We start from the raw sequence: 144,179 nt of genomic DNA, 5'->3' as shown, positions 1-144,179 counted from the left end.
TTAACAGGTTTTGCACGAGGGTCAGCATTCAACTCATGCAGCATGAGGTGGTGGGATACTCCCATATCTTGCTCGCCAGTCCAGGCGAAAACATTTTGATAGTTCTTTAGGAGATTTACCATCTCGCCTTTGAGGGTTTTAGGCAAACTGGTGCCGATGCGAATGGTTCGCTCAGGGGTAGAAGGATCCAAGGAAATTTCTTCCACCTCGTCCCCGGTCTCAAACCTTTGAGGCTTCCCGGAGTATTGAGGATCTATGCAGTCTATTGAGAGAATGTTGGACCTCCTGCCTTTGATCTTTGGATCGGCCATTGAAGAAGAGACGGCCTGCAGGATAGCGAGGTAGCATTCTCTTGTAGCATAGACATCGCTACTTACTTCAGCTATATCAGCTGACGTGGAGTATTTGAAACTTAGGTGGTACGTTGAGTACACAGCCCGTAACGCATTCAAGGTGGGTCACCCCATAAGCAGATTATACGGGGAATCAATTTTGATCACAACAAAATTGACAGGGATGGTTCGGCACCAAGGGTGTTATCCGATTGTCATCGTCAGCGTAATCATCCCTTTTGGATGGACAACGTGTCCCCCAAACCCTACTAGAGGAGTTTTAACGGGTATTAGTTGATCCCTGATTTACTTCAGACTTTCAAAAGTCCGGTAATACATGACGTCTACCGAACTTCCAGGGTCAACGTGCACCTTCTTCATTATATAGTTATTGGTCAGTAATTCAATTACCAAGACCTCGTGACTGCTTGAAATAGTTGGGACGGGGTCACTTGGACCATATGTGATTGTCTCAGTAAGACGGAAGCTTGTCTCGACATGGTCTGGATTAGTTTGTCGGTAAGTCCTCCTGCTGGAGTTCTGACTATCTCTTCCTGTTGGACCTCCGGCTATGGTGTTGACAACCCCGGCTATATTTGGCCCATAACCGGAGGATCCATCTCGGGGAGGTCTTCTCATCTCCTTAGGATTTTCAAAAGATCGGCAACTGCTCCTGGACCCCCGCCTGTCTTCTCGGTGAGACTCGCCTCAATTATTTTCTCGACGGGACTATCCTTGGCGGTTTTGGCAGGTGTCACTCCTCTGGCATTCTCCATCTCTACGGACGAACTGTTTTAGGTACCCCCGTTTGATTAAATCCTCGATATCTTTGTTTAAATAGTTTTATGTCTGATATCTCGATGATAAGCACAATAGAGGTTGGAATTCCTCTTTTTTCTCTTCCCAGCCATCCTTATGGGAGGACGTCCGAGGTGATTTTGCTCCATGATAGATAGGATATGAGATCGGTTGGTATTTAACGGAATGCGTTCAGAATCAGGGATAGACGACTTTCTCTTGGCAATTTTATCGAATACACTTCGGCGATCTCGGTTGGGACTTTGGAATCTGCCAGCGGTGCCAGCCTCACCTCGGCTTGATTCTTTTTCCCTTCGGGAATTAGTTCTCGAGGGAGTTACCTGAGCTTCTCTTTTCATGCAGTTTAGGTTCTCGAGTTGTATACTTTTTTCGACCTTTTGCCAGAACTCTCGAAGTGTACGAGGGTATTTCTTATGTACCCCGGTGTTGAACACTCCGGCGGTGAGCCCGTTGGTGAAGACAGTTATAGTTACCTGCTCCTTGAGATCAAGTATCTGCACGCTTTCATCTTGAAACCTCTGCACATAAGTACGGAGGGACTCTCCCGGATTCTACTGTATTTTTAGCAAGTAAGCCGAGCTCTTCGTCGTTGGCCTGAAAGTTATAAATCGGTGCAGGAATTTGTCCATCAACTCTCCCAGGGTGGAGATGCTTCTAGGTTCCAGACCCCAGAATCATTTTCGAGCAATCCCTTGCAGGAATACTGGAAAAGTCCGACAGATAATTAGGTCGGAAATACAATATAATCGAAAGGCCAAGATGAACGCGTGAATGTGATTCTCAGGGTCGCCTCAGTCATCATAAGATGGTATAATGAGTTGTTTGAAGTTTGAAGGAAGTCTCTCCTCGTTGATGTCGTCCGTGAAAAAAGGAGCTCTCATGTAATCCACTTCTAATCTCTCCAGGAGTCAAGGTTCTTCTTCAAATTGTTTTCTTAACAAATCTCATGAAAGAACCTTGGAGATGGAGACTATTTTAGAAGTAGTCTTAGATGAGGTTCGTTTCGAGGTGTTTCTAAGGGAATGTCTCCCATCAGATTCTTCCTTGGATGAGATCTCGGGGGATTCTTCTGATCTTCCCTTGGAGGACTCGGCCTTTTGCTTATCTTGTCTCTTGAGATATCTTTCCAGCTCCTCAAAGATGTTGGAGTTCTCAACCATAACTCAGCCATTCGGGTCATGGCTTCTCCGTTAGTGGGCTGTGTTTCAGGAGACCTCTGTCCTTCAAAAGCATTTTCTTGCTGAGCTGTAGTACTGGGCACAGCCCCAATAGTAAGAACCTTCCTGCTCCTAGAATGCGTGGATTTCATTCTTTGATGTCTTCGGGTTCCCACAGAAAGCGCGCCAATTGAAGAGGTGATTTTCAGGTTCAGCAAGCGGTACTTAGGCGCAGGAGTAACTCTCCCGAAGTAGGTACGGCCTCACGGAAGTCACCTGCTCAAATTACTAAAAGTGGGGTAGAGTCTTCCAATTTATCTCCGACGATCTAGTTAGTCTAAATTAAGAGAAAAGTTGTAAGAGAGTTTTTAGATTGTAGTGCTTACAGTGTATCTCCTTAATCTTTGAGTGAGATTTCTGTATTTATAGGAGACAATTGGGAAGAAATGACGGTTGGGTTTAACTTTCTAAAACCTGACAGGCTGAACACGCCAGTCTGTCTTGATGGGTCTGTCAGACACGCTTTATCAGATGTCTTGTTCCCCTACAAGTGTCAGTTTGTGACTTGACTTCAGCCGTCCCATCAGCCACAGTGACACCTCATGATGGCCACCACGATGACCGAGATGAACGGGATGGATATTGGAATCTCAGGAATATTCCACATCGGATCGCCCTGAAGGCTGAGGTAGAGTTTGGGGAGGTGGAGCTGGGCCGAAATGACCACTCTCAATAAGTCTTCCAAGCCTCGGGAAGAAACAGGCTTCTGGTTACCTTTCTGGGGCTTTCGTGTGAACACAGAAAGTCATCAGAGTATCAGGGTGATGACACGTCAAATCAGTGAAAAGACGTAGGGTGATGAGATAGCTGTCAGTCATAATGATACTATGTAAAGGACGTATGACAGGAGGGAGGAATGATGGCCGGTCATAAACGAGGAGAGAGGGTTCAGCCTTGGAAAACTTGAGGGACGCTGCCCTTTCGTCTTTCCCTATGCTTATATAAATAGGGGGACCCTTTCTCGCCATTAATTCTTTTACCGTAGAAACTTACAGCACCCCTATAGTGAGTCGTCCGAAATCAGATCAAATATTCAAAGTGAGAGAGAACACCCGAACTATTTCAACTGCCCATCTCAGCCTTCTTTCTTCCCTAAAAAGTAAGTCTACCTCTTCTTTTACCTTCTGTACTATGGCTTGGACAGTTGCCACACATAAGGAGACAGTCAGGTTGAGCTACGACGCGACGGAGAGGCCCGACCCGGTCGAGGAGGAAGAAAGGTCTTCATCGATCTCGGGAGAAGAAGAAGCCGAGATGACCGGTGGGAATGAGGCATCTAAAGACTAGGGCCAAGAAGTACCCGATGTGCTGTACAACGATGAGCTCGGATCCGAGGTGCTCCGGGACGAAGAAGTGCAGGAGCCAGCCACCCCTTCAGACCTCTCGGCCATAGATTTCAGGCAACTTCCTCCATTCAACAGTGTGGTTGGCGAGGCAGTGGCGAACTAGGTGATCCGCAGGTACCCCTTCCGTCAACACTACAACATCTACCCACCCAAGGCAAACCAGACAGTCGAGCCACCCCCGAATGGCAGGGTGGCCATCTATATCGATCAGTTGGAAGTCAGGTTAAGAATGTCCACAACAAGATTCTCTCGGGAAGTCCTAAGGTCCTGGGGTGTGAGGATCACCCAACTGATCCCTAATGCGATTCGCATCCTCATCGAGTTCGAGATGCTCTGCCAAGAGTAGGAGTTGACTCCCACAGCCAACCTATTTCGCTGCTGTTATGCCATAAAAAATAGTGGGAGCGAGAAGGGTTGGTTTCTGTAGACACCAAATTTTAGCGTGATTTCATTTACTATTTATTTCTTAGTTTTTATTTGTCGTGTTAAATTTTATTCACTTTTTAGTTAGTTTTTTATTATTTTTAAGGTTTTAGCGTAGAATTTATCGAAAAGGAAAAATCATTCACAAAAATGTTTTATTTTTCTTTTAGATTCAAATTTAATTTATTTTGTTCAAATAATTCTTTGAAGAAAAAAGAAAAAGAAGGAAAATCATTCAAAAATATGCTTTAGACGTTTTAATATAATGTTTTCTCGAAAAAACAAAAAGAGAAAAAACTATTCACAGAAATTATTTGTTATGATTAAATAACAAAATTATCTAAGAAAGACTGAATCAAATGAAACCAAGACTATGAATTCCTCCAAATTATTAAGCCTTCACGATTTTATCCTAGAAAACCATTGAAAATTATCCACCATTCACATGAAGACATGTCAAGGCAAGTTATCATGTAAAAAGGGATTCGGTTGCAAACATTTAATCAGTCATATGAGTCCAACTAGAACATTTAAGCACTTCGAAGGTTCAAGAGTAATGAAAAGACCAAGTCATGATTCAGATTGCAAGTTCTTTAGGACTCAATTGCAAAAAATTAAAATATAATTGGGCCTCAGTGCAACAAAGGGAACTTGGGGGATCAAAAGGCAAAAATTCAGACAACATTTTCATGCAGCTCATGCAACATACGCAGAATCTGTTTCTGTAACTTAACTAGCTGCAACTTTCATTTTTACAAATACATATCAACCTCAACATCAATCGTGACCCAAAACCTTTCAACAAAACACCCAAAAACAGATCTAAACACCACAACACACAATTTTAGCATTCAGATCAACTCAAACATAGAAGAAAATTCATGCCAATGCTGGAAAAATCTATGCAAAAGGGTTCGGCAATCCTGACTTGCTATTTCACAGCAAGCATTCGATCATAGCTAGCTCAAGTTTTTTCCTTTTTTAGACCTCTACTTGCAAACTCAAACATCAAAATCCCATTCCTTCCCTTAGACATAAGATTAGACATGCGAATTAAGTGTAAAGATTCATGGAAAAGAAAGACAGCAATAAGAATGCAACAGCTTTCTGCTTTGCTATGAGTTTTGCAGCTTCAAACTCATGCTAATGAAGTGCCAAACGCACACTGATCAAACATGGTTTCAACTTAACAACAAAGGGATTATGAGAATACTTTCATGCAAGTTTCATATAACAAAAGAAAGCAAAAAGCTTCTGCAACAAAACAAACCAAACTGCTGCATTTTTTGGTTTCCAAACTTGCGGCAATTTTCCAGCCGCAACTCTACTCATTCTATCATGCAAAACAGGTTTGTCATATAGCAGGTTTCTACCTCTCCATCATCGACTAAACATGCAACTTCATTGAAGGGTGGAAACAACGGATTGGGGCTGACCATTAAGGGGAGAAACTAACAGCAACAGAAGAAAGAAGAAAACTTGCAGCAAAGCCTTCTATAATTCGGCACTTTGCAAATTCAGCCTTCAAGCACACCCAAAGCCAAACACAACTACCCAAACCTCTCATTTCGCATCATGAACTTGCAGATGTAGGCACCAAGAGTCAAACAACAGGCATGCAAAAATTTAAACAGTTCAAGCAACTTCATGCAAGGTTTACAAAACTTTCTGTAACATTGACATCTTAGGCAATGCGGTCCACCACTTAGCATTTCATCCAAAACAAAAGAAAGACTGGAATCAAAATATAGAAACACCAGGCATCGTTCTTCATGTTCAATACAAATATTCAAGAAAACATGCAAATCTGGAAGTAAAACTAATTCACAGCAAATGGCAATCTCTTCGAAACAAAAATAAGACCTTATGCGTCCTATCATCAAAACCCAGTCATAAATGATGCATTTCCCAGAATTCTCCAAACCAGATTATCGAATGAAGTGCAAAAGAAAAAACAGAATTGATTCCAGATTTTAGAAAACAAAAATGGTAATAAAAAACAAGTGCCATCAGCCCTGGCTATGTCCGACACAGAAAACAGCAAAAAGGAAACAACTTTGGTTGATGAAATGGAAATGGATGCAAGAAAAACGACGGACTGCCTCCTAATACATCCAAGCATCAAACTTTACTCCAGTAATTCAACATCTAAACGCAAGTAAAAGCCTAAGATCTCTGGTTACACAGACCAGATTCCATCTGAAAAGAAATGAACGATAACAAGGATTGAAGACTACCTGTTTCACCTTTGGACTTGAAGCTCGGGTTCGATGAAGAAATCAGTCACTGACTCCGATGAAGAAAACTGAGATTGGGTTTTGAATCTTGAACCTCCTCTTTTTCGGATCTAGTAGCTTTCCAGTTCTTTTACAACCGTTAACTCAACAAGCCTCCCGTAGCTTTTGCTTTCTACAGTCATCCCTCTCTCTGTTTCTTTTCCTCAATCTAGCCGTCAGCCTCTCAAGCTCTCCCTTTTCCTCTTTAGTTCTTCTCTTTTCCTCGGTAGATGCCTCTCTCAATACCAGCCCGTCACTTCCCCTTTTCTACTTTCTGGTTTATCCAAAGCTCAGCCTTCCTTTCCTTTTCCTCTCAAACTATGGCTACCTCCCCTCTCGGCTCCCTCTCTTTCACTCTCTCTCAGCCTTTCTTTCACTCAGCCTCCAACTTCAGCTCTCTCTGGTTTTTTCCTAGCCGTCAGTCTCTTTTGTTTTCCTTTGCCGTCAACTCCAAAAAAAAACCCTTGCGGCTGCTGCTTCTCGTTCCTTTTATATGAACTCCCCAATCTCTTAAACCCTCACATGAAGGGTGCTGATGAGGGGTTTGTCCTTGCCTTCACATCCAGCCCTTCGATGGGCATCTGTGATCGTCCTTTGCAAGCTGCAAAAATATGCAGCTTGCATGCCACGGCCATCCTTTTTTTTTTAATAATAACTAATTAATATAGATAACTAATTAATAAATAAATAAATAAAACTAATGAAGAAATGCTAATTAAGATAAAAATGAAATGCTAATTTTCCTTTTTCTCTTTTTTTTTTCGAGAAAACATTATATTAAAACGACTAAAGCATATTTTTGAATGATTTTTCTTCTTTTTCTTTTTTCTTCAAAGAATTATTTGAAACAAAATAAATTAAATTTGAATCTAAAAGAAAAATAAAACATTTTTGTGAATGATTTTTCCTTTTCGATAAATTCTACGCTAAAACCTTAAAAATAATAAAAAACTAACTAAAAAGTGAATAAAATTTAACACGCCAAATAAAAATTAAGAAATAAATAGTAAATGAAATCACGCTAAAATTTGGTGTCTACAGTTTGCCCCTCTTTGTCTGAGTTTTGGAAAAACTTGAGACAAAAAAGTAGACACCAAATACCTACATGTGTTATTTGGCTGCAAAAGGATCTCAACGAACTGGAATTCTAAAATGGGACTGACCCAAACATGAACTTAAAACGGGACTGGCCCGAACGAGAATTTAAAACGGGACTGACCCGAACAGAAATTTAAAACGGTACTGACCCGAATAGGAATTTAAAATGGGACTGACCCGAACAGGAATTTAAAACGGGACTGACCCGTTCGGGAATTTAAAACGGGACTTCACTGGGGAAGTTTAAACCATGAATTGAGTTTTTTATCTGAGAGTAGTTCAACTTTTGTACCAAGAGGGAAATTTGGATCTCTGTGACTGAAGCGATAGCTGATGTTATTTCTTATGATCGAGCTTTGCGAATAACATCGGTCCTTGCTTACTGGAAAGCTTTGTCTGTCATTGATTTAGGTGCCAAAAGGAGAGTGGCCGCTTTTGTTTGTAAATACAACGTTCCTGCAAGAAAAGAAAAAATAATGGACTTGCCACCATCATTTGATCCGATTTGCCTTAAGAATCGTGTAACATGAGTCTTGTGATGCTTTTACTTCTGCTCTGCGGCGTTTGCCTTAGTCAAACTTGAAACCTTTCAATTTCTGAGACTGATAGAATACGGATTTACCACGTCACCCAATCTAGGTGGCAGCTTTGTTGCATGTCACTCACTTGTAATAGATGATTGAAATCCTCTATCTTTGCATAAACCTTAGGGTTTATCATTCATTTGAATTCAATGGTGAAATCAATGTATATGCAAGATGATTTCCTATGTCAGGCAAAGATGAGCATGCAAAAGAATGTAGACAATCATAAGCAGTCATGCACAAAAAATTGAGAACAACCAAGAGGTTTATAAAAGATACATTTTGCAAAAGAATATTCGTAAAGACAATATAAGTTTAGCCAACGAATATCATATTCAAGACTTTGGATATTTTCTCTTCGGAATCCGATACTGGCAGAAGTATCACAAATATGAGGAAAACCCTAAATGAACCAGGTCACCAGCTGTTCCTTCTCGAGCTCGTCTGCTGAGAAAACCTGCCTTGACGCCCTTTCGGGTTTTCACCAAGGTTGCCCCCACCCTTTTTGTTTTTGTCTTTTCTTTTTCCTTTTTTTCTTTCTTTTCTCTTTCTTTTCTTTTCATTTTTTCATTCTTTTTTTTTTGAGGCGCCCTTGCGGGTTTTCACCTAAAGAACAGCAGAACTACCTCATTCCCGATCAACTGAGAAATGTGGTTAAAAGATTGTTGGTATCAGTAAAATGTACTTCCCTTATGAATTTTAGGTGAAGGCATTATGGACATCACTTGCCAGTTGATTAACAAATTTTCTAATAGAAATGCAGCAAATGACGAAAGCCAGGACTTTAGGCTTTTGTAATGAGGTCAGGTGGGGTGTTTTTCAAGAAAAGTTGAGGTTTGAAAGCAAATTTTGATGTAAGGGGTGAAATAACTTGAAATTGCATCATTTTGAAATTATCTCCAACTTTTAAACGAAACCAAGGAATTTTGCCCCAGTTTGATTGGATTTTCTCTCTTTGCATTTTTTCTTTGCATTTTCCTCACTTTTGCATTTTTCTTTAAAACTAAACTTGCCCCAGTGTAGGGTTCTCTTTTCCTTTTGATCATCTCTTCTTTCAAAAATGAATTTGCCCCAGAGTGGGGCTTGCAATTCTCAAGGGTTATCAAACGAAAATTTGTCAACTCTGATGGCTCAAAGGGGACAAGTAGAGGTAAAAATGTTTTGAGTGTAAAAGAAGATGGCCTGGCTTGTATTTCGCCGTTTGCATCAATTTCTAAAGAAAATTTGCGTGATCAAATGAAAAACTTTTTGCACATATCTGAGTTGATAGGTTGAGGAAATGTTCGTCCATCCATTTCTGCCAAAATAAGAGCTCCGCCAGGTAATACCTTTTGGACAATGAACGGCCCTTGCCAATTTGGAGCAAATTTGCCTTTAGCTTCATCTTGCATTGGCAAAATCCGCTTTAGTACTTTGTCACCTTCTTCGAATGCACGCCGATGGACTTTTTTGTTGTAAGCCCGGACCACACGTTTCTGATAGCACTGACCATGACAGATAGCATTGAGCCGTTTTTCATCGATCAAAGTCAATTGCTCATGGCGCTGCTTCATCCAATCAGCCTCCTCCAATTTAGCTTCCATGAGGATTCATAGCGACGGAATTTCAACTTCAGCTGGTAATACAGCTTCCATTCCATACATGAGTGAATATGGCGTTGCCCCAGTCGATGTCCGAATAGAAGTCCGGTACGCCATCAATGCATAAGGCAACTTTTCATGCCAATCACGATGCCTTTCTATCATTTTGCAGATAATCTTCTTCAAATTCTTGTTTGCGGTTTCTACAGCTCCATTCATTTGAGGCCTATAAATGGCAGAATTACGGTGTCTGATCTTGAACTGCTCGCATAGTCCATCTACCATGTCATTGTTCAGATTCTTGGCATTATCTGTAATAAGAGTTTCGGGTACTACAAAGCGACAGATGATGTGATCTCTCAAGAAATTGGCCACTACCTTCTTCGTGACATGTTTGAATGACTCTGCTTCAACCCATTTAGTAAAGTACTCGATCGCCACCAATATAAATCGATGTCCATTTGAAGCGGGAGGATCGATTGTACCAATCACATCCATACCCCACATTGAACAGGGCCATGGGACGGTCATGCTATGCAATTCAGTGGGTGGAGCGCGTATAATGTCACCGTGCATTTGACACTTTATATATCTCCGGACAAAATCTATGCAATCATGCTCCATAGTAAGCCAGAAGTATCCAGTTCTCATGATTTTCTTCGCCAGCAAATGGCCATTCATGTGAGATCCACAAACGCCACTATGCATTTCTTTCATCATATATTGAGCTTCATCTTCATCAATGCACCTTAAAAGATTTAAATCCGAGGTTCTTTTGTATAAAACTTCTCCATTCAAGAAAAATTTTGAAGCCATTCTACGCAGAAAACTCTTGTCCTTTGTATTAGCATGCAAAGGATAAGATCCTGTTTTGAGAAACTTCTTAAGATCATTATACCACGGAATTTTGTCGGAGGACTTGTCTACAACCCAACAGTGGGCAGGCTTGTTTTGAAGTTGAATCGGAATTGGCTCGATTCTCAATTCATCAGGATATTGGATCATAGAAGCTAAGGTGGCCAAAGCATCGGCAAATGCGTTTCGGGCTCGTGGAAGATGTCTGAACTCCAAATTTCGAAATTGCTTGGCCAGAGTGAGCAGACTGCAATGATAGGGCAGAATTTTTGAATCTTTGGTTATCCACTGTTTCAAGGTTTGATGCACGAGCAAATCTGAATCACTGAAAGCTATCAACTCTTTGATTTCCATTTCTAAAGCCATTTTGAGCCCAAAAATGCAGGCTTCATATTCAGCCATGTTGTTTGTGCAAGCAAATTGCAACTTGGCAGCGGCAGGGTAGTGCTTCCCTTCGGGTGAAACCAGAACAGCTCCAATTCCAACTCCGAGAGAATTCGAAGCTCCATCGAAGAAAAGCCTCCATTCAGGGCTTTGCTCACTTATATCATCTGTAGCTCCTACGAATAAAACTTTCTCATCAGGGAAATAAGTATGAAGTGGCTGATAATCTTCATCCCTTGGATTTTCCGCCAAATGATCCGCTATAGCTTGCCCCTTGACAGTTTTTTGTGAAGTGAAAACGATATCAAACTCTGAGAGAATTATCTGCCATTTTGCCAGACGTCCAGTTAACATCGGTTTCTCCAAAAGATACTTCAAAGGATCAGATCGGGAAATAAGATAAGTGGTATGGCTCAACAGGTAGTGTCTCAACTTTTGGGCTGCCCAGGCCAATGCACAGCAGCTTTTCTCAATGAATGAATAATTAGCCTCATACTGCGTGAATTTCTTGCTTAAATAGTAGATGGCTTGCTCCTTCCTTCCAGAGTCATCATGTTGTCCAATGACACAACCAACTGCTCCTTCAAGCACGGATAGGTACATGATTAATGGTCGACCCGGCTTCGGTGGCACCAAAACTGGTGGATGCAACAAATAATCTTTAATCTTGTCAAAAGCCTGTTGGCACTCCTCATTCCAATACAACGGTACATTCTTTCTCAATAATTTGAACAATGGCTCGCATGTGGCAGTTAGCTGGGCAATGAACCTTCCAATAAAATTGATCTTCCCTAAGAAACTTTTCACGTCCTTCTGAGTTTTCGGCACTGGCATATCTCGAATTGCTTTGATTTTTGCTGGATCAATCTCTATGCCCTTCTTGCTGACAATGAATCCCAACAGCTTACCTGCGGGTGCTCCAAAGGCGCATTTTGCAGGATTTAGCTTCAAATTGTACTTCCGCAACCTTTCGAACAACTTCTTCAAATCAACCAAATGGTCTTCTGCCCTCTTAGACATAATTATGATGTCATCCACGTAGAGCTCCATCTCCCGGTGGATCATATCATGAAACAAGGTGGTCATGGTCCTCTGATAGGTAGCTCCGGCATTCTTTAAACCGAAAGGCATGACTCGGTAGTAAAAGGTGCCCCAAGGGGTGATAAAAGCAGTCTTTTCTCTATCCTCTTCTGCCATCAAAATCTGGTGGTATCCAGCAAAGCAATCACAAAAAGATTCAATCTCATGCCCAGCAGTATTGTCCAGGAGAATGTGAATATTCGGCAAAGAAAAATCATCTTTAGGACTGGCTTTATTGAGGTCTCTATAATCAAACACAAACTCGCACCTCTCCACTCTTTTTTGAAACAGGGACTGGATTCGAAAGCTAAATTGGGTAATGGGAAACAATGATAATATTGGTTTTGAGTTATTTTTCAATTTGCTCCTTTATTTTAAGGCTCATATCTGGTTTGAATTTTCGGGGTTTTTGCTTTACGGGGGGAAAAGAAGGGTCTGTGGGTAACCTATGCACAACTACGTCAGTTGAAATGCCAGTCATATCATCATAGGACCACGCAAATACATCTTGGAACATAGTCAAGAATTCAAGCATCTCCTTTTTCTGCCTCTCATTCAAATGAATAATAATTTGCACTTCCTTAACTTCATCCTTAGTGCCAATGTTAACCTTTTCTGTTTCTTCCAGGTTCGGTTTTGGTTTCTCCTCATATTGTTCAAGGTCCTTTGCAAAAGAATCAAATACCTCCTCATTATCACTCTCGCTTTGGAGTTCAGATTCACAGACCTCCAAGTCGTGAGTGATATAGAGATTGCCATTATCGTATTCCAGAACTGTGATATCCAAAGGGTCAAATAGTTTTATTTTTGGCCATCTGAAAGAATTAACGAATGTGGGATAATAAGCAAATAAGCATACAACAAACAAATGGTCAAGCAATACGACAAAAATATAAACAAATGAATAAACAAAACAACATGACAAGAACAACTTGTGCATTTTATAAAACCTTTGATTGAAAGCAAATGAACATAAAAACTTAACAATATTTGCATGCGCAAACGTTAGTCAAAAAGTAAAATTGTTTTATTTGGCTATTTACAGATGCAAAAGTATTTTCATGAATTCACATGAATGATAAATCCCTTTCAGTTTACCGAAACTACTTCCGAATGGGCAGAAACTTGGCTGTCCAATTGAAAATTGATCCTTCAGCGATGTCAGGAAATTCAGCTTCGTCTGGAAAACTATCTTTAAATGTTGCCCCAACGAACAATTGGGCCAAACTAGCTTCAATTTCGTCAACTGGGTTAATTTCTGACATGATCACCTCGGCTGGTCGTGGGAAAGTATAATGCAGGGGTGGAATGTCAAGAGCCCTTTGCCTTCCTTCTTTTTCCGCTTTCTTACGTTCCTTCATTTCTCTGATATCCTTAGCGGTCGGTCGGAACCCTAAACCAAACGAATCCTTTTTCTCAACAATCTCCACTGGCTTCAAAATTCCTTGCAAATCTCGTCCCAACCCTTTGTCAAATTCATAGCCTCCACGGATCATTTCTTTAGCCATCATGACACTGGCCTTTGACAGAGCTTGCTCCTCTTTTGTTATCCAACTTACGGAAACAATATCAGCCGTGCTATGAGGGGTCACGGTGGCATTTCGGCTACTCTCTTCTTTGGACTAAGAATCGGTAATTACAAGGCAATACTCCTCGGCAAAGATAGTTATCAGCTTGTCATTTACTACGAATTTCAGCAATTGATGTAATGAAGAAGGCACAGCCCCAGACTTATGAATCCACGGCCTTCCAAGCAGAACATTGTAAACACTAGAAAAGTGCATGACTTGGCAGGTTATTTGAAACTGGGAGGGTCCCATCTCGACGACTAAATCCACTTCCCCTATTGGCTCTCTTTGCGCTCCATCAAACCCTCGAACTATGGTCCCTGAAGGCCTCAGCTTTATGTCTTGCAACCCTAGCTTTTCCAAGGTACTCCAAGGACAGATATTAAGCGCAGATCCATTGTCAATCAACACTTTCGGCAGCATTTTTCCATTGCACCTCACAACTATGTATAGGGTCTTGTTATGTCCAATGCCTTCCACCGGCAATTCATCGTCAAAAAAAGTAATTTGTTTGGTAAATAACACACTTCCAACCATGTGTGAGAAATTATCAACTGAAATATCCTTAGGAATTTGAGCTTTAGTCAATACTTCGATCAGCGCGTCCCTATGCATATCTGATGAAAAGAGCAGGTCCAACATGGATATCTGAGCAGGTGACTTGTTTAGCTTCTCGACTACATTGTATTCGCTTCTCTGGAGCCTTTTAAGAAAATCCAAGGTTTCTTTCTCGGTGATTGTTGGTTTAGCAGGCGGCTCGGAGTTATTTGCTTGAACCGGAATGGTAGTTTCAAACGGACTGGCAGTCCTCCCCGATCTAGTAACCACTGACACTTCCTTCTTTGCAATTGACCTCTCCCCAATCTGTATGGCAGGTTCATCATAATTCCATGGCACTTGCTGCAGACTTAAAACAGGTTCTTGCTTCGGGAATTCGATGACTACTGGCTCTAAAGTCTCACTCTCGGTTGGCGTGAGATCCAAGATAAAAGGCTTTTTATCCTCTTCGAATGAGAGCTCTATGACAAATGGCTGGTCTGTGATCCCAAACACTTCAGCTTCCCTTGCCAATTTTTCGACTTGTTCCACGTACTCCGCATCATCCAGAATGACCCCAATGGTATTAGCATGTTCCGGCAAGGGGTTCCTATTTACATTCGACCCTTGTGTCTCCCTTTTTCTGATTACAATCTCTCCGGCTTCAACCATGTCTTGAATTCTATGCTTAAGGGTCTTGCAATCAATAGTTGAATGTCCGGGGGCCCCTGAATGATAGGCACAGACAGCTTGCGGGTTATACCAGGCGGGCATGCCATATGGATAGGTAGGAGGGGGTACCGTACCAATTTTCCCGGCGGCCTTCAACTGGTCATACAGTTGATCCAGAGGCCTGCCTAAATTGGTAAATGTACGGCTAGGGGGTCGGTTGTAAGGTTCAGGAGGTTGAGGATGGTTGTAAATAGGTTTATTTGGTGGAGGAAATCTTGGGTTATATGGAGGGCGAGGTCGGTTTTGGGGTGGAATTGGTTGAGAAATTTGAAAAGGAGATGAAGGTGGGTTAGGCTAGCTTGGGCGAGTTTGAGGGTGGTAGATGTTAGCAGTATATACAGGGTGCGGGTCTGAGTAGTAAGGGTAATGTGGTTGGTGGGTTGGATTGTGTTGGTATCGGGGTCGGGGTGAAGGGTTTTGGTTCCAAATAATGGTTGCATCCCCCTCTTTCTTTTTGAACGGCGGCTTCTTCCCACTACTTCCTTGCCCTTGCAAAGCTTCCAATTGCGATTTCAGGGCAGATACGTTGACAATTTTCCCGGCTCTCACAAAGTCATCAAACTCCTCGAGTTTATTTACAATTGCAGCAAACGAACACCCGGTCATACGGAAAATTTCTTCGAAATATGGAGGATCATTCGCCTTTATGAATGTGCGAATAATTTCATCCTCAGTCATCGGTGGCTCCACTTTCGCAGCTATCTTTCTCCATCTTTTGGCATATGCCTTATGATCTTCAGATGGTCGCTTCTTCGTTCCTTCCAAAGTAGTCCGGGTCGGTGCCAGCTCGCAATTATACTCGTATTGTCTAATGAAAGCGTTGGACAGATCGAGCCAAGTTTTCACCTCTTCTAGCTTTAGGTTTGAGTACCAATCGAGAGCATCCCCTTCTAGACTCTCTGCAAATAACCTCAATGGCAAGTTCTCATCATCCACCGGTTTACCCAACTTGTTGGCAAACAAACGCAGGTGTGTTTTAGGGTTGCCTGTCCCATCATATTTGTTGAACTTAGGGGTCTTGAACCCCACTGGCAGTTGTACGTTCGGAAACAGGCATAAATCATCGTAGTCTAACACCCCTTATTTACTTAAACCTTGGCTTTTCCGGATGAATTCATCGAAACGATCTAAGCGTTTAAGTAACTTCATATCAACTGGGGTAGACGACTCTCCCATTTCTGGCTTGTTTTGAAAAGTGTGCTCCGGCACAACGGGCTCTGCGGTAGTCTGGTGAAAAGTTTGTGGATTCGGATACATGTTTGGGTCGATTTGAGGCTGAAATCCTTGCCCATAAGGGGGATAGAACGGAGGATTTTGAGTATAAGCATATTGCGGGTTGACAGCTCCCTCAAACGTGGTTTGAATTGAAGGAATAACAAATGGTAACGTGGTTTGAAAGGGAGGAATAACGAATGGTTCGGATTGTGGTTGTGTGGCGGGCACAGGCTCAGGTTGTACTCCGCTACTAATGAGCTCGTCGATTAACTTCTTTTGAGCGGCCATTTCGGATGCCATTTCCCCAAACTTGGTGAGTAATTCAGTCAACTGAACCCCAGGACTTGCGGCTTCCGGCTGGGTAGTTGCAACGGCCTTATCGGACGATTCTGGCTGAGTACTCATGTCTACACGATTCCTTTGGGCCATACTTCGGGATCGCGTAATAATGAGGCTTTTTCGAAAAGCTATTTTGAAATTTTACCTGAGAATGCAAAAGACTTCTTTAGATAAACCAATCGTTATTAGATTTCTGTAATTTATTCAAAAAAAGAAAAAGAAAAAGGCATGAGTTAGTAATTATTCGAAAAATTCGGATGCATGTCCTATGGGGGGACCCTTTTTGTGCCAAGGGTAGGCCTAGCATGATGCGAACCTTTGGGGTAAAATCCCATTTTCAAACCTGTAAGTGAATTTAGAACTTTGAAATGGAAAGCGTCTCATAAATTGTGGAAAAGTTCAATCTTTCTTTACAACCTCGTCAATGGTCTTAGTAACCATGTTTACAAAATCCCTATGTCTCGAGAGACTTGTACTTTGTGATTCTCTAGAGCTCCCTAAACTGAGCTTACGAGCTCCTTCCCTAATCCTATCAAAGGCGTCTATGGCTTCCTCTAGCTTCTCATTCTTCTTCTTCTCCCTCCTCAGCTGCACTTGGGTATCTTCTAGAACTCTGTTGGCCATTATAAGCTGGGCTTGAGATTCCTCTAATTCTTTCCTTAGCCTCTCCATCCGTTCTTCGGGACTGGTTGATGCTGATTGTTGCCTTGCCCTATCATGTTCCACCCTTTGCTTGATCCACTCGTTGTACCCAGGCATAACCGCAGGTGCCATTTTGTTTACCATTTCCAACTGCAAATTCTCAAGTCCTCGCAAATTTCCCCAAGCCTCTAATATCATACTCCGACTCTCGATTACCGTACCCAATCTGAGATCTTCAACCCCTTGTACCATAGGAATGCTTTGCGGGTAGCCAAACTGTCTCATAACCCTTTGCGGAATATAGGCTACTAGACCATTGACTCCAGCTAAAGGGATGAAATCATGTTGAGTGGTCCTAAAAGTTGGGTCCCTAACTTTGGTCCAATCTAAAATTCACTGCACCTTTTCCGGTGTCAAATTGTTGAACTCTTCGATAAACGGGCTTGACGACATCACGTGGTAGTAGCGGCCGACTCTCTCTTGATGCGAATCAATCAAATTCTCAACTGGGAGGCAAGAACCCAACGGGTTTAATAATCTCTTCGCCAAATGTTCCATGATCCACATTTGGAGTATCAGATTCGAAGCATAGAAGAACCTCCCTTTCCTTTGGCAATTGGTAAGAGCTGAGAAAATGTCTGCCATGACAACGGGTTTCAAAGTTGGTGTTGTCCCACGAATTCCTAGAAAAAAGCTTTGAATCATGTTGATGGTTTCAAATGTCACCTTTCCATGCCTTTGAGGGAATAGCAATAAGTTAATCAAAACCAAACCAAAAGCTTGCATACGTTTCTCTTCCCATTGTCCCCTTGTTATGAAGAAATCAATCTGATGGCGCTCAAAAGACTCTCTTTCCCCAAATCGGTCATATAGAAATCTCAGTGGACAAGATCTAGCATCGGGGTGTTGGTCTAAACTATTGCTCCTTAATCCTAAAAATCGGCAAAACTGCTCTCTGGTTCCTCCGCTCGGGTATACCATAGGACTGCCCTTTCCCGGTATTTGCAATAATCCCTCTAACTCTTCTAGGGTTGGGGTGAGTTCGCACATTCCAAATCGGAAAACCAAGGCATCTGGATCCCAATAATTGATCAGTGCTTGAATGGCGGACACGTTGGGTATTATATCGACCAGGCTCGGTAGATGTCCCACATATTGAAATAGCCCCCCAATTTCATAGGATAGGTTGTTCCTCCACTGATTCAGCTCTCGGGGGACTTGGTTGAGCATTCGATACTGCGTCATCTGAATGGTGAATTCACTTAGATACCGTTACCTTGGGATTTTACCCCTTAGGTTAAATTGCAAAAGGTAAACGTGCAGATCCCACAAAATAGGGTTAAGTACCCATGGGATTAGGGTTGGCTTCCCGAACATGGAAATTACCTAATTGGCGTTCCTTCTAAGGTTTAATGCATGATGCCATTTATTAAAGCGATGTAAATACATAACAAATATGGCCTAAAGGACATAAATAATGCACCGGGGGAAAGGTCTAAAATGGAATGTATTTATTGAAAATTAAGTATAATGACTGAAATTTAAACATGTGAGTTATCTAGTAGGTAGGCCACTAAAAGAGTGCCAAAGAGGCCTCTTATTACTAAGGCACATGAATGCAAACAAAAAACAACGAAATGGTTAGTGCAATTGATAGTACACATAACATATTGGGAGCAATTAAGAAAAGGAAATACAATAAAGCAAGTAAAAGGGGTGGAACCCCTTCCCTCGTGCCTAATGTGCTTAAAAAGAAGGGTGAGGCTGACTCTAACTTAGGAAAATGCTAATATGGATGCATGAGGTTGGGGTTCACTAATGCGACTAGACTCGATAAGGCTTAAAAGATCCCCAAGCCTTCAGACCTAAGGGAATGGGTCATCAATCCCAAGACCCTCGGTCGGTGGCTCGAGCGGTCCCCTAGGTATTGCTATGGGCGCAACGCACACCATCCACATACCTAGAGAAACCATTCCTAGTCCTACAAGGCGGTGTGGGAAATAGCCCACGAAAATAAAACAAAATGGGATAACAACAAATAAACGTGCACGTATGAAGTGTTCCCTATTTTGAGGGAAGGGGTTGAGAACCACGCGAGGCTCTAAAGGTGACACACCCCCCAAAATGCAATGCAAGCGCGAGATAAACAAGTAAACATCCAATCAACCAATCATACATTCGTGAGCGAGGGAGTAGTTTGGGACGTGAGAAATACAAAATCCTAAAAAAGGAAAAAATGCAACCCTAAAACACTCAAATGTGATATATGAAAAGGTTAAAAGAAGAAAAAGGTTGATTAAATCAAATTTGCTCGGACTCTCGAATATCCCCAGTGGAGTCGCCAACTGTCGCGCCCTATTTTTTGAATAAATAAATAAATGGGTTAAAAAATGTATTTTTTGATTCAATTTGTGATTGAAAAATGAATTGTGATTTAAAAGAAAATGGGTCTAAATGGGGGTTTGAGAATGCGACGATTTGACCCAAAATTATAGTTTAAAAAGGGTTTTTTGAAATAAAAAATCGGAGTCGCCACTTGGTAATGAGTTAAGGTGTACCAAGTCACCTAAAAATGAATTTTTTTAAAAAAAAAATAGGAAAAAAGTAGTAAGAAACCCCTTTTAAACGACTCATAGTCCACGTAAACTAACGAAAAAGGTTCGGGAGTCACATTTGACGAAGGCGGTGTGGGAAAGAGCCCACGAAAATAAAACAAAATGGGATAACAACAAATAAACGTGCACGTATGAAGTGTTCCCTATTTTGAGGGAAGGGGTTGAGAACCACGCGAGGCTCTAAAGGTGACACTCCCCCCCCCAAATGCAATGCAAGCGCGAGATAAACAAGTAAACATCCAATCAACCAATCATACATTCATGAGCGAAGGAGTAGTTTGGGACGCGAGAAATGCAAAATCCTAAAAAAGGAAAAAATGCAACCCTAAAACACCCAAATGTGATATATGAAAAGATTAAAAGAAGAAAAAGGTTGATTAAATCAAATTTGCTCGGACTCTCGAATATCCCCAGTGGAGTCGCCAACTGTCCGCCCCATTTTTTGAATAAATAAAATAAAATGGTTAAAAAATGTATTTTTGATTCGATTTTTTGATTGGAAAATGAATTTTGATTTAAAAGAAAAGTGGGCCTCAATGGGGGTTTTGAGAATGCGACGATTTGACCCAAAATTATAGTTTAAAAAGGGTTTTTTTGAAATAAAGAAATCGGAGTCGCCACTTGGTAATGAGTTAAGGTGTACCAAGTCACCTAAAAATGAATTTTTAAAGAAAAATAGGAAAAAATAGTAAGAAATCCCTTTTAAACGACTCCTAATCTACGTAAACCAACGAAAAAGGTTCGGGAGCCACATTTGACGAAGGGGAAGGCAAGGATACAATCCAAGGCACCCCTTTGACCTAGCCAAGGCTAGTTGCGTGATTTAATCAAAGATTTTCTCGTTTTAACCAAAGAATTTATTACATTTGGATGTACTACATGAATGCAAATCCTAGACCTAGGGGTATTGGGGAAAATTTCTCTTCAAAGGTTGAGTGGTGCCAATCACATTAATTGTGAAGCCCAATAATGACCCTTTGGAGAGGTCACACATAGTCCTAAATGACGTAAAAATGAGTGAAATGAATGCATGCTATGTGAAAACGTGAGTTTGTGTGAAGTAAGAGAAAAAATAATAAAAATAATAGGATGTAAGTGGAGGTGTGCAAATGTATTTACAAGTGTTCGTGTGCAAGTGAAGGGATAAAAAAGGTGTACGTGTGCAAATGGGAGTGAAAGTGAAAGTGTAATGATAGAGTGGATTTAGAATGCATGAGCCTAGGGAATGCATGCATATTGGGCACGGGGAGACCTAAATCGTGACTCAATTTTTCCTTTGATAGAGGGAATACAAGCGTGCTAAGGCTTAGAAAAAGCCACACTCGTCTATATCCCATATTCAAGGGGTTTCCCTAGTCTAATCAGGCAAAATGCACTAATCTACCCCCTACTTTCCTAAATGTGATGCAAATCTAAATGTTATATATACATAGGGGTAAGGGGATATTCTATTAGGGGAGTTAGTATGTGAAAATGATAAGAATCCTAAAATGGAAAAATATGCATGAAGTGTAATGTAATCATACAAACATGATCTAGCGAAGGGGTCCCTAAGGGTCTAGCGTTGGACTAGCCCATGTCTAGAATTTCCCACTAGCATTGGACTAGTGAGGTGACGTCCATTTGCATTCACCATATACAAGTAAATAGGCGTAATTAAAGCAAGTAAACATGTGAGCACGTAATTCACATAACACATAAGCATGCATATCTAGATGCCAAAACCTAAGAAAGCGATTAAACATATAGCACATAGACATGCAAGACACATAAGGTAATTAAGGCCCTAACTATTACATTTTGAGGGGGAGTAGGCCTACTACAATCTAGGAGGGGGAACGGAATAAAATAAAAAAAATAATAACCTAGCTATTACAACTTGGCATTCAAGTGCCTTCAAATGACTTGCAAATTAAGAAAAATGAAATAAAAAGAAAGCGAAATAGGCAATTAAACATGAAATGGAAAGCGACTTAAAGCATGCATATTCACACATAACACATAGGAGCACGTAGAGTCAAATAAAGTAAGGAATAAAGGATTAGATATACCTCCCTTGAGTCGATGCCCTAATGAGGTGAAACTACTAATTTACCCTCCAAAATAATAAATGGGTCAAGGTACCACTTTAATTATCAAATAATCACATGAAACAACCATTAAACACAAAAGTGGAAATTAAACACGAAACGAAAATCAAATATGGAATAGATCATGCACGTGCAAGCAAAACTCGATCTCAAATAAAAGGTCTCAAGAATCTAAAGTGGAGTGCTAAATTGAAATGCTTAAGAGGGAATCCATCACAATCAAATGCAAAAAAAAAAAACAAAAAGAGAAAAAACTATTCACAGAAATTATTTGTTATGATTAAATAACAAAATTATCTAAGAAAGACTGAATCAAATGAAACCAAGACTATGAATTCCTCCAAATTATTAAGCCTTCATGATTTTATCCTAGAAAACCATTGAAAATTATCCACCATTCACATGAAGACATGTCAAGGCAAGTTATCATGTAAAAAGGGATTCGGTTGCAAACATTTAATCAGTCATATGAGTCCAACTAGAACATTTAAGCACTTCGAAGGTTCAAGAGTAATGAAAAGGCCAAGTCATGATTCAGATTGCAAATTCTTTAGGACACAATTGCAAACCATTTATCGAATGAATTCTCCAAACCATTTAAATTTCTGTTCGGGTCAGTCCCGTTTTTTTAAATTCCTGCTCGGGTCAGTCCCGTTTTAAATTCCTGTTCGGGCCAGTCCCGTTTTTAAATTCCTGTTCGGGTCAGTCCCGTTTTAAATTCCTGTTCGGGTCAGTCCAATTTTAAATTCCTGTTCGGGCCAGTCCCGTTTTAAATTCCTGCTCGGGTCAGTCCCGTTTTAAATTCATGTTCGGGTCAGTCCGGTTTTTGAATTCCTGTCCGGTCGGATCATTTTTGCAACCGAATAACACTGGTAAGTAATTGGTGTCTACTTCTTTGTCTCAAGTTTTTTCAAAACTCAGACAAAGAGGGGCAAACTGTAGACACCAAATTTTAAATAATTTTTGTATGTTGCATCTAATTCATGATTTTTGTTTCAGATTGTTTGCATTTTAGTTCATTATTGTTTGTTTCGCACTTTTAGTTGTTATTTCATTTTAGTTTTGTTCATTTTTGCTTTTTTTTAGTTTGTCTAGTTCATTTGCTATTTATTTTTATTTGTCATTTTGGTTTTATTCATTTTTTAGTGTTAGTTTTAATTTTAGTTTTTAGTTTTGCTCTTTTTTAAGTTTAGCATAGAATTTCTCAAAAAGGAAAAGGAAAAACCATTCAAAAATATGCTTTAGTCGTTTTTGTTTTAAATTCAATGTTTTCTTGAAAAAATAAAAAAAATAGTATCGCGGCATGCACGCTGCAATTTTTTACAGCGTGCAAAGCACAATCACAGAGGCCCCGTTGGATGGCTGGATGTGAAGGAAGGACAGGCCCTTCATCCTCACCATTGGGGTGAGGGTTTAGGAGCCTTGAGTTCCATATAAAAGGAAGACAAACAGCAGCCGCAAAGGGGGATTAGAAGAGACGGGGATAGAACACGGCCGGCTAAGGAAAACTGAAAGGGGGAGAGATTGACGGCTGAAAGGGAAAAAGGTTTGGCTGTGAGAGAAGGCTAGGGTAAGAAAGAGAGAAAGCTGAGATAGTTGAGCCGAGAGCAAGGGGAAGGGGGAAGAGTGAATCAACGAACAAAAACTAAACAAGAGGAAAAGGTCAGAGGATGGTTTCTGGCGGCGTTTGTGGGTTGATGAAAGAGCAAAAAGAGAGAGGCTGAGTGACGAGACCGGAAGAGACCAGAAACAAAGCAGCAAGGAAGGAGGTAGTAAGAGAAATCTGAAAAAAGGAAGATCCAGAAGGAAGAGATTCGAGAACTGAAGCGCCTTCACTCGCGGGAAACTACTTCCACCGACCTTCAAAGCTGTTTCTTTGGCTGATAGGTATATGAAACTCTACTCACTCCCTCAAAGTTCCATTTCAAGTTGTGTTCTTTCCCCAAAATCTGTGCTTAGATGGAGGTTTTGGGATGGTGGCTAGGCGCGTATGACAGGATATGAACTTGGTACAAGTTTTATGTTTTTGCTGCATTTTCTTTTCTACCGCACCTGGCAATTTGTTGATAATAGTTGGATGATGAGTGATTTGTCGGGCCTTATCGTACCCATGTTATGAAGTTATAATATTAGAGGATTTGGGATAGTAAATGGGAGGTTCCGTGTGGCTGATTTCGCATAAACCTGCTTGACATGAGTGAGAAAACAAAGAAAGTTTCCAGCTTTATGTGGTTTGCATCTGAATTTTTGTGCGAGAAAGTATTGTTGTTCATGCTCTGATCCTTTAGACTGATACGAAGTATGGCTAGATGTTTTGCTGAACTTTTGGGTCTTGAGTAAAGCCTGTGACTGCAGTATAGGAAACCAGTTTTCTGCTAAGAAAATGCATGAGTTATCACGTTTCTTGCTGTGATTTATTAAGTTGTTCCATAGCTTTCCCATCTTTGCTATTTGCTGTCTATCTTGCCTTTGTTTTCTTCTCCTCTTGTTTCTGTATATCTTGGGCATTGGCTGTATGATTTGATTGGGGGGACGGTGCACGAAAATCTGCTGGTGCTTGCATGACAGTAGGCTGCGACAAGGCATTGGTTTGTTGCAGAAATATTGTCAAATACATTGTCCTGATAGATTAAAATCTGGGTCTACGTGGTGTTGGGAAGTTTGTTTTGCTACGTGGTGTTTGGAGAATTGCGTGGTGTGAAAAAGGAGTTGAAGTTTCCTTTGTAAAGAAAAGTGTCTTTTCTCTTATTGCTGAAGTTCTCTTTTTTTGGGTTTTTGCACACTCCTGTCTTGGCAATTTTGTTGGTCGATGTGGAAATAATTCATTTTATCCCTTTGATGCTGAATTCTCGGTTGTTCATGTTAGGAGAATCTTAGGGTCATCTGGCTATTTTGATTTTTTTTGCTGGTGTCTAAGACCGTGGTTTGAAAATGAAGTTTTTGCAGCAAAAGAGAAATTTTGCAGAAATGCGTTGAGGCTTTTTCATAGTTTTGCATGAATTTCTTCCAATTATTTGCATTGTTAAAGGATGTTCAACCATGTTTAATTCAAGTAATTGCAAAGCTAATTACATGAATTTGTTTGGCTGGAATTGTGGAACTATGTGCATGAAAGACTGCCGCAAAGCTTAGAAACAAAAATGCAGCCGGTATGTGTTTAGCTGTAGAAAGCTTCAAAATGCAGAAATCTTCTACGTTGCATGCATGAAGTAATTCTGAAATTTATGCTTTAACCTCTAATTTCTCAATCATTTCTTCAAAGGCCCAAATATGTGCTGATTTCTTGCCATTAGGCCCTAAAATATTTGCATTCAAACCATGGCTGGATCTTTTCTTGGCTCTTAGGACCTTTGAATTTCTTGAATGTTTTGATTGATTTTGAATGGTTGATTAATGTTGACAATTGGGTTCTTGATTTGCAATTAGGTCCTAAGGTGGGTGCAAGTTGAGTCATTATTTGGCTTTCTTTTATTTTTTTGGACCTTTGAAGTTCCTAAAAGTGTTTGATTAAGCTTGAATGCTTGGTTAGTGTTCACAGTTGAGTCTTTGGTAGTATTAATGTTTCAATTCAATTGCTTGTTGGCCTTCATGAGTTACCATGTTTTGCTAAGGTGATGCTTAATGCATGGATTTGTGAACCTTGTGACTAAATGAACTTGTGGTGACCCATTTTCTTTAATTTCCCTAAATAAGTTGATTAATTGACCTTTTCATGCTTATGGACCTTTTGAGTTCTAAAATGTTTCATTTGGCTTTGAATGGTTGATTAATGCTTGCATTTGGGTCCTTGGTGGATTCCTTTATTGGAAATTATATATAGTTTGATTTCATTTAAATTGTAATTAGGAGAGTTTTGGTGATTTTGTTATACTTTACTATTTGAGGTACCGTGACCTTTTTATTATTTTGAAGCCATTTTTCTTTCATTTGGACACCATTCAAAGGGGGCGGTATAATTTCTTTTATCCCTTTTGTGTCTCCTATGTGATCCAACGTGCTAAGTGAGATTTGCATGTCTAATTTGCTTTCCTAGCTTTTCCTTAATTCCTTTTATTTATGTCATTTACTTTTGTTTTCATTAAGTTGTTTTTTATGGGGTATGGGTACACCTTTTGGCTTGTAATAGATAGGGCTCAGAGGAGCATTCGATGAAGACCTGTTGAAGACATGTGCCTAGCTAGCAAATGTAATAGTTAGGGCTTTAATTGCTTTATGTGTCTTGCATGCTTAGTTACTATGTGTTAATTTGCTTTATTAGGCTCTTGCATCTAGTCGAGCATGCTAAGTGTTATGTGCTACGTGTTTATAAGTGTTGGACATGTCTACTCGCTTTCCATAGCTATGAATGAATGTGATGGATGAATGTACGTTTCCACTAGTCCAACACTAGTAGGAATTTATAGAATGGGCTAGTCCAACGCTAGACCCTTAGGGATTTCTCCCGTGAGTCCATACTTGCATGTGTCACCTCATTTCATGCATTTTTTCTTAGTTTTATCATTTGGCATGCTCCTTTAACCCTTTCCCTTTCATTTTAGGTTTTGCATCTCATGCTAGTTATAGGGACATTTGCTTGACGAGTCCCCTTTCGATAAGGGAAACGAGCGAGTGTGGCTACAAAAATAGCCTTAGCACGCTAGTTATCCTTTCTAATCAAAGGGAAAATTAAAGTCACAAAGTTAGGAGTCCCCGTACCCGACTTGATGCATTCCTCTAGGTTCATATATTTTCATACCATTTTCTCACCTTTTTATCCATTTTTTTTTACTACTTATACCTTTTTCAATTTAAAATGACATGTCTCACACATTGCACTTATTTACTACTATCATACCCTATTTTCATCTATTTTGCACACAAACACTCTTACTTTCTCACTTGGCACATGAACACTTTCCTTACATGTGCACACATGCACTTTTATCACATTTGCACACTTCCACTTACACACTCTTGTTTTATCACTTTTTCACTTCACACAAACTCACATTTTCACATGGCATGCATTCATTTCACTCATTTTTACGTCATTTAGGATTATGTGTGACCTCTCCAAAGGGTCATTATTGGGCTTCACAATTAATGTGATTGGCACCACTCAACCTTTGAAGAGAAATTTCCCCCATGTCCCCTAGGTCTAGGGTTTGCATTTATGTAGTACATCCAAATGTAATAAATTCTTTGGTTAAAACAAGAAAATCTTTGATTAAATCACGCAACTAGCCTTGGCTAGGTCGAAGGGATGCCTTGGATTTTTTATCCTTGCCTTCCCCTTCGTCAAATGTGACTCCCGAACCTTTTTCGTTAGTTTACGTGGACTATGAGTCGTTTAAAAGGGGTTTCTTACTACTTTTTTCCTATTTTTTTTTTAAAAAAATTCATTTTTAGGTGACTTGGTACACCTTAACTCATTACCAAGTGGCGACTCCGATTTTTTATTTCAAAAAACCCTTTTTAAACTATAATTTTGGGTCAAATCGTCGCATTCTCAAACCCCCATTTAGACCCATTTTCTTTTAAATCACAATTCATTTTTCAATCACAAATTGAATCAAAAAATACATTTTTTAACCCATTTATTTATTTATTCAAAAAATAGGGCGCGACAGTTGGCGACTCCACTGGGGATATTCGAGAGTCCGAGCAAATTTGATTTAATCAACCTTTTTCTTCTTTTAACCTTTTCATATATCACATTTGAGTGTTTTAGGGTTGCATTTTTTCCTTTTTTAGGATTTTGTATTTCTCACGTCCCAAACTACTCCCTCGCTCACGAATGTATGATTGGTTGATTGGATGTTTACTTGTTTATCTCGCGCTTGCATTGCATTTTGGGGGGTGTGTCACCTTTAGAGCCTCGCGTGGTTCTCAACCCCTTCCCTCAAAATAGGGAACACTTCATACGTGCACGTTTATTTGTTGTTATCCCATTTTGTTTTATTTTCGTGGGCTATTTCCCACACCGCCTTGTAGGACTAGGAATGGTTTCTCTAGGTATGTGGATGGTGTGCGTTGCGCCCATAGCAATACCTAGGGGACCGCTCGAGCCACCGACCGAAGGTCTTGGGATTGATGACCCATTCCCTTAGGTCTGAAGGCTTGGGGATCTTTTAAGCCTTATCGAGTCTAGTCGCATTAGTGAACCCCAACCTCATGCATCCATATTAGCATTTTCCTAAGTTAGAGTCAGCCTCACCCTTCTTTTTAAGCACATTAGGCACGAGGGAAGGGGTTCCACCCCTTTTACTTGCTTTATTGTATTTCCTTTTCTTAATTGCTCCCAATATGTTATGTGTACTATCAATTGCACTAACCATTTCGTTGTTTTTTGTTTGCATTCATGTGCCTTAGTAATAAGAGGCCTCTTTGGCACTCTTTTAGTGGCCTACCTACTAGATAACTCACATGTTTAAATTTCAGTCATTATACTTAATTTTCAATAAATACATTCCATTTTAGACCTTTCCCCCGGTGCATTATTTATGTCCTTTAGGCCATATTTGTTATGTATTTACATCGCTTTAATAAATGGCATCATGCATTAAACCTTAGAAGGAACGCCAATTAGGTAATTTCCATGTTCGGGAAGCCAACCCTAATCCCATGGGTACTTAACCCTATTTTGTGGGATCTGCACGTTTACCTTTTGCAATTTAACCTAAGGGGTAAAATCCCAAGGTAACGGTATCTAAGTGAATTCACCATTCAGATGACGCAGTATCGAATGCTCAACCAAGTCCCCCAAGAGCTGAATCAGTGGAGGAACAACCTATCCTATGAAATTGGGGGGCTATTTCAATACGTGGGACATCTACCGAGCCTGGTCGATATAATACCCAACGTGTCCGCCATTCAAGCACTGATCAATTATTGGGATCCAGATGCCTCGATTTTTCGATTTGGAATGTGCGAACTCACCCCAACCCTAGAAGAGTTAGAGGGATTATTGCAAATGCCGGGAAAGGGCAGTCCTATGGTATATCCGAGCGGAGGAACCAGAGAGCAGTTTTGCCGATTTTTAGGATTAAGGAGCAATAGTTTAGACCAACACCCCGATGCTAGATCTTGTCCACTGAGGTTTCTATATGACCGATTTGGGGAAAGAGAGTCTTTTGAGCGCCATCAGATTGATTTCTTCATAACAAGGGGGCAATGGGAAGAGAAACGTATGCAAGCTTTTGGTTTGGTTTTGATTAACTTATTACTATTCCCTCAAAGGCATGGAAAGGTGACATTTGCAACCATCAACATGATTCAAAGCCTTTTTCTAGGAATTCGTGGGACAACACCAACTTTGATACCCGTCGTCATGGCAGACATTTTCTCAGCTCTTACCAATTGCCAAAGGAAAGGGGGGTTCTTCTATGCTTCGAATCTGATACTCCAAATGTGGATCATGGAACATTTGGCGAAGAGATTACTAAATCCGTTGGGTTCTTGCCTCCCAGTTGAGAATTGGATTGATTCGCATCGAGAGAGAGTCGGCCGCTACTACCGCGTGATGTCGTCAAGCCCGTTTATCGAAGAGTTCAACAATTTGACACCAGAAAAGGTGCAGTGGGTTTTAGATTGGACCAAAGTTAGGGACCCGGCTTTTAGGACCACTCAACATGATTTCATCCCTTTAGCTAGAGTCAATGGTCTAGTAGCCTATATTCCGCAAAGGGTTATGAGACAGTTTGGCTACCCGCAAAGCATTCCTATGGTACAAGGGGTTGAAGATCTCAGATTGGGTACGGTAATCGAGAGTCGGAGTATGATATTAGAGGCTTGGGGAAATTTGCGAGGACTTGAGAATTTGCAGTTGGAAATGGTAAACAAAATGGCACCTGCGGTTATGCCTGGGTACAACGAGTGGATCAAGAAAAGGGTGGAACATGACAGGGCAAGGCAACAATCAGCATCAACCAGTCCCGAAGAACGGATGGAGAGGCTAAGAAAAGAATTAGAGGAATCTCAAGCCCAACTTATAATGGCCAACAGAGTTCTAGAAGATACCCAAGTGCAGCTGAGGAGGGAGAAGAAGAAGAATGAGAAGCTAGAGGAAGCCATAGACGCCTTTGATAGGATTAGGGAAGGAGCGCGTACGCTCAGTTTAGGGAGCTCTAGAGAATCACAAAGTACAAGTCTCTCGAGACATAGAGATTTTGTAAACATGGTTACTAAGACCATTGACGAGGTTGTAAAGAAAGATTGAACTTTTCCACAATTTATGAGACGCTTTCCATTTCAAAGTTCTAAATTCACTTACAGGTTTGAAAATGGGATTTTACCCCAAAGGTTCGCATCATGCTAGGCCTACCCTTGGCACAAAAAGGGTCCCCCCATAGGACATGCATCCGAATTTTTCGAATAATTACTAACTCATGCCTTTTTCTTTTTCTTTTTTTGAATAAATTGCAGAAATCTAATAACAATTGGTTTATCTAAAGAAGTCTTTTGCATTCTCAGGTAAAATTTCAAAATAGCTTTTCGAAAAAGCCCCATTATTACGCGATCCCGAAGTAAGGCCCAAAGGAATCGTGTAGACATGAGTACTCAGGCAGAATCGTCCGATAAGGCCGTTGCAACTACCCAGCCGGAAGCCGCAAGTCCTTTGGTTCAGTTGACTGAATTACTCACCAAGTTTGGGGAAATGGCATCCGAAATGGCCGCTCAAAAGAAGTTAATCGACGAGCTCATTAGTAGCGGAGTACAACCTGAGCCTGTGCCCGCCACACAACCACAATCCGAACCATTCCTTATTCCTCCCTTTCAAACCACGTTACCATTTGTTATTCCTTCAATTCAAACCACGTTTGAGGGAGCTGTCAACCCGCAATATGCTTATACTCAAAATCCTCCGTTCTATCCCCCTTATGGGCAAGAATTTCAGCCTCAAATCGACCCGAACATGTATCCGAATCCACAAACTTTTCACCAGACTACCGCAGAGCCCGTTGTACCGGAGCACACTTTTCAAAACAAGCCAGAAATGGGAGAGTCGTCTACCCCAGTTGATATGAAGTTACTTAAACGCTTAGATCGTTTCGATGAATTCATCCGGAAAAGCCAAGATTTAAGCAAACAAGGGGTGTTAGACTACGATGATTTATGCCTGTTTCCGAACATACAACTGCCAGTGGGGTTCAAGACCCCTAAGTTCAACAAATATGATGGGACAGGCAACCCTAAAACACACCTGCGTTTGTTTGCCAACAAGTTGGGTAAACCGGTGGATGATGAGAACTTGCCATTGAGGTTATTTCCAGAGATTCTAGAAGGGGATGCTTTCGATTGGTACTCAAACCTAAAGCTAGAAGAGGTGAAAACTTGGCTCGATCTGTCCAACGCTTTCATTAGACAATACGAGTATAATTGCGAGCTGGCACCGACCCGGACTACTTTAAAAGGAACGAAGAGGCGACCATCTGAAGATCATAAGACATATGCCAAAAGATGGAGAAAGATAGCTGCGAAAGTGGAGCCACCGATGACTGAGGATGAAATTATTCGCACATTCATAAAGGCGCATGATCCTCCATACTTCGAAGAAATTTTCCGTATGACCGGGTGTTCGTTTGCTGCAATTGTAAAGAAACTCGAGGAATTTGATGACTTTGTGAGAGCCGGGAAAATTGTCAACGTCTCTGCCCTGAAATCGCAATTGGAAGCTTTGCAAGGGCAAGGGAGTAGTGGAAAGAAGCCGCCGTTCAAAAAGAAAGAGGGGGATGCAACTTTTATTTGGATCCAGAACCCTTCACCCAGACCCCGATATCAACACAATCCAACCTACCAACCACCTTACTCTTATTATTCAAACCCGCATCCTATATATATTACCAACATCCATCACCCTCGACCTCGCCCAAGCTATCCTAACCCACCTTCAGCTCCTTTTCAAATTTCTCAACCAAATCCACCCCAAAACCGACCTCACCCTCCATATAACCCAAGATTTCCTCCACCAAATAGACCTATTTACAATCATTCTCAACCTCCTGAACCTTACAACCGACCCCCTAGCCGTACATTTACCAATTTAGGCAGGCCTCTGGATCAACTGTATGACCAGTTAAAGGCTGCCGGAAAAATTGGTACGGTACCCCCTCCTACCTATCCATATGGCATGCCCGCTTGGTATAACCCGCAAGCCATCTGTGCTTATCATTCAGGGGCCGCCGGACATTCGACTATTGATTGCAAGGCTCTTAAGCATAGAATTCAAGATATGGTTGAATTTGGAGATATTGTAATCCGAAAAAGGGAGGCACAAGGGCCGAATGTAAATAGGAATCCCTTGCCGGAACATGCTAATACCATTGGGGTCATTCTAGATGATGCAGAGTACGTGGAACAAGTCAAAAAGATGGTAAGGGAAGCTGAAGTGTTTCGGGTCACAGACCAACCATTTGTCATAGAGCTGCCATTTGAAGAGGATAAAAAGCCTTTTATTTTGGATCTCACGCTAGCCGAGAGTGAGTCTTTAGAGCCAGTAGTCATTGAATTTCCGAAGCAAGAACCTGTTTTAAGTCTGCAGCAAGTGCCATGGAATTACGATGAACCTGCCATACAGATTGGGGAGAGGTCAATTGCAAAGAAGGAAGTGTCAGTGGTTACTAGATCGGGGAGGACTGCCAGTCCGTTTGAAACTACCATTCCGGTTCAAGCAAATAACTCCGAGCCGCCTGCTAAACCAACAATCACCGAGAAAGAAGCCTTGGATTTTCTTAAAAGGCTCCAGAGAAGCGAATACAATGTAGTCGAGAAGCTAAACAAGTCACCTGCTCAGATATCCATGTTGGACCTGCTCTTTTCATCAGATATGCATAGGGACGCGCTGATCGAAATATTGACTAAAACTCAAATCCCTAAGGATATTTCAGTTGATAATTTCTCACACATGGTTGGAAGTGTGTTATTTACCAAACAAATTACTTTTTCTGACAATGAATTGCCGGTGGAAGGCATTGGACATAACAAGGCCCTATACATAGTTGTGAGGTGCAATGGGAAAATATTGCCGAAGGTTTTGATTGATAATGGATCTGCACTTAATATCTGTCCCTGGAGTACCTTGGAAAAGCTAGGATTGCAAGACATCAAGCTGAGGCCTTCAGGGACCATAGTTCGAGGGTTTGATGGAGCGCAAAGAGAGCCAATAGGGGAAGTGGATTTAGTCGTCGAGATGGGGCCCGCCCAGTTTCAAATAACCTTCCAAGTCATGCACTTTCCTAGTGTTTACAATGTTCTGCTTGGAAGGCCGTGGATTCATAAGTCTGGGGCTGTGCCTTCTTCATTACATCAATTGCTGAAATTCGTAGTAAATGACAAGCTGATAACTATCTTTGCCGAGGAGGATTGCCTTGTAATTACCGATTCTGAGTCCAAAGAAGAGAGTAGCCGAAATGCCACCGTGACCCCTCATAGCACGGCGGATATTGTTTCCGTAAGTTGGATAACAAAAGAGGAACAAGCTCTGTCAAAGACCAGTGTCATGATGGCTAAAGAAATGATCCGTGGAGGCTATGAATTTGACAAAGGGCTGGGACGAGATTTGCAAGGAATTTTGAAGCCAGTGGAGATTGTTGAGAAAAAGGATTCGTTTGGTTTAGGGTTCCGACCGACCGCTAAGGATATCAGAGAAATGAAGGAACGTAAGAAAGCGGAAAAAGAAGAAAGGCAAAGGGCTCTTGACATTCCACCCCTGCATTATACTTTCCCACGACCAGCCAGGTGATCATGTCAGAAATTAACCCAGTTGACGAAATTGAAGCTAGTTTGGCCCAATTGTTCGTTGGGGCAACATTTGAAGATAGTTTTCCAGACGAAGCTGAATTTCCTGACATCCCTGAAGGATCAATTCCCAATTGGACAGCCAAGTTTCTGCCCATTCGGAAGGAGTTTCGGTAAACTGAAAGGGGTTTATCATTCATGTGAATTCATGAAAATACTTTTGCATCTGTAAATAGCCAATGAAAACAATTTTACCTTTTGACTAACGTTTGCGCATGTAAATATTGTTAAGTTTTCATTTCCATTTGCTTTCAATCAAAGGTTTTATAAAATGCACAAGTTGTTCTTGTCATGTTGTTTTGTTTATTCATTTGTTTATATTTTTGTCGTATTGCTTGACCATTTGTTTGTTGTATGCTTATTTGCTTATTATCCCACATTCGTTAATTCTTTCAGATGGCCAAAAATAAAACTATTTGACCCTTTGGATATCACAGTTCTGGAATACGATAATGGTAATCTCTATATCACTCACGACTTGGAGGTCTGTGAATCCGAACTCCAAAGCGAGAGTGATAATGAGGAGGTATTTGATTCTTTTGCAAAGGACCTTGAACAATATGAGGAGAAACCAAAACCGAACCTGGAAGAAACAGAAAAGGTTAACATTGGCACTAAGGATGAAGTTAAGGAGGTGCAAATTAGTATTCATTTGAATGAGAGGCAGAAAAAGGAGATGCTTGAATTCTTGACTATGTTCCAGGATGTATTTGCGTGGTCCTATGATGATATGACTGGCATTTCAACTGACGTAGTAGTGCATAGTTTACCCACAGACCCTTCTTTTCCCCCCGTAAAGCAAAAACCCCGGAAATTCAAATCAGATATGAGCCTCAAAATAAAAGAGCAAATTGAAAAACAACTCAAAACCAACATTATCATTGTTTCCCATTACTCAATTTGGCTTTCGAATCCAGTCCTTGTTTCAAAAAAGAGTGGAGAGGTGCGAGTTTGTATTGATTATAGAGACCTCAATAAAGCCAGTCCTAAATATGATTTTCCTTTGCCGAATATTCACATTCTCCTGGACAATACTGCTGGGCATGAGATTGAATCTTTTTGTGATTGCTTTGCTGGATACCACCAGATTTTGATGGCAAAAGAGGATAGAGAAAAGACTGCTTTTATCACCCCTTGGGGCACCTTTTGCTACCGAGTCATGCCTTTCGGTTTAAAGAATGCCGGAACTACCTATCAGAGGACCATGACCACCTTGTTTCATGATATGATCCACCGGGAGATGGAGGTCTACGTGGATGACATCATAATCAAGTCTAAGAGGGCAGAAGACCATTTGGTTGATTTGAAGAAGTTGTTCGAAAGGTTGCGGAAGTACAATTTGAAGCTAAATCCTGCAAAATGCGCCTTTGGAGCACCCGCAGATAAGCTGTTGGGATTCATTGTCAGCAAGAAGGGTATAGAGATAGATCCAGCAAAAATCAAAGCAATTCGAGATATGCCAGTGCCGAAAACTCAGAAGGACGTGAAAAGTTTCTTAGGGAAGATCAATTTTATTGGGAGGTTCATTGCCCAGCTAACTGCCACATGCTAGCCATTGTTCAAATTATTGAGAAAGAATGTACCGTTGTATTGGAATGAGGAGTGCCAACAGGCTTTTGACAAGATTAAAGATTATTTGTTGCATCCACCAGTCTTGGTGCCACCGAAGCCGGGTCGACCATTAATCATGTACCTATCCGTGCTTGAAGGAGCAGTTAGTTGTATCCTTGGACAACATGATGACTCTAGAAGGAAGGAGCAAGCCATCTACTATCTAAGCAAGAAGTTCACGCAGTATGAGGCTAATTATTCATTCATTGAGAAAAGCTGTTGTGCATTGGCCTGGGCAGCCCAAAAGTTGAGACACTACCTGTTGAGCCATACCACTTATCTTATTTCCTGATCTGATCCTTTGAAGTATCTTTTGGAGAAGCCGATGTTAACTGGACGTCTGGCAAAATGGCAGATAATTCTCTCAGAATTTGATATCGTTTTCACTTCACAAAAAACTGTCAAGGGGCAAGCTATAGCGAATCATTTGGCGGAAAATCCAAGGGATGAAGATTATCAGCCACTTCATACTTATTTCCCTGATGAGAAAGTTTTATTCATAGGCGCTACAGATGATAGAAGTGAGCAAAGCCCTGAATGGAGATTTTTCTTCAATGGAGTTTCGAATTCTCTCGGAGTTGGAATTGGAGCTGTTCTGGTTTCACCCGAAGGGAAGCACTACCCTGCCGCTGCCAAGTTGCAATTTGCTTGCACAAACAACATGGCTGAATATGAAGCCTGCATTTTTTGTCTCAAAATGGCTTTAGAAATGGAAATCAAAGAGTTGATAGCTTTCAGTGATTCAGATTTGCTCGTGCACCAAACCTTGAAGCAGTGGATAACCAAAGATTCAAAAATCCTGCCCTACCATTGTAGTCTGCTCACTCTGGCCAAGCAATTTCGAAATTTGGAGTTCAGACATCTCTCGCGAGCCCGAAACGCATTTACCGATGCTTTGGCTACCTTAGCTTCCATGATCCAATATCCCGATGAATTGAGGATCGAGCCAATTCCGATTCAACTTCAAGACAAGCCTGCCCACTGTTGGGTTGTAGACAAGTCCTCCGACAATGTTCCGTGGTATAATGATCTTAAGGAGTTTCTCAAAACAGGATCTTACCCTTTGCATGCTAATACAAAGGACAAGAGTTTTCTGCGTAGAATGGCTTCAAAATTTTTCTTAAATGGAGAAGTGTTATACAAAAGAACCTCGGATTTGAACCTTTTAAGGTGCATTGATGAAGATGAAGCTCAATATATGATGAAAGAAGTGCATAGTGGAGTTTGTGGACCTCACATGAATGGCCATTTGCTAGCGAAGAAAATCATGAGAACCGGATACTTCTGGCTTATTATGGAGCATGATTGCATAGATTTTGTCCGGAGATGTATAAAGTGTCAAATGCACGGTGACATTATACGTGCTCCACCCACTGAATTGCATAGCATGACCGTCCCATGGCCCTGTTCAATGTGGGGTATGGACGTGATTGGTACAATCGATCCTCCTGCTTCAAATGGACATCGATTTATATTAGTGGCGATTGAGTACTTTACTAAATGGGTTGAAGCGGAGTCATTCAAACATGTCACGAAGAAAGTAGTTGCCAATTTCCTGAGAGATCACATCATCTGTCGCTTTGGAGTACCCGAAACTCTTATTACAGACAATGCCAAGAATCTGAACAATGACAAGGTAGATGGACTATGCGAGCAGTTCAAGATCAGACACCGTAATTCTGCCATTTATAGGCCTCAAATGAATGGAGCTGTAGAAGCCGCAAACAAGAATTTGAAGAAGATTATCCGCAAAATGATAGAAAGGCATCGCGATTGGCATGAAAAGTTGCCTTATACATTGATGGCGTACCGGACTTCTATTTGGACATCGACTGGGGCAACGTCATATTCACTCATGTATGGAATGGAAGCTATATTACCAGCTGAAGTTGAAATTCCGTCGCTACGAATCCTCATGGAAGCTAAATTTGAGGAGGCTGATTGGATGAAGCAGCGCCATGAGCAATTGACTTTGATCGATGAAAAACGGCTCAATGCTATCTGTCATGGTCAGTGCTATCAGAAACGTGTGGCCCGGGCTTACAACAAAAAAGTCTATCGGCGTGCATTCGAAGAAGGTGACAAAGTACTAAAGCGGATTTTGCCAATGCAAGATGAAGCTAAAGGCAAATTTGCTCCAAATTGGCAAGGGCCGTTCATTGTCCAAAAGGTATTACCTGGCGGAGCTCTTATTTTGGCAGAAATGGATGGACGAACATTTCCTCAACCCATCAACTCAGATATGTGCAAAAAGTTTTTCATTTGATCACGCAAATTTTCTTTAGAAATTGATGCAAACGGCGAAATGCAAGTCAGGCCATCTTCTTTTACACTCAAAACATTTTTACCTCTACTTGTCCCCTTTGAGCCATCAGAGTTGACAAATTTTCGTTTGATAACCCTTGAGAATTGCAAGCCCCACACTGGGGCAAATTCATTTTTGAAAGAAGAGATGATCAAAAGGAAAAGAGAACCCTACACTGGGGCAAGTTTAGTTTTAAAGAAAAATGCAAAAGTGAGGAAAATGCAAAGAAAAAATGCAAAGAAAGAAAATCCAATCAAACTGGGGCAAAATTCCTTGGTTTCGTTTAAAAGTTGGAGATAATTTCAAAATGATGCAATCTCAAGTTATTTCACCCCTTACATCAAAATTTGCTTTCAAACCTCAACTTTTCTTGAAAAACACCCCACCTGACCTCATTACAAAAGCCTAAAGTCCTGGCTTTCGTCATTTGCTACATTTCTATTAGAAAATTTGTTAATCAACTGGCAAGTGATGTCCATAATGCCTTCACCTGAAATTCATAAGGGAAGTGCATTTTACTGATACCAACAATCTTTTAACCACATTTCTCAGTTGATCGGGAATGAGGTAGTTCTGCTGTTCTTTAGGTGAAAACCCGCAAGGGCGCATCAAAAAAAAATGAATGAAAAATGAATGAAAAATGGAAAGAAAAGAAAGAGAAAAGAAAGAAAAAAAGGGAAAAAGAAAAGACAAAAACAAAAGGGGTGGGGGCAACCTTGGTGAAAACCCGAAAGGGCGCCAAGGCAGGTTTTCTCAGCAAGACGAGCTCGAGAAGGAACAGCTGGTGACCTGGTTCATTTAGACTTTTCCTCATGTTTGTGATACTTCTGCCAGTATCGAATTCCGAAGCGGATATATCCAAAGTCTTGAATATGATATTCATTGGCTAAACTTGTATTTTTCCTTTACAAATATTCTTTTGCAAAATGTATCTTTATAAACCTCTTTGCTTTTTCCAAATTATCTGCGTTCGACTGCTTGTGGTTGTCTACATTCTTTTGCCTGTTCATCTTTGCCTGAAATAGGAAATCATCTTGCATATACATTGATTTTTATAGGATAAATTTTTCATGCATCATTCTTTCACCATTGGATTCAAATGGATGATAAACCCTAAGGTTTGTGCAAGGATAGGGGATTCAATCATTTGTCAAAGTGGGTAAAATGCAACAAAGCTGACACAGCGATTTGGTGACGTGGTAAATGGGTACTTTATCGGTCTCAAAAATTGAGAGGTTTCAAAATTACAAGTTCGACTAAGGCAGACGCCGTAGAACAGAGGCAAAAGCATCACAAGACTCATGTTTAAACGATTCTCAAGGCAAACCGGATCAAATGATGGTGGCAAGTCCATTATTTTTTCTTTTCTTGCAGGAACGTTGCATTTACAAACAAAAGCGGCCACTCTCCTTTTGGCACCTAAATCAATGACAGACAAAGCTTCCCAGTAAGCAAGGATCGATGTTATTTGCAAAACTCGATCATAAGAAACAACATCAGCTATCGCTTCAGTCACAGAGATCCAAATTTCCCTCTTGGTACAAAAGTTGAACTACTCTCAGATAAAAAACTCAATTCATGGTTTAAACTTCCCCAGTGAAGTCCCGTTTTTAAATTCCTGTTCGGGTCAGTCCCGTTTTAAATTCCTTGTTCGGGCCAGTCCCGTTTAAATTCCTGTTCGGGTCAGTCCCGTTTAATTTCTGTTCGGGTCAGTCCCGTTTTAATTTCTGTTCGGGTCAGTCCCGTTTTAAATTCCTGTTCGGGCCAGTCCCGTTTAAATTTCTGTTCGGGTCAGTCCCGTTTAATTTCTGTTTGGGTCAGTCCCGTTTTAATTTCTGTTCGGGTCAATCCCGTTTTAAATTCCAGTTCGGATCAGTCCCGTTTTAAATTCTTGTTCGGGCCAGTCCCGTTTTAAATTCCTGTTCGGGTCAGTCCCGTTTTAAATTCTTGTTTCGGGCCAGTCCCGTTTTAAATTCCTGTTCGGGCCAGTCCCGTTTTAAATTCCTGTTCGGGTCAGTCCCGTTTTTTTAAATTTCTGCTCGGGTCAGTCCCGTTTTAAATTCTTGCTCGGGCCAGTCCCGTTTTAAATTCCTGCTCGGGTCAGTCCCGTTTTAAATTCATGTTCGGGTCAGTCCCGTTTTAGAATTCCTGTCCGGTCGGATCATTTTTGCAACCGAATAACACTGGTAAGTATTTGGTGTCTACTTCTTTGTCTCAAGTTTTTTCAAAACTCAGACAAAAAGGGGCAAACTGTAGACACCAAATTTTAAATAATTTTTGTATGTTGCATCTAATTCATGATTTTTGTTTCAAATTGTTTGCATTTTAGTTCATTATTGTTTGTTTCGCACTTTTAGTTGTTATTTCATTTTAGTTTTGTTCATTTTTGTTTTTTTTTAGTTTGTCTAGTTCATTTGCTATTTATTTTTATTTGTCATTTTGGTTTTATTCATTTTTTAGTGTTAGTTTTAATTTTAGTTTTTAGTTTTGCTCTTTTTTAAGTTTAGCATAGAATTTCTCAAAAAGGAAAAGGAAAAACCATTCAAAAATATGCTTTAGTCATTTTTGTTTTAAATTCAATGTTTTCTTGAAAAAATAAAAAATAAAAAAAAATAGTATCGCGGCATGCACGCTGCAATTTTTTGCAGCGTGCAAAGCACAATCACAGAGGCCCCGTTGGATGGCTGGATGTGAAGGAAGGACAGGCCCTTCATCCTCACCATTGGGGTGAGGGTTTAGGAGCCTTGAGTTCCATATAAAAGGAAGACAAACAGCAGCCGCACAGGGGGATTAGAAGAGACGGGGATAGAACACGGCCGGCTAAGGAAAACTGAAAGGGGGAGAGATTGATGGCTGAAAGGGAAAAAGGTTTGGCTGTGAGAGAAGGCTAGGGTAAGAAAGAGAGAAAGCTGAGATAATTGAGCCGAGAGCAAGGGGAAGGGGGAAGAGTGAATCAACGAACAAAAACTAAACAAGAGGAAAAGGTCAGAGGATGGTTTCTGGCGGCGTTTGTGGGTTGATGAAAGAGCAAAAGAGAGAGGCTGAGTGACGAGACCGGAAGAGACCAGAAACAAAGCAGCAAGGAAGGAGGCAGTAAGAGAAATCTGGAAAAAGGAAGATCCAGAAGGAAGAGATTCGAGAACTGAAGCGCCTTCACTCGCGGGAAACTACTTCCACCGACCTTCAAAGCTGTTTCTTTGGCTGATAGGTATATGAAACTCTACTCACTCCCTCAAAGTTCCATTTCAAGTTGTGTTCTTTCCCCAAAATCTGTGCTTAGATGGAGGTTTTGGGATGGTGGCTAGGCGCGTATGACAGGATATGAACTAGGTACAAGTTTTATGTTTTTGCTGCATTTTCTTTTCTACCGCACCTGGCAATTTGTTGATAATAGTTGGATGATGAGTGATTTGTCGGGCCTTATCGTACCCATGTTATGAAGTTATAATATTAGAGGATTTGGGATAGTAAATGGGAGGTTCCGTGTGGCTAATTTCGCATAAACCTGCTTGACATGAGTGAGAAAACAAAGAAAGTTTCCAGCTTTATGTGGTTTGCATCTGAATTTTTGTGCGAGAAAGTATTGTTGTTCATGCTCTGATCCTTTAGACTGATACGAAGTATGGCTAGATGTTTTGCTGAACTTTTGGGTCTTGAGTAAAGCCTGTGACTGCAGTATAGGAAACCAGTTTTCTGCTAAGAAAATGCATGAGTTATCACGCTTCTTGCTGTGATTTATTAAGTTGTTCCATAGCTTTCCCATCTTTGCTATTTGCTGTCTATCTTGCCTTTGTTTTCTTCTCCTCTTGTTTCTGTATATCTTGGGCATTGGCTGTATGATTTGATTGGGGGGGCGGTGCACGAAAATCTGCTGGTGCTTGCATGACAGTAGGCTGCGACAAGGCATTGGTTTGTTGCAGAAATATTGTCAAACACATTGTCTAGATAGATTAAAATCTGGGTCTACGTGGTGTTGGGAAGTTTGTTTTGCTACGTGGTGTTTGGAGAATTGCGTGGTGTGAAAAAGGAGTTGAAGTTTCCTTTGTAAAGAAAAGTGTCTTTTCTCTTATTGCTGAAGTTCTCTTTTTTTGGGTTTTTACACACTCCTGTCTTGGCAATTTTGTTGGTCGATGTGGAAATAATTCATTTTATCCCTTTGATGCTGAATTCTCGGTTGTTCATGTTAGGAGAATCTTAGGGTCATCTGGCTATTTTGATTTTTTTGCTGGTGTCTAAGACCGTGGTTTGAAAATGAAGTTTTTGCAGCAAAAGAGAAATTTTGCAGAAATGCGTTGAGGCTTTTTCATAGTTTTGCATGAATTTCTTCCAATTATTTGCATTGTTAAAGGATGTTCAACCATGTTTAATTCAAGTAATTGCAAAGCTAATTACATGAATTTGTTTGGCTGGAATTGTGGAACTATGTGCATGAAAGACTGCCGCAAAGCTTAGAAACAAAAATGCAGCCGGTATGTGTTTAGCTGTAGAAAGCTTCAAAATGCAGAAATCTTCTACGTTGCATGCATGAAGTAATTCTGAAATTTATGCTTTAATCCCTAATTTCTCAATCATTTCTTCAAAGGCCCAAATATGTGCTGATTTCTTGCCATTAGGCCCTAAAATATTTGCATTCAAACCATGGCTGGATCTTTTCTTGGCTCTTAGGACCTTTGAATTTCTTGAATGTTTTGATTGATTTTGAATGGTTGATTAATGTTGACAATTGGGTTCTTGATTTGCAATTAGGTCCTAAGGTGGGTGCAAGTTGAGTCATTATTTGGCTTTCTTTTATTTTTTTTGGACCTTTGAAGTTCCTAAAAGTGTTTGATTAAGCTTGAATGCTTGGTTAGTGTTCACAGTTGAGTCTTTGGTAGTATTAATGTTTCAATTCAATTGCTTGTTGGCCTTCATGGGTTACCATGTTTTGCTAAGGTGATGCTTAATGCATGGATTTGTGAACCTTGTGACTAAATGAACTTGTGGTGACCCATTTTCTTTAATTTCCCTAAATAAGTTGATTAATTGACCTTTTCATGCTTATGGACCTTTTGAGTTCTAAAATGTTTCATTTGGCTTTGAATGGTTGATTAATGCTTGCATTTGGGTCCTTGGTGGATTCCTTTATTGGAAATTATGTATAGTTTGATTTCATTTAAATTGTAATTAGGAGAGTTTTGGTGACTTTGTTATACTTTACTATTTGAGGTACCGTGACCTTTTTATTGTTTTGAAGCCATTTTTCTTTCATTTGGACACCATTCAAAGGGGGCGGTATAATTTCTTTTATCCCTTTTGTGTCTCCTATGTGATCCAACGTGCTAAGTGAGATTTGCATGTCTAATTTGCTTTCCTAGCTTTTCCTTAATTCCTTTTATTTATGTCATTTACTTTTGTTTTCATTAAGTTGTTCTTTATGGGGTATGGGTACACCTTTTGGCTTGTAATAGATAGGGCTCGGAGGAGCATTCGATGAAGACCTGTTGAAGACATGTGCCTAGCTAGCAAATGTAATAGTTAGGGCTTTAATTGCTTTATGTGTCTTGCATGCTTAGTTACTATGTGTTAATTTGCTTTATTAGGCTCTTGCATCTAGTCGAGCATGCTAAGTGTTATGTGCTACGTGTTTATAAGTGTTGGACATGTCTACTCGCTTTCCATAGCTATGAATGAATGTGATGGATGAATGTACGTTTCCACTAGTCCAACACTAGTAGGAATTTATAGAATGGGCTAGTCCAACGCTAGACCCTTAGGGATTTCTCCCGTGAGTCCATACTTGCATGTGTCACCTCATTTCATGCATTTTTTCTTAGTTTTATCATTTGGCATGCTCCTTTAACCCTTTCCCTTTCATTTTAGGTTTTGCATCTCATGCTAGTTATAGGGACATTTGCTTGACGAGTCCCCTTTCGATAAGGGAAACGAGCGAGTGTGGCTACAAAAATAGCCTTAGCACGCTAGTTATCCTTTCTAATCAAAGGGAAAATTAAAGTCACAAAGTTAGGAGTCCCCGTACCCGACTTGATGCATTCCTCTAGGTTCATACATTTTCATACCATTTTCTAACCTTTTTATCCATTTTTTTTTACTACTTATACCTTTTTCAATTTAAAATGACATGTCTCACACATTGCACTTATTTACTACTATCATACCCTATTTTCATCTATTTTGCACACAAACACTCTTACTTTCTCACTTGGCACACGTACACTTTCCTTACATGTGCACACATGCACTTTTATCACATTTGCACACTTCCACTTACACACTCTTGTTTTATCACTTTTTCACTTCACACAAACTCACATTTTCACAGGGCATGCATTCATTTCACTCATTTTTACGTCATTTAGAATTATGTGTGACCTCTCCAAAGGGTCATTATTGGGCTTCACAATTAATATGATTGGCACCACTCAACCTTTGAAGAGAAATTTCCCCCATGTCCCCTAGGTCTAGGGTTTGCATTCATGTAGTACATCCAAATGTAATAAATTCTTTGGTTAAAACAAGAAAATCTTTGATTAAATCACGCAACTAGCCTTGGTTAGGTCGAAGGGATGCCTTGAATTTTTTATTCTTGCCTTCCCCTTCATCAAATGTGACTCCCGAACCTTTTTCGTTGGTTTACGTGGACTAGGAGTCGTTTAAAAGGGGTTTCTTACTACTTTTTTCCTATTTTTTTAAAAAAAAATTCATTTTTAGGTGACTTGGTACACCTTAACTCATTACCAAGTGGCGACTCCGATTTTTTATTTCAAAAAACACTTTTTAAACTATAATTTTGGGTCAAATCGTCGCATTCTTAAACCCCCATTTAGACCCATTTTTCTTTTAAATCACAATTCATTTTCCAATCACAAATTGAATCAAAAAATACATTTTTTAACCCATTTATTTATTCATTCAAAAAATGGGGCGCGACAGTTGGCGACTCCACTGGGGAATTTCGAGAGTCCGAGCAAATTTGATTTAATCAACCTTTTTTTTCTTTTAACCTTTTCATATATCACATTTGGGTGTTTTAGGGTTGCATTTTTTCCTTTTTTAGGATTTTGCATTTCTCGCGTCCCAAACTACTCACTCGCTCACGAATATATGATTGGTTGATTGGATGTTTACTTGTTTATCTCGCGCTTGCATTGCATTTGGGGGGGGGTGTGTCACCTTTAGAGCCTCGCGTGGTTCTCAACCCCTTCCCTCAAAATAGGGAACACTTCATACGTGCACGTTTATTTGTTGTTATCCCATTTTGTTTTATTTTCGTGGGCTCTTTCCCACACCGCCTTGTAGGACAAGGAATGGTTTCTCTAGGTATGTGGATGGTGTGCGTTGTGCCCATAGCAATACCTAGGGGACCGCTCGAGCCACCGACCGAGGGTCTTGGGATTGATGACCCATTCCCTTAGGTCTGAAGGCTTGGGGACCTTTTAAGCTTTATCGAGTCTAGTCGCATTAGTGAACCCCAATCTCATGCATCCATATTAGCATTTTCCTAGGTTAGAGTCAGTCTCACCCTTCTTTTTAAGCACATTAGGCACGAGGGAAGGGGTTCCACCCCTTTTACTTGCTTTATTGTATTTCCTTTTCTTAATTGCTCCCAATATGTTATGTGTACTATCAATTGCACTAACCATTTCGTTGTTTTTTGTTTGCATTCATGTGCCTTAGCAATAAGAGGCCTCTTTGGCACTCTTTTAGTGGCCTACCTACTAGATAACTCACATGTTTAAATTTCAGTCATTATATTTAATTTTCAATAAATACATTCCATTTTAGACCTTTCCCCCGGTGCATTATTTATGTCCTTTAGGCCATATTTGTCATGTATTTACATTGCTTTAATAAATTGCATCATGCATTAAACCTTAGAAGGAACGCCAATTAGGCAATTTCCTTGTTAGGGAAGCCAACCCTAATCCCATGGGTATTTAACCCTACTTTTGGGATTTTGCACGTCTACTTTTTGCAATTTAACCTAAGGGGTAAAATCCCAAGGTAACGGTATCTAAGTGAATTCACCATTCAGATGACGCAGTATCGAATGCTCAACCAAGTCCCCCGAGAGCTGAATCAGTGGAGGAACAACCTATCCTATGAAATTGGGGGGCTATTTCAATACGTGGGACATCTACCGAGTCTGGTCGATATAATACCCAACGTGTCCGCCATTCAAGCACTGATCAATTATTGGGATCCAGATGCCTCGGTTTCTCGATTTGGAATGTGCGAACACACCCCAACCCTAGAAGAGTTAGAGAGATTATTGCAAATGCCGGGAAAGGGCAGTCCTATGGTATACCCGAGCGGAGGAACCAGAGAGCAGTTTTGCCGATTTTTAGGATTAAGGAGCAATAGTTTAGACCAACACCCCGATGCTAGATCTTGTCCACTGAGGTTTCTATATGACCGATTTGGGGAAAGAGAGTCTTTTGAGCGCCATCAGATTGATTTCTTCATAACAAGGGGGCAATGGGAAGAGAAACGTATGCAAGCTTTTGGTTTGGTTTTGATTAACTTATTGCTATTCCCTCAAAGGCATGGAAAGGTGACATTTGCAACCATCAACATGATTCAAAGCCTTTTTCTAGGAATTCGTGGGACAACACCAACTTTGATACCCGTTGTCATGGCAGACATTTTCTCAACTCTTACCAATTGCCAAAGGAAAGGGAGGTTCTTCTATGCTTCGAATCTGATACTCCAAATGTGGATCATGGAACATTTGGCGAAGAGATTACTAAATCCGTTGGGTTCTTGCCTCCCAGTTGAGAATTGGATTGATTCGCATCGAGAGAGAGTCGGCCGCTACTACCGCGTAATGTCGTCAAGTCCGTTTATCGAAGAGTTCAACAATTTGACACCAGAAAAGGTGCAGTGGGTTTTAGATTGGACCAAAGTTAGGGACCCAGCTTTTAGGACCACTCAACATGATTTCATCCCTTTAGCTGGAGTCAATGGTCTAGTAGCCTATATTCCGCAAAGGGTTATGAGACAGTTTGGCTACCCGCAAAGCATTCCTATGGTACAAGGGGTTAAAGATCTCAGATTGGGTACGGTAACCGAGAGTCGGAGTATGATATTAGAGGCTTGGGGAAATTTGCGAGGACTTGAGAATTTGCAGTTGGAAATGGTAAACAAAATGGCACCTGCGGTTATGCCTGGGTACAACGAGTGGATCAAGCAAAGGGTGGAACATGATAGGGCAAGGCAACAATCAGCATCAACCAGTCCCGAAAAACGGATGGAGAGGCTAAGAAAAGAATTAGAGGAATCTCAAGCCTAACTTATAATGGCCAACAGAGTTCTAGAAGATACCCAGGTGCAGCTGAGGAGGGAGAAGAAGAAGAATGAGAAGCTAGAGGAAGCCATAGACGCCTTTGATAGGATTAGGGAAGGAGCTCGTAAGCTCAGTTTAGGGAGCTCTAGAGAATCACAAAGTACAAGTCTCTCGAGACATAGAGATTTTGTAAACATGGTTACTAAGACCATTGACGAGGTTGTAAAGAAAGATTGAACTTTTCCACAATTTATGAGACGCTTTCCATTTCAAAGTTCTAAATTCACTTACAGGTTTGAAAATGAGATTTTACCCCAAAGGTTCGCATCATGCTAGGCCTACCCTTGGCACAAAAAGGGTCCCCCCATAGGACATGCATCCGAATTTTTCGAATAATTACTAACTCATGCCTTTTTCTTTTTCTTTTTTGAATAAATTGCAGAAATCTAATAACAATTGGTGTATCTAAAGAAGTCTTTTGCATTCTCAGGTAAAATTTCAAAATAGCTTTTCGAAAAAGCCCCATTATTACGCGATCCCGAAGTAAGGCCCAAAGGAATCGTGTAGACATGAGTACTCAGACAGAATCGTCCGATAAGGCCGTTGCAACTACCCAATGGGAAGCCGCAAGTCCTGGGGTTCAGTTGACTGAATTACTCACCAAGTTTGAGGAAATAGCATCAGAAATGGCCGCTCAAAAGAAGTTAATCGACGAGCTCATTAGTAGCGGAGTACAACCTGAGCCTGTGCCCGCCACACAACCACAATCCAAACCATTCGTTATTCCTCCCTTTCAAACCACGTTACCATTTGTTATTCCTTCAATGCAAACCACGTTTGAGGGAGCTGTCAACCCGCAATATGCTTATACTCAAAATCCTCCGTTCTATCCCCCTTATGGGCAAGGATTTCAGCCTCAAATCGACCCAAACATGTATCCGAATCCACAAACTTTTCACCAGACTACCGCAGAGCCCGTTGTGCCGGAGCACACTTTTCAAAACAAGCCAGAAATGGGAGAGTCGTCTACCCCAGTTGATATGAAGTTACTTAAACGCTTAGATCGTTTCGATGAATTCATCCGGAAAAGCCAAGGTTTAAGCAAATAAGGGGTGTTAGACTACGATGATTTATGCCTGTTTCCGAACGTACAACTGCCAGTGGGGTTCAAGACCCCTAAGTTCAACAAATATGATGGGACAGGCAACCCTAAAACACACCTGCGTTTGTTTGCCAACAAGTTGGGTAAACCGGTGGATGATGAGAACTTGCCATTGAGGTTATTTGCAGAGAGTCTAGAAGGGGATGCTCTCGATTGGTACTCAAACCTAAAGCTAGAAGAGGTGAAAACTTGGCTCGATCTGTCCAACGCTTTCATTAGACAATACGAGTATAATTGCGAGCTGGCACCGACCCGGACTACTTTGGAAGGAACGAAGAAGCGACCATCTGAAGATCATAAGGTATATGCCAAAAGATGGAGAAAGATAGCTGCGAAAGTGGAGCCACCGATGACTGAGGATGAAATTATTCGCACATTCATAAAGGCGAATGATCCTCCATATTTCGAAGAAATTTTCCGTATGACCGGGTGTTCGTTTGCTGCAATTGTAAATAAACTCGAGGAGTTTGATGACTTTGTGAGAGCCGGGAAAATTGTCAACGTATCTGCCCTGAAATCGCAATTGGAAGCTTTGCAAGGGCAAGGAAGTAGTGGGAAGAAGCCGCCGTTCAAAAAGAAAGAGGGGGATGCAACCATTATTTGGAACCAAAACCCTTCACCCCGACCCCGATACCAACACAATCCAACCCACCAACCACATTACCCTTACTACTCAGACCCGCACCCTGTATATACTGCTAACATCTACCACCCTCAAACTCGCCCAAGCTAGCCTAACCCACCTTCATCTCCTTTTCAAATTTCTCAACCAATTCCACCCCAAAACCGACCTCGCCCTCCATATAACCCAAGATTTCCTCCACCAAATAAACCTATTTACAACCATCCTCAACCTCCTGAACCTTACAACCGACCCCCTAGCCGTACATTTACCAATTTAGGCAGGCCTCTGGATCAACTGTATGACCAGTTGAAGGCCGCCGGGAAAATTGGTACGGTACCCCCTCCTACCTATCCATATGGCATGCCCGCCTGGTATAACCCGCAAGCTGTCTGTGCCTATCATTCAGGGGCCCCCGGACATTCAACTATTGATTGCAAGACCCTTAAGCATAGAATTCAAGACATGGTTGAAGCCGGAGAGATTGTAATCAGAAAAAGGGAGACACAAGGGTCGAATGTAAATAGGAACCCCTTGCCGGAACATGCTAATACCATTGGGGTCATTCTGGATGATGCGGAGTACGTGGAACAAGTCGAAAAATTGGCAAGGGAAGCTGAAGTGTTTGGGATCACAGACCAGCCATTTGTCATAGAGCTCTCATTCGAAGAGGATAAAAAGCCTTTTATCTTGGATCTCACGCCAACCGAAAGTGAGACTTTAGAGCCAGTAGTCATCGAATTCCCGAATCAAGAACCTGTTTTAAGTCTGCAGCAAGTGCCATGGAATTACGATGAACCTGCCATACAGATTGGGGAGAGGTCAATTGCAAAGAAGGAAGTGTCAGTGGTTACTAGATCGGGGAGGACTGCCAGTCCGTTTGAAACTACCATTCCGGTTCAAGCAAATAACTCCGAGCCGCCTGCTAAACCAACAATCACCGAGAAAGAAGCCTTGGATTTTCTTAAAAGGCTCCAGAGAAGCGAATACAATGTAGTCGAGAAGCTAAACAAGTCACCTGCTCAGATATCCATGTTGGACCTGCTCTTTTCATCAGATATGCATAGGGACACGCTGATCGAAGTATTGACTAAAGCTCAAATCCCTAAGGATATTTCAGTTGATAATTTCTCACACATGGTTGGAAGTGTGTTATTTACCAAACAAATTACTTTTTCTGACGATGAATTGCCGGTGGAAGGCATTGGACATAACAAGGCCCTATACATAGTTGTGAGGTGCAATGGGAAAATGCTGCCGAAGGTGTTGATTGACAATGGATCTGCGCTTAATATCTGTCCTTGGAGTACCTTGGAAAAGCTAGGGTTGCAAGACATAAAGCTGAGGATTTCAGGGACCATAGTTCGAGGGTTTGATGGAGCGCAAAGAGAGCCAATAGGGGAAGTGGATTTAGTCGTCGAGATAGGGCCCGCCCAGTTTCAAATAACCTGCCAAGTCATACACTTTCCTAGTGTTTACAATGTTCTGCTTGGAAGGCCGTGGATTCATAAGTCTGGGGCTGTGTCTTTTTCATTACATCAATTGCTGAAATTCATAGTAAATGACAAGCTGATAACTATCTTTGCCGAGGAGAATTGCCTTGTAATTACCGATTCTGAGTCCAAAGAAGAGAGTAGCCGAAATGCCACCGTGACCCCTCATAGCACGGCTGATATTGTTTCCGTAAGTTGGATAACAAAAGAGGAGCAAGCTCTGTCAAAGGCCAGTGTCATGATGGCTAAAGAAATGATCCGTGGAGGCTATGAATTTGACAAAGGGCTGGGACGAGATTTGCAAGGAATTTTGAAGCCAGTGGAGATTGTTGAGAAAAAGGATTCGTTTGGTTTAGGGTTCCGACCGACCGCTAAGGATATCAGAGAAATGAAGGAACGTAAGAAAGCGGAAAAAGAAGGAAGGCAAAGGGCTCTTGACATTCCACCCTTGCATTATACTTTCCCACGACCAGCCGAGGTGATCATGTCAGAAATTAACCCAGTTGACGAAATTGAAGCTAGTTTGGCCCAATTGTTCGTTGGGGCAACATTTGAAGATAGTTTTCTAGACGAAGCTGAATTTCCTGACATCCCTGAAGGATCAATTCCCAATTGGACAGCCAAGTTTCTACCCATTCGGAAGGAGTTTCGGTAAACTGAAAGGGGTTTATCATTCATGTGAATTCATGAAAATACTTTTGCATCTGTAAATAGCCAATGAAAATAATTTTACTTTTTGACTAACGTTTGCGCATGTAAATATTGTTAAGTTTTCATTTCCATTTGCTTTCAATCAAAGGTTTTATAAAATGCACAAGTTGTTCTTGTCATGTTGTTTTGTTTATTCATTTGTTTATATTTTTGTCGTATTGCTTGACCATTTGTTTGTTGTATGCTTATTTGCTTATTATCCCACATTCGTTAATTCTTTCAGATGGCCAAAAATAAAACTATTTGACCCTTTGGATATCACAGTTCTGGAATACGATAATGGCAATCTCTATATCACTCACGACTTGGAGGTCTGTGAATCCGAACTCCAAAGCGAGAGTGATAATGAGGAGGTATTTGATTCTTTTGCAAAGGACCTTGAACAATATGAGGAGAAACCAAAACCGAACCTGGAAGAAACAGAAAAGGTTAACATTGGCACTAAGGATGAAGTTAAGGAGGTACAAATTAGTATTCATTTGAATGAGAGGCAGAAAAAGGAGATGCTTGAATTCTTGACTATGTTCCAGGATGTATTTGCGTGGTCCTATGATGATATGACTGACATTTCAACTGACGTAGTAGTGCATAGGTTACCCACAGACCCTTCTTTTCCCCCCGTAAAGCAAAAACCCCGAAAATTCAAACCAGATATGAGCCTCAAAATAAAGGAGCAAATTGAAAAATAACTCAAAACCAACATTATCATTGTTTCCCATTACCCAATTTGGTTTTCGAATCCAGTCCCTGTTTCAAAAAAGAGTGGAGAGGTGCGAGTTTGTGTTGATTATAGAGATCTCAATAAAGCCAGTCCTAAAGATGATTTTCCTTTGCCGAATATTCACATTCTCCTGGACAATACTGCTGGGCATGAGATTGAATATTTTTGTGATTGCTTTGCTGGATACCACCAGATTTTGATGGCAGAAGAGGATAGAGAAAAGACTGCTTTTATCACCCCTTGGGGCACCTTTTGCTATCGAGTCATGCCTTTCGGTTTAAAGAATGCCGGAGCTACCTATCAGAGGACCATGACCACCTTGTTTCATGATATGATCCACCAGGAGATGGAGGTTTACGTGGATGACATCATAATCAAGTCTAAGAGGGCAGAAGACCATTTGGTTGATTTGAAGAAGTTGTTCGAAAGGTTGCGGAAGTACAATTTGAAGCTAAATCCTGCAAAATGCGCCTTTGGAGCACCCGCAGGTAAGCTGTTGGGATTCATTGTCAGCAAGAAGGGCATAGAGCTTGATCCAGCAAAAATCAAAGCAATTCGAGATATGCCAGTGCCGAAAACTCAGAAGGACGTGAAAAGTTTCTTAGGGAAGATCAATTTTATTGGGAGGTTCATTGCCCAGCTAACTGCCACATGCGAGCCATTGTTCAAATTATTGAGAAAGAATGTACCGTTATATTGGAATGAGGAGTGCCAACAGGCTTTTGACAAGATTAAAGATTATTTGTTGCATCCACCAGTCTTGGTGCCACCGAATCCGGGTCGACCATTAATCATGTACCTATCCGTGCTTGAAGGAGCAGTTGGTTGTGTCCTTTGTGAGACCCCAGTTCGTTCTACGTTGATATATTCATTATTTGGGCGGTAACGTTTGGTTTTGGGAGTATTTCGAAAACCCTAAGTAGGGATTAAGATTTAAACCCTAAGTTCCGGTTAAGATTGAAAACCCATTTTTCTACATTTTCTTTATTAGAAAATTCTCCAGGATAATTTTCATGAGTAAATATCGATTTTAGATGATTTTTCTAGTATTGGTTAGATTTTGAGAAATTAAGAACGTATATCGGACGTGGGACCCACTAGTGCGAAAAGTTCGGAAAAATTCGGCCAATTAGGTTAAATTCCGGATACTGTGTAAAATTTATCGGGTGTTAAGAGATAAGTAGAGAGTGAGATATGATTGATGTGAGAGAGAAAAGAAAGGATAGGAATGCATTAATGGTGGTGACAAGTGTCACCATTTCATTGGAGAAGACTTAAGAATTACTATTCACTTTCTTGACTTTTTTGACCAAAAGATTAAATATCCAAAAATTGCTCAAAAATCACCATTTTCTTGCACCTTGTGGCCGGCTCTCTCCTCTCTTTCTTTCTCTCTCTCTTGCTCCAAGTACAAAGAAGAAACACTTCAATCTTGTTCCAAATCATCAAACCAACCATCCAACCTTGATTTTGCTCCATAAAACATCTTCAAGTGGTGGTTATGAGTTGTTTTGTGGATTTGTTTGGAAGAGCTAAGGTGGTCTACAACTCCTCTTCTCTTGTATACTAGGTAAGTGATGATTTAACATACTCTTGCACTTAATGAAGCTTAAGTTATGCTTATTAGTGATTAAAGTGCTGAAATTTCTGGTTTTTATCTTGGTTTGAGATGAATTGGTGAAGTTTTTAATTTATTGATGAATTTTCTGGTTTAATTGGATTATGATGTTGTGGGTGTTTATGATGGTTGGTAATGAGGGGGAATGACTCTAGTAGGTGTGTTTGAAAAGAATTTGCAATCAATTTTGGGTTTGGAATGAATTGAGAAAAGTTAGGGTTTGATAATCCCTAATTCTGTCCGGTTTTGGATCATAGGGTTAGAGGCCGAATTTGACTTTGCTCAAAACATGAACGTTGTAGGTATTGATGTGTTTGAGGTGCCTGTAAAATTTCAGGTCATTTGGATTAGTGTAGAGTGAGATATGACGAAATTACTGTAGCTGTTCTGCTTTGATCAGAATGCGAAAACTGCGATAGTAATTGGCCATTTTAACTGGAATTGATTTGGATTTTAGAGTTGGTTTCTTCTGATGAAATGTAGCTGGATGTCTTAGGTAACTTATGCCTTTGGAATTTCGGCATTTGGACTTGTATGGACTGAGATATACCGATTACAGTTTTATGTGATTTGCAAACCTGTTTTGGTAATTCTGGATTTGTATTTTGCATATTTGACCTAGTTGTGCTAGGATTTGGACTAAGTGGCCTTCTACATTGTTGTACTCCTGTTTCTTAGCTTCGAAACGGTGGGTCTTACACCCCCATCCGATAACCGTAGTGAATTTGGTGCCATTACCGCATATTGAGGTCAAATACGGTTTGTGATTCTGGTACGTTTTTGGAAAGTTTATGGCTGGAACTTTGGCTTCACATTTGACTGAGTTACAAGCTGTTTGGGCTTCCGACCAAAACACCAAACTTATAGCCCTATATCAGAGCTTTCTAACGCCCTTGAAATTTCATGAATCGGATTTATAAAACCTGAGATATAGCCGAGCAAACAAGGCCTGCCCGTGAAAATGACCAGAAATCTGTTTTGGTCCTGATGACCAATTTCCGTTCCGAATTTGGATTGCCGACCTTCATGAAAGTTGTTCCATTTGGAATGAACTATCTAACTGCCAATTTTCAGCTCTTTTGAACGTGTGTAGCATAGAAAACAGTTTGCACTCAAAACTGACCATTTGTGCATTGGCTAGATTTCGTAAGTGATTGTGTTTGATTCATTTGGGACTAAAGCCTCCAGTTTCAGTTCTGGATGTCTTCATAACAGTTGTTGTTCATCCTTTAAGCTTTGATATGGCGTCTCATACGCGTTAATCCGATATTCGTAACTCAACTTATGAATAAACTAGAAACGAGTGTCAAATCTGCCGTTTCCGCTAACGGCCGTCTCCGTTTCCGTTCGTCATATTTACGTGCGCGCGTGCCGTTTTTGCCGTTTTGCTTGTTTTAGGCACGATAGTAGTCGTTTGCGATATTATGTGACACAATCCTCTATTTCAGACGGTGGTGAGCTGGGCGGAACTGGTGGGACCCACTACTAGCTGTTCATTTCGATCCGACTTCGTACTTTTGCTATTTCAGTTTCTGGGTAAGTATTCAGGCCAGTTTGGTGTGTTTTCTTTGCTATATGTTTGAGATATGTGAAAAGGGCACTTAGGCGAGGGTGTACTTTATCGCACTCGATCTAAACCCTAATTTGAATGTATAATTGTACTTGGCATATGTATATGAACCTTTTGGAACCAAAACCCTTGAGCTTGTGGCTCGGGGCGACTTTCAAATAAAGTTTGTGAAGTTTGCAAAGTTTGTGATTTTGAATAATTTTGTGAAGTTTGTGAGTTTGGGGCGAACTCTTGACCTGGTTGGACTATTCGAGCCGGTAAGGGCTTGGTCGAAGGCAGTCCAACTTAGTCTGAGGTCACCAAGTTTGTAGGTTCATGTTATGAACCAATTTTGTGAATCCGGTTCACCGAGAAAGTGACCAAGTTTGTGACCCGAGCTTGTGACTCAAGCTCAAGTTTGTGATTTCGTTCGCCCGGGCAAGTTTGTGAGGTGACTGGCCAGTGAGGGTGATAAGGTGTCGGTGGGTGTACAAGTGAAGTTCTACGGACTATTATTTGCGGTCGACGGAGTGTCGGCAGGAGATCACGCATGGCACATGAGTTGGCTTTGGAGCCACCTGTATTCTTATTATGTGATGTTACTTTTCTGCTTTTGCTTTACTCTTATTGTGTAACTGTTACGTGAAATTTATGCTTTCGCCCCTGTTTACTTACTAAGCATATAGCTTACCCCATTCCTTTTGTTTTCCTTAGCAGGGGCCGACGCGGGGACTTTTGGCTCGTATACTAGTATAGTTAGATTGGCTTGTAATAGTTGAACAGTTAGGATGTTTGTTTTTGTTTTGGTGGTTTGACTCGATACTTTTGGAGAATGTAATTATAACTCTTTTGGGATTGTATATATTGTATTTAGTGCTCTTTCGAACTTTAAGTTTTGAGTCCTGGCGCGAGCTAGGCAGGCGGCCCGCCGATACCCTTGGGTTCGCCCTTGGGAGAAGTGGGGTCGTCACAGTTGGTATCAGAGCTTAGGCTTCAGATTCCTGTAGTGTATCCTAGGCTTGAAGTTTAGGATGCCGAACTGTGGAATTTGATTTGATTTGAAAGTCAAGCAATTGAGGGATAAAACCTAGAGCCTGCTTCGCATGGTCTCCGCGCGGAGTGAGCTTGGGTTGAGTGGTGAATAGGTATGAAGGATTAAGTGCTCGTTCGAGCATAAGCTATAAACCCTGAAGTGTTATAGGTCTTCAATCTTTCTCATGATATCTAAGGACCATAGATAGGTATGTTGGGTAGGAAGTTCGATTTGTAGATGGTTTACTCTTGGGACTGGCCAGCTCGAGATGTGAACTATCTTATTTCGGATTCTTGTGCCCGAATACTCCAGAATTGAGGCGATGCAAGCTACTAGGTACTTGAGACTTGTATTTTGGAAACATGAACAGGCTTTGCCTGACTAGAATGCGTACAAAAGGTCAATGGACATCTAGTTTGGATAGTAAGGGACGTGAGAGATCAGACGGGCTGATACTGGGACGACTTCACCTTTTTCTTTTGGTTCGCCTGTATATTACGACCACTTGACGTTAGTATATGTGTTTGTGTACATGGTTATCTGTCCAACTTGATATGTATTTGTATACTTGCTTGTCCGTCTTTTGATATGGCGTGTTATGTGAGATATGTTATTTGTGTAATTGGTATGTTGGATTTTGTTATTGTAGTCAATTTACTGCATTCATTCATTAAAGTACCTTTTTGGAAAGAAAAGAGAGAGAAGGGAAAACTATATATATATGTGTGTATATATGTGGAAGGAGGACATAGTCGCGGACATGGTCATGGCTGTGGAACAAAACGAGGCCGAGAGTTAAGAGAAGAAAGGGAGGAAACAATAGCTGAACAAAACATGGACCGAGAATGCCACTTGTGTCCAAGAATTGATTATGACCCATTGTTTTGCCCGACAGGCTACCATCTGAGTTCCAGCAATTTTGTGAGATGGCACATTGGGTTGAGATGTATAAGGAAATTGCGGTTCTTCGAGACGAAATAGAAGTCCAAAAGAAACTAGTCGCATACTGGGAAGGGCGATGGAAGCACGAGTATTCAGAGAAAATTGAGCTCTTGCACAAGAACTTAGAGCTAAAAAGGAAATACGAAGGGATTTCCGGGGAGGCCTTAGCAATGGCACAGAGCACTACTTCTATGGGGGTTCCAGAGAAAACTCAAAGGACAGAAATATCAAGGCCGCAAGTGAAGACCTTCCATGCAAAGAAAAGGAGCGCATCTCTTGAGAATCAAAGGCCAGAACCGAGTAAGCGAGGTAGGTCATCTGCTAAGAAGGGTCGTGGAGCGGGTGGTGTGACAATTTGTGGTTATTGTAGAAAATCCAATCACATTGAAGTGAATTGTTGGAGAAAGGGGAGGAGATGTCTGCGCTGTGGGAACGCCAAGCACCAAATTGCTAATTGCCCGGGTTTATTGCACGAAAAGAAAGGAACTCAGCAACTAACCCAGACCGACCCTGGATCGTCAACTAGAGAAGGGACTGGAATGAAGAGCCTCGTTTCTTTTAAGAACGTGGAAGGTACAGGCTACTGGTTACTTTAGATTTGATAGATTCCGTTCATAGAAATTTCGAGGACGAAATTGTCCTAAGTGGGGGAGATTGTGAGGCCCCAGTTCGTTCTACGTTGATATATTCATTATTTGGGCGGTAACGTTTGGTTTTGGGAGTATTTCGAAAACCCTAAGTAGGGATTAAGATTTAAACCCTAAGTTCCGGTTAAGATTGAAAACCCGTTTTTCTACATTTTCTTTATTAGAAAATTCTCCAGGATAATTTTCATGAGTAAATATGGATTTTAGATGATTTTTCTAGTATTGGTTAGATTTTGAGAAATTAAGAACGTATATCGGACGTGGGACCCACTAGTGCGAAAAGTTCGGAAAAATTCGGCCAATTAGGTTAAATTCCGGATACTGTGTAAAATTTATCGGGTGTTAAGAGATAAGTAGAGAGTGAGATATGATTGATGTGAGAGAGAAAAGAAAGGATAGGAATGCATTAATGGTGGTGACAAGTGTCACCATTTCATTGGAGAAGACTTAAGAATTACTATTCACTTTCTTGACTTTTTTGACCAAAAGATTAAATATCCAAAAATTGCTCAAAAATCACCATTTTCTTGCACCTTGTGGCCGGCTCTCTCCTCTCTTTCTTTCTCTCTCTCTTGCTCCAAGTACAAAGAAGAAACACTTCAATCTTGTTCCAAATCATCAAACCAACCATCCAACCTTGATTTTGCTCCATAAAACATCTTCAAGTGGTGGTTATGAGTTGTTTTGTGGATTTGTTTGGAAGAGCTAAGGTGGTCTACAACTCCTCTTCTCTTGTATACTAGGTAAGTGATGATTTAACATACTCTTGCACTTAATGAAGCTTAAGTTATGCTTATTAGTGATTAAAGTGCTGAAATTTCTGGTTTTTATCTTGGTTTGAGATGAATTGGTGAAGTTTTTAATTTATTGATGAATTTTCTGGTTTAATTGGATTATGATGTTGTGGGTGTTTATGATGGTTGGTAATGAGGGGGAATGACTCTAGTAGGTGTGTTTGAAAAGAATTTGCAATCAATTTTGGGTTTGGAATGAATTGAGAAAAGTTAGGGTTTGATAATCCCTAATTCTGTCCGGTTTTGGATCATAGGGTTAGAGGCCGAATTTGACTTTGCTCAAAACATGAACGTTGTAGGTATTGATGTGTTTGAGGTGCCTGTAAAATTTCAGGTCATTTGGATTAGTGTAGAGTGAGATATGACGAAATTACTGTAGCTGTTCTGCTTTGATCAGAATGCGAAAACTGCGATAGTAATTGGCCATTTTAACTGGAATTGATTTGGATTTTAGAGTTGGTTTCTTCTGATGAAATGTAGCTGGATGTCTTAGGTAACTTATGCCTTTGGAATTTCGGCATTTGGACTTGTATGGACTGAGATATACCGATTACAGTTTTATGTGATTTGCAAACCTGTTTTGGTAATTCTGGATTTGTATTTTGCATATTTGACCTAGTTGTGCTAGGATTTGGACTAAGTGGCCTTCTACATTGTTGTACTCCTGTTTCTTAGCTTCGAAACGGTGGGTCTTACACCCCCATCCGATAACCGTAGTGAATTTGGTGCCATTACCGCATATTGAGGTCAAATACGGTTTGTGATTCTGGTACGTTTTTGGAAAGTTTATGGCTGGAACTTTGGCTTCACATTTGACTGAGTTACAAGCTGTTTGGGCTTCCGACCAAAACACCAAACTTATAGCCCTATATCAGAGCTTTCTAACGCCCTTGAAATTTCATGAATCGGATTTATAAAACCTGAGATATAGCCGAGCAAACAAGGCCTGCCCGTGAAAATGACCAGAAATCTGTTTTGGTCCTGATGACCAATTTCCGTTCCGAATTTGGATTGCCGACCTTCATGAAAGTTGTTCCATTTGGAATGAACTATCTAACTGCCAATTTTCAGCTCTTTTGAACGTGTGTAGCATAGAAAACAGTTTGCACTCAAAACTGACCATTTGTGCATTGGCTAGATTTCGTAAGTGATTGTGTTTGATTCATTTGGGACTAAAGCCTCCAGTTTCAGTTCTGGATGTCTTCATAACAGTTGTTGTTCATCCTTTAAGCTTCGATATGGCGTCTCATACGCGTTAATCCGATATTCGTAACTCAACTTATGAATAAACTAGAAACGAGTGTCAAATCTGCCGTTTCCGCTAACGGCCGTCTCCGTTTCCGTTCGTCATATTTACGTGCGCGCGTGCCGTTTTTGCCGTTTTGCTTGTTTTAGGCACGATAGTAGTCGTTTGCGATATTATGTGACACAATCCTCTATTTCAGACGGTGGTGAGTTGGGCGGAACTGGTGGGACCCACTACTAGCTGTTCATTTCGATCCGACTTCGTACTTTTGCTATTTCAGTTTCTGGGTAAGTATTCAGGCCAGTTTGGTGTGTTTTCTTTGCTATGTGTTTGAGATATGTGAAAAGGGCACTTAGGCGAGTGTATACTTTATCGCACTCGACCTAAACCCTAATTTGAATGTATAATTGTACTTGGCATATGTATATGAACCTTTTGGAACCAAAACCCTTGAGCTTGTGGCTCGGGGCGACTTTCGAATAAAGTTTGTGAAGTTTGCAAAGTTTGTGATTTTGAATAATTTTGTGAAGTTTGTGAGTTTGGGGCGAACTCTTGACCTGGTTGGACTATTCGAGCCGGTAAGGGCTTGGTCGAAGGCAGTCCAACTTAGTCTGAGGTCACCAAGTTTGTAGGTTCATGTTATGAACCAATTTTGTGAATCCGGTTCACCGAGAAAGTGACCAAGTTTGTGACCCGAGCTTGTGACTCAAGCTCAAGTTTGTGATTTCGTTCGCCCGGGCAAGTTTGTGAGGTGACTGGCCAGTGAGGGTGATAAGGTGTCGGTGGGTGTACAAGTGAAGTTCTACGGACTATTATTTGCGGTCGACGGAGTGTCGGCAGGAGATCACGCATGGCACATGAGTTGGCTTTGGAGCCACCTGTATCCTTATTATGTGATGTTACTTTTCTGCTTTTGCTTTACTCTTATTGTGTAACTGTTACGTGAAATTTATGCTTTCGCCCCTGTTTACTTACTAAGCATATAGCTTACCCCATTCCTTTTGTTTTCCTTAGCAGGGGCCGACGCGGGGACTTTTGGCTCGTATACTAGTATAGTTAGATTGGCTTGTAATAGTTGAACAGTTAGGATGTTTGTTTTTGTTTTGATGGTTTGACTCGATACTTTTGGAGAATGTAATTATAACTCTTTTGGGATTGTATATATTGTATTTAGTGCTCTTTCGAACTTTAAGTTTTGAGTCCTGGCGCGAGCTAGGCAGGCGGCCCGCCGATACCCTTGGGTTCGCCCTTGGGAGAAGTGGGGTCGTCAAATCCTTGGACAACATGATGACTCTGGAAGGAAGGACCAAGCCATCTACTATCTAAGCAAGAAGTTCATGCAGTATTAGGCTAATTATTCATTCATTGAGAAAAACTGCTGTGCATTGGCCTGGGCAGCCCAAAAGTTGAGACACTACCTGTTGAGCCATACCACTTATCTTATTTCCCGATCTGATCCTTTGAAATATCTTTTGGAGAAGCCGATGTTAACTGGACGTCTGGCAAAATGGCAGATAATTCTCTCAGAGTTTGATATCGTTTTCACTTCACAAAAAGCTGTCAAGGGGCAAGCTATAGCGGATCATTTGGCGGAAAATCCAAGGGATGAAGATTATCAGCCACTTCATACTTATTTCCCTGATGAGAAAGTTTTATTCGTAGGCGCTACAGATGATATAAGTGAGCAAAGCCCTGAATGGAGGCTTTTCTTCGATGGAGCTTCGAATTCTCTCGGAATTGGAATTGGAGCTGTTCTGGTTTCACCCGAAGGGAAGCACTACCCTGCCGCTGCCAAGTTGCAATTTGCTTGCACAAACAACATGGCTGAATATGAAGCCTGCATTTTTTGTCTCAAAATGGCTTTAGAAATGGAAATCAAAGAGTTGATAGCTTTCAGTGATTCAGATTTGCTCGTGCATCAAACCTTGAAGCAGTGGATAACCAAAGATTCAAAAATTCCGCCCTATCATTGCAGTCTGCTCACTCTGGCCAAGTAATTTCGAAATTTGGAGTTCAGACATCTTCCACGAGCCCGAAACGCATTTGCCGATGCTTTGGCCACCTTAGCTTCTATGATCCAATATCCTGATGAATTGAGGATGGAGCCAATTCCGATTCAACTTCAAAACAAGCCTGCCCACTGTTGGGTTGTAGACAAGTCCTCCGACAAAATTCTGTGGTATAATGATCTTAAGGAGTTTCTCAAAACAGGATCTTATCCTTTGCATGCTAATACAAAGGACAAAAGTTTTCTGCGTAGAATGGATTCAAAATTTTTCTTGAATGGAGAAGTTTTATACAAAAGAACCTCGGATTTAAATCTTTTAAGGTGCATTGATGAAGATGAAGCTCAATATATGATGAAAGAAGTGCATAGTGGCGTTTGTGGACCTCACATGAATGGCCATTTGCTGGCGATGAAAATCATGAGAACCGGATACTTCTGGCTTACTATGGAGCATGATTGCATAGATTTTGTCCGGAGATGTATAAAGTGTCAAATGCACGGTGACATTATACGTGCTCCACCCACTGAATTGCATAGCATGACCGCCCCATGGCCCTGTTCAATGTGGGGTATGGACGTGATTGGTACAATCGATCCTCCTGCTTCAAATGGTCATCGATTTATATTAGTGGCGATTGAGTACTTTGCTAAATGGGTTGAAGCGGAGTCATTCAAACATGTCACGAAAAAGGTAGTTGCCAATTTCCTGAGAGATCACATCATCTGTCGCTTTGGAGTACCCGAAACTCTTATTACAGACAATGCCAAGAATCTGAACAATGACAAGGTAGATGGACTATGCGAGCAGTTCAAGATCAGACACCGTAATTCTGCCATTTATAGGCCTCAAATGAATGGAGCTGTAGAAGCCGCAAACAAGAATTTGAAGAAGATTATCCGCAAAATGATAGAAAGGCATCGCGATTGGCATGAAAAGTTGCCTTATGCATTGATGGCGTACCGAACTTCTATTCGGACATCGACTGGGGCAACGCCATATTCACTCATGTATGGAATAGAAGCTGTATTACCAGCTGAAGTTGAAATTCCGTCGCTACGAATCCTCATGGAAGCTAAATTGGAGGAGGCTGATTGGATGAAGCAGCGCCATGAGCAATTGACTTTGATCGATGAAAAACGGCTCAATGCTATCTGTCATGGTCAGTGCTATCAGAAACGTGTGGCCCGGGCTTACAACAAAAAAGTCCATCGGCGTGCATTCGAAGAAGGTGACAAAGTACTAAAGCGGATTTTGCCAATGCAAGATGAAGCTAAAGGCAAATTTGCTCCAAATTAGCAAGGGCCGTTCATTGTCCAAAAGGTATTACCTGGCGGAGCTCTTATTTTGGCAGAAATGGATGGACGAACATTTCCTCAACCCATCAACTCAGATATGTGCAAAAAGTTTTTCATTTGATCACGCAAATTTTCTTTAGAAATTGATGCAAACGGCGAAATGCAAGTCAGGCCATCTTCTTTTACACTCAAAACATTTTTACCTCTACTTGTCCCCTTTGAGCCATCAGAGTTGACAAATTTTCGTTTGATAACCCTTGAGAATTGCAAGCCCCACACTGGGGCAAATTCATTTTTGAAAGAAGAGATGATCAAAAGGAAAAGAGAACCCTACACTGGGACAAGTTTAGTTTTAAAGAAAAATGCAAAAGTGAGGAAAATGCAAAGAGAGAAAATCCAATCAAACTGGGGCAAAATTCCTTGGTTTCGTTTAAAAGTTGGAGATAATTTCAAAATGATGCAATCTCAAGTTATTTCACCCCTTACATCAAAATTTGCTTTCAAACCTCAACTTTTCTTGAAAAACACCCCACCTGACCTCATTACAAAAGCCTAAAGTCCTGGCTTTTGTCATTTGCTGCATTTCTATTAGAAAATTTGTTAATCAACTGGCAAATGATGTCCATAATGCCTTCACCTAAAATTCATAAGGGAAGTGCATTTTACTGATACCAACAATCTTTTAACCACATTTCTCAGTTGATCGGGAATTAGGTAGTTCTGCTGTTCTTTAGGTGAAAACCCGCAAGGGTGCCTCAAAAAAAATGAATGAAAAATGAATGAAAAAATGAAAAGAAAAGAAAGAGAAAAGAAAGAAAAAAAGGAAAAAGAAAAGACAAAAACAAAAAGGGTGGGGGCAACCTTGGTGAAAACCCGAAAGGGCGCCAAGGCAGGTTTTCTCAGCAGACGAGCTCGAGAAGGAACAGCTGGTGACCTGGTTCATTTAGGGTTTTCCTCATATTTGTGATACTTCTGCCAGTATCGGATTCCGAAGAGAAAATATCCAAAGTCTTGAATATGATATTCGTTGGCTAAACTTGTATTGTCTATACGAATATTCTTTTGCAAAATGTATCTTTTATAAACCTCTTGGTTGTTCTCAATTATTTGTGCATGACTGCTTATGATTGTCTACATTCTTTTGCATGCTCATCTTTGCCTGACATAGGAAATCATCTTGCATATACATTGATTTCACCATTGAATTCAAATGAATGATAAACCCTAAGGTTTATGCAAAGATAGGGGATTCAATCATCTATTACAAGTGAGTGACATGCAACAAAGCTGCCACCTAGATTGGGTGACGTGGTAAATCCGTATTCTATCAGTCTCAGAAATTGAAAGGTTTCAAGTTCGACTAAGGCAAACGCCGCAGAGCAGAAGTAAAAGCATCACAAGACTCATGTTACACGATTCTCAAGGCAAACCGGATCAAATGATGGTGGCAAGTCCATTATTTTTTCTTTTCTTGCAGGAACGTTGCATTTACAAACAAAAGCGGCCACTCTCCTTTTGGCACCTAAATCAATGACAGACAAAGCTTCCCAGTAAGCAACGATCGATGTTATTTGCAAAGCTCGATCATAAGAAACAACATCAGCTATCGCTTCAGTCACAGAGATCCAAATTTCCCTCTTGGTACAAAAGTTGAACTACTCTCAAATAAAAAACTCAATTCATGGTTTAAACTTCCCCAGTGAAGTCCCGTTTTAAATTCCTGTTCGGGTCAGTCCCGTTTTAAATTCCTGTTCGGGGTTTTAAATTCCTGTTCGGGTCAGTCCCGTTTAAAATTCCTGTTCGGGTCAGTCCCGTTTTAAATTTCTGTTCGGGTCAGTTCCGTTTTAAATTCTCGTTCGAGCCAGTCCCGTTTTAAGTTCATGTTTGGGTCAGTCCCATTTTAGAATTCCAGTTCGTTGAGATCCTTTTGCAGCCAAATAACACAGGTAGGTATTTGGTGTCTACTTCTTTGTCTCAAGTTTTTCCAAAACTCAGATAAAGAGGGGCAAACTGTAGACACCAAATTTTAGCGTGATTTCATTTACTATTTATTTCTTAGTTTTTATTTGTCGTGTTAAATTTTATTCACTTTTTAGTTAGTTTTTTATTATTTTTAAGGTTTTAGCGTAGAATTTATCGAAAAGGAAAAATCATTCACAAAAATGTTTTATTTTTCTTTTAGATTCAAATTTAATTTATTTTGTTTCAAATAATTCTTTGAAGAAAAAAGAAAAAGAAGGAAAATCATTCAAAAATATGCTGTTGTTCATGCTCTGATCCTTTAGACTGATACGAAGTATGGCTAGATGTTTTGCTGAACTTTTGGGTCTTGAGTAAAGCCTGTGACTGCAGTATAGGAAACCAGTTTTCTGCTAAGAAAATGCATGAGTTATCACGCTTCTTGCTGTGATTTATTAAGTTGTTCCATAGCTTTCCCATCTTTGCTATTTGCTGTCTATCTTGCCTTTGTTTTCTTCTCCTCTTGTTTCTGTATATCTTGGGCATTGGCTGTATGATTTGATTGGGGGGGCGGTGCACGAAAATCTGCTGGTGCTTGCATGACAGTAGGCTGCGACAAGGCATTGGTTTGTTGCAGAAATATTGTCAAACACATTGTCTAGATAGATTAAAATCTGGGTCTACGTGGTGTTGGGAAGTTTGTTTTGCTACGTGGTGTTTGGAGAATTGCGTGGTGTGAAAAAGGAGTTGAAGTTTCCTTTGTAAAGAAAAGTGTCTTTTCTCTTATTGCTGAAGTTCTCTTTTTTTGGGTTTTTACACACTCCTGTCTTGGCAATTTTGTTGGTCGATGTGGAAATAATTCATTTTATCCCTTTGATGCTGAATTCTCGGTTGTTCATGTTAGGAGAATCTTAGGGTCATCTGGCTATTTTGATTTTTTTGCTGGTGTCTAAGACCGTGGTTTGAAAATGAAGTTTTTGCAGCAAAAGAGAAATTTTGCAGAAATGCGTTGAGGCTTTTTCATAGTTTTGCATGAATTTCTTCCAATTATTTGCATTGTTAAAGGATGTTCAACCATGTTTAATTCAAGTAATTGCAAAGCTAATTACATGAATTTGTTTGGCTGGAATTGTGGAACTATGTGCATGAAAGACTGCCGCAAAGCTTAGAAACAAAAATGCAGCCGGTATGTGTTTAGCTGTAGAAAGCTTCAAAATGCAGAAATCTTCTACGTTGCATGCATGAAGTAATTCTGAAATTTATGCTTTAATCCCTAATTTCTCAATCATTTCTTCAAAGGCCCAAATATGTGCTGATTTCTTGCCATTAGGCCCTAAAATATTTGCATTCAAACCATGGCTGGATCTTTTCTTGGCTCTTAGGACCTTTGAATTTCTTGAATGTTTTGATTGATTTTGAATGGTTGATTAATGTTGACAATTGGGTTCTTGATTTGCAATTAGGTCCTAAGGTGGGTGCAAGTTGAGTCATTATTTGGCTTTCTTTTATTTTTTTTGGACCTTTGAAGTTCCTAAAAGTGTTTGATTAAGCTTGAATGCTTGGTTAGTGTTCACAGTTGAGTCTTTGGTAGTATTAATGTTTCAATTCAATTGCTTGTTGGCCTTCATGGGTTACCATGTTTTGCTAAGGTGATGCTTAATGCATGGATTTGTGAACCTTGTGACTAAATGAACTTGTGGTGACCCATTTTCTTTAATTTCCCTAAATAAGTTGATTAATTGACCTTTTCATGCTTATGGACCTTTTGAGTTCTAAAATGTTTCATTTGGCTTTGAATGGTTGATTAATGCTTGCATTTGGGTCCTTGGTGGATTCCTTTATTGGAAATTATGTATAGTTTGATTTCATTTAAATTGTAATTAGGAGAGTTTTGGTGACTTTGTTATACTTTACTATTTGAGGTACCGTGACCTTTTTATTGTTTTGAAGCCATTTTTCTTTCATTTGGACACCATTCAAAGGGGGCGGTATAATTTCTTTTATCCCTTTTGTGTCTCCTATGTGATCCAACGTGCTAAGTGAGATTTGCATGTCTAATTTGCTTTCCTAGCTTTTCCTTAATTCCTTTTATTTATGTCATTTACTTTTGTTTTCATTAAGTTGTTCTTTATGGGGTATGGGTACACCTTTTGGCTTGTAATAGATAGGGCTCGGAGGAGCATTCGATGAAGACCTGTTGAAGACATGTGCCTAGCTAGCAAATGTAATAGTTAGGGCTTTAATTGCTTTATGTGTCTTGCATGCTTAGTTACTATGTGTTAATTTGCTTTATTAGGCTCTTGCATCTAGTCGAGCATGCTAAGTGTTATGTGCTACGTGTTTATAAGTGTTGGACATGTCTACTCGCTTTCCATAGCTATGAATGAATGTGATGGATGAATGTACGTTTCCACTAGTCCAACACTAGTAGGAATTTATAGAATGGGCTAGTCCAACGCTAGACCCTTAGGGATTTCTCCCGTGAGTCCATACTTGCATGTGTCACCTCATTTCATGCATTTTTTCTTAGTTTTATCATTTGGCATGCTCCTTTAACCCTTTCCCTTTCATTTTAGGTTTTGCATCTCATGCTAGTTATAGGGACATTTGCTTGACGAGTCCCCTTTCGATAAGGGAAACGAGCGAGTGTGGCTACTTTTTATCCATTTTTTTTTACTACTTATACCTTTTTCAATTTAAAATGACATGTCTCACACATTGCACTTATTTACTACTATCATACCCTATTTTCATCTATTTTGCACACAAACACTCTTACTTTCTCACTTGGCACACGTACACTTTCCTTACATGTGCACACATGCACTTTTATCACATTTGCACACTTCCACTTACACACTCTTGTTTTATCACTTTTTCACTTCACACAAACTCACATTTTCACAGGGCATGCATTCATTTCACTCATTTTTACGTCATTTAGAATTATGTGTGACCTCTCCAAAGGGTCATTATTGGGCTTCACAATTAATATGATTGGCACCACTCAACCTTTGAAGAGAAATTTCCCCCATGTCCCCTAGGTCTAGGGTTTGCATTCATGTAGTACATCCAAATGTAATAAATTCTTTGGTTAAAACAAGAAAATCTTTGATTAAATCACGCAACTAGCCTTGGTTAGGTCGAAGGGATGCCTTGAATTTTTTATTCTTGCCTTCCCCTTCATCAAATGTGACTCCCGAACCTTTTTCGTTGGTTTACGTGGACTAGGAGTCGTTTAAAAGGGGTTTCTTACTACTTTTTTCCTATTTTTTTAAAAAAAAATTCATTTTTAGGTGACTTGGTACACCTTAACTCATTACCAAGTGGCGACTCCGATTTTTTATTTCAAAAAACACTTTTTAAACTATAATTTTGGGTCAAATCGTCGCATTCTTAAACCCCCATTTAGACCCATTTTTCTTTTAAATCACAATTCATTTTCCAATCACAAATTGAATCAAAAAATACATTTTTTAACCCATTTATTTATTCATTCAAAAAATGGGGCGCGACAGTTGGCGACTCCACTGGGGAATTTCGAGAGTCCGAGCAAATTTGATTTAATCAACCTTTTTTTTCTTTTAACCTTTTCATATATCACATTTGGGTGTTTTAGGGTTGCATTTTTTCCTTTTTTAGGATTTTGCATTTCTCGCGTCCCAAACTACTCACTCGCTCACGAATATATGATTGGTTGATTGGATGTTTACTTGTTTATCTCGCGCTTGCATTGCATTTGGGGGGGGGTGTGTCACCTTTAGAGCCTCGCGTGGTTCTCAACCCCTTCCCTCAAAATAGGGAACACTTCATACGTGCACGTTTATTTGTTGTTATCCCATTTTGTTTTATTTTCGTGGGCTCTTTCCCACACCGCCTTGTAGGACAAGGAATGGTTTCTCTAGGTATGTGGATGGTGTGCGTTGTGCCCATAGCAATACCTAGGGGACCGCTCGAGCCACCGACCGAGGGTCTTGGGATTGATGACCCATTCCCTTAGGTCTGAAGGCTTGGGGACCTTTTAAGCTTTATCGAGTCTAGTCGCATTAGTGAACCCCAATCTCATGCATCCATATTAGCATTTTCCTAGGTTAGAGTCAGTCTCACCCTTCTTTTTAAGCACATTAGGCACGAGGGAAGGGGTTCCACCCCTTTTACTTGCTTTATTGTATTTCCTTTTCTTAATTGCTCCCAATATGTTATGTGTACTATCAATTGCACTAACCATTTCGTTGTTTTTTGTTTGCATTCATGTGCCTTAGCAATAAGAGGCCTCTTTGGCACTCTTTTAGTGGCCTACCTACTAGATAACTCACATGTTTAAATTTCAGTCATTATATTTAATTTTCAATAAATACATTCCATTTTAGACCTTTCCCCCGGTGCATTATTTATGTCCTTTAGGCCATATTTGTCATGTATTTACATTGCTTTAATAAATTGCATCATGCATTAAACCTTAGAAGGAACGCCAATTAGGCAATTTCCTTGTTAGGGAAGCCAACCCTAATCCCATGGGTATTTAACCCTACTTTTGGGATTTTGCACGTCTACTTTTTGCAATTTAACCTAAGGGGTAAAATCCCAAGGTAACGGTATCTAAGTGAATTCACCATTCAGATGACGCAGTATCGAATGCTCAACCAAGTCCCCCGAGAGCTGAATCAGTGGAGGAACAACCTATCCTATGAAATTGGGGGGCTATTTCAATACGTGGGACATCTACCGAGTCTGGTCGATATAATACCCAACGTGTCCGCCATTCAAGCACTGATCAATTATTGGGATCCAGATGCCTCGGTTTCTCGATTTGGAATGTGCGAACACACCCCAACCCTAGAAGAGTTAGAGAGATTATTGCAAATGCCGGGAAAGGGCAGTCCTATGGTATACCCGAGCGGAGGAACCAGAGAGCAGTTTTGCCGATTTTTAGGATTAAGGAGCAATAGTTTAGACCAACACCCCGATGCTAGATCTTGTCCACTGAGGTTTCTATATGACCGATTTGGGGAAAGAGAGTCTTTTGAGCGCCATCAGATTGATTTCTTCATAACAAGGGGGCAATGGGAAGAGAAACGTATGCAAGCTTTTGGTTTGGTTTTGATTAACTTATTGCTATTCCCTCAAAGGCATGGAAAGGTGACATTTGCAACCATCAACATGATTCAAAGCCTTTTTCTAGGAATTCGTGGGACAACACCAACTTTGATACCCGTTGTCATGGCAGACATTTTCTCAACTCTTACCAATTGCCAAAGGAAAGGGAGGTTCTTCTATGCTTCGAATCTGATACTCCAAATGTGGATCATGGAACATTTGGCGAAGAGATTACTAAATCCGTTGGGTTCTTGCCTCCCAGTTGAGAATTGGATTGATTCGCATCGAGAGAGAGTCGGCCGCTACTACCGCGTAATGTCGTCAAGTCCGTTTATCGAAGAGTTCAACAATTTGACACCAGAAAAGGTGCAGTGGGTTTTAGATTGGACCAAAGTTAGGGACCCAGCTTTTAGGACCACTCAACATGATTTCATCCCTTTAGCTGGAGTCAATGGTCTAGTAGCCTATATTCCGCAAAGGGTTATGAGACAGTTTGGCTACCCGCAAAGCATTCCTATGGTACAAGGGGTTAAAGATCTCAGATTGGGTACGGTAACCGAGAGTCGGAGTATGATATTAGAGGCTTGGGGAAATTTGCGAGGACTTGAGAATTTGCAGTTGGAAATGGTAAACAAAATGGCACCTGCGGTTATGCCTGGGTACAACGAGTGGATCAAGCAAAGGGTGGAACATGATAGGGCAAGGCAACAATCAGCATCAACCAGTCCCGAAAAACGGATGGAGAGGCTAAGAAAAGAATTAGAGGAATCTCAAGCCTAACTTATAATGGCCAACAGAGTTCTAGAAGATACCCAGGTGCAGCTGAGGAGGGAGAAGAAGAAGAATGAGAAGCTAGAGGAAGCCATAGACGCCTTTGATAGGATTAGGGAAGGAGCTCGTAAGCTCAGTTTAGGGAGCTCTAGAGAATCACAAAGTACAAGTCTCTCGAGACATAGAGATTTTGTAAACATGGTTACTAAGACCATTGACGAGGTTGTAAAGAAAGATTGAACTTTTCCACAATTTATGAGACGCTTTCCATTTCAAAGTTCTAAATTCACTTACAGGTTTGAAAATGAGATTTTACCCCAAAGGTTCGCATCATGCTAGGCCTACCCTTGGCACAAAAAGGGTCCCCCCATAGGACATGCATCCGAATTTTTCGAATAATTACTAACTCATGCCTTTTTCTTTTTCTTTTTTGAATAAATTGCAGAAATCTAATAACAATTGGTGTATCTAAAGAAGTCTTTTGCATTCTCAGGTAAAATTTCAAAATAGCTTTTCGAAAAAGCCCCATTATTACGCGATCCCGAAGTAAGGCCCAAAGGAATCGTGTAGACATGAGTACTCAGACAGAATCGTCCGATAAGGCCGTTGCAACTACCCAATGGGAAGCCGCAAGTCCTGGGGTTCAGTTGACTGAATTACTCACCAAGTTTGAGGAAATAGCATCAGAAATGGCCGCTCAAAAGAAGTTAATCGACGAGCTCATTAGTAGCGGAGTACAACCTGAGCCTGTGCCCGCCACACAACCACAATCCAAACCATTCGTTATTCCTCCCTTTCAAACCACGTTACCATTTGTTATTCCTTCAATGCAAACCACGTTTGAGGGAGCTGTCAACCCGCAATATGCTTATACTCAAAATCCTCCGTTCTATCCCCCTTATGGGCAAGGATTTCAGCCTCAAATCGACCCAAACATGTATCCGAATCCACAAACTTTTCACCAGACTACCGCAGAGCCCGTTGTGCCGGAGCACACTTTTCAAAACAAGCCAGAAATGGGAGAGTCGTCTACCCCAGTTGATATGAAGTTACTTAAACGCTTAGATCGTTTCGATGAATTCATCCGGAAAAGCCAAGGTTTAAGCAAATAAGGGGTGTTAGACTACGATGATTTATGCCTGTTTCCGAACGTACAACTGCCAGTGGGGTTCAAGACCCCTAAGTTCAACAAATATGATGGGACAGGCAACCCTAAAACACACCTGCGTTTGTTTGCCAACAAGTTGGGTAAACCGGTGGATGATGAGAACTTGCCATTGAGGTTATTTGCAGAGAGTCTAGAAGGGGATGCTCTCGATTGGTACTCAAACCTAAAGCTAGAAGAGGTGAAAACTTGGCTCGATCTGTCCAACGCTTTCATTAGACAATACGAGTATAATTGCGAGCTGGCACCGACCCGGACTACTTTGGAAGGAACGAAGAAGCGACCATCTGAAGATCATAAGGTATATGCCAAAAGATGGAGAAAGATAGCTGCGAAAGTGGAGCCACCGATGACTGAGGATGAAATTATTCGCACATTCATAAAGGCGAATGATCCTCCATATTTCGAAGAAATTTTCCGTATGACCGGGTGTTCGTTTGCTGCAATTGTAAATAAACTCGAGGAGTTTGATGACTTTGTGAGAGCCGGGAAAATTGTCAACGTATCTGCCCTGAAATCGCAATTGGAAGCTTTGCAAGGGCAAGGAAGTAGTGGGAAGAAGCCGCCGTTCAAAAAGAAAGAGGGGGATGCAACCATTATTTGGAACCAAAACCCTTCACCCCGACCCCGATACCAACACAATCCAACCCACCAACCACATTACCCTTACTACTCAGACCCGCACCCTGTATATACTGCTAACATCTACCACCCTCAAACTCGCCCAAGCTAGCCTAACCCACCTTCATCTCCTTTTCAAATTTCTCAACCAATTCCACCCCAAAACCGACCTCGCCCTCCATATAACCCAAGATTTCCTCCACCAAATAAACCTATTTACAACCATCCTCAACCTCCTGAACCTTACAACCGACCCCCTAGCCGTACATTTACCAATTTAGGCAGGCCTCTGGATCAACTGTATGACCAGTTGAAGGCCGCCGGGAAAATTGGTACGGTACCCCCTCCTACCTATCCATATGGCATGCCCGCCTGGTATAACCCGCAAGCTGTCTGTGCCTATCATTCAGGGGCCCCCGGACATTCAACTATTGATTGCAAGACCCTTAAGCATAGAATTCAAGACATGGTTGAAGCCGGAGAGATTGTAATCAGAAAAAGGGAGACACAAGGGTCGAATGTAAATAGGAACCCCTTGCCGGAACATGCTAATACCATTGGGGTCATTCTGGATGATGCGGAGTACGTGGAACAAGTCGAAAAATTGGCAAGGGAAGCTGAAGTGTTTGGGATCACAGACCAGCCATTTGTCATAGAGCTCTCATTCGAAGAGGATAAAAAGCCTTTTATCTTGGATCTCACGCCAACCGAAAGTGAGACTTTAGAGCCAGTAGTCATCGAATTCCCGAATCAAGAACCTGTTTTAAGTCTGCAGCAAGTGCCATGGAATTACGATGAACCTGCCATACAGATTGGGGAGAGGTCAATTGCAAAGAAGGAAGTGTCAGTGGTTACTAGATCGGGGAGGACTGCCAGTCCGTTTGAAACTACCATTCCGGTTCAAGCAAATAACTCCGAGCCGCCTGCTAAACCAACAATCACCGAGAAAGAAGCCTTGGATTTTCTTAAAAGGCTCCAGAGAAGCGAATACAATGTAGTCGAGAAGCTAAACAAGTCACCTGCTCAGATATCCATGTTGGACCTGCTCTTTTCATCAGATATGCATAGGGACACGCTGATCGAAGTATTGACTAAAGCTCAAATCCCTAAGGATATTTCAGTTGATAATTTCTCACACATGGTTGGAAGTGTGTTATTTACCAAACAAATTACTTTTTCTGACGATGAATTGCCGGTGGAAGGCATTGGACATAACAAGGCCCTATACATAGTTGTGAGGTGCAATGGGAAAATGCTGCCGAAGGTGTTGATTGACAATGGATCTGCGCTTAATATCTGTCCTTGGAGTACCTTGGAAAAGCTAGGGTTGCAAGACATAAAGCTGAGGATTTCAGGGACCATAGTTCGAGGGTTTGATGGAGCGCAAAGAGAGCCAATAGGGGAAGTGGATTTAGTCGTCGAGATAGGGCCCGCCCAGTTTCAAATAACCTGCCAAGTCATACACTTTCCTAGTGTTTACAATGTTCTGCTTGGAAGGCCGTGGATTCATAAGTCTGGGGCTGTGTCTTTTTCATTACATCAATTGCTGAAATTCATAGTAAATGACAAGCTGATAACTATCTTTGCCGAGGAGAATTGCCTTGTAATTACCGATTCTGAGTCCAAAGAAGAGAGTAGCCGAAATGCCACCGTGACCCCTCATAGCACGGCTGATATTGTTTCCGTAAGTTGGATAACAAAAGAGGAGCAAGCTCTGTCAAAGGCCAGTGTCATGATGGCTAAAGAAATGATCCGTGGAGGCTATGAATTTGACAAAGGGCTGGGACGAGATTTGCAAGGAATTTTGAAGCCAGTGGAGATTGTTGAGAAAAAGGATTCGTTTGGTTTAGGGTTCCGACCGACCGCTAAGGATATCAGAGAAATGAAGGAACGTAAGAAAGCGGAAAAAGAAGGAAGGCAAAGGGCTCTTGACATTCCACCCTTGCATTATACTTTCCCACGACCAGCCGAGGTGATCATGTCAGAAATTAACCCAGTTGACGAAATTGAAGCTAGTTTGGCCCAATTGTTCGTTGGGGCAACATTTGAAGATAGTTTTCTAGACGAAGCTGAATTTCCTGACATCCCTGAAGGATCAATTCCCAATTGGACAGCCAAGTTTCTACCCATTCGGAAGGAGTTTCGGTAAACTGAAAGGGGTTTATCATTCATGTGAATTCATGAAAATACTTTTGCATCTGTAAATAGCCAATGAAAATAATTTTACTTTTTGACTAACGTTTGCGCATGTAAATATTGTTAAGTTTTCATTTCCATTTGCTTTCAATCAAAGGTTTTATAAAATGCACAAGTTGTTCTTGTCATGTTGTTTTGTTTATTCATTTGTTTATATTTTTGTCGTATTGCTTGACCATTTGTTTGTTGTATGCTTATTTGCTTATTATCCCACATTCGTTAATTCTTTCAGATGGCCAAAAATAAAACTATTTGACCCTTTGGATATCACAGTTCTGGAATACGATAATGGCAATCTCTATATCACTCACGACTTGGAGGTCTGTGAATCCGAACTCCAAAGCGAGAGTGATAATGAGGAGGTATTTGATTCTTTTGCAAAGGACCTTGAACAATATGAGGAGAAACCAAAACCGAACCTGGAAGAAACAGAAAAGGTTAACATTGGCACTAAGGATGAAGTTAAGGAGGTACAAATTAGTATTCATTTGAATGAGAGGCAGAAAAAGGAGATGCTTGAATTCTTGACTATGTTCCAGGATGTATTTGCGTGGTCCTATGATGATATGACTGACATTTCAACTGACGTAGTAGTGCATAGGTTACCCACAGACCCTTCTTTTCCCCCCGTAAAGCAAAAACCCCGAAAATTCAAACCAGATATGAGCCTCAAAATAAAGGAGCAAATTGAAAAATAACTCAAAACCAACATTATCATTGTTTCCCATTACCCAATTTGGTTTTCGAATCCAGTCCCTGTTTCAAAAAAGAGTGGAGAGGTGCGAGTTTGTGTTGATTATAGAGATCTCAATAAAGCCAGTCCTAAAGATGATTTTCCTTTGCCGAATATTCACATTCTCCTGGACAATACTGCTGGGCATGAGATTGAATATTTTTGTGATTGCTTTGCTGGATACCACCAGATTTTGATGGCAGAAGAGGATAGAGAAAAGACTGCTTTTATCACCCCTTGGGGCACCTTTTGCTATCGAGTCATGCCTTTCGGTTTAAAGAATGCCGGAGCTACCTATCAGAGGACCATGACCACCTTGTTTCATGATATGATCCACCAGGAGATGGAGGTTTACGTGGATGACATCATAATCAAGTCTAAGAGGGCAGAAGACCATTTGGTTGATTTGAAGAAGTTGTTCGAAAGGTTGCGGAAGTACAATTTGAAGCTAAATCCTGCAAAATGCGCCTTTGGAGCACCCGCAGGTAAGCTGTTGGGATTCATTGTCAGCAAGAAGGGCATAGAGCTTGATCCAGCAAAAATCAAAGCAATTCGAGATATGCCAGTGCCGAAAACTCAGAAGGACGTGAAAAGTTTCTTAGGGAAGATCAATTTTATTGGGAGGTTCATTGCCCAGCTAACTGCCACATGCGAGCCATTGTTCAAATTATTGAGAAAGAATGTACCGTTATATTGGAATGAGGAGTGCCAACAGGCTTTTGACAAGATTAAAGATTATTTGTTGCATCCACCAGTCTTGGTGCCACCGAATCCGGGTCGACCATTAATCATGTACCTATCCGTGCTTGAAGGAGCAGTTGGTTGTGTCCTTTGTGAGACCCCAGTTCGTTCTACGTTGATATATTCATTATTTGGGCGGTAACGTTTGGTTTTGGGAGTATTTCGAAAACCCTAAGTAGGGATTAAGATTTAAACCCTAAGTTCCGGTTAAGATTGAAAACCCATTTTTCTACATTTTCTTTATTAGAAAATTCTCCAGGATAATTTTCATGAGTAAATATCGATTTTAGATGATTTTTCTAGTATTGGTTAGATTTTGAGAAATTAAGAACGTATATCGGACGTGGGACCCACTAGTGCGAAAAGTTCGGAAAAATTCGGCCAATTAGGTTAAATTCCGGATACTGTGTAAAATTTATCGGGTGTTAAGAGATAAGTAGAGAGTGAGATATGATTGATGTGAGAGAGAAAAGAAAGGATAGGAATGCATTAATGGTGGTGACAAGTGTCACCATTTCATTGGAGAAGACTTAAGAATTACTATTCACTTTCTTGACTTTTTTGACCAAAAGATTAAATATCCAAAAATTGCTCAAAAATCACCATTTTCTTGCACCTTGTGGCCGGCTCTCTCCTCTCTTTCTTTCTCTCTCTCTTGCTCCAAGTACAAAGAAGAAACACTTCAATCTTGTTCCAAATCATCAAACCAACCATCCAACCTTGATTTTGCTCCATAAAACATCTTCAAGTGGTGGTTATGAGTTGTTTTGTGGATTTGTTTGGAAGAGCTAAGGTGGTCTACAACTCCTCTTCTCTTGTATACTAGGTAAGTGATGATTTAACATACTCTTGCACTTAATGAAGCTTAAGTTATGCTTATTAGTGATTAAAGTGCTGAAATTTCTGGTTTTTATCTTGGTTTGAGATGAATTGGTGAAGTTTTTAATTTATTGATGAATTTTCTGGTTTAATTGGATTATGATGTTGTGGGTGTTTATGATGGTTGGTAATGAGGGGGAATGACTCTAGTAGGTGTGTTTGAAAAGAATTTGCAATCAATTTTGGGTTTGGAATGAATTGAGAAAAGTTAGGGTTTGATAATCCCTAATTCTGTCCGGTTTTGGATCATAGGGTTAGAGGCCGAATTTGACTTTGCTCAAAACATGAACGTTGTAGGTATTGATGTGTTTGAGGTGCCTGTAAAATTTCAGGTCATTTGGATTAGTGTAGAGTGAGATATGACGAAATTACTGTAGCTGTTCTGCTTTGATCAGAATGCGAAAACTGCGATAGTAATTGGCCATTTTAACTGGAATTGATTTGGATTTTAGAGTTGGTTTCTTCTGATGAAATGTAGCTGGATGTCTTAGGTAACTTATGCCTTTGGAATTTCGGCATTTGGACTTGTATGGACTGAGATATACCGATTACAGTTTTATGTGATTTGCAAACCTGTTTTGGTAATTCTGGATTTGTATTTTGCATATTTGACCTAGTTGTGCTAGGATTTGGACTAAGTGGCCTTCTACATTGTTGTACTCCTGTTTCTTAGCTTCGAAACGGTGGGTCTTACACCCCCATCCGATAACCGTAGTGAATTTGGTGCCATTACCGCATATTGAGGTCAAATACGGTTTGTGATTCTGGTACGTTTTTGGAAAGTTTATGGCTGGAACTTTGGCTTCACATTTGACTGAGTTACAAGCTGTTTGGGCTTCCGACCAAAACACCAAACTTATAGCCCTATATCAGAGCTTTCTAACGCCCTTGAAATTTCATGAATCGGATTTATAAAACCTGAGATATAGCCGAGCAAACAAGGCCTGCCCGTGAAAATGACCAGAAATCTGTTTTGGTCCTGATGACCAATTTCCGTTCCGAATTTGGATTGCCGACCTTCATGAAAGTTGTTCCATTTGGAATGAACTATCTAACTGCCAATTTTCAGCTCTTTTGAACGTGTGTAGCATAGAAAACAGTTTGCACTCAAAACTGACCATTTGTGCATTGGCTAGATTTCGTAAGTGATTGTGTTTGATTCATTTGGGACTAAAGCCTCCAGTTTCAGTTCTGGATGTCTTCATAACAGTTGTTGTTCATCCTTTAAGCTTTGATATGGCGTCTCATACGCGTTAATCCGATATTCGTAACTCAACTTATGAATAAACTAGAAACGAGTGTCAAATCTGCCGTTTCCGCTAACGGCCGTCTCCGTTTCCGTTCGTCATATTTACGTGCGCGCGTGCCGTTTTTGCCGTTTTGCTTGTTTTAGGCACGATAGTAGTCGTTTGCGATATTATGTGACACAATCCTCTATTTCAGACGGTGGTGAGCTGGGCGGAACTGGTGGGACCCACTACTAGCTGTTCATTTCGATCCGACTTCGTACTTTTGCTATTTCAGTTTCTGGGTAAGTATTCAGGCCAGTTTGGTGTGTTTTCTTTGCTATATGTTTGAGATATGTGAAAAGGGCACTTAGGCGAGGGTGTACTTTATCGCACTCGATCTAAACCCTAATTTGAATGTATAATTGTACTTGGCATATGTATATGAACCTTTTGGAACCAAAACCCTTGAGCTTGTGGCTCGGGGCGACTTTCAAATAAAGTTTGTGAAGTTTGCAAAGTTTGTGATTTTGAATAATTTTGTGAAGTTTGTGAGTTTGGGGCGAACTCTTGACCTGGTTGGACTATTCGAGCCGGTAAGGGCTTGGTCGAAGGCAGTCCAACTTAGTCTGAGGTCACCAAGTTTGTAGGTTCATGTTATGAACCAATTTTGTGAATCCGGTTCACCGAGAAAGTGACCAAGTTTGTGACCCGAGCTTGTGACTCAAGCTCAAGTTTGTGATTTCGTTCGCCCGGGCAAGTTTGTGAGGTGACTGGCCAGTGAGGGTGATAAGGTGTCGGTGGGTGTACAAGTGAAGTTCTACGGACTATTATTTGCGGTCGACGGAGTGTCGGCAGGAGATCACGCATGGCACATGAGTTGGCTTTGGAGCCACCTGTATTCTTATTATGTGATGTTACTTTTCTGCTTTTGCTTTACTCTTATTGTGTAACTGTTACGTGAAATTTATGCTTTCGCCCCTGTTTACTTACTAAGCATATAGCTTACCCCATTCCTTTTGTTTTCCTTAGCAGGGGCCGACGCGGGGACTTTTGGCTCGTATACTAGTATAGTTAGATTGGCTTGTAATAGTTGAACAGTTAGGATGTTTGTTTTTGTTTTGGTGGTTTGACTCGATACTTTTGGAGAATGTAATTATAACTCTTTTGGGATTGTATATATTGTATTTAGTGCTCTTTCGAACTTTAAGTTTTGAGTCCTGGCGCGAGCTAGGCAGGCGGCCCGCCGATACCCTTGGGTTCGCCCTTGGGAGAAGTGGGGTCGTCACAGTTGGTATCAGAGCTTAGGCTTCAGATTCCTGTAGTGTATCCTAGGCTTGAAGTTTAGGATGCCGAACTGTGGAATTTGATTTGATTTGAAAGTCAAGCAATTGAGGGATAAAACCTAGAGCCTGCTTCGCATGGTCTCCGCGCGGAGTGAGCTTGGGTTGAGTGGTGAATAGGTATGAAGGATTAAGTGCTCGTTCGAGCATAAGCTATAAACCCTGAAGTGTTATAGGTCTTCAATCTTTCTCATGATATCTAAGGACCATAGATAGGTATGTTGGGTAGGAAGTTCGATTTGTAGATGGTTTACTCTTGGGACTGGCCAGCTCGAGATGTGAACTATCTTATTTCGGATTCTTGTGCCCGAATACTCCAGAATTGAGGCGATGCAAGCTACTAGGTACTTGAGACTTGTATTTTGGAAACATGAACAGGCTTTGCCTGACTAGAATGCGTACAAAAGGTCAATGGACATCTAGTTTGGATAGTAAGGGACGTGAGAGATCAGACGGGCTGATACTGGGACGACTTCACCTTTTTCTTTTGGTTCGCCTGTATATTACGACCACTTGACGTTAGTATATGTGTTTGTGTACATGGTTATCTGTCCAACTTGATATGTATTTGTATACTTGCTTGTCCGTCTTTTGATATGGCGTGTTATGTGAGATATGTTATTTGTGTAATTGGTATGTTGGATTTTGTTATTGTAGTCAATTTACTGCATTCATTCATTAAAGTACCTTTTTGGAAAGAAAAGAGAGAGAAGGGAAAACTATATATATATGTGTGTATATATGTGGAAGGAGGACATAGTCGCGGACATGGTCATGGCTGTGGAACAAAACGAGGCCGAGAGTTAAGAGAAGAAAGGGAGGAAACAATAGCTGAACAAAACATGGACCGAGAATGCCACTTGTGTCCAAGAATTGATTATGACCCATTGTTTTGCCCGACAGGCTACCATCTGAGTTCCAGCAATTTTGTGAGATGGCACATTGGGTTGAGATGTATAAGGAAATTGCGGTTCTTCGAGACGAAATAGAAGTCCAAAAGAAACTAGTCGCATACTGGGAAGGGCGATGGAAGCACGAGTATTCAGAGAAAATTGAGCTCTTGCACAAGAACTTAGAGCTAAAAAGGAAATACGAAGGGATTTCCGGGGAGGCCTTAGCAATGGCACAGAGCACTACTTCTATGGGGGTTCCAGAGAAAACTCAAAGGACAGAAATATCAAGGCCGCAAGTGAAGACCTTCCATGCAAAGAAAAGGAGCGCATCTCTTGAGAATCAAAGGCCAGAACCGAGTAAGCGAGGTAGGTCATCTGCTAAGAAGGGTCGTGGAGCGGGTGGTGTGACAATTTGTGGTTATTGTAGAAAATCCAATCACATTGAAGTGAATTGTTGGAGAAAGGGGAGGAGATGTCTGCGCTGTGGGAACGCCAAGCACCAAATTGCTAATTGCCCGGGTTTATTGCACGAAAAGAAAGGAACTCAGCAACTAACCCAGACCGACCCTGGATCGTCAACTAGAGAAGGGACTGGAATGAAGAGCCTCGTTTCTTTTAAGAACGTGGAAGGTACAGGCTACTGGTTACTTTAGATTTGATAGATTCCGTTCATAGAAATTTCGAGGACGAAATTGTCCTAAGTGGGGGAGATTGTGAGGCCCCAGTTCGTTCTACGTTGATATATTCATTATTTGGGCGGTAACGTTTGGTTTTGGGAGTATTTCGAAAACCCTAAGTAGGGATTAAGATTTAAACCCTAAGTTCCGGTTAAGATTGAAAACCCGTTTTTCTACATTTTCTTTATTAGAAAATTCTCCAGGATAATTTTCATGAGTAAATATGGATTTTAGATGATTTTTCTAGTATTGGTTAGATTTTGAGAAATTAAGAACGTATATCGGACGTGGGACCCACTAGTGCGAAAAGTTCGGAAAAATTCGGCCAATTAGGTTAAATTCCGGATACTGTGTAAAATTTATCGGGTGTTAAGAGATAAGTAGAGAGTGAGATATGATTGATGTGAGAGAGAAAAGAAAGGATAGGAATGCATTAATGGTGGTGACAAGTGTCACCATTTCATTGGAGAAGACTTAAGAATTACTATTCACTTTCTTGACTTTTTTGACCAAAAGATTAAATATCCAAAAATTGCTCAAAAATCACCATTTTCTTGCACCTTGTGGCCGGCTCTCTCCTCTCTTTCTTTCTCTCTCTCTTGCTCCAAGTACAAAGAAGAAACACTTCAATCTTGTTCCAAATCATCAAACCAACCATCCAACCTTGATTTTGCTCCATAAAACATCTTCAAGTGGTGGTTATGAGTTGTTTTGTGGATTTGTTTGGAAGAGCTAAGGTGGTCTACAACTCCTCTTCTCTTGTATACTAGGTAAGTGATGATTTAACATACTCTTGCACTTAATGAAGCTTAAGTTATGCTTATTAGTGATTAAAGTGCTGAAATTTCTGGTTTTTATCTTGGTTTGAGATGAATTGGTGAAGTTTTTAATTTATTGATGAATTTTCTGGTTTAATTGGATTATGATGTTGTGGGTGTTTATGATGGTTGGTAATGAGGGGGAATGACTCTAGTAGGTGTGTTTGAAAAGAATTTGCAATCAATTTTGGGTTTGGAATGAATTGAGAAAAGTTAGGGTTTGATAATCCCTAATTCTGTCCGGTTTTGGATCATAGGGTTAGAGGCCGAATTTGACTTTGCTCAAAACATGAACGTTGTAGGTATTGATGTGTTTGAGGTGCCTGTAAAATTTCAGGTCATTTGGATTAGTGTAGAGTGAGATATGACGAAATTACTGTAGCTGTTCTGCTTTGATCAGAATGCGAAAACTGCGATAGTAATTGGCCATTTTAACTGGAATTGATTTGGATTTTAGAGTTGGTTTCTTCTGATGAAATGTAGCTGGATGTCTTAGGTAACTTATGCCTTTGGAATTTCGGCATTTGGACTTGTATGGACTGAGATATACCGATTACAGTTTTATGTGATTTGCAAACCTGTTTTGGTAATTCTGGATTTGTATTTTGCATATTTGACCTAGTTGTGCTAGGATTTGGACTAAGTGGCCTTCTACATTGTTGTACTCCTGTTTCTTAGCTTCGAAACGGTGGGTCTTACACCCCCATCCGATAACCGTAGTGAATTTGGTGCCATTACCGCATATTGAGGTCAAATACGGTTTGTGATTCTGGTACGTTTTTGGAAAGTTTATGGCTGGAACTTTGGCTTCACATTTGACTGAGTTACAAGCTGTTTGGGCTTCCGACCAAAACACCAAACTTATAGCCCTATATCAGAGCTTTCTAACGCCCTTGAAATTTCATGAATCGGATTTATAAAACCTGAGATATAGCCGAGCAAACAAGGCCTGCCCGTGAAAATGACCAGAAATCTGTTTTGGTCCTGATGACCAATTTCCGTTCCGAATTTGGATTGCCGACCTTCATGAAAGTTGTTCCATTTGGAATGAACTATCTAACTGCCAATTTTCAGCTCTTTTGAACGTGTGTAGCATAGAAAACAGTTTGCACTCAAAACTGACCATTTGTGCATTGGCTAGATTTCGTAAGTGATTGTGTTTGATTCATTTGGGACTAAAGCCTCCAGTTTCAGTTCTGGATGTCTTCATAACAGTTGTTGTTCATCCTTTAAGCTTCGATATGGCGTCTCATACGCGTTAATCCGATATTCGTAACTCAACTTATGAATAAACTAGAAACGAGTGTCAAATCTGCCGTTTCCGCTAACGGCCGTCTCCGTTTCCGTTCGTCATATTTACGTGCGCGCGTGCCGTTTTTGCCGTTTTGCTTGTTTTAGGCACGATAGTAGTCGTTTGCGATATTATGTGACACAATCCTCTATTTCAGACGGTGGTGAGTTGGGCGGAACTGGTGGGACCCACTACTAGCTGTTCATTTCGATCCGACTTCGTACTTTTGCTATTTCAGTTTCTGGGTAAGTATTCAGGCCAGTTTGGTGTGTTTTCTTTGCTATGTGTTTGAGATATGTGAAAAGGGCACTTAGGCGAGTGTATACTTTATCGCACTCGACCTAAACCCTAATTTGAATGTATAATTGTACTTGGCATATGTATATGAACCTTTTGGAACCAAAACCCTTGAGCTTGTGGCTCGGGGCGACTTTCGAATAAAGTTTGTGAAGTTTGCAAAGTTTGTGATTTTGAATAATTTTGTGAAGTTTGTGAGTTTGGGGCGAACTCTTGACCTGGTTGGACTATTCGAGCCGGTAAGGGCTTGGTCGAAGGCAGTCCAACTTAGTCTGAGGTCACCAAGTTTGTAGGTTCATGTTATGAACCAATTTTGTGAATCCGGTTCACCGAGAAAGTGACCAAGTTTGTGACCCGAGCTTGTGACTCAAGCTCAAGTTTGTGATTTCGTTCGCCCGGGCAAGTTTGTGAGGTGACTGGCCAGTGAGGGTGATAAGGTGTCGGTGGGTGTACAAGTGAAGTTCTACGGACTATTATTTGCGGTCGACGGAGTGTCGGCAGGAGATCACGCATGGCACATGAGTTGGCTTTGGAGCCACCTGTATCCTTATTATGTGATGTTACTTTTCTGCTTTTGCTTTACTCTTATTGTGTAACTGTTACGTGAAATTTATGCTTTCGCCCCTGTTTACTTACTAAGCATATAGCTTACCCCATTCCTTTTGTTTTCCTTAGCAGGGGCCGACGCGGGGACTTTTGGCTCGTATACTAGTATAGTTAGATTGGCTTGTAATAGTTGAACAGTTAGGATGTTTGTTTTTGTTTTGATGGTTTGACTCGATACTTTTGGAGAATGTAATTATAACTCTTTTGGGATTGTATATATTGTATTTAGTGCTCTTTCGAACTTTAAGTTTTGAGTCCTGGCGCGAGCTAGGCAGGCGGCCCGCCGATACCCTTGGGTTCGCCCTTGGGAGAAGTGGGGTCGTCAAATCCTTGGACAACATGATGACTCTGGAAGGAAGGACCAAGCCATCTACTATCTAAGCAAGAAGTTCATGCAGTATTAGGCTAATTATTCATTCATTGAGAAAAACTGCTGTGCATTGGCCTGGGCAGCCCAAAAGTTGAGACACTACCTGTTGAGCCATACCACTTATCTTATTTCCCGATCTGATCCTTTGAAATATCTTTTGGAGAAGCCGATGTTAACTGGACGTCTGGCAAAATGGCAGATAATTCTCTCAGAGTTTGATATCGTTTTCACTTCACAAAAAGCTGTCAAGGGGCAAGCTATAGCGGATCATTTGGCGGAAAATCCAAGGGATGAAGATTATCAGCCACTTCATACTTATTTCCCTGATGAGAAAGTTTTATTCGTAGGCGCTACAGATGATATAAGTGAGCAAAGCCCTGAATGGAGGCTTTTCTTCGATGGAGCTTCGAATTCTCTCGGAATTGGAATTGGAGCTGTTCTGGTTTCACCCGAAGGGAAGCACTACCCTGCCGCTGCCAAGTTGCAATTTGCTTGCACAAACAACATGGCTGAATATGAAGCCTGCATTTTTTGTCTCAAAATGGCTTTAGAAATGGAAATCAAAGAGTTGATAGCTTTCAGTGATTCAGATTTGCTCGTGCATCAAACCTTGAAGCAGTGGATAACCAAAGATTCAAAAATTCCGCCCTATCATTGCAGTCTGCTCACTCTGGCCAAGTAATTTCGAAATTTGGAGTTCAGACATCTTCCACGAGCCCGAAACGCATTTGCCGATGCTTTGGCCACCTTAGCTTCTATGATCCAATATCCTGATGAATTGAGGATGGAGCCAATTCCGATTCAACTTCAAAACAAGCCTGCCCACTGTTGGGTTGTAGACAAGTCCTCCGACAAAATTCTGTGGTATAATGATCTTAAGGAGTTTCTCAAAACAGGATCTTATCCTTTGCATGCTAATACAAAGGACAAAAGTTTTCTGCGTAGAATGGATTCAAAATTTTTCTTGAATGGAGAAGTTTTATACAAAAGAACCTCGGATTTAAATCTTTTAAGGTGCATTGATGAAGATGAAGCTCAATATATGATGAAAGAAGTGCATAGTGGCGTTTGTGGACCTCACATGAATGGCCATTTGCTGGCGATGAAAATCATGAGAACCGGATACTTCTGGCTTACTATGGAGCATGATTGCATAGATTTTGTCCGGAGATGTATAAAGTGTCAAATGCACGGTGACATTATACGTGCTCCACCCACTGAATTGCATAGCATGACCGCCCCATGGCCCTGTTCAATGTGGGGTATGGACGTGATTGGTACAATCGATCCTCCTGCTTCAAATGGTCATCGATTTATATTAGTGGCGATTGAGTACTTTGCTAAATGGGTTGAAGCGGAGTCATTCAAACATGTCACGAAAAAGGTAGTTGCCAATTTCCTGAGAGATCACATCATCTGTCGCTTTGGAGTACCCGAAACTCTTATTACAGACAATGCCAAGAATCTGAACAATGACAAGGTAGATGGACTATGCGAGCAGTTCAAGATCAGACACCGTAATTCTGCCATTTATAGGCCTCAAATGAATGGAGCTGTAGAAGCCGCAAACAAGAATTTGAAGAAGATTATCCGCAAAATGATAGAAAGGCATCGCGATTGGCATGAAAAGTTGCCTTATGCATTGATGGCGTACCGAACTTCTATTCGGACATCGACTGGGGCAACGCCATATTCACTCATGTATGGAATAGAAGCTGTATTACCAGCTGAAGTTGAAATTCCGTCGCTACGAATCCTCATGGAAGCTAAATTGGAGGAGGCTGATTGGATGAAGCAGCGCCATGAGCAATTGACTTTGATCGATGAAAAACGGCTCAATGCTATCTGTCATGGTCAGTGCTATCAGAAACGTGTGGCCCGGGCTTACAACAAAAAAGTCCATCGGCGTGCATTCGAAGAAGGTGACAAAGTACTAAAGCGGATTTTGCCAATGCAAGATGAAGCTAAAGGCAAATTTGCTCCAAATTAGCAAGGGCCGTTCATTGTCCAAAAGGTATTACCTGGCGGAGCTCTTATTTTGGCAGAAATGGATGGACGAACATTTCCTCAACCCATCAACTCAGATATGTGCAAAAAGTTTTTCATTTGATCACGCAAATTTTCTTTAGAAATTGATGCAAACGGCGAAATGCAAGTCAGGCCATCTTCTTTTACACTCAAAACATTTTTACCTCTACTTGTCCCCTTTGAGCCATCAGAGTTGACAAATTTTCGTTTGATAACCCTTGAGAATTGCAAGCCCCACACTGGGGCAAATTCATTTTTGAAAGAAGAGATGATCAAAAGGAAAAGAGAACCCTACACTGGGACAAGTTTAGTTTTAAAGAAAAATGCAAAAGTGAGGAAAATGCAAAGAGAGAAAATCCAATCAAACTGGGGCAAAATTCCTTGGTTTCGTTTAAAAGTTGGAGATAATTTCAAAATGATGCAATCTCAAGTTATTTCACCCCTTACATCAAAATTTGCTTTCAAACCTCAACTTTTCTTGAAAAACACCCCACCTGACCTCATTACAAAAGCCTAAAGTCCTGGCTTTTGTCATTTGCTGCATTTCTATTAGAAAATTTGTTAATCAACTGGCAAATGATGTCCATAATGCCTTCACCTAAAATTCATAAGGGAAGTGCATTTTACTGATACCAACAATCTTTTAACCACATTTCTCAGTTGATCGGGAATTAGGTAGTTCTGCTGTTCTTTAGGTGAAAACCCGCAAGGGTGCCTCAAAAAAAATGAATGAAAAATGAATGAAAAAATGAAAAGAAAAGAAAGAGAAAAGAAAGAAAAAAAGGAAAAAGAAAAGACAAAAACAAAAAGGGTGGGGGCAACCTTGGTGAAAACCCGAAAGGGCGCCAAGGCAGGTTTTCTCAGCAGACGAGCTCGAGAAGGAACAGCTGGTGACCTGGTTCATTTAGGGTTTTCCTCATATTTGTGATACTTCTGCCAGTATCGGATTCCGAAGAGAAAATATCCAAAGTCTTGAATATGATATTCGTTGGCTAAACTTGTATTGTCTATACGAATATTCTTTTGCAAAATGTATCTTTTATAAACCTCTTGGTTGTTCTCAATTATTTGTGCATGACTGCTTATGATTGTCTACATTCTTTTGCATGCTCATCTTTGCCTGACATAGGAAATCATCTTGCATATACATTGATTTCACCATTGAATTCAAATGAATGATAAACCCTAAGGTTTATGCAAAGATAGGGGATTCAATCATCTATTACAAGTGAGTGACATGCAACAAAGCTGCCACCTAGATTGGGTGACGTGGTAAATCCGTATTCTATCAGTCTCAGAAATTGAAAGGTTTCAAGTTCGACTAAGGCAAACGCCGCAGAGCAGAAGTAAAAGCATCACAAGACTCATGTTACACGATTCTCAAGGCAAACCGGATCAAATGATGGTGGCAAGTCCATTATTTTTTCTTTTCTTGCAGGAACGTTGCATTTACAAACAAAAGCGGCCACTCTCCTTTTGGCACCTAAATCAATGACAGACAAAGCTTCCCAGTAAGCAACGATCGATGTTATTTGCAAAGCTCGATCATAAGAAACAACATCAGCTATCGCTTCAGTCACAGAGATCCAAATTTCCCTCTTGGTACAAAAGTTGAACTACTCTCAAATAAAAAACTCAATTCATGGTTTAAACTTCCCCAGTGAAGTCCCGTTTTAAATTCCTGTTCGGGTCAGTCCCGTTTTAAATTCCTGTTCGGGGTTTTAAATTCCTGTTCGGGTCAGTCCCGTTTAAAATTCCTGTTCGGGTCAGTCCCGTTTTAAATTTCTGTTCGGGTCAGTTCCGTTTTAAATTCTCGTTCGAGCCAGTCCCGTTTTAAGTTCATGTTTGGGTCAGTCCCATTTTAGAATTCCAGTTCGTTGAGATCCTTTTGCAGCCAAATAACACAGGTAGGTATTTGGTGTCTACTTCTTTGTCTCAAGTTTTTCCAAAACTCAGATAAAGAGGGGCAAACTGTAGACACCAAATTTTAGCGTGATTTCATTTACTATTTATTTCTTAGTTTTTATTTGTCGTGTTAAATTTTATTCACTTTTTAGTTAGTTTTTTATTATTTTTAAGGTTTTAGCGTAGAATTTATCGAAAAGGAAAAATCATTCACAAAAATGTTTTATTTTTCTTTTAGATTCAAATTTAATTTATTTTGTTTCAAATAATTCTTTGAAGAAAAAAGAAAAAGAAGGAAAATCATTCAAAAATATGCTTTAGTCGTTTTAATATAATGTTTTCTCGAAAAAAAAAAAGAGAAAAAGGAAAATTAGCATTTCATTTTTATCTTAATTAGCATTTCTTCATTAGTTTTATTTATTTATTTATTTATTTATTTATTAGTTATCTATATTAATTAGTTATTATTAAAATAAAAAAAAAAGGATGGCCGCGGCATGCAAGCTGCATATTTTTGCAGCTTGCAAAGGACGATCACAGATGCCCATCGAAGGGCTGGATGTGAAGGCAAGGACAAACCCCTCATCAGCACCCTTCATGTGAGGGTTTAAGAGATTGGGGAGTTCATATAAAAGGAACGAGAAACAGCAGCCGCAAGGGTTTTATTTTGGAGTTGACGGCAAAGGAAAACAAGAGAGACTGACGGCTAGGAAAAAACCAGAGAGAGCTGAAGTTGGCGGCTGAGTGAAAGAAAGGCTGAGAGAGAGTGAAAGAGAGGGAGCCGAGAGGGGAGGTAGCCATAGTTTGAGAGGAAAAGGAAAGGAAGGCTGAGCTTTGGATAAACCAGAAAGTAGAAAAGGGGAAGTGACGGGCTGGTATTGAGAGAGGCATCTGCCGAGGAAAAGAGAAGAACTAAAGAGGAAAAGGGAGAGCTTGAGAGGCTAACGGCTAGATTGAGGAAAAGAAACAGAGAGAGGGACGACTGTAGAAAGCAAAAGCTACGGGAGGCTTGTTGAGTTAACGGTTGTAAAAGAACTGGAAAGCTACTAGATCCGAAAAAGATGAGGTTCAAGATTCAAAACCCAATCTCAGTTTTCTTCATCGGAGTCAGTGACTGATTTCTTCATCGAACCCGAGCTTCAAGTCCAAAGGTGAAACAGGTAGTCTTCAATCCTTGTTATCGTTCATTTCTTTTCAGATGGAATCTGGTCTGTGTAACCAGAGATCTTAGGCTTTTACTTGCGTTTAGATGTTGAATTACTGGAGTAAAGTTTGATGCTTGGATGTATTAGGAGGCAGTCCGTCGTTTTTCTTGCATCCATTTCCATTTCATCAACCAAAGTTGTTTCCTTTTTGTTGTTTTCTGTGTCGGACATAGCCAGGGCTGATGGCACTTGTTTTTTATTACCATTTTTGTTTTCTAAAATCTGGAATCAATTCTGTTTTTTCTTTTGCACTTCATTCGATAATCTGGTTTGGAGAATTCTGGGAAATGCATCATTTATGACTGGGTTTTGATGATAGGATGCATAAGGTCTTACTTTTGTTTCGAAGAGATTGCCGTTTGCTGTGAATTAGTTTTACTTCCAGATTTGCATGTTTTCTTGAATCTTTGTATTGAACATGAAGAACGATGCCTGGTGTTTCTATATTTTGATTCCAGTCTTTCTTTTGTTTTGGATGAAATACTAAGTGGTGGACCGCATTGCCTAAGATGTCAATGTTACAGAAAGTTTTGTAAACCTTGCATGAAGTTGCTTGAACTGTTTAAATTTTTGCATGCCTGTTGTTTGACTCTTGGTGCCTACATCTGCAAGTTCATGATGCGAAATGAGAGGTTTGGGTAGTTGTGTTTGGCTTTGGGTGTGCTTGAAGGCTGAATTTGCAAAGTGCCGAATTATAGAAGGCTTTGCTGCAAGTTTTCTTCTTTCTTCTGTTGCTGTTAGTTTCTCCCCTTAATGGTCAGCCCCAATCCTTTGTTTCCACCCTTCAATGAAGTTGCATGTTTAGTCGATGATGGAGAGGTAGAAACCTGCTATATGACAAACCTGTTTTGCATGATAGAATGAGTAGAGTTGCGGCTGGAAAATTGCCGCAAGTTTGGAAACCAAAAAATGCAGCAGTTTGGTTTGTTTTGTTGCAGAAGCTTTTTGCTTTCTTTTGTTATATGAAACTTGCATGAAAGTATTCTCATAATCCCTTTGTTGTTAAGTTGAAACCATGTTTGATCAGTGTGCGTTTGGCACTTCATTAGCATGAGTTTGAAGCTGCAAAACTCGTAGCAAAGCAGAAAGCTGTTGCATTCTTATTGCTGTCTTTCTTTTCCATGAATCTTTACACTTAATTCGCATGTCTAATCTTATGTCTAAGGGAAGGAATGGGATTTTGATGTTTGAGTTTGCAAGTAGAGGTCTAAAAAAGGAAAAAACTTGAGCTAGCTATGATCGAATGCTTGCTGTGAAATAGCAAGTCAGGATTGCCGAACCCTTTTGCATAGATTTTTCCAGCATTGGCATGAATTTTCTTCTATGTTTGAGTTGATCTGAATGCTAAAATTGTGTGTTGTGGTGTTTAGATCCGTTTTTGGGTGTTTTGTTGAAAGGTTTTGGGTCACGATTGATGTTGAGGTTGATATGTATTTGTAAAAATGAAAGTTGCAGCTAGTTAAGTTACAGAAACAGATTCTGCGTATGTTGCATGAGCTGCATGAAAATGTTGTCTGAATTTTTGCCTTTTGATCCCCCAAGTTCCCTTTGTTGCACTGAGGCCCAATTATATTTTAATTTTTTGCAATTGAGTCCTAAAGAACTTGCAATCTGAATCATGACTTGGCCTTTTCATTACTCTTGAACCTTCGAAGTGCTTAAATGTTCTAGTTGGACTCATATGACTGATTAAATGTTTGCAACCGAATCCCTTTTTACATGATAACTTGCCTTGACATGTCTTCATGTGAATGGTGGATAATTTTCAATGGTTTTCTAGGATAAAATCGTGAAGGCTTAATAATTTGGAGGAATTCATAGTCTTGGTTTCATTTGATTCAGTCTTTCTTAGATAATTTTGTTATTTAATCATAACAAATAATTTCTGTGAATAGTTTTTTCTCTTTTTGTTTTTTTTTTTTTTTTGCATTTGATTGTGATGGATTCCCCCTTAAGCATTTCAATTTAACACTCCACTTTAGATTCTTGAGACCTTTTATTTGAGATCGAGTTTTGCTTGCACGTGCATGATCTATTCCATATTTGATTTTCGTTTCGTGTTTAATTTCCACTTTTGTGTTTAATGGTTGTTTCATGTGATTATTTGATAATTAAAGTGGTACCTTGACCCATTTATTGTTTTGGAGGATAAATTAGTAGTTTCACCTCATTAGGGCATCGACTCAAGGGAGGTATATCTAATCCTTTATTCCTTACTTTATTTGACTCTACGTGCTCCTATGTGTTATGTGTGAATATGCATGCTTTAAGTCGCTTTCCATTTCATGTTTAATTGCCTATTTCGCTTTCTTTTTATTTCATTTTTCTTAATTTGCAAGTCATTTGAAGGCACTTGAATGCCAAGTTGTAATAGCTAGGTTATTTTTTTTTTTATTCCGTTCCCCCTCCTAGATTGTAGTAGGCCTACTCCCCCTCAAAATGTAATAGTTAGGGCCTTAATTACCTTATGTGTCTTGCATGTCTATGTGCTATATGTTTAATCGTTTTCTTAGGTTTTGGCATCTAGATATGCATGCTTATGTGTTATGTGAATTACGTGCTCACATGTTTACTTGCTTTAATTACGCCTATTTACTTGTATATGGTGAATGCAAATGGACGTCACCTCACTAGTCCAATGCTAGTGGGAAATTCTAGACATGGGCTAGTCCAACGCTAGACCCTTAGGGACCCCTTCGCTAGATCATGTTTGTATGATTACATTACACTTCATGCATATTTTTCCATTTTAGGATTCTTATCATTTTCACATACTATCTCCCCTAATAGAATATCCCCTTACCCCTATGTATATATAACATTTAGATTTGCATCACATTTAGGAAAGTAGGGGGTAGATTAGTGCATTTTGCCTGATTAGACTAGGGAAACTCCTTGAATATGGGATATAGACGAGTGTGGCTTTTTCTAAGCTTTAGCACGATTGTATTCCCTCTATCAAAGAAAAAATTGAGTCACGATTTAGGTCTCCCCGTGCCCAATATGCATGCATTCCCTAGGCTCATGCATTCTAAATCCACTCTATCATTACACTTTCACTTTCACTCCCATTTGCACACGTACACCTTTTTTATCCCTTCACTTGCACACGAACACTTGTAAATACATTTGCACACCTCCACTTACATCCTATTTTTTTTATTATTTTTTCTCTTACTTCACACAAACTCACGTTTTCACATAGCATGCATTCATTTCACTCACTTTTACGTCATTTAGGACTGTGTGACCTCTCCAAAGGGTCATTATTGGGCTTCACAATTAATATGATTGGCACCACTCAACCTTTGAAGAGAATTTTTCCCAATACCCCTAGGTCTAGGATTTGCATTCATGTAGTACATCCAAATGTAATAAATTCTTTGGTTAAAACGAGAAAATCTTTGATTAAATCACGCAACTAGCCTTGGCTAGGTCAAAGGGGTGCCTTGGATTGTATCTTTGCCTTCCCCTTCGTCAAATGTGGCTCCCGAACCTTTTTCGTTGGTTTACGTAGATTAGGAGTCGTTTAAAAGGGGTTTCTTACTACTTTTTCCTATTTTTCTTTAAAAATTCATTTTTAGGTGACTTGGTACACCTTAACTCATTACCAAGTGGCGACTCCGATTTCTTTATTTCAAAAAAACCCTTTTTAAACTATAATTTTGGGTCAAATCGTCGCATTCTCAAAACCCCCATTGAGGCCCACTTTTCTTTTAAATCAAAATTCGTTTTCCAATCAAAAAATCGAATCAAAAATACATTTTTTAACCATTTTATTTTATTTATTCAAAAAATGGGGCGCGACAGTTTCATTTCGACAACCGAAGCAAGAGCATGCTGAAGTTGGTAGTGGACTCTCGTTCATCAATAAAGGAGTGGAAACGAAATTTTGTATTCGTCCCCGTCGAGGACTTCCCTAAGAGTTTCTGGTAGAGGCTGCCTACCTCAGCCAAGGATCCTTCCTCAGGTTAGCATGAAGAGGAGAGTTTTTGCAAACTTCTCGGATCGGATCTCAGGATCAATAATTAGGCATATCCCGAAACGGCTCTTATGGACGGCGGGATCGGCCGAACTCTAATCAAATCGGACCGTCCTCTCCATTTCTCTACTCGACTCGAAAAATATTATATTCTTCAATTCATTATTTTATTTTTTCTTTCCCTTGATTCTAAGTAGTAATCCTTTTCCTTTTGCAGTGGTGAGAGTTTCGGACCTTATCACCTCGGGCACAGCTACAGTGGCCAAGAACTCACAAAAGTGGAGAGCTCCTGTTCAGATCTCGGGAGCACAGAAGAAAAAAGGTACCTCGGGTGCCATAGCCAGCACACCAGTAACAGTCGTCCCCAATGGCACCTCGCGGATTTCTACAATTTCCGAAGGAGTGGCTACCCGAGGTGAAAGAGTGGCTACTCGAGGTGTAACAATTACCGCTCCTCAGCCGGGCCGGAATAAGCAGTTTCAAACTACCAAGGTGCAAGTCACGGGGTCATCCCTTTGGAACCAGTATCTCGTGTCACCCCAACCCGCTGGAGAAGACAAGAAGCATCTCGGGTGGCGCTGGTGTCCGGAGTGGGATATCAGTATCAATGACTGATGCAAGGACCCTAAGGTGGCCCATCATCTTTTGGTCCACTCCAGTCTGCCCCGGGACCATGCCTTTGCCACAAGGTTCAATTCTGACAAACTGATGCAAAGTGCTTCAATTGCTTGGGCTTCTACTTCGGCATTTTTCTCCGAGGTGATGTAAAGGTACACCAATATGGTTGAGAATCAGCCCTCAACCGAACTTTTAGATAGTGTTTCTGCTGAAAAATAGTTGAAGTTGGCCGAGACAAAAAGAGATCAGGCCCTCAAGCAAAGAGACATCGCGGTGGCCGAGATGGAGCAAGTTGAGACCACGATGCACTCCTTGAAAACTGCCTTGAAAAAAGAGAAGAACCGATGTCTTAAAGAGGAGCAGTCTTCAAATGAGGCTATTGACAAGGTTGGGAGCTTGGCTGTGGAGGCTTTCCGCACCTCCGAGGCCCTTACGCGTGATCTTGGCGAATTGACCCTGTCGAGTTTCATGTTTGGCTATACCTCAGCTGTCCAAGATGCTGCTCCCCATCTCACCTCAGAACAATTGGACTTGCTCAAAGATAAGAACAACTACAATGAAGATGCCAAGGAGTTATGTGACCGCATGGCTGAGGGTACCCAGGTCGGGAAGAACCTGACTAAAGTGCGGGAGGAATTCAACTGCAAGATGGCCGATTTCGAGTTGAATCCAGAGGGTAGCGAGCTCAGCGACGGGGCAGTAGGAGAGACCGGCGCAGGAGAGGGTTCAGCCGAGGCGTGGGGCTCTTATAAGAGCCTTCAACCTCGGCATTTTGCACTTGGAATTTTTCTACTCTTGTAATGGTTATATTTTCAATGAAGTCACTTCTTCTGTTCTTATTTCTGCTTCTTCTTCCACTTATTCTTCCACCTCTACTTGTCCTCTTATTTTCTTTAACAACACGAAATAGTGATGCTAAGAAAATAACTAGGTAAACAGAAGATACATCACAAGTAGTCCGGAGTGGAACATAGATATTTTAAAGATAATACAATTTAAGATTCTCGGCATGCCAAGTTCAGAGTACCAGAGTACCATCTCGGTAAGCTAACATACAATAGCCATTCTGGTTGGCCTCAACTACTCAATATGGCCCCTCCCACTTCGGAATTAATTTGTCCTAGGGCTCTGATCGACTGACTGAATTCTTGCGTAGGACAAGGTCTCCCGAGCTAAACCGAAGGTATCTGACTCGAACATTATAGTAGCGAGGTAGCATTCTCTTGTAGCGCAGACATCGCTGCTTACTTCAGCTATGCCTGCTAGCGTGAAAATTTTGAAACTTAAGTGGTACGTTGAGTACACAAGCCGCAACGCATTCAAGGTGGGTCGCCCCATAAGCAGATTATACGGGGAATCAACTTTGATCACAACAAAATTGATAGGGACGGTTCGGCACCGAGAGTGCTGTCCGACTGTCACCGTCAGCGTAATCATCCCTTCCGAGTGGACAACGTGTCCCCTGAACCCCACTAGAAGAGTCTTCACGGGTATGAGTAGATCTCTGGTCAACTTCAGACTTTCAAAAGTCCGGTAGTATATGACGTCTACCGAACTTCCGAGGTCAACATACACCTTTTTCACTCTATAGTTATTGGTCAATAATTCAATTACCAAGACCTCGTGACTACTTGAAGCGGTTGGGACAGGATCACTTGGACCATATGTGTTTGTCTCAGTAAGACGGGAGCTCGCCTCAACATGGTCTGGATTAGCTTGTCAATAGGTCCTTTTACAGGAGTTTTGACTATCTCCTCCTGTCGGACCCCGATTATGGTGTTGATGATCCCGACTATGTTTGACCCATAACCAGGGGATCCATCTCGAGGAGGTCTTCTCGTCTTCCTAAGATCTTCAAAAGGTCGGCAACTGCTCCTGGACCACCTTCTCAGCGGGACTCGCCTCGGTTATTTTCTCGACAGGACTCTCCTTGACAGTCTTGGCAGGTGTCACTCCTCTGGCATTCTCCATCACTACGAACAAACTGCTTCAGGTACCCCCGCTTGATTAAGTCCTCAATATCTTTCTTTAAATTGTTGCAATCTTCAGTCTCATGCCCGATATCTCGATGATAAGCACAACAAAGGTTGAAATTCCTCTTTTCCTTCTTTCCGACCATCCTTGGGGGAGAACGCCTGAGGGGGTTCTGCTCCATGACAGACAGGATATAAGATCGGTTGGTTTTTAACGGAATGAGTTCAGAATCAGGGACAGACAACTTTCTCTTGGCAGTTCTATCGAATACACTTCGGCGATCTCGGTTAGGACTTTGGAATCTGCCAGCGGTGCTAGCCTCACCTCGGCTTGATTCTTTTTTCCTTCGGGAATCAGTTCTCGAGGGAGTTACCTGAGCTTCTCTTTTCATGCAGTTTAGGTCCTCGGGTTGTATGCTTTTTTTGACCTTTTGCCAGAACTCTCGAAGTGTACGAGGGAATTTCTTATGTGCCCCGGTGTTGAACACTCCGGCGGTGAGCCTGTTGGTGAAGGCAGCTATAGTTACCTGCTCCTTGGGATCAAGTATTTGCACGTTTTTATCTTGAAATCTCTGCACATAAGTACGGAGGGACTCCCCCGAATTCTGCTGTATATTTAGCAAGTAAGCCGAGGTCTTTATCGTCGGCGTGGAAGATATAAATCGATGGAGGAATTTGTCCACCAACTCTCCCAGGATGGAGATGCTCCTAGGTTCTAGACCCCAGAAATATTTTCGAGTAGTCCCTTGCAGAAATACTGAAAACGTCCTACAAATAATTGGGTCGGAAATACAGTATAATCGGAAGGCCGAGATGAACACGTGAATGTGATACTCAGGGTCACATCGGCCATCATAAGATGGTATGACGGGTAATTTGAAGTTTGAGAGAAGCCTCTCCTCGTTGATGTCGTCCGTGAAAGGTGGAGCCCTCATATAATCCATTTCTAATCTCCTCAGGAGCCGAGGATCTTCCTCAACTCGTTTTCCTATCAAACCTCATGAAAGAGCCTTGGAGATGGAGGCTATTCTAGAAGTAGCCTTAGATAAAGCTCGTTTCGGGGGTATTTCTAAGGGAATGTCTCCCATCAGATTCTTCCTTGGATGGGATCTCAGGGGATTCTTCTGATCTTCTCTTGGAGGATTCGGCCTTTTGCTTGCCTTATCTCTTGAGATATCTTTCCAACTCCTCAAAGATGATAGGGTTCTTAGCCACGAACTCAGCCATTTGGGACATGGCTTCTCCGTTAGTGGGTTGAGTTTCAGAAGACCCCTGTTCTTCAGAAGCATTTTCTTGCTGGGCTGTAGCACTGGGCGCAGCCCTAATGGTGAGAACCTTCCTGTCCCTAAAATGTGTGGGTTTCATTCTTTGATGTCTTCGAGTTCCCACAGATAGCGCCAATTAAAGAAGTAATTTTCGGATTCAACAGGAGGTACCTAGGCGACGGAGTAATTCTCCGGAAGTGGGTACGGTTTCACGGAAGTCACCTACTCAAATTACCAGACGTGAGGTAAAATCCCCTAGTTTACCTTCAACGATCTAGTTAGTCTAGATTAAGAGGAAAGTTGTAAGAGAGTTTTTAGAGTATAGTGCTTACAGTGTATCTCCTTAGTCTTTGAGTGAGATTTCTGTATTTATAGGAAATAATTGGGAAGGAATGACGATTGGGTTCAACTTCCTAAGACTTGACAAACTGACGTGTCAGTCTGTCTTGATGGGTCTATCAGACACGCTTTATCAGACGTCTTGTTCCCCTGCAAGTGTCAGTCTGTGACCTGATTTCAGCCGTCCCATTAGCCACAGTGGCACCTCATAGTGGCCACCACGATAGCCGAGGTGAACGGGACAAATACTAGAACCTCAAGAATATTTCACCTCGGATCGGCCTAAAGGCCGAGGTGGAGTTCGGGGAGGTGGAACCTCCATGGTGGAGCTTGGCCGAAATGACCACCCTCACCATGCATCCTCCTGTTGCAATGCGTGAGTGTGTGATATAATCTTCCAATGATCAAATTCAAGGTCTTTGGTAGGGACATTTTGGCCTGCCATAGCATGTGCATATTTTACTAACTTTTCCCCAAGTTGAAGCAAGATTTTTCTATTAATGCTGTAAGAAATTCTTTTTCTTAATTACACACCTAGCTGTCAGGACTTAGGAGTAGAGGTGGCAATTTGTCTCAAATCTCAATGGGCTACCCATACCCAAAGGGACTTTGGGCGGAATGGGTATTATAATTTGATATTGGGTTTAAAATGGGACATATCCCAATTGTACTCATTAATTGATAGGAAATGTTGGGAAATACTTGGGTACCCATTGGGCCTAAATTTCTCCCTACCCATATTTGGCACCTCTTCATGATATCAATGAGGAGCTTGTTTGTCCTAAACCTTTCGTTTTTTATTTTGAGTAGCCATCCTTCACTGAAGAGAATATCAAGGAGCTCATTTGGCGGGAATCTGTAAAATTTAATCCGGATCCTACTCATTGAGAATGGGACTAATGGTGTATGAACAAGTACTTTGACATGACTTCCACTGAATACTTTGTGTTGTATCCAGAGTGAAATCCCTGATTAGAATCATGAAATAAAACAACGGAAATGTTGAGGCTGACAAAATTTCTACATGGTAGATCTCAATAGATTTTTCTTGTCATTTTCTTTGTATTTTAAATGTTCCAATATTGTACAAAGAAATTGAAGCAGCGCTCACATAGGCTTAACTTACATCCAGGAATGCAATTTCGCTTTGGGTGATCAAAGAGAAGGATCCCTTCTTGCTGCAATCTTATCTTGTAATTTTCTATTCAATTGCATAACTTTAATCAAATGTTTTATGTTATCGAGTATCAAGGCAGCTGAGTAGTTGTCCTAAGAACTTTGCATAGAGTGTAAAATGAATTCATGGAAATATAAATTCACAATAAGACTAAAAGAAATTTAATAAATAAAAAAATTAAAGTTATTTAAAAAATAAAAAATGAATTAAAGGAAAAAAAATATAGAAAATAGATTTGGGTATTGAGCGGGATCAATCTAAACTCATCCCAAAGTGATCCCGTCCAAGTTAGTCCCAAAACACATATGGGTAAGGTTGGTTCTAAACCCATATAACTTGGTTCCATTTCAAATCCAAACAAATTCTGCCCGTCCCGCCCATTTTGCCACCTCTACTTAGGAGAGAACCTTTTCTTAATTTGTTCTTGGGAGAGAAGTAAACAAACAAAATATTCATCCAGCTCAAGCTTTTACTGGATCCAAACGTCTAGATGATACAACTGGTCAAGGATCAGTGGCAACAAACGCTAATAATTTGATTCAGTCTAATTGACTAAAATGTTTTGGCAAGGTAGAGTGTTCTGAAGAAAGGTTTTTGTTTCCAAAAACTTTTGAAGATCTTGCACCAAATACTGCAGACTGCCACCTTTCCTGCAGAAGACACACACATTCTCTCTCTCTATCTCTCTTTCTCTAGAAGAATATAACTCGTCAACTTTTATGGTTTTACCGGGACATGAATGGCACTGCTAATTTGCTCCTCCCAAGTCAAAAATGTCTGCTAGCTTCATCATCCTCGATCAATTCAATCCAAGAACTGGTTAGCAAGATATTTAACCCAATATAAAGGGTCCCTAGCCTGCTGGAGAGTGGACACCCCACTTGACATTCAGTTCATATCATCATGGCTTCCTTTCATAGACTTCTTCTCTTATTTACAATACTCTGCATCTGCACAGCTGAATCCGCAGAGCTTTGGAGTCAGTTTTGCAATCACAATTCTCAAATAAATAGTACCCAGTTGTCAGCAAACATCGATAGTTTATTGGCTGAATTGATGTCAGGAACTGTCCAGAATGGTTTCAGCACCATCTCCTACGGCAAAGCCGAAGACCAAGTCTTTGGCCTGGCACAATGCAGAGGAGATGTGAGCAGCGAAGACTGCTCGAGCTGCGTTGAAGATGCATCAAAACAAATTCGCAAACTTTGCCCAAGTCAATCTGATGCTCGAATTTGGTATGATTACTGTTTTATGAGATATGGTACCAACAAATTCTTCGGACAAGTTGATACATCAGTTGGGATAATCTTCTACAATGTTGAGAATGTAACCGATCCTGATTCTTTCAACAAAGAACTGGTAAGTTTGTCAGATAAGATCAGTTCAGAGGCTGTTAAGCCCGGAAACAAAGGGCTTGGGAGAGGAAAGAAACAGTTGTCACCTTTTCTGACTTTATATGAACTGGCTCAATGCACTAGGGACCTCACGCCGCTTTCTTGCGATCAGTGCTTGGCCATAGCAATTGGGAACTTCCCTATCTTCTGCAATAACAAGAAAGGATGCCGAGTTCTCCACGGTAGCTGCATCGTCCGTTATGAGTTATATCCGTTTTTCTTTCCTCTTGATCCAAAAGAGACCTTAGTCAATATGCCTCTAAAGTACTACCACTCGTCTACAGTACACAACCCTTAAATAAGTTAGATGGTTGTTATATGGAGCGAGTCAGCTCTACACTGAATTGTATGCTCAGTTGTTTCTGTACTGTCATCATCGACAAATCCCTGTGTGACCTCGTTTCCACGATCAATATATATACTCAATAATCTGTCATGCCATTGGCAGGGCAACTGATGAATCCCTCCCTCCCCATACGCAAATTCTTCACTGATGGTTTGCCACAAACGTTTCAGTTTGTCGTGGCAGGCTATGCCACAACATGCGGGTAAAGGGTGGGAATGTGTTTTTATTTATTTCGCTATGGTTGGCCATGGAATACCCTTTCATCACTTCTTCTTTCCCTCCTAACAAAAAAAAAAGACATTGAAATGAAAATATATAAATGAGAAATAGAAAATGCCATTAAAGATTTGGTATTTGTAGTCAAAAAAAGATTTGGTATTTTTGTTTCTTATTTATTTGTTTTATATTTCCCTTCTATCTTTTTTGTTTCTTATTTATTTTTTTATTTTCCTTCCATCTATTTTGTATTTAGAAAAAATTAATTAAGATTTTGTAAGCCAAAATATAGGTTTTCAAAATCATCTCTTCTCTTCCCATAGAGAGAGAAAGAGAGAGAGAAGAAAACAGAAAAAAGTAGCTAAAGGACGAATTTATCAATTTATTAGTTTGATTTTAACTTTTTACGGTTGACCATTAGTTTTAATAGAAGAACAACAATGATATTTTAATGTAAATTATGATAGGGTTATATATCATTTTTAAATCATAGGGGAGTAATGTGATAAAGCAACAAACCAAAGGAGGAGTAAAATGTAATAATAAGGGTTAAATATAAAAAAGCACCTCATGGTTAAGTGAATATTCAAAATAACTCCCCATAGTTTAAAAACATATAATTTAACTCCTTATGGTTTTTTTTTTTTTTTTTTTTTGCAAAACTTCAATTTGTGATTATTGTTATTAACTACTAGATGTATTGAAGATATACACTTTTTTTTTAATAAATGTAGCAATATTATTGATTCGAACCAAAATTTACAATAGTAGCAGAAATTACGCAAACCCAAACCCTATCACATCCTGAACTTCCTAATTGAAGGCACTCCTAGTTTATCTAGCTGGATTGCACCACGAGCCATCTGTGGAATCAGTCGGATGTGGTCATAAACCCTAACCTTATGCTCAGGGTGAGCTACTCCCACATTAGATAGAATATCAGCAACATTGTTCGCCTCCCTGTAACAATGAATTATCCGCGGGGATTCACCCAGCAACTGCCAAATCTGCCCCACCTCCCGCCGAACATGCCAAGGACACTGAAACTGCTTCCGCAGAATCCCCACCAAGACCAAGGAGTCTAGCTGGATGCCCACATTACCAAACCCCTTCTGACCACACTCGCGAAGCCCAATCAACAGGGCCATAGTCTCCGCCCGTAAACTAGAGGTAACTCCTTATGGTTTGAGTTAAAGTGAAATTATTAGTTTTTCTGTTAGATTTAATAGTCAAATGGGTATAGTCAAACTTTTTGAATGAAATCAAATTGTCCTTCAAAGCAATGCCAAAATGAAGCCGTGAGTAGTGCCTTTAACGAATTCAATCGAACCGAATACTTGGTGCGTTTGGTGTTCAGACTCTGTTTGTATATTATACCAACAGTATTCGAGTTTAGCTCGAATATTAATGAATTGTAAATATTGTTCGAATTTGATTCATTTATTTATATAAATATTCGAGTTCAAACTCCAGTTCGGCTCATTAAACTATATGAGTCAAATTCGAGTTCGAACTTGAACTCAAATTTGGTTTTGAAGATGATTTAATTATATTTTTAATAAATGATACATTATGTAGAATAAGTTTAATTGTATTTATTGATTTTTAAAAATAAATAATGCTAATTTATGTATAATTACTTTTTTCGTAAAATATAATATATATTTAATAATATTAAATGAATTTACTTTTATTTTTATTTTTATAATTATATATATATATGTATTCATAAACTATTCGAATAGTTCGCGAATAGGTTCTTATTCGGCTCGATTATTAAAAGAGCCTAATATTGTGTTCGAACTTGATTCGTTTATTAAACAATCCTAATATTGTGTTTGAACTGGATTCGTTTATTGAACGATTGAGTTTTTTCGAACTCGAACGAGCCGAACTCGAACACATTCGCAAATAGCTCAATTTGTTAAAGCTCTTGCCGTAAGGAGGTAAAATGTAGGTTTTCAAATTATAGGAGTTAATATGAACATTTGCTAAATCACAGGGAGATTTTTGATATTTGGCCCTAATAACAATAAAGAGCAAGATAACATCTTGGGGAAAAAAAGAAAAGGAAAAGTTATATTTCCACATCCGAGAAAGCTATTTCGAGCTCAACCATCCACATTTCAGTTAATAACCTCTTGGAATTCGACTTTTCAGCTCAAAATCTAGGTCCAAATATGTAAAACATTTCCAAGGGCACACGCATAGCTTTCCAGATGAAGGCAACCTGAAACGGTGAGATATGCCTGGCGAGAGAAAAAAATCCTCCGAGAAATTGAGCTTGTCTGCTCTTAGTGATTTTTCAGATTTTGCCTCCTCTCTTGCTTCCAACTGTGCTACAAATGAAGGGTTGATAGTATCAAGGCTGACACCGGCAGTATTATCCACAATATTTTTGGTTGTATTACTGTTTCTTTGTTAAAAAGAGTTGTCACTTTGAAATTTCTTGCTGAATCCTTCAGTGTCCATGGATGTAATCACGGGCACTTGCACGTAAAGAACCATGATTCTGGAAGAAGGTATGAGTTGCTTGATTGAGAGCATTATTGATTCGTGTGATCACATATGCAACCTGAAATATTTCCAACAAATTACTCAAAATTTAAAAATTGGAGTGTCACAATATCAAGGCGAAAGGGATCCTAACTCCCAAGTGGATATAATGTACTAGAAAATCTGGTTGGTCTTGACACTCATTCTTTTACGTTTAATGATTTGACATTTACATTTTTACACTTGATCACCATCGAGATAGGTAAGTGTGCACTTAAATAGTATTACTATATGTATAGCACCACGTTTATGTACACATATTGAATAAATTCCTGATTTCGCATTATCTGCCTCAGCTACCATATTAGCCAACAAAATGTTAATGATATTCGACCACTTAAACCACTATTCTTCATCATCAATTGCATTTCTCAATATTACCACTTTGATAATTTACAGCATAACAATTGCTCACGTACGATAACAGCAAAATATTGAGCATCATTCTCTCTAATATTGTTAAGGAAACTACTAAATCTCTTCCTTGTACCATTTTATCACCTGTTCATAATAAGTATATTTTGGACGAAATTTACGTTAAAAAAAAAAATAAACCAACAATGACGATGACCTCAATTATATAGTGAAGAAAATCAACGCATTACGTCTGCGCGTTTGTATCATCTGTTAAGTTATGATTGCAGATGTATATTGGTGGCTGGTAGAACTCTACTTGTGGTTCTACATGTTTAGATGCCTTACTATTTTTCGATATTGCAAGGATTTAGTTGGAATTTGGGGGTCTGTTTGTGGGCAATTAGAGATTTAGGTGTGAAAGATTTGGGGGTTTAGAAGTGGAGAATTTGTGGGTTGCAGGAATTCAGGTTTTTTCAATCCAAATTTAGGGACTTGGTTATACAATTAGTAATTTGCAAAGATATAGAAGCAGGAGAGACAAGGACGGAGAGACAAACAGCATCTCATTTGGCTTACAACTTCTATTTTTAAGGCACCAACGAAGAGCGACAAATTACCTATTTACAAATTTAGTAAAACATACACTCTCTTTTTGAATTTTCATTCTTTCTTTTGCTATATTCCAAATTTTTTCGAAAATTTAACAAGTGGAGAGAAGAAATGAATATTTAAAATCAGACCTCTAGGTCGTGAGACTTCGACATGAACCACTAGATTAATACCTTATCAATTGTAAATTATCTCAATGCGGCTAATTGGTGACTTTTACCTCTTGTGATGTCATATGCATCTTATCAACCATATAAAAAAAGATTACATTTTCCACACCGATTAATGCGTTTAATTCCTATTCTGTTGAAACATATTTCATGCTGTAGATCATCAAATTTCATAATTAATGATAATCTTGTGCAAACTAGATACATTTCGTCCAATTTTAAATTTGATTTATCCTATGGTTTTTCCATAAGAACAATGAATCAACTAGAAATTTTAAAATATCATTCAAGAAACTTGTGAATGAATTTTCAACTAGTTTTTGGCTGGAATCCACTGCGTACCTTACATGTGATCATATTTTAGGGAGAAATTGTCAAATCACATTTCACATAATCTGATTTATAATTCCTCAATTTTACAAAATAAATTTTTTGGTCTCTCACATTTCATTAATTGAATTTTTTTCTCTCACATTTCACTAAATGAAAATTTTCATCTCTCATTGATCATGTGTACGAACAGTTTTTTCTTGTATTTGAAAATTCATATATATGTGTCTATTTAATTTCACCAGAACAATATAAATAACATGTAAGATATCTATATTTAATTTCACCTAAACAAGCTAACTGTAGGTGTAGGTGAAATCAAATAGAAATACATTACATGCTATTTGTACTATTCAAATAAAATCAAATAGATATATACATGAATTTTTTTTTAAAAAAAAGATATTAGTAAATATGATCGATCAATGAGGGATAAAAAAAAAATTCATTTAATAAAATGTGAGAGACGAAAAAATTCATGTTGTAAAATGTGGGACTATAGGTCAGATTATATGAAATGTGATTTGACAATTTCTCCTTAAAAAATGATTGCACAGGGTGAATTTCGGCCAAAAACTAGTTAGATACCTAGATAGGGAGCAAATTTGATTAATGTGAATTTGTAAATGACATAAAATTACACTTTTAAAAGTAAGGGACAAAAAAGTCATTTTACAACATGTGAGGAATGTTTTGAATGATTTTTCCTTTTTTTTTTTGGTTTACAAATAATGAGGTTGAACTTAATTTCACTTTTATTTTTGCATTTACTAATATTTTTTAGCATAAAATATCTAGTCCCATTCACTAAAAGGGTTTAGAGTAGCTTTGAGTGGAGTTGTAGATACAGCAAGAAGGCATCATTAGCATTTAATTGGACATAAATAACCACTATTCGTACTTGTGCCTAAGAATAGAAGCAATTATGCATAAAGACATACATGATCACGCTCCTGGAAAGCCTTGTTCCTTGCTTATTATCTTTCTCAGAAAAGAACTTGAACAACAATATAATGAGTTAAAAATAAAAGTGACAACCAAATATTTACAGCACAGGTCTACGCACTCAAATCAATTTTTTATTTTGAATCAATCTTCTATATACTAATACTAGGCTTGGTTGCATCACAACTAATTTTATTGAATTTGAAATCCAAATTTGCATACGTGACATACATCCAACTACATTAATGTATACACTGTCCTTTTATTGAAGATTAGTCCTTTTCTTGTCTTTTTTTTTTCTCTCAAATGTTTGTGGTACAATTACAATTAATTTGAAGCCATGTTTTTTATGGCTATCTATCCAAGTAAAACACAAGTAGCATTCTAAGTATCATTGCGATGGTCAGGTGCAAATCTAATCCTATGACATATATTACAGTAAAAAAGGGTTTGTTTAAAGAGTGTAGGGGTACTTGTTTTTAATTTTTTTGTAAAAATAAAATTAATTTGAACAAGTGTCTAAATATATGCCTACGACAAATGTGAATTTGAGCATTCACATAGCCAGTCATATATAATTTTGGTATGCTAATCAGTGTTCACTAACCTCCTGTGAAAAAATTATAAGAAAAAAAAAATAAATGAAATCTTGCAAGTAATTATGAAAAAGTAAGATGAATCGATAATCTATTCGTGTATTTTTATTCCTTCATTGATTCATTGCATACCAAGTACAATGAGGCGTGGAAGACTGGTATTTTTCCCCGAAAACATTAATGTAATTTAGTTTTCGGCCGTAGGTCCACTTCGTCGACAACGATCTGTTGGATCGCAGCCTCTGCTGTAAGGATTCTTTGAACGTGCCGGTGCACAATTTTGTGGGTCTTTCCGGTTACATCTAGGATCATCTCCCTTCATAGCACCTCCTGAGATCGATTCAGCATATGAAGATGGTGCAGTTAACAGAAGTGCAACAAGACAAAGCAAAAGGACTTTGTTGCAAGTCTGCACCATCTTGAATAAAGAATCAGATGATTGATTTGTTTTTTTTTTTTTTCAACTAGCACATGTCTTGGGGTTTATGTAATGATACGAGATCAAACAATGCAGAGGCTTTGCATGTTTTGTGGAATAAGTTGACGGTCAGAATCACTTTCTAGAAATAGAAACTAAACATGAGGTATTTAACTATTTATTGGTCACTGAAACCATTTTTTGCGTAGGGAATGGAACATGCAGCCTCCCATGTTTTTTTGGAGTAGAAAAAACAAAAAAAAAATAATAATAATAACTTTTGAATTTTAGATACAATAAAAATATAGATAATAGAAACTTCTAGAGAAGAAATATACATGAATCCTCAGCCCTCCTCCATAAGGCAATTATCCGGCTAGCAGGTCATTGAACTTCTCTAGATCGATCTGTATGTTATGCTGGATGGAAGAACAATAAATCTCAGCCAAATGTCATTGATCATACATGCCTAACCTGTTGAACATTCATCTGACAGCCTATGAACTCAACTAACCAAATGTGGTTGATCATAGGCGCCTAACCTGTTGAGCATTCATCCGACAGCCTATGAATTCAACAACTTTGATGTTCTCCCGCTTGTATCTTCATGAATTCCAAGTGTGCTTTACCATGGACCTTTGCTGCAAAGAATTCCCTGATGAACTTTTCTACTGGAATACTACGAAAACCTGCTGGATTGTGTGGTCCAATAAGGCTGCGAGCAGGGGCCACTTCTGCGTCTAGGTTAGAGCTATAAAATGTAGCAATAGATAGCCGTTCTCTGTCAGAATTCACTGTTGCTCTGTGCTCAATACTCCGATACAAGCCATTGCTGAGGATCTGTGCAGCCAAAGAAGACATATGAATAGCATTTTCACAAGCACCAATAAGAACAAGCACTACAGTTCCTGTGGAAAAGCTACATGTTCGAGAAGTTTCTCAAATAACGTCTACACTATGCTCACCAAGAAAAAAGATTGATGAAATAGTTGAAATGGTATTCTCATTGAAAGGCTATCAAGATATATACCCTTGTCCACAGACCATTCTCTGATATCCTATTTAACACGACACCAACCTTCTATTTATGCGACAAAGAGTATGCAAGTTCCAAAATCACAATAGTCTCTAATTTTAGTATGTCATAAGCTAATTAGCTTCACCTCTATTATGTCACCAACATTGACTATTAATGCATCTGGAAGTGGCGTCTCTAATTTTAGTATGTCATAAGCTAATTAGCTTCACCTCTATTATGTCACCAACATTGACTATTAATGCATCTGGAAGTGGCATTACTGGTAGCCATCTTCCGTCTTTCCGTATCTGGAGGCCTGGTGTTCCATTCAGCTGAAATAGAATTGTCAAAGCATCTGCATCTGAGTGCGGATTGAAACCAATTGCCATTTCTGGCTCTGGGCATGGAGGATAGTAGTTCATACGCATAGACTGTACACCATCACTAAACAAGCCTTTCAGTTCCTCCTCATCAATCTTCAGAACCTTAGCCATTTCCCTTAATAGTGTCATGGCTAGGATTTTGACTTCCAGAGAGTAAGCTTCCATTGCATCTCTGCAATTTTTAAGAGAAGCTAAAAATTGCTTGTTAACAAGATATCATCTCTCTTAAATTAAAAATCTGTAGAAAGCCAAGCGGCGCACAATTTCCTTTGAGAAACATTTCATTAAACAAGCATATATTGACTGTTATTAACAGTCCTTGGCCTTGCTCATTACAGCAGCTGCACTGTGACTGACAAGCAAATTCATGCATTGAAACTAGAAAATTAAACTCTCAAACTCATGTAATGTTACCAGATTACCAGTCCCTATATTGCACAGCGAAAGGGTCAATACCATTCTATTCATATAACTTTAGGCTATATATTACCTGACTTATAAAGTTTCAGCAGAAAAACTACATAAGAATAAGAGGAGGTGGAGGAAAAGAAGAGAGGGGAGGGAGTGGGAGAGAGAGAGGACCTGAGTTTTAGGGGCAGCTTTTCGAATAATTCCACTTTCCTAAGTTTATCAGGGAGGGTGGTTATGTAAAACATGTCTGACCAGTCAAGCTTCTGCTCCTCTGATACAACAAAGAGCTGCCCAAAGCCCTCGTGATTCTCTGGCTCTTGCCATAAGGCCTTCTTTTCCTCAAAAGGAAGTTTGAAGAAATCTGTAATTTCATTCCTCAAGCAATCTAGCAATGAAGTAGAAACTCCATGGTTTACGACCTACTCCAGGAAACAAGAAACAGAGTCAGAAAATTCACCTATTAATAGTTTATAAAACCTGCTCATCAACAAAAGTAGGACCAATGATAGGTTTGGGTGCATGGTCAATTGGACCAATGATGCTACACTGTGTTCAGGATACAACCACATAGATGACCCTGATGGAACAGGAGGGGTATTGGCTATTACCCAATTGATAATAGGCTGGGCCGACCTGATTAACACAGTACAAAATATGTCCTTAATCTCCCTATATATAAACCCCCTAACTCCAGGTGACTACACATTCAATGTTCCCTTCAGAACTATTCATCCATTTATCTCAGATCTGACTTGAGGCTTGAAGTGACCTCAGTTAAACCTTGGTCATAAGTGATTATTTGTGCAGACTCTTATAGCATCAAGGTTTTCTGCATATCCGACCTGATTAGCTCACCATAACATAACAACAGCTCAACTCGGATAAAATCTTGCTTCTTTAATAGACACTAACAGTTGGGTAAGGACTCAATTTTGGCGGAATATTACATGCCATAAGAAAGCAGGACATGATACAATCCAGTCCACTTTCCTCATCTAAGCAGTTTCAACTTCTAAACAATCCAATCATCCAAGAGGAATTTCACTCATCAAATTCCTCAAATTCAAAAGTGAGAGGGCTAATGATAATTTACCTAACAAAGCGCCCATATACTGGCTGATAAAATTGGAAATCAGGCATCTTACTTGAAACTCATGTTAAAGCTTTTTGGGCTCCCAATATACTACATACTCTTGCTCTGATGCAGCTTCAAAGCACCAGTTTCCTATAACCTATGGAAAGCATTTACAGTGCGTAAAGAAAGCACTAAATATGGCGATAGGAAAGTGCACAGAACATTTTATTACCTCTAAAAGTTACACCTAGCTACGCCAAGAAGCCTTACAAAGTAAGAATTGGATATAAGGTTATGCATAAAGCAAATCCAATTCAAACAAATTACAACTTTTTAAATAAAAGAATGAACCAGGACATTGTTCACAGCCATGACAGAAACACCTCCAGCGTATATCCAATCTACATGAACTGCGAAAAGTATGTTGTTTTACAATATTGAGTCAACACTCATTTTCTCCATATGCATTTCCTTTGCCCGAAATATAGATTCACATAACATAATAGAGTAGACAATTTGAAAGATTAAGCATAAGCTCTGTAGACATAGAATGTTAAGCTGCAATGAAGTCAAGCTGCAGCAAGACTCCTCAGTTAGGTTTAGATAGTTCTAGCCTTTACAGAAATCCCCTGCACATTTGCTATCAACAATCAAGATTACCAAATCCAAATATCGTATTCTAATAACCGTATAATCCAGCATATAATCTCGACCATCCGAATTCAAATACAGCAGTATCCAATGTCAACTTCCCTCAATCTTATTGGACTGCAAAAATATTTCTCATCAATATACTCCATAAATTCGAAATTGCAGAAATTTTATTCATGAGATATGTCAATAGAATCAATCATCCCACAAGCTCAGCTCAAGACAGGATATCAATTACACAGTCAGCAAGAGGAGGAAGAACTAAATTAATCTAACCTGGAAGAATCCCCAGTCCTTGCAAGCTAAGTGAAGCTTCTCCAACTCAGAATCCATGGAATTTTCAGACAGCAATCTCTCAACATCGATGACGGGTACTGCTGGAAGCGAAGTTTCGTGAGAAACAATGGGTGATTCTTCGTCGTGATGAACGTATCGAGGTGGGATTTTTGAGATGGGCTGTTTGGCAAGCTCCTGGACACTGGGAACTATGAGGGATTTGCCAAAGTTGACGAACTGTAGAGGTGACTCCTCCATGGACTGTTCGACGCCAGAGTCCAGACGTTAGAGAGCAAGGGATTGGGATTTGGGGCGGTCCAGACGTTATCAGAGGATCCGTCCCTGAGCAGTCCTCTTATTTCCTATATTGGAGCAGCAGTGAAGAAAAATGACATCATTTCACTAAGTGGACAGAATAAAAAAGTGAAAAAATGTATTGAAATCTTAACGGTGTCCGTTTGAGACAAACGGATTGATTCAAAATTCAAATAGCAAATGCAAAATTTTGAATCAACAGCATGCTTGGAAGGCCGTGGATTCATAAGTCTGGGGCTGTGTCTTTTTCATTACATCAATTGCTGAAATTCATAGTAAATGACAAGCTGATAACTATCTTTGCCGAGGAGAATTGCCTTGTAATTACCGATTCTGAGTCCAAAGAAGAGAGTAGCCGAAATGCCACCGTGACCCCTCATAGCACGGCTGATATTGTTTCCGTAAGTTGGATAACAAAAGAGGAGCAAGCTCTGTCAAAGGCCAGTGTCATGATGGCTAAAGAAATGATCCGTGGAGGCTATGAATTTGACAAAGGGCTGGGACGAGATTTGCAAGGAATTTTGAAGCCAGTGGAGATTGTTGAGAAAAAGGATTCGTTTGGTTTAGGGTTCCGACCGACCGCTAAGGATATCAGAGAAATGAAGGAACGTAAGAAAGCGGAAAAAGAAGGAAGGCAAAGGGCTCTTGACATTCCACCCTTGCATTATACTTTCCCACGACCAGCCGAGGTGATCATGTCAGAAATTAACCCAGTTGACGAAATTGAAGCTAGTTTGGCCCAATTGTTCGTTGGGGCAACATTTGAAGATAGTTTTCTAGACGAAGCTGAATTTCCTGACATCCCTGAAGGATCAATTCCCAATTGGACAGCCAAGTTTCTACCCATTCGGAAGGAGTTTCGGTAAACTGAAAGGGGTTTATCATTCATGTGAATTCATGAAAATACTTTTGCATCTGTAAATAGCCAATGAAAATAATTTTACTTTTTGACTAACGTTTGCGCATGTAAATATTGTTAAGTTTTCATTTCCATTTGCTTTCAATCAAAGGTTTTATAAAATGCACAAGTTGTTCTTGTCATGTTGTTTTGTTTATTCATTTGTTTATATTTTTGTCGTATTGCTTGACCATTTGTTTGTTGTATGCTTATTTGCTTATTATCCCACATTCGTTAATTCTTTCAGATGGCCAAAAATAAAACTATTTGACCCTTTGGATATCACAGTTCTGGAATACGATAATGGCAATCTCTATATCACTCACGACTTGGAGGTCTGTGAATCCGAACTCCAAAGCGAGAGTGATAATGAGGAGGTATTTGATTCTTTTGCAAAGGACCTTGAACAATATGAGGAGAAACCAAAACCGAACCTGGAAGAAACAGAAAAGGTTAACATTGGCACTAAGGATGAAGTTAAGGAGGTACAAATTAGTATTCATTTGAATGAGAGGCAGAAAAAGGAGATGCTTGAATTCTTGACTATGTTCCAGGATGTATTTGCGTGGTCCTATGATGATATGACTGACATTTCAACTGACGTAGTAGTGCATAGGTTACCCACAGACCCTTCTTTTCCCCCCGTAAAGCAAAAACCCCGAAAATTCAAACCAGATATGAGCCTCAAAATAAAGGAGCAAATTGAAAAATAACTCAAAACCAACATTATCATTGTTTCCCATTACCCAATTTGGTTTTCGAATCCAGTCCCTGTTTCAAAAAAGAGTGGAGAGGTGCGAGTTTGTGTTGATTATAGAGATCTCAATAAAGCCAGTCCTAAAGATGATTTTCCTTTGCCGAATATTCACATTCTCCTGGACAATACTGCTGGGCATGAGATTGAATATTTTTGTGATTGCTTTGCTGGATACCACCAGATTTTGATGGCAGAAGAGGATAGAGAAAAGACTGCTTTTATCACCCCTTGGGGCACCTTTTGCTATCGAGTCATGCCTTTCGGTTTAAAGAATGCCGGAGCTACCTATCAGAGGACCATGACCACCTTGTTTCATGATATGATCCACCAGGAGATGGAGGTTTACGTGGATGACATCATAATCAAGTCTAAGAGGGCAGAAGACCATTTGGTTGATTTGAAGAAGTTGTTCGAAAGGTTGCGGAAGTACAATTTGAAGCTAAATCCTGCAAAATGCGCCTTTGGAGCACCCGCAGGTAAGCTGTTGGGATTCATTGTCAGCAAGAAGGGCATAGAGCTTGATCCAGCAAAAATCAAAGCAATTCGAGATATGCCAGTGCCGAAAACTCAGAAGGACGTGAAAAGTTTCTTAGGGAAGATCAATTTTATTGGGAGGTTCATTGCCCAGCTAACTGCCACATGCGAGCCATTGTTCAAATTATTGAGAAAGAATGTACCGTTATATTGGAATGAGGAGTGCCAACAGGCTTTTGACAAGATTAAAGATTATTTGTTGCATCCACCAGTCTTGGTGCCACCGAATCCGGGTCGACCATTAATCATGTACCTATCCGTGCTTGAAGGAGCAGTTGGTTGTGTCCTTTGTGAGACCCCAGTTCGTTCTACGTTGATATATTCATTATTTGGGCGGTAACGTTTGGTTTTGGGAGTATTTCGAAAACCCTAAGTAGGGATTAAGATTTAAACCCTAAGTTCCGGTTAAGATTGAAAACCCATTTTTCTACATTTTCTTTATTAGAAAATTCTCCAGGATAATTTTCATGAGTAAATATCGATTTTAGATGATTTTTCTAGTATTGGTTAGATTTTGAGAAATTAAGAACGTATATCGGACGTGGGACCCACTAGTGCGAAAAGTTCGGAAAAATTCGGCCAATTAGGTTAAATTCCGGATACTGTGTAAAATTTATCGGGTGTTAAGAGATAAGTAGAGAGTGAGATATGATTGATGTGAGAGAGAAAAGAAAGGATAGGAATGCATTAATGGTGGTGACATGACCAAAAGATTAAATATCCAAAAATTGCTCAAAAATCACCATTTTCTTGCACCTTGTGGCCGGCTCTCTCCTCTCTTTCTTTCTCTCTCTCTTGCTCCAAGTACAAAGAAGAAACACTTCAATCTTGTTCCAAATCATCAAACCAACCATCCAACCTTGATTTTGCTCCATAAAACATCTTCAAGTGGTGGTTATGAGTTGTTTTGTGGATTTGTTTGGAAGAGCTAAGGTGGTCTACAACTCCTCTTCTCTTGTATACTAGGTAAGTGATGATTTAACATACTCTTGCACTTAATGAAGCTTAAGTTATGCTTATTAGTGATTAAAGTGCTGAAATTTCTGGTTTTTATCTTGGTTTGAGATGAATTGGTGAAGTTTTTAATTTATTGATGAATTTTCTGGTTTAATTGGATTATGATGTTGTGGGTGTTTATGATGGTTGGTAATGAGGGGGAATGACTCTAGTAGGTGTGTTTGAAAAGAATTTGCAATCAATTTTGGGTTTGGAATGAATTGAGAAAAGTTAGGGTTTGATAATCCCTAATTCTGTCCGGTTTTGGATCATAGGGTTAGAGGCCGAATTTGACTTTGCTCAAAACATGAACGTTGTAGGTATTGATGTGTTTGAGGTGCCTGTAAAATTTCAGGTCATTTGGATTAGTGTAGAGTGAGATATGACGAAATTACTGTAGCTGTTCTGCTTTGATCAGAATGCGAAAACTGCGATAGTAATTGGCCATTTTAACTGGAATTGATTTGGATTTTAGAGTTGGTTTCTTCTGATGAAATGTAGCTGGATGTCTTAGGTAACTTATGCCTTTGGAATTTCGGCATTTGGACTTGTATGGACTGAGATATACCGATTACAGTTTTATGTGATTTGCAAACCTGTTTTGGTAATTCTGGATTTGTATTTTGCATATTTGACCTAGTTGTGCTAGGATTTGGACTAAGTGGCCTTCTACATTGTTGTACTCCTGTTTCTTAGCTTCGAAACGGTGGGTCTTACACCCCCATCCGATAACCGTAGTGAATTTGGTGCCATTACCGCATATTGAGGTCAAATACGGTTTGTGATTCTGGTACGTTTTTGGAAAGTTTATGGCTGGAACTTTGGCTTCACATTTGACTGAGTTACAAGCTGTTTGGGCTTCCGACCAAAACACCAAACTTATAGCCCTATATCAGAGCTTTCTAACGCCCTTGAAATTTCATGAATCGGATTTATAAAACCTGAGATATAGCCGAGCAAACAAGGCCTGCCCGTGAAAATGACCAGAAATCTGTTTTGGTCCTGATGACCAATTTCCGTTCCGAATTTGGATTGCCGACCTTCATGAAAGTTGTTCCATTTGGAATGAACTATCTAACTGCCAATTTTCAGCTCTTTTGAACGTGTGTAGCATAGAAAACAGTTTGCACTCAAAACTGACCATTTGTGCATTGGCTAGATTTCGTAAGTGATTGTGTTTGATTCATTTGGGACTAAAGCCTCCAGTTTCAGTTCTGGATGTCTTCATAACAGTTGTTGTTCATCCTTTAAGCTTTGATATGGCGTCTCATACGCGTTAATCCGATATTCGTAACTCAACTTATGAATAAACTAGAAACGAGTGTCAAATCTGCCGTTTCCGCTAACGGCCGTCTCCGTTTCCGTTCGTCATATTTACGTGCGCGCGTGCCGTTTTTGCCGTTTTGCTTGTTTTAGGCACGATAGTAGTCGTTTGCGATATTATGTGACACAATCCTCTATTTCAGACGGTGGTGAGCTGGGCGGAACTGGTGGGACCCACTACTAGCTGTTCATTTCGATCCGACTTCGTACTTTTGCTATTTCAGTTTCTGGGTAAGTATTCAGGCCAGTTTGGTGTGTTTTCTTTGCTATATGTTTGAGATATGTGAAAAGGGCACTTAGGCGAGGGTGTACTTTATCGCACTCGATCTAAACCCTAATTTGAATGTATAATTGTACTTGGCATATGTATATGAACCTTTTGGAACCAAAACCCTTGAGCTTGTGGCTCGGGGCGACTTTCAAATAAAGTTTGTGAAGTTTGCAAAGTTTGTGATTTTGAATAATTTTGTGAAGTTTGTGAGTTTGGGGCGAACTCTTGACCTGGTTGGACTATTCGAGCCGGTAAGGGCTTGGTCGAAGGCAGTCCAACTTAGTCTGAGGTCACCAAGTTTGTAGGTTCATGTTATGAACCAATTTTGTGAATCCGGTTCACCGAGAAAGTGACCAAGTTTGTGACCCGAGCTTGTGACTCAAGCTCAAGTTTGTGATTTCGTTCGCCCGGGCAAGTTTGTGAGGTGACTGGCCAGTGAGGGTGATAAGGTGTCGGTGGGTGTACAAGTGAAGTTCTACGGACTATTATTTGCGGTCGACGGAGTGTCGGCAGGAGATCACGCATGGCACATGAGTTGGCTTTGGAGCCACCTGTATTCTTATTATGTGATGTTACTTTTCTGCTTTTGCTTTACTCTTATTGTGTAACTGTTACGTGAAATTTATGCTTTCGCCCCTGTTTACTTACTAAGCATATAGCTTACCCCATTCCTTTTGTTTTCCTTAGCAGGGGCCGACGCGGGGACTTTTGGCTCGTATACTAGTATAGTTAGATTGGCTTGTAATAGTTGAACAGTTAGGATGTTTGTTTTTGTTTTGGTGGTTTGACTCGATACTTTTGGAGAATGTAATTATAACTCTTTTGGGATTGTATATATTGTATTTAGTGCTCTTTCGAACTTTAAGTTTTGAGTCCTGGCGCGAGCTAGGCAGGCGGCCCGCCGATACCCTTGGGTTCGCCCTTGGGAGAAGTGGGGTCGTCACAGTTGGTATCAGAGCTTAGGCTTCAGATTCCTGTAGTGTATCCTAGGCTTGAAGTTTAGGATGCCGAACTGTGGAATTTGATTTGATTTGAAAGTCAAGCAATTGAGGGATAAAACCTAGAGCCTGCTTCGCATGGTCTCCGCGCGGAGTGAGCTTGGGTTGAGTGGTGAATAGGTATGAAGGATTAAGTGCTCGTTCGAGCATAAGCTATAAACCCTGAAGTGTTATAGGTCTTCAATCTTTCTCATGATATCTAAGGACCATAGATAGGTATGTTGGGTAGGAAGTTCGATTTGTAGATGGTTTACTCTTGGGACTGGCCAGCTCGAGATGTGAACTATCTTATTTCGGATTCTTGTGCCCGAATACTCCAGAATTGAGGCGATGCAAGCTACTAGGTACTTGAGACTTGTATTTTGGAAACATGAACAGGCTTTGCCTGACTAGAATGCGTACAAAAGGTCAATGGACATCTAGTTTGGATAGTAAGGGACGTGAGAGATCAGACGGGCTGATACTGGGACGACTTCACCTTTTTCTTTTGGTTCGCCTGTATATTACGACCACTTGACGTTAGTATATGTGTTTGTGTACATGGTTATCTGTCCAACTTGATATGTATTTGTATACTTGCTTGTCCGTCTTTTGATATGGCGTGTTATGTGAGATATGTTATTTGTGTAATTGGTATGTTGGATTTTGTTATTGTAGTCAATTTACTGCATTCATTCATTAAAGTACCTTTTTGGAAAGAAAAGAGAGAGAAGGGAAAACTATATATATATGTGTGTATATATGTGGAAGGAGGACATAGTCGCGGACATGGTCATGGCTGTGGAACAAAACGAGGCCGAGAGTTAAGAGAAGAAAGGGAGGAAACAATAGCTGAACAAAACATGGACCGAGAATGCCACTTGTGTCCAAGAATTGATTATGACCCATTGTTTTGCCCGACAGGCTACCATCTGAGTTCCAGCAATTTTGTGAGATGGCACATTGGGTTGAGATGTATAAGGAAATTGCGGTTCTTCGAGACGAAATAGAAGTCCAAAAGAAACTAGTCGCATACTGGGAAGGGCGATGGAAGCACGAGTATTCAGAGAAAATTGAGCTCTTGCACAAGAACTTAGAGCTAAAAAGGAAATACGAAGGGATTTCCGGGGAGGCCTTAGCAATGGCACAGAGCACTACTTCTATGGGGGTTCCAGAGAAAACTCAAAGGACAGAAATATCAAGGCCGCAAGTGAAGACCTTCCATGCAAAGAAAAGGAGCGCATCTCTTGAGAATCAAAGGCCAGAACCGAGTAAGCGAGGTAGGTCATCTGCTAAGAAGGGTCGTGGAGCGGGTGGTGTGACAATTTGTGGTTATTGTAGAAAATCCAATCACATTGAAGTGAATTGTTGGAGAAAGGGGAGGAGATGTCTGCGCTGTGGGAACGCCAAGCACCAAATTGCTAATTGCCCGGGTTTATTGCACGAAAAGAAAGGAACTCAGCAACTAACCCAGACCGACCCTGGATCGTCAACTAGAGAAGGGACTGGAATGAAGAGCCTCGTTTCTTTTAAGAACGTGGAAGGTACAGGCTACTGGTTACTTTAGATTTGATAGATTCCGTTCATAGAAATTTCGAGGACGAAATTGTCCTAAGTGGGGGAGATTGTGAGGCCCCAGTTCGTTCTACGTTGATATATTCATTATTTGGGCGGTAACGTTTGGTTTTGGGAGTATTTCGAAAACCCTAAGTAGGGATTAAGATTTAAACCCTAAGTTCCGGTTAAGATTGAAAACCCGTTTTTCTACATTTTCTTTATTAGAAAATTCTCCAGGATAATTTTCATGAGTAAATATGGATTTTAGATGATTTTTCTAGTATTGGTTAGATTTTGAGAAATTAAGAACGTATATCGGACGTGGGACCCACTAGTGCGAAAAGTTCGGAAAAATTCGGCCAATTAGGTTAAATTCCGGATACTGTGTAAAATTTATCGGGTGTTAAGAGATAAGTAGAGAGTGAGATATGATTGATGTGAGAGAGAAAAGAAAGGATAGGAATGCATTAATGGTGGTGACAAGTGTCACCATTTCATTGGAGAAGACTTAAGAATTACTATTCACTTTCTTGACTTTTTTGACCAAAAGATTAAATATCCAAAAATTGCTCAAAAATCACCATTTTCTTGCACCTTGTGGCCGGCTCTCTCCTCTCTTTCTTTCTCTCTCTCTTGCTCCAAGTACAAAGAAGAAACACTTCAATCTTGTTCCAAATCATCAAACCAACCATCCAACCTTGATTTTGCTCCATAAAACATCTTCAAGTGGTGGTTATGAGTTGTTTTGTGGATTTGTTTGGAAGAGCTAAGGTGGTCTACAACTCCTCTTCTCTTGTATACTAGGTAAGTGATGATTTAACATACTCTTGCACTTAATGAAGCTTAAGTTATGCTTATTAGTGATTAAAGTGCTGAAATTTCTGGTTTTTATCTTGGTTTGAGATGAATTGGTGAAGTTTTTAATTTATTGATGAATTTTCTGGTTTAATTGGATTATGATGTTGTGGGTGTTTATGATGGTTGGTAATGAGGGGGAATGACTCTAGTAGGTGTGTTTGAAAAGAATTTGCAATCAATTTTGGGTTTGGAATGAATTGAGAAAAGTTAGGGTTTGATAATCCCTAATTCTGTCCGGTTTTGGATCATAGGGTTAGAGGCCGAATTTGACTTTGCTCAAAACATGAACGTTGTAGGTATTGATGTGTTTGAGGTGCCTGTAAAATTTCAGGTCATTTGGATTAGTGTAGAGTGAGATATGACGAAATTACTGTAGCTGTTCTGCTTTGATCAGAATGCGAAAACTGCGATAGTAATTGGCCATTTTAACTGGAATTGATTTGGATTTTAGAGTTGGTTTCTTCTGATGAAATGTAGCTGGATGTCTTAGGTAACTTATGCCTTTGGAATTTCGGCATTTGGACTTGTATGGACTGAGATATACCGATTACAGTTTTATGTGATTTGCAAACCTGTTTTGGTAATTCTGGATTTGTATTTTGCATATTTGACCTAGTTGTGCTAGGATTTGGACTAAGTGGCCTTCTACATTGTTGTACTCCTGTTTCTTAGCTTCGAAACGGTGGGTCTTACACCCCCATCCGATAACCGTAGTGAATTTGGTGCCATTACCGCATATTGAGGTCAAATACGGTTTGTGATTCTGGTACGTTTTTGGAAAGTTTATGGCTGGAACTTTGGCTTCACATTTGACTGAGTTACAAGCTGTTTGGGCTTCCGACCAAAACACCAAACTTATAGCCCTATATCAGAGCTTTCTAACGCCCTTGAAATTTCATGAATCGGATTTATAAAACCTGAGATATAGCCGAGCAAACAAGGCCTGCCCGTGAAAATGACCAGAAATCTGTTTTGGTCCTGATGACCAATTTCCGTTCCGAATTTGGATTGCCGACCTTCATGAAAGTTGTTCCATTTGGAATGAACTATCTAACTGCCAATTTTCAGCTCTTTTGAACGTGTGTAGCATAGAAAACAGTTTGCACTCAAAACTGACCATTTGTGCATTGGCTAGATTTCGTAAGTGATTGTGTTTGATTCATTTGGGACTAAAGCCTCCAGTTTCAGTTCTGGATGTCTTCATAACAGTTGTTGTTCATCCTTTAAGCTTCGATATGGCGTCTCATACGCGTTAATCCGATATTCGTAACTCAACTTATGAATAAACTAGAAACGAGTGTCAAATCTGCCGTTTCCGCTAACGGCCGTCTCCGTTTCCGTTCGTCATATTTACGTGCGCGCGTGCCGTTTTTGCCGTTTTGCTTGTTTTAGGCACGATAGTAGTCGTTTGCGATATTATGTGACACAATCCTCTATTTCAGACGGTGGTGAGTTGGGCGGAACTGGTGGGACCCACTACTAGCTGTTCATTTCGATCCGACTTCGTACTTTTGCTATTTCAGTTTCTGGGTAAGTATTCAGGCCAGTTTGGTGTGTTTTCTTTGCTATGTGTTTGAGATATGTGAAAAGGGCACTTAGGCGAGTGTATACTTTATCGCACTCGACCTAAACCCTAATTTGAATGTATAATTGTACTTGGCATATGTATATGAACCTTTTGGAACCAAAACCCTTGAGCTTGTGGCTCGGGGCGACTTTCGAATAAAGTTTGTGAAGTTTGCAAAGTTTGTGATTTTGAATAATTTTGTGAAGTTTGTGAGTTTGGGGCGAACTCTTGACCTGGTTGGACTATTCGAGCCGGTAAGGGCTTGGTCGAAGGCAGTCCAACTTAGTCTGAGGTCACCAAGTTTGTAGGTTCATGTTATGAACCAATTTTGTGAATCCGGTTCACCGAGAAAGTGACCAAGTTTGTGACCCGAGCTTGTGACTCAAGCTCAAGTTTGTGATTTCGTTCGCCCGGGCAAGTTTGTGAGGTGACTGGCCAGTGAGGGTGATAAGGTGTCGGTGGGTGTACAAGTGAAGTTCTACGGACTATTATTTGCGGTCGACGGAGTGTCGGCAGGAGATCACGCATGGCACATGAGTTGGCTTTGGAGCCACCTGTATCCTTATTATGTGATGTTACTTTTCTGCTTTTGCTTTACTCTTATTGTGTAACTGTTACGTGAAATTTATGCTTTCGCCCCTGTTTACTTACTAAGCATATAGCTTACCCCATTCCTTTTGTTTTCCTTAGCAGGGGCCGACGCGGGGACTTTTGGCTCGTATACTAGTATAGTTAGATTGGCTTGTAATAGTTGAACAGTTAGGATGTTTGTTTTTGTTTTGATGGTTTGACTCGATACTTTTGGAGAATGTAATTATAACTCTTTTGGGATTGTATATATTGTATTTAGTGCTCTTTCGAACTTTAAGTTTTGAGTCCTGGCGCGAGCTAGGCAGGCGGCCCGCCGATACCCTTGGGTTCGCCCTTGGGAGAAGTGGGGTCGTCAAATCCTTGGACAACATGATGACTCTGGAAGGAAGGACCAAGCCATCTACTATCTAAGCAAGAAGTTCATGCAGTATTAGGCTAATTATTCATTCATTGAGAAAAACTGCTGTGCATTGGCCTGGGCAGCCCAAAAGTTGAGACACTACCTGTTGAGCCATACCACTTATCTTATTTCCCGATCTGATCCTTTGAAATATCTTTTGGAGAAGCCGATGTTAACTGGACGTCTGGCAAAATGGCAGATAATTCTCTCAGAGTTTGATATCGTTTTCACTTCACAAAAAGCTGTCAAGGGGCAAGCTATAGCGGATCATTTGGCGGAAAATCCAAGGGATGAAGATTATCAGCCACTTCATACTTATTTCCCTGATGAGAAAGTTTTATTCGTAGGCGCTACAGATGATATAAGTGAGCAAAGCCCTGAATGGAGGCTTTTCTTCGATGGAGCTTCGAATTCTCTCGGAATTGGAATTGGAGCTGTTCTGGTTTCACCCGAAGGGAAGCACTACCCTGCCGCTGCCAAGTTGCAATTTGCTTGCACAAACAACATGGCTGAATATGAAGCCTGCATTTTTTGTCTCAAAATGGCTTTAGAAATGGAAATCAAAGAGTTGATAGCTTTCAGTGATTCAGATTTGCTCGTGCATCAAACCTTGAAGCAGTGGATAACCAAAGATTCAAAAATTCCGCCCTATCATTGCAGTCTGCTCACTCTGGCCAAGTAATTTCGAAATTTGGAGTTCAGACATCTTCCACGAGCCCGAAACGCATTTGCCGATGCTTTGGCCACCTTAGCTTCTATGATCCAATATCCTGATGAATTGAGGATGGAGCCAATTCCGATTCAACTTCAAAACAAGCCTGCCCACTGTTGGGTTGTAGACAAGTCCTCCGACAAAATTCTGTGGTATAATGATCTTAAGGAGTTTCTCAAAACAGGATCTTATCCTTTGCATGCTAATACAAAGGACAAAAGTTTTCTGCGTAGAATGGATTCAAAATTTTTCTTGAATGGAGAAGTTTTATACAAAAGAACCTCGGATTTAAATCTTTTAAGGTGCATTGATGAAGATGAAGCTCAATATATGATGAAAGAAGTGCATAGTGGCGTTTGTGGACCTCACATGAATGGCCATTTGCTGGCGATGAAAATCATGAGAACCGGATACTTCTGGCTTACTATGGAGCATGATTGCATAGATTTTGTCCGGAGATGTATAAAGTGTCAAATGCACGGTGACATTATACGTGCTCCACCCACTGAATTGCATAGCATGACCGCCCCATGGCCCTGTTCAATGTGGGGTATGGACGTGATTGGTACAATCGATCCTCCTGCTTCAAATGGTCATCGATTTATATTAGTGGCGATTGAGTACTTTGCTAAATGGGTTGAAGCGGAGTCATTCAAACATGTCACGAAAAAGGTAGTTGCCAATTTCCTGAGAGATCACATCATCTGTCGCTTTGGAGTACCCGAAACTCTTATTACAGACAATGCCAAGAATCTGAACAATGACAAGGTAGATGGACTATGCGAGCAGTTCAAGATCAGACACCGTAATTCTGCCATTTATAGGCCTCAAATGAATGGAGCTGTAGAAGCCGCAAACAAGAATTTGAAGAAGATTATCCGCAAAATGATAGAAAGGCATCGCGATTGGCATGAAAAGTTGCCTTATGCATTGATGGCGTACCGAACTTCTATTCGGACATCGACTGGGGCAACGCCATATTCACTCATGTATGGAATAGAAGCTGTATTACCAGCTGAAGTTGAAATTCCGTCGCTACGAATCCTCATGGAAGCTAAATTGGAGGAGGCTGATTGGATGAAGCAGCGCCATGAGCAATTGACTTTGATCGATGAAAAACGGCTCAATGCTATCTGTCATGGTCAGTGCTATCAGAAACGTGTGGCCCGGGCTTACAACAAAAAAGTCCATCGGCGTGCATTCGAAGAAGGTGACAAAGTACTAAAGCGGATTTTGCCAATGCAAGATGAAGCTAAAGGCAAATTTGCTCCAAATTAGCAAGGGCCGTTCATTGTCCAAAAGGTATTACCTGGCGGAGCTCTTATTTTGGCAGAAATGGATGGACGAACATTTCCTCAACCCATCAACTCAGATATGTGCAAAAAGTTTTTCATTTGATCACGCAAATTTTCTTTAGAAATTGATGCAAACGGCGAAATGCAAGTCAGGCCATCTTCTTTTACACTCAAAACATTTTTACCTCTACTTGTCCCCTTTGAGCCATCAGAGTTGACAAATTTTCGTTTGATAACCCTTGAGAATTGCAAGCCCCACACTGGGGCAAATTCATTTTTGAAAGAAGAGATGATCAAAAGGAAAAGAGAACCCTACACTGGGACAAGTTTAGTTTTAAAGAAAAATGCAAAAGTGAGGAAAATGCAAAGAGAGAAAATCCAATCAAACTGGGGCAAAATTCCTTGGTTTCGTTTAAAAGTTGGAGATAATTTCAAAATGATGCAATCTCAAGTTATTTCACCCCTTACATCAAAATTTGCTTTCAAACCTCAACTTTTCTTGAAAAACACCCCACCTGACCTCATTACAAAAGCCTAAAGTCCTGGCTTTTGTCATTTGCTGCATTTCTATTAGAAAATTTGTTAATCAACTGGCAAATGATGTCCATAATGCCTTCACCTAAAATTCATAAGGGAAGTGCATTTTACTGATACCAACAATCTTTTAACCACATTTCTCAGTTGATCGGGAATTAGGTAGTTCTGCTGTTCTTTAGGTGAAAACCCGCAAGGGTGCCTCAAAAAAAATGAATGAAAAATGAATGAAAAAATGAAAAGAAAAGAAAGAGAAAAGAAAGAAAAAAAGGAAAAAGAAAAGACAAAAACAAAAAGGGTGGGGGCAACCTTGGTGAAAACCCGAAAGGGCGCCAAGGCAGGTTTTCTCAGCAGACGAGCTCGAGAAGGAACAGCTGGTGACCTGGTTCATTTAGGGTTTTCCTCATATTTGTGATACTTCTGCCAGTATCGGATTCCGAAGAGAAAATATCCAAAGTCTTGAATATGATATTCGTTGGCTAAACTTGTATTGTCTATACGAATATTCTTTTGCAAAATGTATCTTTTATAAACCTCTTGGTTGTTCTCAATTATTTGTGCATGACTGCTTATGATTGTCTACATTCTTTTGCATGCTCATCTTTGCCTGACATAGGAAATCATCTTGCATATACATTGATTTCACCATTGAATTCAAATGAATGATAAACCCTAAGGTTTATGCAAAGATAGGGGATTCAATCATCTATTACAAGTGAGTGACATGCAACAAAGCTGCCACCTAGATTGGGTGACGTGGTAAATCCGTATTCTATCAGTCTCAGAAATTGAAAGGTTTCAAGTTCGACTAAGGCAAACGCCGCAGAGCAGAAGTAAAAGCATCACAAGACTCATGTTACACGATTCTCAAGGCAAACCGGATCAAATGATGGTGGCAAGTCCATTATTTTTTCTTTTCTTGCAGGAACGTTGCATTTACAAACAAAAGCGGCCACTCTCCTTTTGGCACCTAAATCAATGACAGACAAAGCTTCCCAGTAAGCAACGATCGATGTTATTTGCAAAGCTCGATCATAAGAAACAACATCAGCTATCGCTTCAGTCACAGAGATCCAAATTTCCCTCTTGGTACAAAAGTTGAACTACTCTCAAATAAAAAACTCAATTCATGGTTTAAACTTCCCCAGTGAAGTCCCGTTTTAAATTCCTGTTCGGGTCAGTCCCGTTTTAAATTCCTGTTCGGGGTTTTAAATTCCTGTTCGGGTCAGTCCCGTTTAAAATTCCTGTTCGGGTCAGTCCCGTTTTAAATTTCTGTTCGGGTCAGTTCCGTTTTAAATTCTCGTTCGAGCCAGTCCCGTTTTAAGTTCATGTTTGGGTCAGTCCCATTTTAGAATTCCAGTTCGTTGAGATCCTTTTGCAGCCAAATAACACAGGTAGGTATTTGGTGTCTACTTCTTTGTCTCAAGTTTTTCCAAAACTCAGATAAAGAGGGGCAAACTGTAGACACCAAATTTTAGCGTGATTTCATTTACTATTTATTTCTTAGTTTTTATTTGTCGTGTTAAATTTTATTCACTTTTTAGTTAGTTTTTTATTATTTTTAAGGTTTTAGCGTAGAATTTATCGAAAAGGAAAAATCATTCACAAAAATGTTTTATTTTTCTTTTAGATTCAAATTTAATTTATTTTGTTTCAAATAATTCTTTGAAGAAAAAAGAAAAAGAAGGAAAATCATTCAAAAATATGCTTTAGTCGTTTTAATATAATGTTTTCTCGAAAAAAAAAAAGAGAAAAAGGAAAATTAGCATTTCATTTTTATCTTAATTAGCATTTCTTCATTAGTTTTATTTATTTATTTATTTATTTATTTATTAGTTATCTATATTAATTAGTTATTATTAAAATAAAAAAAAAAGGATGGCCGCGGCATGCAAGCTGCATATTTTTGCAGCTTGCAAAGGACGATCACAGATGCCCATCGAAGGGCTGGATGTGAAGGCAAGGACAAACCCCTCATCAGCACCCTTCATGTGAGGGTTTAAGAGATTGGGGAGTTCATATAAAAGGAACGAGAAACAGCAGCCGCAAGGGTTTTATTTTGGAGTTGACGGCAAAGGAAAACAAGAGAGACTGACGGCTAGGAAAAAACCAGAGAGAGCTGAAGTTGGCGGCTGAGTGAAAGAAAGGCTGAGAGAGAGTGAAAGAGAGGGAGCCGAGAGGGGAGGTAGCCATAGTTTGAGAGGAAAAGGAAAGGAAGGCTGAGCTTTGGATAAACCAGAAAGTAGAAAAGGGGAAGTGACGGGCTGGTATTGAGAGAGGCATCTGCCGAGGAAAAGAGAAGAACTAAAGAGGAAAAGGGAGAGCTTGAGAGGCTAACGGCTAGATTGAGGAAAAGAAACAGAGAGAGGGACGACTGTAGAAAGCAAAAGCTACGGGAGGCTTGTTGAGTTAACGGTTGTAAAAGAACTGGAAAGCTACTAGATCCGAAAAAGATGAGGTTCAAGATTCAAAACCCAATCTCAGTTTTCTTCATCGGAGTCAGTGACTGATTTCTTCATCGAACCCGAGCTTCAAGTCCAAAGGTGAAACAGGTAGTCTTCAATCCTTGTTATCGTTCATTTCTTTTCAGATGGAATCTGGTCTGTGTAACCAGAGATCTTAGGCTTTTACTTGCGTTTAGATGTTGAATTACTGGAGTAAAGTTTGATGCTTGGATGTATTAGGAGGCAGTCCGTCGTTTTTCTTGCATCCATTTCCATTTCATCAACCAAAGTTGTTTCCTTTTTGTTGTTTTCTGTGTCGGACATAGCCAGGGCTGATGGCACTTGTTTTTTATTACCATTTTTGTTTTCTAAAATCTGGAATCAATTCTGTTTTTTCTTTTGCACTTCATTCGATAATCTGGTTTGGAGAATTCTGGGAAATGCATCATTTATGACTGGGTTTTGATGATAGGATGCATAAGGTCTTACTTTTGTTTCGAAGAGATTGCCGTTTGCTGTGAATTAGTTTTACTTCCAGATTTGCATGTTTTCTTGAATCTTTGTATTGAACATGAAGAACGATGCCTGGTGTTTCTATATTTTGATTCCAGTCTTTCTTTTGTTTTGGATGAAATACTAAGTGGTGGACCGCATTGCCTAAGATGTCAATGTTACAGAAAGTTTTGTAAACCTTGCATGAAGTTGCTTGAACTGTTTAAATTTTTGCATGCCTGTTGTTTGACTCTTGGTGCCTACATCTGCAAGTTCATGATGCGAAATGAGAGGTTTGGGTAGTTGTGTTTGGCTTTGGGTGTGCTTGAAGGCTGAATTTGCAAAGTGCCGAATTATAGAAGGCTTTGCTGCAAGTTTTCTTCTTTCTTCTGTTGCTGTTAGTTTCTCCCCTTAATGGTCAGCCCCAATCCTTTGTTTCCACCCTTCAATGAAGTTGCATGTTTAGTCGATGATGGAGAGGTAGAAACCTGCTATATGACAAACCTGTTTTGCATGATAGAATGAGTAGAGTTGCGGCTGGAAAATTGCCGCAAGTTTGGAAACCAAAAAATGCAGCAGTTTGGTTTGTTTTGTTGCAGAAGCTTTTTGCTTTCTTTTGTTATATGAAACTTGCATGAAAGTATTCTCATAATCCCTTTGTTGTTAAGTTGAAACCATGTTTGATCAGTGTGCGTTTGGCACTTCATTAGCATGAGTTTGAAGCTGCAAAACTCGTAGCAAAGCAGAAAGCTGTTGCATTCTTATTGCTGTCTTTCTTTTCCATGAATCTTTACACTTAATTCGCATGTCTAATCTTATGTCTAAGGGAAGGAATGGGATTTTGATGTTTGAGTTTGCAAGTAGAGGTCTAAAAAAGGAAAAAACTTGAGCTAGCTATGATCGAATGCTTGCTGTGAAATAGCAAGTCAGGATTGCCGAACCCTTTTGCATAGATTTTTCCAGCATTGGCATGAATTTTCTTCTATGTTTGAGTTGATCTGAATGCTAAAATTGTGTGTTGTGGTGTTTAGATCCGTTTTTGGGTGTTTTGTTGAAAGGTTTTGGGTCACGATTGATGTTGAGGTTGATATGTATTTGTAAAAATGAAAGTTGCAGCTAGTTAAGTTACAGAAACAGATTCTGCGTATGTTGCATGAGCTGCATGAAAATGTTGTCTGAATTTTTGCCTTTTGATCCCCCAAGTTCCCTTTGTTGCACTGAGGCCCAATTATATTTTAATTTTTTGCAATTGAGTCCTAAAGAACTTGCAATCTGAATCATGACTTGGCCTTTTCATTACTCTTGAACCTTCGAAGTGCTTAAATGTTCTAGTTGGACTCATATGACTGATTAAATGTTTGCAACCGAATCCCTTTTTACATGATAACTTGCCTTGACATGTCTTCATGTGAATGGTGGATAATTTTCAATGGTTTTCTAGGATAAAATCGTGAAGGCTTAATAATTTGGAGGAATTCATAGTCTTGGTTTCATTTGATTCAGTCTTTCTTAGATAATTTTGTTATTTAATCATAACAAATAATTTCTGTGAATAGTTTTTTCTCTTTTTGTTTTTTTTTTTTTTTTGCATTTGATTGTGATGGATTCCCCCTTAAGCATTTCAATTTAACACTCCACTTTAGATTCTTGAGACCTTTTATTTGAGATCGAGTTTTGCTTGCACGTGCATGATCTATTCCATATTTGATTTTCGTTTCGTGTTTAATTTCCACTTTTGTGTTTAATGGTTGTTTCATGTGATTATTTGATAATTAAAGTGGTACCTTGACCCATTTATTGTTTTGGAGGATAAATTAGTAGTTTCACCTCATTAGGGCATCGACTCAAGGGAGGTATATCTAATCCTTTATTCCTTACTTTATTTGACTCTACGTGCTCCTATGTGTTATGTGTGAATATGCATGCTTTAAGTCGCTTTCCATTTCATGTTTAATTGCCTATTTCGCTTTCTTTTTATTTCATTTTTCTTAATTTGCAAGTCATTTGAAGGCACTTGAATGCCAAGTTGTAATAGCTAGGTTATTTTTTTTTTTATTCCGTTCCCCCTCCTAGATTGTAGTAGGCCTACTCCCCCTCAAAATGTAATAGTTAGGGCCTTAATTACCTTATGTGTCTTGCATGTCTATGTGCTATATGTTTAATCGTTTTCTTAGGTTTTGGCATCTAGATATGCATGCTTATGTGTTATGTGAATTACGTGCTCACATGTTTACTTGCTTTAATTACGCCTATTTACTTGTATATGGTGAATGCAAATGGACGTCACCTCACTAGTCCAATGCTAGTGGGAAATTCTAGACATGGGCTAGTCCAACGCTAGACCCTTAGGGACCCCTTCGCTAGATCATGTTTGTATGATTACATTACACTTCATGCATATTTTTCCATTTTAGGATTCTTATCATTTTCACATACTATCTCCCCTAATAGAATATCCCCTTACCCCTATGTATATATAACATTTAGATTTGCATCACATTTAGGAAAGTAGGGGGTAGATTAGTGCATTTTGCCTGATTAGACTAGGGAAACTCCTTGAATATGGGATATAGACGAGTGTGGCTTTTTCTAAGCTTTAGCACGATTGTATTCCCTCTATCAAAGAAAAAATTGAGTCACGATTTAGGTCTCCCCGTGCCCAATATGCATGCATTCCCTAGGCTCATGCATTCTAAATCCACTCTATCATTACACTTTCACTTTCACTCCCATTTGCACACGTACACCTTTTTTATCCCTTCACTTGCACACGAACACTTGTAAATACATTTGCACACCTCCACTTACATCCTATTTTTTTTATTATTTTTTCTCTTACTTCACACAAACTCACGTTTTCACATAGCATGCATTCATTTCACTCACTTTTACGTCATTTAGGACTGTGTGACCTCTCCAAAGGGTCATTATTGGGCTTCACAATTAATATGATTGGCACCACTCAACCTTTGAAGAGAATTTTTCCCAATACCCCTAGGTCTAGGATTTGCATTCATGTAGTACATCCAAATGTAATAAATTCTTTGGTTAAAACGAGAAAATCTTTGATTAAATCACGCAACTAGCCTTGGCTAGGTCAAAGGGGTGCCTTGGATTGTATCTTTGCCTTCCCCTTCGTCAAATGTGGCTCCCGAACCTTTTTCGTTGGTTTACGTAGATTAGGAGTCGTTTAAAAGGGGTTTCTTACTACTTTTTCCTATTTTTCTTTAAAAATTCATTTTTAGGTGACTTGGTACACCTTAACTCATTACCAAGTGGCGACTCCGATTTCTTTATTTCAAAAAAACCCTTTTTAAACTATAATTTTGGGTCAAATCGTCGCATTCTCAAAACCCCCATTGAGGCCCACTTTTCTTTTAAATCAAAATTCGTTTTCCAATCAAAAAATCGAATCAAAAATACATTTTTTAACCATTTTATTTTATTTATTCAAAAAATGGGGCGCGACAGTTTCATTTCGACAACCGAAGCAAGAGCATGCTGAAGTTGGTAGTGGACTCTCGTTCATCAATAAAGGAGTGGAAACGAAATTTTGTATTCGTCCCCGTCGAGGACTTCCCTAAGAGTTTCTGGTAGAGGCTGCCTACCTCAGCCAAGGATCCTTCCTCAGGTTAGCATGAAGAGGAGAGTTTTTGCAAACTTCTCGGATCGGATCTCAGGATCAATAATTAGGCATATCCCGAAACGGCTCTTATGGACGGCGGGATCGGCCGAACTCTAATCAAATCGGACCGTCCTCTCCATTTCTCTACTCGACTCGAAAAATATTATATTCTTCAATTCATTATTTTATTTTTTCTTTCCCTTGATTCTAAGTAGTAATCCTTTTCCTTTTGCAGTGGTGAGAGTTTCGGACCTTATCACCTCGGGCACAGCTACAGTGGCCAAGAACTCACAAAAGTGGAGAGCTCCTGTTCAGATCTCGGGAGCACAGAAGAAAAAAGGTACCTCGGGTGCCATAGCCAGCACACCAGTAACAGTCGTCCCCAATGGCACCTCGCGGATTTCTACAATTTCCGAAGGAGTGGCTACCCGAGGTGAAAGAGTGGCTACTCGAGGTGTAACAATTACCGCTCCTCAGCCGGGCCGGAATAAGCAGTTTCAAACTACCAAGGTGCAAGTCACGGGGTCATCCCTTTGGAACCAGTATCTCGTGTCACCCCAACCCGCTGGAGAAGACAAGAAGCATCTCGGGTGGCGCTGGTGTCCGGAGTGGGATATCAGTATCAATGACTGATGCAAGGACCCTAAGGTGGCCCATCATCTTTTGGTCCACTCCAGTCTGCCCCGGGACCATGCCTTTGCCACAAGGTTCAATTCTGACAAACTGATGCAAAGTGCTTCAATTGCTTGGGCTTCTACTTCGGCATTTTTCTCCGAGGTGATGTAAAGGTACACCAATATGGTTGAGAATCAGCCCTCAACCGAACTTTTAGATAGTGTTTCTGCTGAAAAATAGTTGAAGTTGGCCGAGACAAAAAGAGATCAGGCCCTCAAGCAAAGAGACATCGCGGTGGCCGAGATGGAGCAAGTTGAGACCACGATGCACTCCTTGAAAACTGCCTTGAAAAAAGAGAAGAACCGATGTCTTAAAGAGGAGCAGTCTTCAAATGAGGCTATTGACAAGGTTGGGAGCTTGGCTGTGGAGGCTTTCCGCACCTCCGAGGCCCTTACGCGTGATCTTGGCGAATTGACCCTGTCGAGTTTCATGTTTGGCTATACCTCAGCTGTCCAAGATGCTGCTCCCCATCTCACCTCAGAACAATTGGACTTGCTCAAAGATAAGAACAACTACAATGAAGATGCCAAGGAGTTATGTGACCGCATGGCTGAGGGTACCCAGGTCGGGAAGAACCTGACTAAAGTGCGGGAGGAATTCAACTGCAAGATGGCCGATTTCGAGTTGAATCCAGAGGGTAGCGAGCTCAGCGACGGGGCAGTAGGAGAGACCGGCGCAGGAGAGGGTTCAGCCGAGGCGTGGGGCTCTTATAAGAGCCTTCAACCTCGGCATTTTGCACTTGGAATTTTTCTACTCTTGTAATGGTTATATTTTCAATGAAGTCACTTCTTCTGTTCTTATTTCTGCTTCTTCTTCCACTTATTCTTCCACCTCTACTTGTCCTCTTATTTTCTTTAACAACACGAAATAGTGATGCTAAGAAAATAACTAGGTAAACAGAAGATACATCACAAGTAGTCCGGAGTGGAACATAGATATTTTAAAGATAATACAATTTAAGATTCTCGGCATGCCAAGTTCAGAGTACCAGAGTACCATCTCGGTAAGCTAACATACAATAGCCATTCTGGTTGGCCTCAACTACTCAATATGGCCCCTCCCACTTCGGAATTAATTTGTCCTAGGGCTCTGATCGACTGACTGAATTCTTGCGTAGGACAAGGTCTCCCGAGCTAAACCGAAGGTATCTGACTCGAACATTATAGTAGCGAGGTAGCATTCTCTTGTAGCGCAGACATCGCTGCTTACTTCAGCTATGCCTGCTAGCGTGAAAATTTTGAAACTTAAGTGGTACGTTGAGTACACAAGCCGCAACGCATTCAAGGTGGGTCGCCCCATAAGCAGATTATACGGGGAATCAACTTTGATCACAACAAAATTGATAGGGACGGTTCGGCACCGAGAGTGCTGTCCGACTGTCACCGTCAGCGTAATCATCCCTTCCGAGTGGACAACGTGTCCCCTGAACCCCACTAGAAGAGTCTTCACGGGTATGAGTAGATCTCTGGTCAACTTCAGACTTTCAAAAGTCCGGTAGTATATGACGTCTACCGAACTTCCGAGGTCAACATACACCTTTTTCACTCTATAGTTATTGGTCAATAATTCAATTACCAAGACCTCGTGACTACTTGAAGCGGTTGGGACAGGATCACTTGGACCATATGTGTTTGTCTCAGTAAGACGGGAGCTCGCCTCAACATGGTCTGGATTAGCTTGTCAATAGGTCCTTTTACAGGAGTTTTGACTATCTCCTCCTGTCGGACCCCGATTATGGTGTTGATGATCCCGACTATGTTTGACCCATAACCAGGGGATCCATCTCGAGGAGGTCTTCTCGTCTTCCTAAGATCTTCAAAAGGTCGGCAACTGCTCCTGGACCACCTTCTCAGCGGGACTCGCCTCGGTTATTTTCTCGACAGGACTCTCCTTGACAGTCTTGGCAGGTGTCACTCCTCTGGCATTCTCCATCACTACGAACAAACTGCTTCAGGTACCCCCGCTTGATTAAGTCCTCAATATCTTTCTTTAAATTGTTGCAATCTTCAGTCTCATGCCCGATATCTCGATGATAAGCACAACAAAGGTTGAAATTCCTCTTTTCCTTCTTTCCGACCATCCTTGGGGGAGAACGCCTGAGGGGGTTCTGCTCCATGACAGACAGGATATAAGATCGGTTGGTTTTTAACGGAATGAGTTCAGAATCAGGGACAGACAACTTTCTCTTGGCAGTTCTATCGAATACACTTCGGCGATCTCGGTTAGGACTTTGGAATCTGCCAGCGGTGCTAGCCTCACCTCGGCTTGATTCTTTTTTCCTTCGGGAATCAGTTCTCGAGGGAGTTACCTGAGCTTCTCTTTTCATGCAGTTTAGGTCCTCGGGTTGTATGCTTTTTTTGACCTTTTGCCAGAACTCTCGAAGTGTACGAGGGAATTTCTTATGTGCCCCGGTGTTGAACACTCCGGCGGTGAGCCTGTTGGTGAAGGCAGCTATAGTTACCTGCTCCTTGGGATCAAGTATTTGCACGTTTTTATCTTGAAATCTCTGCACATAAGTACGGAGGGACTCCCCCGAATTCTGCTGTATATTTAGCAAGTAAGCCGAGGTCTTTATCGTCGGCGTGGAAGATATAAATCGATGGAGGAATTTGTCCACCAACTCTCCCAGGATGGAGATGCTCCTAGGTTCTAGACCCCAGAAATATTTTCGAGTAGTCCCTTGCAGAAATACTGAAAACGTCCTACAAATAATTGGGTCGGAAATACAGTATAATCGGAAGGCCGAGATGAACACGTGAATGTGATACTCAGGGTCACATCGGCCATCATAAGATGGTATGACGGGTAATTTGAAGTTTGAGAGAAGCCTCTCCTCGTTGATGTCGTCCGTGAAAGGTGGAGCCCTCATATAATCCATTTCTAATCTCCTCAGGAGCCGAGGATCTTCCTCAACTCGTTTTCCTATCAAACCTCATGAAAGAGCCTTGGAGATGGAGGCTATTCTAGAAGTAGCCTTAGATAAAGCTCGTTTCGGGGGTATTTCTAAGGGAATGTCTCCCATCAGATTCTTCCTTGGATGGGATCTCAGGGGATTCTTCTGATCTTCTCTTGGAGGATTCGGCCTTTTGCTTGCCTTATCTCTTGAGATATCTTTCCAACTCCTCAAAGATGATAGGGTTCTTAGCCACGAACTCAGCCATTTGGGACATGGCTTCTCCGTTAGTGGGTTGAGTTTCAGAAGACCCCTGTTCTTCAGAAGCATTTTCTTGCTGGGCTGTAGCACTGGGCGCAGCCCTAATGGTGAGAACCTTCCTGTCCCTAAAATGTGTGGGTTTCATTCTTTGATGTCTTCGAGTTCCCACAGATAGCGCCAATTAAAGAAGTAATTTTCGGATTCAACAGGAGGTACCTAGGCGACGGAGTAATTCTCCGGAAGTGGGTACGGTTTCACGGAAGTCACCTACTCAAATTACCAGACGTGAGGTAAAATCCCCTAGTTTACCTTCAACGATCTAGTTAGTCTAGATTAAGAGGAAAGTTGTAAGAGAGTTTTTAGAGTATAGTGCTTACAGTGTATCTCCTTAGTCTTTGAGTGAGATTTCTGTATTTATAGGAAATAATTGGGAAGGAATGACGATTGGGTTCAACTTCCTAAGACTTGACAAACTGACGTGTCAGTCTGTCTTGATGGGTCTATCAGACACGCTTTATCAGACGTCTTGTTCCCCTGCAAGTGTCAGTCTGTGACCTGATTTCAGCCGTCCCATTAGCCACAGTGGCACCTCATAGTGGCCACCACGATAGCCGAGGTGAACGGGACAAATACTAGAACCTCAAGAATATTTCACCTCGGATCGGCCTAAAGGCCGAGGTGGAGTTCGGGGAGGTGGAACCTCCATGGTGGAGCTTGGCCGAAATGACCACCCTCACCATGCATCCTCCTGTTGCAATGCGTGAGTGTGTGATATAATCTTCCAATGATCAAATTCAAGGTCTTTGGTAGGGACATTTTGGCCTGCCATAGCATGTGCATATTTTACTAACTTTTCCCCAAGTTGAAGCAAGATTTTTCTATTAATGCTGTAAGAAATTCTTTTTCTTAATTACACACCTAGCTGTCAGGACTTAGGAGTAGAGGTGGCAATTTGTCTCAAATCTCAATGGGCTACCCATACCCAAAGGGACTTTGGGCGGAATGGGTATTATAATTTGATATTGGGTTTAAAATGGGACATATCCCAATTGTACTCATTAATTGATAGGAAATGTTGGGAAATACTTGGGTACCCATTGGGCCTAAATTTCTCCCTACCCATATTTGGCACCTCTTCATGATATCAATGAGGAGCTTGTTTGTCCTAAACCTTTCGTTTTTTATTTTGAGTAGCCATCCTTCACTGAAGAGAATATCAAGGAGCTCATTTGGCGGGAATCTGTAAAATTTAATCCGGATCCTACTCATTGAGAATGGGACTAATGGTGTATGAACAAGTACTTTGACATGACTTCCACTGAATACTTTGTGTTGTATCCAGAGTGAAATCCCTGATTAGAATCATGAAATAAAACAACGGAAATGTTGAGGCTGACAAAATTTCTACATGGTAGATCTCAATAGATTTTTCTTGTCATTTTCTTTGTATTTTAAATGTTCCAATATTGTACAAAGAAATTGAAGCAGCGCTCACATAGGCTTAACTTACATCCAGGAATGCAATTTCGCTTTGGGTGATCAAAGAGAAGGATCCCTTCTTGCTGCAATCTTATCTTGTAATTTTCTATTCAATTGCATAACTTTAATCAAATGTTTTATGTTATCGAGTATCAAGGCAGCTGAGTAGTTGTCCTAAGAACTTTGCATAGAGTGTAAAATGAATTCATGGAAATATAAATTCACAATAAGACTAAAAGAAATTTAATAAATAAAAAAATTAAAGTTATTTAAAAAATAAAAAATGAATTAAAGGAAAAAAAATATAGAAAATAGATTTGGGTATTGAGCGGGATCAATCTAAACTCATCCCAAAGTGATCCCGTCCAAGTTAGTCCCAAAACACATATGGGTAAGGTTGGTTCTAAACCCATATAACTTGGTTCCATTTCAAATCCAAACAAATTCTGCCCGTCCCGCCCATTTTGCCACCTCTACTTAGGAGAGAACCTTTTCTTAATTTGTTCTTGGGAGAGAAGTAAACAAACAAAATATTCATCCAGCTCAAGCTTTTACTGGATCCAAACGTCTAGATGATACAACTGGTCAAGGATCAGTGGCAACAAACGCTAATAATTTGATTCAGTCTAATTGACTAAAATGTTTTGGCAAGGTAGAGTGTTCTGAAGAAAGGTTTTTGTTTCCAAAAACTTTTGAAGATCTTGCACCAAATACTGCAGACTGCCACCTTTCCTGCAGAAGACACACACATTCTCTCTCTCTATCTCTCTTTCTCTAGAAGAATATAACTCGTCAACTTTTATGGTTTTACCGGGACATGAATGGCACTGCTAATTTGCTCCTCCCAAGTCAAAAATGTCTGCTAGCTTCATCATCCTCGATCAATTCAATCCAAGAACTGGTTAGCAAGATATTTAACCCAATATAAAGGGTCCCTAGCCTGCTGGAGAGTGGACACCCCACTTGACATTCAGTTCATATCATCATGGCTTCCTTTCATAGACTTCTTCTCTTATTTACAATACTCTGCATCTGCACAGCTGAATCCGCAGAGCTTTGGAGTCAGTTTTGCAATCACAATTCTCAAATAAATAGTACCCAGTTGTCAGCAAACATCGATAGTTTATTGGCTGAATTGATGTCAGGAACTGTCCAGAATGGTTTCAGCACCATCTCCTACGGCAAAGCCGAAGACCAAGTCTTTGGCCTGGCACAATGCAGAGGAGATGTGAGCAGCGAAGACTGCTCGAGCTGCGTTGAAGATGCATCAAAACAAATTCGCAAACTTTGCCCAAGTCAATCTGATGCTCGAATTTGGTATGATTACTGTTTTATGAGATATGGTACCAACAAATTCTTCGGACAAGTTGATACATCAGTTGGGATAATCTTCTACAATGTTGAGAATGTAACCGATCCTGATTCTTTCAACAAAGAACTGGTAAGTTTGTCAGATAAGATCAGTTCAGAGGCTGTTAAGCCCGGAAACAAAGGGCTTGGGAGAGGAAAGAAACAGTTGTCACCTTTTCTGACTTTATATGAACTGGCTCAATGCACTAGGGACCTCACGCCGCTTTCTTGCGATCAGTGCTTGGCCATAGCAATTGGGAACTTCCCTATCTTCTGCAATAACAAGAAAGGATGCCGAGTTCTCCACGGTAGCTGCATCGTCCGTTATGAGTTATATCCGTTTTTCTTTCCTCTTGATCCAAAAGAGACCTTAGTCAATATGCCTCTAAAGTACTACCACTCGTCTACAGTACACAACCCTTAAATAAGTTAGATGGTTGTTATATGGAGCGAGTCAGCTCTACACTGAATTGTATGCTCAGTTGTTTCTGTACTGTCATCATCGACAAATCCCTGTGTGACCTCGTTTCCACGATCAATATATATACTCAATAATCTGTCATGCCATTGGCAGGGCAACTGATGAATCCCTCCCTCCCCATACGCAAATTCTTCACTGATGGTTTGCCACAAACGTTTCAGTTTGTCGTGGCAGGCTATGCCACAACATGCGGGTAAAGGGTGGGAATGTGTTTTTATTTATTTCGCTATGGTTGGCCATGGAATACCCTTTCATCACTTCTTCTTTCCCTCCTAACAAAAAAAAAAGACATTGAAATGAAAATATATAAATGAGAAATAGAAAATGCCATTAAAGATTTGGTATTTGTAGTCAAAAAAAGATTTGGTATTTTTGTTTCTTATTTATTTGTTTTATATTTCCCTTCTATCTTTTTTGTTTCTTATTTATTTTTTTATTTTCCTTCCATCTATTTTGTATTTAGAAAAAATTAATTAAGATTTTGTAAGCCAAAATATAGGTTTTCAAAATCATCTCTTCTCTTCCCATAGAGAGAGAAAGAGAGAGAGAAGAAAACAGAAAAAAGTAGCTAAAGGACGAATTTATCAATTTATTAGTTTGATTTTAACTTTTTACGGTTGACCATTAGTTTTAATAGAAGAACAACAATGATATTTTAATGTAAATTATGATAGGGTTATATATCATTTTTAAATCATAGGGGAGTAATGTGATAAAGCAACAAACCAAAGGAGGAGTAAAATGTAATAATAAGGGTTAAATATAAAAAAGCACCTCATGGTTAAGTGAATATTCAAAATAACTCCCCATAGTTTAAAAACATATAATTTAACTCCTTATGGTTTTTTTTTTTTTTTTTTTTTGCAAAACTTCAATTTGTGATTATTGTTATTAACTACTAGATGTATTGAAGATATACACTTTTTTTTTAATAAATGTAGCAATATTATTGATTCGAACCAAAATTTACAATAGTAGCAGAAATTACGCAAACCCAAACCCTATCACATCCTGAACTTCCTAATTGAAGGCACTCCTAGTTTATCTAGCTGGATTGCACCACGAGCCATCTGTGGAATCAGTCGGATGTGGTCATAAACCCTAACCTTATGCTCAGGGTGAGCTACTCCCACATTAGATAGAATATCAGCAACATTGTTCGCCTCCCTGTAACAATGAATTATCCGCGGGGATTCACCCAGCAACTGCCAAATCTGCCCCACCTCCCGCCGAACATGCCAAGGACACTGAAACTGCTTCCGCAGAATCCCCACCAAGACCAAGGAGTCTAGCTGGATGCCCACATTACCAAACCCCTTCTGACCACACTCGCGAAGCCCAATCAACAGGGCCATAGTCTCCGCCCGTAAACTAGAGGTAACTCCTTATGGTTTGAGTTAAAGTGAAATTATTAGTTTTTCTGTTAGATTTAATAGTCAAATGGGTATAGTCAAACTTTTTGAATGAAATCAAATTGTCCTTCAAAGCAATGCCAAAATGAAGCCGTGAGTAGTGCCTTTAACGAATTCAATCGAACCGAATACTTGGTGCGTTTGGTGTTCAGACTCTGTTTGTATATTATACCAACAGTATTCGAGTTTAGCTCGAATATTAATGAATTGTAAATATTGTTCGAATTTGATTCATTTATTTATATAAATATTCGAGTTCAAACTCCAGTTCGGCTCATTAAACTATATGAGTCAAATTCGAGTTCGAACTTGAACTCAAATTTGGTTTTGAAGATGATTTAATTATATTTTTAATAAATGATACATTATGTAGAATAAGTTTAATTGTATTTATTGATTTTTAAAAATAAATAATGCTAATTTATGTATAATTACTTTTTTCGTAAAATATAATATATATTTAATAATATTAAATGAATTTACTTTTATTTTTATTTTTATAATTATATATATATATGTATTCATAAACTATTCGAATAGTTCGCGAATAGGTTCTTATTCGGCTCGATTATTAAAAGAGCCTAATATTGTGTTCGAACTTGATTCGTTTATTAAACAATCCTAATATTGTGTTTGAACTGGATTCGTTTATTGAACGATTGAGTTTTTTCGAACTCGAACGAGCCGAACTCGAACACATTCGCAAATAGCTCAATTTGTTAAAGCTCTTGCCGTAAGGAGGTAAAATGTAGGTTTTCAAATTATAGGAGTTAATATGAACATTTGCTAAATCACAGGGAGATTTTTGATATTTGGCCCTAATAACAATAAAGAGCAAGATAACATCTTGGGGAAAAAAAGAAAAGGAAAAGTTATATTTCCACATCCGAGAAAGCTATTTCGAGCTCAACCATCCACATTTCAGTTAATAACCTCTTGGAATTCGACTTTTCAGCTCAAAATCTAGGTCCAAATATGTAAAACATTTCCAAGGGCACACGCATAGCTTTCCAGATGAAGGCAACCTGAAACGGTGAGATATGCCTGGCGAGAGAAAAAAATCCTCCGAGAAATTGAGCTTGTCTGCTCTTAGTGATTTTTCAGATTTTGCCTCCTCTCTTGCTTCCAACTGTGCTACAAATGAAGGGTTGATAGTATCAAGGCTGACACCGGCAGTATTATCCACAATATTTTTGGTTGTATTACTGTTTCTTTGTTAAAAAGAGTTGTCACTTTGAAATTTCTTGCTGAATCCTTCAGTGTCCATGGATGTAATCACGGGCACTTGCACGTAAAGAACCATGATTCTGGAAGAAGGTATGAGTTGCTTGATTGAGAGCATTATTGATTCGTGTGATCACATATGCAACCTGAAATATTTCCAACAAATTACTCAAAATTTAAAAATTGGAGTGTCACAATATCAAGGCGAAAGGGATCCTAACTCCCAAGTGGATATAATGTACTAGAAAATCTGGTTGGTCTTGACACTCATTCTTTTACGTTTAATGATTTGACATTTACATTTTTACACTTGATCACCATCGAGATAGGTAAGTGTGCACTTAAATAGTATTACTATATGTATAGCACCACGTTTATGTACACATATTGAATAAATTCCTGATTTCGCATTATCTGCCTCAGCTACCATATTAGCCAACAAAATGTTAATGATATTCGACCACTTAAACCACTATTCTTCATCATCAATTGCATTTCTCAATATTACCACTTTGATAATTTACAGCATAACAATTGCTCACGTACGATAACAGCAAAATATTGAGCATCATTCTCTCTAATATTGTTAAGGAAACTACTAAATCTCTTCCTTGTACCATTTTATCACCTGTTCATAATAAGTATATTTTGGACGAAATTTACGTTAAAAAAAAAAATAAACCAACAATGACGATGACCTCAATTATATAGTGAAGAAAATCAACGCATTACGTCTGCGCGTTTGTATCATCTGTTAAGTTATGATTGCAGATGTATATTGGTGGCTGGTAGAACTCTACTTGTGGTTCTACATGTTTAGATGCCTTACTATTTTTCGATATTGCAAGGATTTAGTTGGAATTTGGGGGTCTGTTTGTGGGCAATTAGAGATTTAGGTGTGAAAGATTTGGGGGTTTAGAAGTGGAGAATTTGTGGGTTGCAGGAATTCAGGTTTTTTCAATCCAAATTTAGGGACTTGGTTATACAATTAGTAATTTGCAAAGATATAGAAGCAGGAGAGACAAGGACGGAGAGACAAACAGCATCTCATTTGGCTTACAACTTCTATTTTTAAGGCACCAACGAAGAGCGACAAATTACCTATTTACAAATTTAGTAAAACATACACTCTCTTTTTGAATTTTCATTCTTTCTTTTGCTATATTCCAAATTTTTTCGAAAATTTAACAAGTGGAGAGAAGAAATGAATATTTAAAATCAGACCTCTAGGTCGTGAGACTTCGACATGAACCACTAGATTAATACCTTATCAATTGTAAATTATCTCAATGCGGCTAATTGGTGACTTTTACCTCTTGTGATGTCATATGCATCTTATCAACCATATAAAAAAAGATTACATTTTCCACACCGATTAATGCGTTTAATTCCTATTCTGTTGAAACATATTTCATGCTGTAGATCATCAAATTTCATAATTAATGATAATCTTGTGCAAACTAGATACATTTCGTCCAATTTTAAATTTGATTTATCCTATGGTTTTTCCATAAGAACAATGAATCAACTAGAAATTTTAAAATATCATTCAAGAAACTTGTGAATGAATTTTCAACTAGTTTTTGGCTGGAATCCACTGCGTACCTTACATGTGATCATATTTTAGGGAGAAATTGTCAAATCACATTTCACATAATCTGATTTATAATTCCTCAATTTTACAAAATAAATTTTTTGGTCTCTCACATTTCATTAATTGAATTTTTTTCTCTCACATTTCACTAAATGAAAATTTTCATCTCTCATTGATCATGTGTACGAACAGTTTTTTCTTGTATTTGAAAATTCATATATATGTGTCTATTTAATTTCACCAGAACAATATAAATAACATGTAAGATATCTATATTTAATTTCACCTAAACAAGCTAACTGTAGGTGTAGGTGAAATCAAATAGAAATACATTACATGCTATTTGTACTATTCAAATAAAATCAAATAGATATATACATGAATTTTTTTTTAAAAAAAAGATATTAGTAAATATGATCGATCAATGAGGGATAAAAAAAAAATTCATTTAATAAAATGTGAGAGACGAAAAAATTCATGTTGTAAAATGTGGGACTATAGGTCAGATTATATGAAATGTGATTTGACAATTTCTCCTTAAAAAATGATTGCACAGGGTGAATTTCGGCCAAAAACTAGTTAGATACCTAGATAGGGAGCAAATTTGATTAATGTGAATTTGTAAATGACATAAAATTACACTTTTAAAAGTAAGGGACAAAAAAGTCATTTTACAACATGTGAGGAATGTTTTGAATGATTTTTCCTTTTTTTTTTTGGTTTACAAATAATGAGGTTGAACTTAATTTCACTTTTATTTTTGCATTTACTAATATTTTTTAGCATAAAATATCTAGTCCCATTCACTAAAAGGGTTTAGAGTAGCTTTGAGTGGAGTTGTAGATACAGCAAGAAGGCATCATTAGCATTTAATTGGACATAAATAACCACTATTCGTACTTGTGCCTAAGAATAGAAGCAATTATGCATAAAGACATACATGATCACGCTCCTGGAAAGCCTTGTTCCTTGCTTATTATCTTTCTCAGAAAAGAACTTGAACAACAATATAATGAGTTAAAAATAAAAGTGACAACCAAATATTTACAGCACAGGTCTACGCACTCAAATCAATTTTTTATTTTGAATCAATCTTCTATATACTAATACTAGGCTTGGTTGCATCACAACTAATTTTATTGAATTTGAAATCCAAATTTGCATACGTGACATACATCCAACTACATTAATGTATACACTGTCCTTTTATTGAAGATTAGTCCTTTTCTTGTCTTTTTTTTTTCTCTCAAATGTTTGTGGTACAATTACAATTAATTTGAAGCCATGTTTTTTATGGCTATCTATCCAAGTAAAACACAAGTAGCATTCTAAGTATCATTGCGATGGTCAGGTGCAAATCTAATCCTATGACATATATTACAGTAAAAAAGGGTTTGTTTAAAGAGTGTAGGGGTACTTGTTTTTAATTTTTTTGTAAAAATAAAATTAATTTGAACAAGTGTCTAAATATATGCCTACGACAAATGTGAATTTGAGCATTCACATAGCCAGTCATATATAATTTTGGTATGCTAATCAGTGTTCACTAACCTCCTGTGAAAAAATTATAAGAAAAAAAAAATAAATGAAATCTTGCAAGTAATTATGAAAAAGTAAGATGAATCGATAATCTATTCGTGTATTTTTATTCCTTCATTGATTCATTGCATACCAAGTACAATGAGGCGTGGAAGACTGGTATTTTTCCCCGAAAACATTAATGTAATTTAGTTTTCGGCCGTAGGTCCACTTCGTCGACAACGATCTGTTGGATCGCAGCCTCTGCTGTAAGGATTCTTTGAACGTGCCGGTGCACAATTTTGTGGGTCTTTCCGGTTACATCTAGGATCATCTCCCTTCATAGCACCTCCTGAGATCGATTCAGCATATGAAGATGGTGCAGTTAACAGAAGTGCAACAAGACAAAGCAAAAGGACTTTGTTGCAAGTCTGCACCATCTTGAATAAAGAATCAGATGATTGATTTGTTTTTTTTTTTTTTCAACTAGCACATGTCTTGGGGTTTATGTAATGATACGAGATCAAACAATGCAGAGGCTTTGCATGTTTTGTGGAATAAGTTGACGGTCAGAATCACTTTCTAGAAATAGAAACTAAACATGAGGTATTTAACTATTTATTGGTCACTGAAACCATTTTTTGCGTAGGGAATGGAACATGCAGCCTCCCA

At 40.0% G+C, this 144,179-nt stretch overlaps 8 protein-coding genes across 9 annotated transcripts; 4 read left to right on the top strand and 4 right to left on the bottom strand.

Annotated features, from left to right (window-relative positions):
- Window positions 1–13,616: 13,616 nt before the first annotated feature.
- On the bottom strand, window positions 13,617–14,873 carry LOC113708464 (uncharacterized). Its single transcript, XM_027230919.2, has one exon. It carries the CDS (start codon window positions 14,871–14,873, stop codon window positions 13,617–13,619), a length of 1,257 nt encoding a protein of 418 aa, XP_027086720.2.
- A 30,582-nt stretch (window positions 14,874–45,455) lies between these two features.
- LOC140014407 (uncharacterized) lies at window positions 45,456–46,712 on the top strand. The gene has a single exon (XM_072065261.1). The coding sequence runs from the start codon at window positions 45,456–45,458 to the stop codon at window positions 46,710–46,712; it is 1,257 nt and encodes a 418-aa protein (XP_071921362.1).
- Window positions 46,713–69,127: 22,415 nt separating this feature from the next.
- Window positions 69,128–70,384, top strand: LOC140014405 (uncharacterized). Its single transcript, XM_072065259.1, has one exon. It carries the CDS (start codon window positions 69,128–69,130, stop codon window positions 70,382–70,384), a length of 1,257 nt encoding a protein of 418 aa, XP_071921360.1.
- A 24,695-nt stretch (window positions 70,385–95,079) lies between these two features.
- LOC140014404 (uncharacterized) lies at window positions 95,080–96,886 on the bottom strand. Its single transcript, XM_072065258.1, has 2 exons — window positions 95,872–96,886; window positions 95,080–95,675 (listed from the first exon to the last, which is right to left on the bottom strand). The coding sequence occupies exons 1-2, from the start codon at window positions 96,884–96,886 to the stop codon at window positions 95,080–95,082; spliced, it is 1,611 nt and encodes a 536-aa protein (XP_071921359.1).
- A 2,740-nt stretch (window positions 96,887–99,626) lies between these two features.
- Window positions 99,627–100,558, top strand: LOC140014048 (cysteine-rich repeat secretory protein 55-like). Its single transcript, XM_072064354.1, has one exon. It carries the CDS (start codon window positions 99,627–99,629, stop codon window positions 100,413–100,415), a length of 789 nt encoding a protein of 262 aa, XP_071920455.1. The 3' UTR covers window positions 100,416–100,558.
- Window positions 100,559–106,928: 6,370 nt separating this feature from the next.
- On the bottom strand, window positions 106,929–110,857 carry LOC140004347 (protein SRG1-like). Of its 2 annotated transcripts, XM_072064986.1 has the most exons (5): window positions 110,475–110,857; window positions 108,644–108,891; window positions 107,909–108,233; window positions 107,203–107,500; window positions 106,929–107,079 (listed from the first exon to the last, which is right to left on the bottom strand). In XM_072064986.1, exons 1-4 carry the CDS (start codon window positions 110,730–110,732, stop codon window positions 107,234–107,236), a joined length of 1,098 nt encoding a protein of 365 aa, XP_071921087.1. In that variant the 5' UTR covers window positions 110,733–110,857; the 3' UTR covers window positions 106,929–107,079; window positions 107,203–107,233. The 2 variants fall into 2 exon arrangements, with proteins under 2 accessions (XP_071921087.1, XP_071921084.1); XM_072064983.1 differs by having other exon boundaries at window positions 106,929–107,500.
- Window positions 110,858–133,144: 22,287 nt separating this feature from the next.
- On the bottom strand, window positions 133,145–134,173 carry LOC113708473 (uncharacterized). Its single transcript, XM_027230928.2, has one exon. It carries the CDS (start codon window positions 134,171–134,173, stop codon window positions 133,145–133,147), a length of 1,029 nt encoding a protein of 342 aa, XP_027086729.2.
- A 2,740-nt stretch (window positions 134,174–136,913) lies between these two features.
- LOC140014038 (cysteine-rich repeat secretory protein 55-like) lies at window positions 136,914–137,845 on the top strand. Its single transcript, XM_072064347.1, has one exon. It carries the CDS (start codon window positions 136,914–136,916, stop codon window positions 137,700–137,702), a length of 789 nt encoding a protein of 262 aa, XP_071920448.1. The 3' UTR covers window positions 137,703–137,845.
- Window positions 137,846–144,179: the final 6,334 nt, after the last annotated feature.

This window comes from Coffea arabica, chromosome 9c (assembly GCF_036785885.1).
Source record: "Coffea arabica cultivar ET-39 chromosome 9c, Coffea Arabica ET-39 HiFi, whole genome shotgun sequence".
Taxonomy (NCBI): Eukaryota; Viridiplantae; Streptophyta; class Magnoliopsida; order Gentianales; family Rubiaceae; genus Coffea; species Coffea arabica.
Note: the sequence above shows the minus strand (reverse complement) of the source record. Positions and strands in the feature narration are given on the sequence as shown.

Bases quoted from the DNA above. Each gene is read 5' to 3' on its own strand.
- LOC140014038 (XM_072064347.1), top strand. From the start codon at position 136,914: ATGGCTTCCTTTCATAGACTTCTTCTCTTATTTACAATACTCTGCATC.
- LOC140014407 (XM_072065261.1), top strand. From the start codon at position 45,456: ATGACGCAGTATCGAATGCTCAACCAAGTCCCCCGAGAGCTGAATCAG.
- LOC140014405 (XM_072065259.1), top strand. From the start codon at position 69,128: ATGACGCAGTATCGAATGCTCAACCAAGTCCCCCGAGAGCTGAATCAG.
- LOC113708473 (XM_027230928.2), bottom strand. From the start codon at position 134,173: ATGGATTATATGAGGGCTCCACCTTTCACGGACGACATCAACGAGGAG.
- LOC140014048 (XM_072064354.1), top strand. From the start codon at position 99,627: ATGGCTTCCTTTCATAGACTTCTTCTCTTATTTACAATACTCTGCATC.
- LOC140014404 (XM_072065258.1), bottom strand. From the start codon at position 96,886: ATGGATTATATGAGGGCTCCACCTTTCACGGACGACATCAACGAGGAG. The intron at 95,676-95,871 runs GCGAGTCCCGCT...AAGCTAATCCAG, and splicing joins CTGTCGAGAAAATAACCGAG to ACCATGTTGAGGCGAGCTCC.
- LOC140004347 (XM_072064983.1), bottom strand. From the start codon at position 110,732: ATGGAGGAGTCACCTCTACAGTTCGTCAACTTTGGCAAATCCCTCATA. The intron at 108,892-110,474 runs GTTAGATTAATT...TTCCTGGAGTAG, and splicing joins AGGACTGGGGATTCTTCCAG to GTCGTAAACCATGGAGTTTC. The intron at 107,501-107,908 runs GTGAAGCTAATT...TTGGCTGCACAG, and splicing joins ATGTTGGTGACATAATAGAG to ATCCTCAGCAATGGCTTGTA.
- LOC113708464 (XM_027230919.2), bottom strand. From the start codon at position 14,873: ATGCCCGCCTGGTATAACCCGCAAGCTGTCTGTGCCTATCATTCAGGG.